At 28.3% G+C, this 144,179-nt stretch overlaps 1 protein-coding gene across 3 annotated transcripts; it reads right to left on the reverse strand.

Annotated features, from left to right (window-relative positions):
• Window positions 1-28,053: 28,053 nt before the first annotated feature.
• On the reverse strand, window positions 28,054-114,448 carry sr (zinc finger domain-containing protein striped). 3 transcript variants are annotated; one of them, XM_088200305.1, is made up of 3 exons: window positions 114,250-114,448; window positions 106,751-107,810; window positions 28,054-30,557 (listed from the first exon to the last, which is right to left on the reverse strand). In XM_088200305.1, the coding sequence occupies exons 2-3, from the start codon at window positions 107,082-107,084 to the stop codon at window positions 29,401-29,403; spliced, it is 1,491 nt and encodes a 496-aa protein (XP_088056431.1). In that variant the 5' UTR covers window positions 107,085-107,810; window positions 114,250-114,448; the 3' UTR covers window positions 28,054-29,400. The 3 variants fall into 3 exon arrangements, with proteins under 3 accessions (XP_088056431.1, XP_088056432.1, XP_088056433.1); XM_088200306.1 differs by lacking the exons at window positions 106,751-107,810; window positions 114,250-114,448 and adding exons at window positions 39,503-39,550; window positions 47,207-47,616; XM_088200307.1 differs by lacking the exons at window positions 106,751-107,810; window positions 114,250-114,448 and adding an exon at window positions 47,207-47,616.
• Window positions 114,449-144,179: the final 29,731 nt, after the last annotated feature.

The following is a 144,179-nucleotide window of genomic DNA, read 5'->3' on the forward strand; positions in this document are numbered from 1 at the left end:
ATAAAGTAATCTTAAAAATTAATTCCAAATTATTTGCTTTCTTACATAAAACTTAAAAAAATATATAATATTTCTTTTTATTCCTTTTTTTTGTGATTTTTATTATACATTATAGCAAAAACTAAAACGTTCAGTAAAAAAAATATATATTAAATATTTAATTGCATTAATATAATATTTTTTAGCCGGCATATGTGACATATTTTTTTTAAATAGTGTCAAGAATTTTTCTATCGATCATATTATATGTTTACAAAATTTACTACGATAGCAAAAATTATACTAAAATATACTGAGAAATTTTAAATGATAAAAACTGAACTATTTCTTTAAAAAAGACCTATTTTTTAACATTTTTGTCTATTGATCAATAATAATGAAAAAAACATATAATTAAATGTATTAAAAAAGCAAAGTGTTTATAAAGAAATAAAATCAAATTTATCGAAATGAATATTTAACAATATATATAAAAATTGTTGGTTAATACTGCAATTAATTTAAAAAATTAAATTATTATGTTATAACAAGAGTAGAGATACATTAAATATTAATTGAGTAAATGAACATTTTAGGTACATATTTTCTCTCTTTCACTCTCTAATTTAATTTATTATTTTTTTAATGGAAGTTATTTATTTACTTAACAAGCTTTCGGTATATCTTTTAATATAATTTCCTATCGAATAAGAGCTGCATAATGATTTTAATTAAATTAAGAAACATTTTAAGCATATGTGTATATATATATATTTATTTTTAAAGTTAAATATTATACAATTAAACTTTCGAAATATGTGTTATTATAATTTGCTATCTCACTTAAGATGCATATTAATTAAATGAAGATTAAGTAAAGGTTAAATTAAATTTTACTTAACGAAGAAACTTTCGATACATGTTTTATTTTAATTTGTTGTCTAGCTAAAGTTGCATAATAATTTTAATTGAATAATAAAACATTTTAAGTATAGTTTTTCTAAATATATAAATATTGCGTACTTAAAAAATTTATTTTACAACAAACATTTATAAGTTTCTCTTTAACTAAAGATGTATAATAATTTTAAATAAAAAAGTAATATTTTAAGTTATCATTATTTTTTTCTGGACTAATAATAATTTCATAATAATTTGCTTACTAACATATTTATTTTATTTGTTGTAAGTCTTCCGTTCCACCTTGCAAGATGAACACAATAAAAATATACTATACTCTATTTGTGTTAACACAGTCACTTTGAGAGCCATTCCATCACTATTCATAATTGAGAAAAATATGGCAAATTCGGGTAGAGCGTAAACAAATTTATATGAATTAAAATCATTACTGTATTTTTTTTATACTTATCAATCAATAGCAGTAATGTTAAGCATATCGAACGTATATATATCCCTATCGTGTGCTTTAGAGCTAATAGTAGAAGCGTAAGCTCAGACTTTCCATCTCTTTTCCTATTATGAATAATGATAAAATGCTTTTAAACTGACTGTGTTAACGCAAATATAGTTTGATACTTCTATCAAGTGACGTTACTTGATAGAAGGTAGATTGTGTTGCGTGATATTTTTTATTAAAATTTTCGGTATGAAGTTGTTATAAAAATAAATATAATTAGGCTATTACGGTTTATTCACTGACAGATACATTTTTTGTTGTTAAATTTTATATTATAATAAGAACAAATTCTTTTGGACATGTCATATTTTTTGAATTTTGAGGCCGACTTTGTGTGTGACTTTGCAGCCAAAATAGTCGCTGGAAAAGCTTATATACGCCTTTTTTATTATGCATTTATTATATCATATATATGTATATGGTAATACTAGCTGCCGTTAGCAGATGGTGGAGTCGAAATAGCTGATCAAGTCGGAGAGTCTTCGCTGGAGTCTCGAATTGAATTAACATCGGCTCACTGTGATGTTTTATTGTGGTTCCCTGGGGTGACTAATTCTGGTGCGTCTATCACTGCTTCTTCCTTCGTCTGTCTGTGACCATGTATCGCATTTTATATATTGATGATTCGAGACAGCTTTGGCGAACCGTATATGAGGATGTTGGTGGGGCATTTGCATCGCTTCTTAGAAACATCCATGATATACGTTTACGCATTAAATCAGAAACGATCGATCAAGTGATTATTAATAAAAAAATTTGCGCACTGTCTAGCTAGCACAATGGCAATATATTTCGTTTATAAGCTAGCATCTTTTCCAAATAAAAAGCCTTTTTTTCCGGGTAAAATATTATCAAATATTAACGCTATTGTTTAGTCCTGCATCTCTCTTTTGTGGTTAAGCTTTACTTTCGAAACGAGTTGGTATTTATTATTATTTGTTTTAAGTGGTCATTAAAATGATTTCTAAATTAATTGTGCAGGTGGTTTGAACACCCATAACTTATTATTAATATATATTATTTGTAGTATTGAGTACGTGTATTATTATTGTTTTAAGACTATATTTTATAAAATATTATCTATATAATATTATCTTTAAATAATATAGGAATAATTATTTTATTTTTAATTTCTCTACACTTTTAGCACAACTCGTTAAAACAATTGTTCAAGAACAACAATGGTGGCTTAAAAGCGATCCTAGGTCCTTGGGCCCACGTTCAATTCCAAAACTCACAAATCAATCACTTCTGTGTGTCTTTAACAATTTTCAATTGCGGCGTTAGCAATGAAATAAAGCGGCCGCAATACATTTCAATCACGTCTGTTGAAATTGCTCACATTGTTCTCCATCGACCCGGCAATAACCTATAACGCTAACCGTCAAATTAATCCTCTTGTTTTTATAATAAGTATAAATAATATTAAAAAAAAATGTTCAGTCGTCGCCATAAATACTACGAGGCGCTTGCTCTGTCAGTCGAACCAGGGCCGGACTGATAAATTACGCTCGGGAGTGATCAAGTGAACTTTTAGACACGTTATCCAGTCATAGATGATAAATAAAGAAGGCTAGTCTTCCGCGTAGACTATTAGCGTATCGACTGTTGGCTTTCGTTCATAATAATGCGCCTCGGGACTGGGGTAAACGAGTTTCAGCTTTGATTTATTATGACGACATCGATATTAACTCGGGCAGGTAAAATAGAATAAAAAATGAATACTTCAACAATCCGACGCCAGAGTAAAAACCAAATAGAGTAATTCTTATATTTATATTACAGTAATAAGCTAATAATTGAAATATTTTAATGGACACTAATCTGAAGATTAACTTCAGCTGTAAATATAACAATGATTTATTGAATGGTTGTAAATGGAGCGCATAAACTTTAGTTTTAATTTTATGATACATATATACTAATGTATATATGTATATGATTAATGCAATTTATGATAATCTATCTAGCTTTAAAAGTAGCGATTGTAAAATGTAAAGATGATTTGATATTTTATGAAAATAATATTATGAAATATAAAAAAATATTTATTACAAACTTACCGATATAATCAATACGTTTATAAATTTAATATACACACAATTTAAAGCTTATAGGCCACAAATATAATTACAGAAGATCATTTTTCATAATAGCAATGTATTGTATGTGTTATTTTAAATTATAATTTACTGTAAAATTTTTGAGAAATGAGTTATGACGTAGCGCAATTTTTTTTGCTAATAAAATATTATTTTCTCTTTTTGATAAAAAAATTCATATTATATTATAAATCACAAAAGGGTGTTAAAATATATCACTGTCAAATAAAACAAACACCTATTAATTGTTTATTATAAATTTAATGTGAGTCAGTATATATTGAAGTAGAAACAGCATTGAGACTAGGCGTTTTTATTGAATATTATTTCTGTATAAGGCATACGACGGTATGCAAATAAGGTTGGTATTTCACTTAGAACTTGGATGACTTTCGCTCTTGTCTACTTGAAACTCATATTATTATACACGTACATATAAAGTGATAAATAAGACGGGTTTAGCCGGTCTTTTATATGTACATTTTATACATATTAAAATATTTAGAAAATTTCAATAAAAAGTGTAATATATTGTGAATGTACATGATTGACATTTCAAACGATCATGAATGGCAATGTTTTTCATTAACCTATGTAAGAGTTATTTACATGAATAGCATAGTATACACTTAATGCATAATGCATTAAAAGAAAATGACAAAAACATTTACTCATACCAATACTATTATTTTCCAAATCTTTCTGTTTGTATGTAAAAAAGGACATGATTTTATTTGCAGAACGTGCTGCTGAAAATTTCTAGGTCGACGCAATTTGATTTTATGAGAGTATTATGTAGATAAGGACCGAGATATAGAATTAAATTAATTAATGAGCATTATAGTTTAGATTTATTATCGTCGTTATTATAAATACCCATTAATTTTTATTGATTATTTTTTTAATGTAAAATAAATAAGACTTATTCCAATCAATATAAATATCGATGAAACATATTTTTTAAATAAAAACTGAATGCTCTTTGAAGCACGTTTATTTTACTAATTTAGTAAAGTTCTTAAATCTAGATAATATAGAAAATTTACTAAATAATTATTTTGTCAACTGAGTAAAATAAACATGCTGCAAAAAACATTCAGTCTTGAATCGAGATATATATTTCATCGACATTTATATAGATTGGAATAAGTAAAAAAAAACACATCAGCAGCTATTTATGATTTTCAGTCTAAACGTATATAGGCTACTAATAATCATTACGAATTCTTCTTGAAGCCTCATTAAAATTAAAATTAAATTTTGCATTTCTTGAATGTTCAGTGGATTTTTTAAAATACATTTATTAATTAGGTTAATAGGGTATTAATATATTCAAGATTTTTGTAAAGAAATACAGATTTTGTGCAGAAGTTTTTAACCAAATTTTACTTGAGTAAGTTGTAATTAAAATATGATTTAAGGAATATTTTTTATGTGTTACACAATATATTTTAATAATTATAGAATTAGAAAATTTGATTTTTTCAATTCGTGGATTTTCCTAATCTAAAGTAAAAGTCAATAAACAAAGATGGAAAATATTTTCTTGACACAGAAAACGTATTTCGAATATATTGAAACTAATTTTTTTCTGATGTTAAAATTAACTTAATAATAAAGACACAATAAAAACATTGATACCTACTATTGATTTACGTCGCTTATATTTAAGATTACACATAATAAATCTGAGTAACAAATAGTATTGCATCCATTAAAATTCTGTTCATATTATATAACATCCACACCTAGTTCCTTGTGGCAATTATTTAGTTTGCAATTTCTCGTCGTTTCACGCGTCAGTTAATCCTTTTATTGCCATTATTAGATTTCGTCGTCGCCTAAGCGTGTGTTTTATTAGTCAGATAGGCGATAAGTCAGATTGAAATGCGGACCAGGCAGATACCGCGTTAGGTTTCACATAGTTCAACCTCATTACCCAAATAACCAGAATTTAAAAAGTAACTATAACAGTAACCGCGCTAATCGTTACAAACGACCGTTGTCGGTGTTACGAAACTCACAGAAACGCATCTGTAATATCTGTTCTCGGGATGACAATCAAGCCGATGGGTCAGATTAAGAGCCATCAGAGACGAGAATGACACAGAATTCTTGCACAATTGACACTAAGCCAGCGCGGAACTAACAATTGTATAATTGATCACAATTCGGATTAATTCGGGGCTTAACTTTAGTAAAATACCGTGATTGATAGGTGATGTTTTAAAATGCACACATACAGCATATATTATTATTTATTTAAATACAACAATGCTTTAGAATCTCAGCGAATTCATAATAAGAATAGCGGTTGTTCACAAACACAACCAGTTAACGATGGTTTTAAACAGATAAATCCTGATTGAAATAAGACTATTGGAACATATAAAATAATTATGAATTTTAAAATTACTTACCACTAAAATTTGAGCTATAAATACTAATTATGAATGATGCAAATTTTGTAATGATTTTTTTAATGAAAATTATTTTTTGTATGATATATACATTAAATTAATATTTTTTTGCTTGCATATTCAGGTTTTTTGATAAAGTATTTAATGATTTTGTACATGGTACTTTCACATAGTATTAAATACAAAGTTTTATAAATTATTTTGAGTTACAACAGATGAAATTCGGCCGTATAATTATCACAGATTTGAAGTGTCTTAGGTGTTTAAAATGACTACGTGACTGGACTAGATCTGACAGTCGAAGTGGAAGTGGCTCTTTTTATTTAGGGTTCGAATATCGGCGTTAGCTTTTTCTTGCTGAACTTTAGTGTGTTCCAAGCCAAAAGCAAAGTGAAGTGTTTTAGGAAAATTTCTGCAAAAAAACAAAAGATAAATTAATACTTTAATTTAAAAAACAAAAAGTCCATACTTTTTGTTTTTTTAATTTATTAAACATCTGTCTAAACAGTTGAACCTTGTAGATGCAGATAATTTTAAGCGATTTGTAATAAAACAATAAATAATTAATAGCCAAGCAATTAACTCGAAAATAAATGAGTCGAGCGCAAACAATACAAACACACAAAGTGATTGAGAAACGATCAATAAAATTTAATTTTCCTCAGCATAAACATGGTATACACAACGGCCGTGTCCTGTCGTGAATTTGTTACAACCGCATAACAATTTAAGGCATTTTATTTAGCCATTTTACTCTTGGTACACGGTTTGATTGATCACCGCTCAAATAGGATCAGGTCCGCAATAAATAGGATTAGTGCAGCGGCTCATGCAACGTGCCTTTGCATTATTATTTGTCCGATCGACGCGCTACCGGTACTCTACGGTAAGTTATTATTTAATTTTTTGTTATTATTTATACACAAGTAACTCTCGCATACCGGAATGGGTATTGTGATTTAGTGAGGAATTCGAGATTTACGTACCTATCAACCACCGGCGTGGATTAGTGGAGATGTAGTTTAACCGCTAGCTGGCTATGTTAGTCTAGGGTCGGGTTTATTATATGAGTCGATGCGGGCGATGAAGTAGTGTAATTTAATTTAATTTAAAAATATTGTTTTTAACTGTATTTGAGAGAAGTGTAATTAAGTATAGCGATTAATAGCCGCGTAATAATAAAAACTTTAGATTTTTATCTCTTATAATATTAGCAGATTTAAATAGTTTGAATTATGAAAAAAAATGATTAAAAAATTTTGTTTGTGAAATAATTATTTGGGAAAAATGCGTATTATTTGTACCAAATAAATTATATTTTATTAGATATTTATTTACCAATTTTTTTACATTTCAGTGCAGATTTCGAGATATTAAATAAAAGTTTCTTTACTCAAAATGTTTCTACCGAAATCGTAGAAATAATCTAATTGCGAATGGGAACGAGAAAATGACACAATATAGAGCAGACGGTCGACGGTCCATATCTATAGAAAAACTTAATCGCTATGTAGAGAAATGGAGATGGATCGTCAAAGTGAAACGCGTTCCTCATAAGAAAGCCAAGCATCTTATAATATTTATTGCAGACATCGTTTTGGTGTAGAGAGAAGTTCCACTTGCTCTTAAAAATGATTCCGAGATTTTTTAGCTAAAATGTTCCCATCGAGATAGTAAAAGTAATCTGATGGCAAATGGGATATTGGGATGAGAACTTAAGATCAAATTTAAGGATAAAAACACTATTTTTAACACGGATAAAAATTAAATTATGGTAAGATGAAGTTTATATTAACCCTTTGGATGCGGAAATCGACTGAACTCGCCCAATTGATTTTTTTTATTTCATTACGCAAAAAATAGTAAAAAAAATGTTTTTAAGAAAAAACTTTTTTTTGTGAATAAATATAAAATATCATTTTATATTAATAAATATTATAAAATTAGAACAGTTAAACACAATATCAAAATAAAATTTGCATTCAAATAAAAAAAACAATTTTTTATCTATAATATTTTTGATTAACGCGTCCAAAGGGTTAAGCCATTCTTTACACAGTTAATGGTTAAGGTACGATATTATAAAAAATCTAGCCATTTAAAAATTTTCATAAATACTAGAAAATATAGTCTATTAAAGTATTTTTTAATTATGGTTTTTATGAAAAATCCGTTTTAAAAAGTACATTACAAAAAATTATTAAATAGAAATTATGATATATAAACACATGCAATATTATACACAGATTCGTTTATAATGCATAAAGTTAGTTTTGAACTTGTTTATTAAATATCTATCTAACAGGCGTGAGCCAAATGTATTACAACGGCATAAATCAGTGACATCTATATAAATAAATATTAATATATACGATTTATATATGTTACTTTAATGCTGGAACTGTTTTTAATAATAGCGCATTTTTATACATAAAAATTCGAGTCTTCTGCTGGGGCCTGAACTATTGGCCATTGGATTACCAATCTAGACTTTACAGACTACGCTATTCTGACCTTATTTAAAAATATTTAAATAATTAAATAAATTTAGTAAGCAGATCTTTATTTAAAATTTATTTATTTATTTTTATACATTATTATAATTCAATACGTTACGTGTAACAAATATAGAAAACTTATTATTATATATCGACGGAATAGCTTAGTTAGTAACATCTCAGACTAGTAACTCTGAGGTTGCGGGTTCGAGTCCCAGCATCGGTACTCAAATTTTTATAAAAATGCGTTATTATTAAAAAAAAAAAACACCCCAGCTGCAATGACATTTATTGATTATAAATTGTATAGCACATAAAAATTTATAATTAATAATACAGATGTCACCGATTCCTAGACTTTTAGTCTGGTGGTTATAACTTACTGGGTATTGATTATATCTGATTGACTTACTCAGTTTGGTACGCATTGAGCTTACGCCTGTCAGGTTATAACGGAAGATTTAATAATAAATTAATAAATAACCTTTATCTATTATATTTGATTTATCCAACGGGTGCAATAATAGTTTATAATATTATTTCTATAATATATAATATGCTCTATCAAAGAAAAGTTAATTTACAATTTTATAAACAATTTTTAATACTTCGAAACCAAATCAGAGATCGTTTTTCAGATTTGATTAAAATGTCATTTCTTAATAATTTGCAAGATATTTTATTAGAAAATAATATTCATAAAAATATTTAATGTTGTACATATGTGGCAATATTTGTTATTGCCACATATGTATAACGTTCAAGATAATTTAAAAATTTATAAACTATTGTATACATATATCAATGTAAATATAAATTAAAAATTGTGTAAAAAATGTGTTTGTAAAGGAATTTTTAATATCTCGGCGGTACAAATAGATAGTCTTTAGATAATATATAATTATCTCAAGATAACAAGTGGAGATCGACCTTTATACTAGGATTTATTAGGATCATGTGATGTAATAAATTACGTCAATATTGTAAATTAAAGTGAAACTTCTATTTATATAAATAGCGTTGTTGAGAATATTAAAAAATACAACATTTTAAAGAAATAGATGGCGTGCGATGCTAGGGTAAAAAGATTGGCTTACTATTTTATTATTTTATATAGAGTTCCAATTTAGGGGTTTTCAGAACCTTGGTGTTTAATATTTTTGATTTTCTTCATCGTGTTAAAAACACAAAATAATCTAAACCAGTTAAAAACATATCAGAATATTAAGTAATATTTTAGTAGTTATATAATATATTTAAAAAACTTCGATCTTTAATAAAATCTGATTTCAGCAGTTTTTTTTTCAAATAAATGTAAATGGTGCATTTGAATGTAGCCCTCATATTTAGAATAAAAATATTTTTTAGAATAAACATTTAACATTTACTTTTTCATTTCGAACGACCTTGAAATATGTCGATTTTTAATCACGTAACTTCCAATGCAAAGCAGTTCTTCGTCCAAGGATGTTTATATTGAAATAATAAATTATTGTAAAGTATTATCTCAGCCAACAACTAATTTGCTTGCTTATCCGTATTTAATTATACAAATTAGCCATTTTTTATAGGACGCATAATCCGCATTCGAATTTACATTAATCAAAACTCTACGTGTTTAAACTTTTATCTTCGCGCGTGTACAGGCTATATAAATATTTATATGTACGTAATCCAATTTAGATGGATTTTTTCATTTGAAAATAGCATACACATGTCTCAGCTTATACGCGCGATCTAAATTCAATTAGTATTGAATACGCAGAGAACGATGAAAAAAATGAGATCGTTGCGCGAATATGCAAATCGACGCGATTTATGAATAGACTGGGAATCAACCGTTGGGTATGTACGACCAATTGGACGTTTGCCCATAGATGGACCTCACATGCACGTATCCGACCTTTGACAGGGAAGTCAGATCGTCACGGACAATAATTAATTGACTGAAAGCGCAATCGTAATGTGTCATTCATTGTCGGTGCGTATACGCGTGCACTATATATTTCCATATTAGTATCTACTGGTTACTTTGAATATAAATTGATGTAATTAGAACGAGCGTCTATGATAGATCCACTCGATAGAAGCGTATCACGTATGTGCGTATTTATTTGCATATGCGGTGCGCTTTCCAGAGAACTTGGCTTTATGAATCACTTGCAGATAAAGCGGGACGTACACGATGCGACTATGTCGCAACGAGAGTGATCGTTGCATTACAATTGGATGCGAACGGAAAATGAGCCGATTTGAGATCGATACGTGTGCGAGATTGCTTTTAGAAAATGGGTATTGAATGCTCGAGAAAGTAGCATTATATGTATTATACATAGATATAAATTTATAATAATGAACTTGATTGTGGAAGTATTGAAGTTTAACTGTTAACTGACTTTCGGGCTGTGAGGTCAAAGGAGTGTAACTTTTCAGTCAAAATAGACGCCAGAAAAGCTAGTAACAGTTTATTTTGTTAACATATAAATTGAGAGATTTAGATGCTGATATCAGACGGTGGAGTCTTGGAAGTCATAGAGTCTATATTGGCGTGTTTAGTTGTATTATTGTCAGCTGTGACGTCTGTGCAGCAGTTGGGTCTCGTCGTAATGTGTTCTCGTGATCCACTGATGTATTTAATGTTGATGCAGTCGTGGCGTGCCTAGTGCCATACCTTTTATAGTGCTGGTTCAAGACAGCTCAGGCGAATCACAGATGAGGATAATCGTGGGCCAATTGCATAGAGTTTTGAATACACCCACGAAATGTGTTCTAGCCTTGAAATATAAACGGTTCAAATATCCACTCCAGCAATCGATAGCCAAAGAGTAGAAGAACAATAGTATTATAAAATGCGCAGCGTATAATTTATTATCTAGCTAGCATGCGTCCTTTCCAAACAAAGAGTATTTTTTTGGAGGCGCTTATTAGGTGATCCTTCCAATATTTACAAATATAAATTCAATTGCATAGTCTATTTCATTGTTACCTTATGGCCTTACTTTTGAGACGTTTTGATTTACTTTGTTTGATACGCTCGTTAATAAATTGTGCAGGTAGTTAAAACCCTCACAGTAAACAATAAAATATATTTTTTTAAGCTATTTAATATTTATGTAACTACAAATATATAACAAAATAAAATAAAATTGATTTATGTATCAATATAATTAGATAAAAGAACTAAAATCAGTGCAGAATGCGTGAGCATAAAATTATATTGCTCTTATTTTAGATATATACAATAATTACCTGATATATAAAATACTTTTTGGCTATCTATTCAACTTAGTTTTATCATTACCATGATTTTTTCAACGTCTTTCTAAAGAAGCATATTAATTAATTTTTTATGCCTTCTTTAAGATAATAGCCCTTATGAATAATTTATTTGATAAATTCCTCATCAGAATTTGTTTTTTGAAGACTTGTTCTATCAGAATGTTTTATGTATTTTATATTATAATAAAATAATTGAAGTATTTTTCCCATCAGGAATTTTAGGCTAAGAGCTTAATATTTAAAGTCTCTGGGTACAACTAGAACGATTTTATCCTAAGTGATTTTTAGTAAAAATATAATTTAATATGTTAACGTTTGTGTTTCATCAAAAAACTTGACAAATTCTAATGGTAATATAATATATTAGGTATACTAAATTTTTAAATTCCTTTCATATACAACTTTAAGTTTTTTTGACATGTTAAATTAAATTCAGATATGTTTTATTAAGGTAATTTTTAACAAATTTATTATTTTTGTGGTAAAGAGTATAATGTTAAGCAACATTAAGGACTTTTTAGCAAACACACGTACAAATATTATAATAATTAATGTAATATTGATAATAGATATATGTATAGATTCTTAATATGCAAGCTGTTAAATATTATTTTACCATTGATTTTTATCTAATTATTTGTTATAAAATATAATACCAGTATTAAAAATTTGTTTATTTATGGTTTTGTTCATTAAAATTATTTTTATTGCTATTTATCACGAGGCGTATATATTATTTTTTATGTCAAAAATAACACACTATTGTCGAAAACAATTTTCATTAATCATATCATAGTATAAATAATTTATATATAAAAAAAACATATAAACTATAATCGCACACCTTATATCGTTATAAATTTTGATAAAACAAATAGCTAGCATATAAATATCAAATAGCAAATATGAAATTTTCTAGTCGCCTAGGGCGATTTGATAAATCATAAACATCGAGTGTGCACACAATAGAGCTATTAAGTAGATCGATCGATAGCTTTTTTATGATCTCATACGCTTCAACACCAGCAATATAAATAATGAGTAAAATTTCAACAAATCTTATATAAACATCTTAGATAGCAAACGCAAGAAATTTACATAGGATTTGTGGCGAAACTATGAATTAGTTTAAGAGCCAGCAAAAAATTGGAGTGGACCAGCAGCGCAAAGTTGAAGAGTGACTTTTCGACATCGATAATAGCAAATATGATATTCGCAAAGATAGTCAGATATCTTGTAGTCAATAGAATTGATTGGTTGCTATTGTGCTGGTGGGGATAGTTGACATGGCTTGCGTGGTCGTATTGGCGCCAACACCTTTTCACATATAAGGAGTTCCGCTTTTATAAACCAGTTATTCTCAAACTGTTCAAGTACACGTGTAATAGTGTAAATAAAAATATATAGGAATATATACTCATATGTATTTTCTGAATAAATAGATTTTAAATTTGTATTATTATATTATATATAATATTCAAAATAATATAATAATTAAGTATTCCAAGATCCATTGTTTTAAATGATTTATGTTAATGATTTCTACACACGCGATGTGATATTGATACGTACTATAATCCTTAACGATTATTAAGTGTGGTGACATATGAAAAATAATATGAGCTTTAAAGCTCCTTTTTGTGTTTTTACTTTGACGATCTTCGTTGGAGGTTATTTAAATGAATTGATATAAGAATATGCGAATGTATCAAATTGAAGTTTTGATCGTATAGTAATATAATACGAAGCTTTCGTCGATTTTGATTTTACTGCGATTTCAATCCATAATTTAATCAATTCACACTGCAAAATAAATGTAATATTTATATCATTGATTTGCTATTTTTATTATGAGAGAACTTTATTTATAAATTATATGAAAGTTAATTTTATATAATCTTATCTAGAACAAATAAGTAAGCATTGATGTTTTACATATGATTAGTTATTATTTATTGTATTTTTTTTTGATAAATTCACAGATATAAAATATTTTTAGAAAATTTGAAAATTTACATTTATATGCACTTACACTTATTTTAAATACAGATTTTTTATACTTAATAAGATTCTTGTCATAATATTTTCTAGCTTAATGACTTTTTGAGAAATATCGTAAAGAAGTTTAATGATTTATGCACACAAAAAGTATATCAAATTAAGATGACAGAAACGTTGAAAGTGTACCGAAAAGATTACTAACAACAAACCATGTATGTATGTATGTAATAAATTTAACAGCCGATCTAAATAGATTGGAAATTTAATTATAATAAGGCAATTAAATCGAACAAATAGGATTACTTTAGTTTTAGTGTCTGATGCAATTAGGAAGTAATTTAATTAACTAAGAACAACTAACAAGATTGAATCGAGGTGTATATTAATTACCATTTTATTTGAAAAATTGTATATAGACAGCATTGATTGTCAACATTTACATGTTTCAGTTTATTTATAATAAAAATAAATATGATATCTATATATGACATCATATTTATTATGGACAGTCATTCCTTAATATTTGATTAATTTCTACAAATTCTTAGTTAGACGAAACATTTATTTAATTATTAGATTTTTAAAAAATAAACAAAAATTAAACCGAAAAGGTAAAAAAACACGTGTTTTTTAGGTTAAATAATAATAAAAAAATATTAAAGACAAACAATATGACTCTTATCAATGAATTATAAGATTATAAATATATCCAGAAATAATTATACTTTTTTATTAAAAGAAATTGTCAAAATGAGAATCAAATTTGTTAAAAGTTGATCTGATGAGTTGGGTACCGATTATCGTTTTGATATCAAAGTAGAAAATAAACGTGTAAATGTCACCTGTCAGCTAAATTTGAAGTTAAAATATAAATGTAATTGATTTAAATGCTATTTTTATTTCTCCTAAGACCCAATTAGGGATCTTTTATATGAATATAATAATAATTATACCAAACTTATAAGGAGAGAGCACAATTTTAAATTTCTATTGAAATGTAAACAATGAAAAAAATTCTGACTGCGCAACCATAAAATAAAATAGCTATTTATAATTAAAATGTACATTTTATTTTTAGAAAATACCAATTGGTTAGGAAAAAAATAAATCTTTGTGACCATTTACTCAAAAGTTATTTAAAAAAAATTGTAACTAAAACATAATTAAGGTAGTAATATTAATATAAGTATAAAAGATCAGTAAATTTTTGTTAAACAGTCATTTTGATTAAAAAATTCTTTTAATATCGCTATTTTTGAATACCTAATATCAAGAAAACATTTTAATGTTCTCTGGTAAAATAATAACATTTGCGTGTAATGAAAGTGGCAATTTAATTTAATTATTGACCGTTTGACAACTGACCATTTATTTATGTAAAGTACTAAGCCTAAATCTAATTAAATTACTAAGCAAAATAAATAAATACATTCCATTTAAATTAATATTTAAAAAAAACAAGTATTAGGTTATGAGCAAACTATTTTAAATTTTCAAGTATTTTATACAATTTTATCTCGACAGTATTTTAACGAAAACGTAATGGGAGCCTTAAGTTAAATATGCAAAAATTGTGCACTATAAAGTTTTAATTAAATTATTTCTATCTGTGTTATTATATTATTTTTTATAAAGAGCATTTTCTTGTCGAATATGACGTTTATTAGTATCGATGTCACTATATATTTGCTTTTAACTAATATGAATAGTATGGACCTCAAAAATATACTATTTGCTGCTGCTTCATATCTATGTGAGAAACGAAAATTATGAGTTTTTATAAATCATTTAATTAACTGTGTTGTCGAAAAAAAATCAATGATTGATACCTAAAAGACATGTGTCTCCATGTAGACCCCAGTGTTTTTAAAATTCTATCGTATCTGGGAGTTCAGAATAAATGATTATTATATAATTAAAATTTTATTGGATGATGACAGATTAGGGTTTCCTATATTTTCCTAATCTCAATGAGGAATATTGTATTAAATAATTTTAATAAAATCGAGTAAGGTCATGCATAGTGAGATTTATTAAATGTAAGTTATTATAATAGTTTAATTTTATTTAAATAAATAGTCAATGATTTAAATACCTCGATATGAGTGAAATGTCTCACTACTTAGTAATTGTTGATTGTCATATTGCAATAGAAGATTTAGAAAAAATATTAAATATTTATTTGTTAATTTAATTGCGCATCGATGTTTAAGATTCACAGTTGAACGTTGCTTTTAAACAAAAACAGTGTGTTAATCAGCACTAAGTACCCATTGATTTCACATGTATAATATATACATTACAGTTTAATAAAACCAATGTATTCATTTCGCACACGCACAAAATTATGACATTAAATACACCTACTTATTGACTTTGCTTACTTAAAAAGGGCTGACTGGATATTACAATACGGTCTGTCATGCTTGAAGACGAGTTTGGGTGCAGTAATCAACGCATTTTATTAGATCAACTCACAAATTATATTATTGTCGTTTAACAGACATAGTTTACGCAGGCGGTCAACGTATCCACCGTAAATTCGGCCCGTAATAAAATCGGAAGTTTTGCGACTTTAGTAGTATGTACTGGGCGTGGGCCGATCAAAATAAAATAAAAAAAGAGATGGTAGATAATATGGCCACTTCGTCAAAGATATCGCGTATGCTAATATTGTCGCCAGATGAAGATGGTGCCGGCGCCAGATTTAATTACAAGTTGGGCAATAAAAAAATTGGAGAGTGGTAGCTCTTTCTCGTATCGCATAATCTCGTTCGATGTGGAGTTTTACATAATACAGCCATATTTTTACGTACAAGATTCAATTAAAAATGCCGTATATTACACGGAGAAAAATAAAATAATCAAATCCAATTTTGAGATCCACAGGTCTTTAATTGGATTGAATCTATAGACCAGTACGTGATTGTGTATTGAATTAAATTATATTCGGAGTATAAATCGTAAACAATAGACGAATATATGTATATCAACACGATCTCGGATAACTTATAAATCAATGTGGTTAAATTATAGCAGTGAAACGATAGTAATTTTAGGTCAATTGTCAAAGTAATGTTAAAGCTGTTAAATACGACCATTTTCAGCTTTACATAGTTTCATTCAATATTGAATTATTGCTTATTCATACTGAAGAATGTTATTTATTAAGATTTCAGCTAAATTTGAAATTAAAATGTTGCTAGTGACATAGTTTGATTAAACTTATTATTTGCCTCCTTATTTTTTTTATAAAAAATGTTTAAAAATACAATATGTCATTAATTCAACTCATTGATATTTTTATACTAGCAAATGATATAGTCCACAATACTAAAAAATTATGAGTTATTTTTGATATTTCGGCAATTACCGAGTATTTTTTCTCTATATATTGTTTGTTATAAAGTATATAAAAATAAAAATATTTCAGGTAGGATTGGATTATTAGGAATATGTTGTGTGGAAGCAGTGTATTATTTTTTTGGGGTAGTCAAGGATGTCACACTTTGACGAAAGCATGGGTTTTAAAAAAGTATTTTTTATTTTTTTTAAATTTACTGGTTTATTTATTTTTTCAGTAATACTGGTTTATTTATTTTTAATAGTAATTTCTTAAGTCTTTTTGACATAGCTGGTAACTGGTAATATCGTTTGCTTTTTTGCTGGTTTCAATAAAATTATAATTTAAGCAACGTTCCATTGGGTTGGAAAGTAGTTTAATCTAAATATTGAGTTGAATAGTATGGTCATTAATATGGTCATTTTGCAGCTTATTATGTTATATTCCTGTGTCTTCATGGCATCTATATATTTTACTTATTTTATTGAGAATTTTTAAATTATATTCTTATCCTAAAATGTGTATTTAAAAATAGTGAATTTCATTTTCACTATTATGATCATTTTTACAAGTGTCTTTCTTGGGAAATGATTTTAATGTGTTAAGTACGTGATCGTCAAAAGCTTTAGCTTTTAATCTATGATTCATTTTTTGTTATAAAGTTTAATAAAGAAAGTTGTTAAGAGCTTCTTATTTTCTTTGTTACCTTCAAAAGCGTGTAATCTGTGGATTCTGTAGTAGTAGTAAGGCTTTCAAGATATTCTTGGATGGCATCGTTCTTTTCTTTGATAATAATTTTTTTCAGTTATTTTGTTGATTTATTTAATTTGTCTTTGTCGTTATCTCTTTTCAAGGATTTTGTTTTTAATATTTTTTATTGGCTTTCTAATATATAAATTTCACTCTATGCTGCATATTGTATTTTTTATTTAGATTAAAAAAGTTATTTTTTGTGTCTAAGAGTTTTTAAAAATATAATACATCTTATTTTTTGTTTTTTTTTTAAGTCATATCAGTCAGTTTTTGATTGTTTTTTTCTTATTTCCTATAATTGTACTGTCTATTTTCACAATTATTGAGAATAATAATCTAGCTCTGGAATATTCAGTTAATATTCCTTTTGTTTTGCAGAAGTTTATAAGATTATTTTTTATCTGTTGGTCAGTACGCAGATAAAAAATCTGTTTTTCAATTAATTTTTTGATGCAAAGAAATTTAATTCGAAACCACATTATCCAAAAATTATGGTGCATATTTATATACACATCCTTAAGTTGTAATGATTTATTTGTTTAATGCATTGTAGCTTTTTTTATTATATATACATATATATGATTCAATTCATTTTAAATATAACGACTTTAATGACAACATTATATCAGTACATGACATCGTGTTATTGAGGACGATAAAAAATAAATAAAACCCTGCCAAAACTGCGGTCATTTCTTAAACTTACAGGATAGCATGGCGTCGAAATTTAAAACTTGAAAATACCATTATACAATATATAAATTTGCCATTTTGTTGCCAAGTTACGATGCTGCATTTTTAGTATTCAAATTATATACTATATTAAAACATAGTTAAAGTATTAATTTAATTCTTACAAATTATTCCCTTACTCTTAACATATTTTAATACTTGTATGAGTTTTTTTTTATTAAAATGTAAATTAATTAATTGAAGTAATTTATTAAGTTAGCATATTTCACAAACATGTAATATTTACTGTTTTATGAAGCATTTCCATTAAATCCATTTACTATTTCGAGTCGTAAATGTTTGTGTAGGATAGTACAAAATTAAGAGGCTATGAATGTCTAAGAAAACATTAAAGTTCTCCTCAGTTTCTTTAAACGTTAGATGTTCATAAATTACATATAATTACACGGTCGGATATATACTATTAACGTCGTTTACGCGAACAATGAAAAGCGGGAAGCCGAGAAGAGTATCACAGAAAGAGGACATAGCCCACGCGCCACATGGACCGACATATAAATATGTGATTTAACCAAGGAAATTGCAACAGACTTCTAATTTATAACTGATAGATGCAGACGAGATAAGGTGCGATGCCATCTTTGGAAAAGTGACCATAATTAGATAGCGGCGTCGTGGAAAATCTAGCAATTAGGAGAGTAGATATTCAATGCATTGAAGTGTACGCTGCTTCTGCATATATGAAAGGTGTGTTTGTGTAACTGTGATGTGTTTTTTTTCTTGGTTGTTATTGAATATGAAGCGGGAGGTCCGATTTCATTAGGTGGATTATATTGTAACGATCTATTATCCATTGTCGCTATTGAATTCAGAAGTTCTTCACGCGGAGGGTATTGAACGCTCGCACTGGTTCTTTGCCGCAACGAAGTGATGGATTAGTTTGACTTTGCGAAATTAATTTAAGTACCGTTTATATGATAATGTGGTGGTAGTAAGCATAGATCTGGAAAAATATGAACTTCAGAAACAAAGAGAAAGTTTAATATTTAAGCGAATTTTATTCGATCATCCATGTGTGAAAATAGCATATAAATTAATGTAACTAGAGATAGACATACATATTTAAAATAAATACAATATAATAAAAGCTTAAAAATATTTTGAACTAATGCATTTTAAATTGTTAATTAAATATACATTTAGGTTCAATATAATTAAAATATGTTTAAACATACAATTATGCTTAAACGTGTGAGCTACTACTGAACGCCGAAAATCATGAAAAAAAATATATATAAAAAATACGTTGGGTTATTTTATCAAATTAGGCAAATACATTAATAAAATAAACATGTAATATAATTAGATTATTTTTGTTATATTTTGTAATAATAATTTATAAATTATTATCTTAATAGGGTTAAGTTTGTTTAAACAGAATATACATTTTTATTTTATGTTCTGTTATATAATATACAATACTCATATTTAATAAGAACATATTTAAACTTCAATTAATAATGTATTCTTTTCTGTGAAGTAGCTAACAGTGCATCGGAAAAAATAAAAGTGAAATAATAGAGTTTCTTAAGAGAGTATAAAAGATATTGCCATTTAAATTATAGTTTGTTATATTATGTATTATTTGTAAATGGTTTGTTTATGACGTTGGAGGCCGATTTATTTACCCTCAACCTAGAATGCACTCTGGCAACACTGACGTGGCGGCGGCGAGAGCGACACATTCTTTGGTTGACATCGGAAAGAAGACGACCGGTGGCGCCTCGTCCAATAATCTCATTCAAAGCAATCAATAATTTATAAGGAAAGCTAAAAGCATTATCTTCTTCATACATTTTTAACAGTTATCATAATTGAATGAATTTTCAAAAAATATAATATTAGGAAAAAATGTTTTATATCAAAAGGTAATACTATTAATTTAATATTTTTATAAATAAGTGTTGATTTTTAATGTCTTTATTTATTATTTAATATACAGGGTAGTAAAACATTGATTATGTATATGCTGATATTTTGTCAAGGATTGATACTAATATAAAAATCAAAACTAAACTTTATTCTTGATTTTACAGGTGGTGATAAGTAGCATAAGACACATATTGTCCGCTGCAGTAGTTTCTTATTGAAGTTTATAATTACATTATTGTTATGAGGCCAGCAGAAGAAGTGTTCTCAGCCGTCGTACTTCTATTGTGGTTGCCAAAAGAATGTTCACTCTCGCCGCCTCTATGTCACAGCGTTGTTAGTGTGTCACGTATCTCGTAGCCATCAAAATAAATCAGCCCCCACAATAATAACAGCAGCCTTTTGAAAAAAAATGTTTTTTTTTTATGGTTCGTATAGTTCATTTGTTTGTATTCTTTCTACAACATAATATTAAACCCGAGCATTTTAAATATTGTACCAGTATGTTTACTATATTGTATGATATATAAATAATAAGATAGTTTCACATAGGCGAGATAAGAAAAAAAGGATGACTCTGATAAGTTATTTAAACGGGAAAAATCTGAAAAATGGACAAGTTAGGCAAAACACGATTAGCATAGTCGCAGTCAAGCCTTCCGAGAGGGGGGAGAGGGAACAAAAAAAAACAAAAAAATCTGAAGTAAGCTACAGTCGTTTGAGATGTACTGATGTATTTCAGGTAAAAGTTCCTTTAGCCTTTTTTATACATATAAAAGAAGCGGAACATTGCCTTCAAAAGCAGCAACTTTCTAGGTAGTACTTTCATAATAAACATTATTATTCAAAGGAACAGATTGTAGTTTTTTGACGCAGCTCCATTTGTGTTGAGATTTATTTGCAAATTATTGATGACTTTTGAACTGCTTTTTGAACGCTTAAAAATATTAGACATGAGAGAAAATATTTAACGAATGTAAATAAGTAACAGTAAATTTAGGTATTTGATCTAAAAATCTATTTTTACTCTTCGAATATCCCTTGTATATAAAAACGTTACAGCAAAATAAATTTATCACTATTTAAAGACCCGGCTACAAACAGATTTTAATGAGAACCTAAATGCTTTTCGATAGCCACAAAAAAATATATTAACAACTAATGAGGAAAAAATTCATTATATAATCATATCCATAGTTCGGTCCTGCCTTCATCGCACCGGTAAGGTGCCGCGATTCAACAAGCAACATTTCTTAAAATATTATCCTTTTGAACACACCAAAAAGGAAAAAATATGAATGGTTTAATGAGTGCACGCGAGAGTGAATGCGGATTGAGTTCTATGCGGCTTAATTTAAAATGGATAAATCAAACCTCATTTGGTCTCGGCTGTGGCCGGATCAGTTACGGTCATTGTGAGCCCAAGGAAGGGCCCCAGTGCACCTCAGAGACCTTAAGGCCCCCGGGGCCTCTGGACCTCGCATAATGGACAAGCGCGAGAATAATATAATCGCCGACGTTACATATATTACGTTTATAGATAATATCATTACATAATTTATACACACATTCAATTATATTACGACGACGTGTGAGTGCACAATGAGTAAGATTTTTTTCGCTTCCTTCTCATAAATTTTGGTCCATTCAGACGAGAGATGCAACCGCTCGCGTCTCGAGTGCTTACAAAACAAACCGAAAGACTCGAGAGCTTCGTAATGATATAGCATTCCAAAATACACACAAGTTTTTTATTTCATTTCTCACGCGAGAGTGTAAAATATGCATGTTGAACATTAACAATCCGATTGTGTTGATTATATAAGAGAAAGCCTCAAACCATATGTTCAAAATCATATAATCACTATTTAAAGAAGCGTCAAGGATTTAATCATCTTAAACTGAGATTAAGGTCATCTTCAAAAGAATCGAACGTTATTAGATCGATTATGACGAAGGTATGACATGAAGTAGTTTTAACGTACGTTATTAAATACAGTTTAAAATAGCTTAACCGATCATGTAAAAATTTGTTACTTTTTGTAGTTATAAAATGTTTCCTATATGGATAGTGAGGTTAAGAACAATCACGATGCCAATTAAAATTGACTTGAAGCAACACCCCCGTAAGATAAACGTCCTTGATGAAAATCAATACATTATGACTATTATGTACAATTATGACCTTAGCCTCGTATTTTACTTCTTAAAATATATAAAAAGCAACATGATACGTTTTTATAAAGTAACTTTAATTTGAAAAGTTTGTTATATTTAAATAACCATTTACTAATATCGTAGCTAGGAGCTAATTTAATCGTTTAATTCTATAAATAAGTAAACATTTCATTACTTATTGATGTACTTTAGCTAAAAAAAATAATTTACATAAGCAAACTAAGCGGAATATATTCATGTATTTTTTTAGCAATGTTTTTTGCAGTAATTTATTTACTATAAATTTTATAAAAGTATTTTAGTTAAAGTTCTTTATGCTACGTTTTTATCTCTCATTATTGAATATTATATTTATAATTAATTGATTTTAAACGGTGGCTATTTAAATATTTTAAATAGAGGACGCGTATTAAGTTAGGAATTACAATGTAATATATATATATATATATATATATATATATATATATATATATATATATATATATATATATATATATATATATATATATATATGTATATAGTATTTATTTTGTATATTCTAATACTTCATAATACTTTTGTATTATTGATATAAATTATTTTTATAAATTATCAATTATTGCATTTATATTATCATAAAATATGTAGTTACAATAAAGGTTATATAATATATAATTTGGTTTATTAAGTAATACGTAAACATACGTAAGTTATATGATCATAATTAAGTTTATGTGTATTTAAACCTTCGATCTTAAATTTTATAAATAATTATAGTATATAATATATAACGGGTTTTTTAGATGGAATAAAAAAACATTCTTGTACATTAAGAAATAAATTATATTATTACGTATTTTTTTTTGTTTATGTTATATATTATTTACATATGCTTAGTTAAAATTTGTTTGATGTAAAGGTTAGCTATTAATCTTAATTAATTAATAAAAGAAATAAATAAATAATGTAGTGAAAAAGCAAGCAATAATAATTATTATACTAGGACTGAAACTGGGGAAGTAATTATTTTTATTATTATTTTGATAATATATGTAGACTAATAATTCAGGGCTACCATTAAAAAAAAAGATTTAATACTCCATTTTTTAAATGCCTTATTTTTATTTTGAAAAACATATTTAGGTACTCAAAACATGCTGAATACACATATATGTTTATTATTGTGTAAAATAGTTTTCTATAAAGTATATATTATTTTTTTTTATAATTAAATATGCGACTTTAAATTAAATCTTCTGCAATAAACCGTGAACCTTGAAGCTGAGAAGAGTAACCGAGTTTTGTTGAAGACTTCAGACTCTTATCTAAACCTTCACGATAGGTTTTATCAATGACACATTAAATTACATTCAATTTGTATTTCATTCCTTCAACTGTATTCAATTTGTAGAGACTCATTGATTCATTACATATTATTAAAAACAATTTATTTTATTAGTTAATCACGTACTTTACTTCCCATCAAACTACAAACTTTAATGGTAATGTTAGTAAGTTCTTCAAAATAATTTTATAAGAAAAATCTGTAAGATCACTGTATTTTAATTGATATATTTAACTTCAAAATGTAGTCTATTATATTACATCGCATACACCTGAGTCACTTGAATGCAAATTTCATTAGCGATGCCTCAGCGTACAAATGAACGGCTTTGACTTAATTTCATGTAATTCGTCAGTGTTTACCGACCAATTTGTATTGTTGAAATTCGCCATTGTCCGCCGTCGATCATCGTCTTCTATGCGTGGACCGGTCTTAGGCCTAAACGACCTTTGTGTAGTTCAAGGCGTTATTATGGTTTGAGATCAAGGCGAAGTAATGGACAGGATAAAGACAAAGAGATCGATGATTCATGACATTTTCAACATCCCTTGACCGAAACGGCAGATTAGAAAGAAGTGAGCGGTTAACATTAGAGAACAATTGATTTTTTTCGTATTATAGTATATGTACATATACATACGCGGAAACGGTATCTATTTTGTTTTGATTGATTTTTCGCATAACACAATGCGCGTGCATTTTTTTATTTTCTATTATTTAATTTAGATCATTATTATGCTTGATATGATATATATCAAAATCAGATTGATTATACGCATTGTTAATATAATATAAAATTGATTTGATATTTAAAGACTCCAAGGCAAGAACTTGATTCCTGATATAAAAATTATATATATTGGACTAAGTTTCATGTGCTGTTTTTAAAAATATTTAGATCACATAGAATATTTAGAACTAGTAAAAGAAGAAAATGTTAACCGTACTTTTAATGAAACCAAAAGGTCGGTTAGTTATAAATCACATGATTAACTTGAGTTTTGATATTTGGATGTGTAACTTTAAGCGTCTTTTAATTTATCAAAAAATACTTCAGGTGGAGAAAAACATGTGAGTAAATCAGAATATCAATATGCAAGTTTTGCTGTTTTAATATGTGTATTCAATCCCACTTCATTTTTTTTTATAATTAAATCAATCGATTTTAGTAAATGCATAAAATTAAATATTTTTCAAATGAAAATAAACTTTATTTTCCGAAAAATATATTAAAAGTACTTATTATCATATTAAAAAAATTGGAAACTTGTTTACCTACATTAACTTATTATAAAACTGAAGACAATGCAAAATGATTGAGCTACAATTTTTTTTTAAAATAATTAAAAAAATGCTGTTTTTACCATCTTTAAATAAATTATTATTTTTTATTTTTGGTATAAACTTTAAAAATATAGAGCAAATAATTTCAATTTGCACGCATTTGCTTAAAGGTCGTAATTTGTAATATCATCTCAAAATAGTATTCCAAAATTATAGTATTTTTATATGTATTTAATGTTTCTGTATCTTTGGTTGCTTGTAACATTGTAATCTTATTATTATACGGGTAGAGATTTTAATTATCATTTTCCTCTGTAACACACGTTTCAAGGCAATGAATTATTAAGAGTGATGCATTAAAATTGTGTTTTGTAATTGTTCTATCCATTTGCGTAAATTATTTTATAGTTATTACATATTGCACAATGATTTGAGACTAATAATATATATTGTACTATTTTTTAATTAATAAATACCATTAATTGATATTTTATATAATTAAAATGTGATACTCTGATGTGCAGATTATTATGTTTCATTTTAATTTTAATTTACAAATATTAAAGTTGCTACTTAAATTAATTTACTGTGATTGAAATATTTTTTTTGATGGCTGCTTAATTTATTATTTTATTTAAAATTAGTTTAAGATACAAACTTAGATAAAAAAATATTCTATAATATTTAATAATTACTGTTTATAAATAGACATAAAACATGGTTTTTAAACATAAAACCTAAGCTCATATTAAATGGAAATAAAATATAAAATTAATCTCTAGCACATATGATATAACTCTTTAGTTATATTTTAGATATATGCATTAATTAAGCCTAAGATTTACTTACCTTTTTAGTTTAACAATGTAACTGAAATGTGTAGTGATAAAATATGTTCTTAACTTTTTCAAAGATGATTTTCTCATTTATGTTTTATTTTATCTATGAATTTACTAAGTAGATGTATCTAAAATATTATATTTAAACATACAAACCTTAGGTCAGATGTATATAATATGTTTATTTAATCTTTAGTAGATATATAATATTGAATCGAAACGTTCAAACCTTTGCTATTTTCAGATGTAAATAAAGTATTTAATTATCCCATTGAACAGACAAAAATCACTTTTCAGTTAATTATGCGTTAACTAAGATTATGATACATTCACATTTTTTAGCTTAGCTAAGGTTAATATATCATATATAACTGTATCTGATAATTTTGACTTTTTAATTGTTGATTTTCCCATAACTGTTTTATTATATATTTATATCTATGCATATTAATTTACTAAGTAGATATACAATATTGTGTTTAAATATACAGACCTAAACTTATATCAAATGGTAATAAAATGTTTGATTAATCTTTATTTAACACATATGAAGTTCAGGTTTAAGTTATATTTTAAAAATATGCGTCATATAAACCGATGATATAATTACCTTTTTGGTTCAACTATGTAACTGATTTCGTATTATTGTTTTAATTTATGTAAAAATTAATAAATATATGTACAATATTGTATTTAAACATACAAACTCAAGTTAATATAATATTTTGGAAATATGCATTAACTAAATCGATGATATGTTTACCTTATTGTTTCAACTGTGTTACTGAAGTGAGTGTTTATACAAACCTTTTTCTACAATTATATTGTAATAGTAAATTTATCACACCTCGTCACGATGACATCATCTTAGGATATGCGTTGAAATTATGCGATATATGCAGCAATGTACAGATTAACTGCGGGGTCAACACACAGTTTACAATTGAACCAAAGACTGTAACTGCCCACGTAGAATTTACGATTTTGGCAAGAACCACGTTGTAAATATTTAAATAACGTTTCTTAAGAAGCAAATAATTAAAAACCAGATTCGATCGGTTGTTTTTCTTGCTTTGATTTTTTTCCCCTAACCAAAATGGCCGCCGACTTTTCCTTAGATGGAAATCTCACTTTTGGACCCGCTGATTTATAGCTGTTTTTCTCTCAGTCCACAATTCTGCATAGACGGTCTAATGAAATATTTGACCTGGCAATAAGTAAAGGTGATAGCGCTGTCGTTTCTGTACGAGTGTTGAATAATAATGTGTCGATTGAAATAATTTTAAGGAAGATTGGAAAAAATATTAAAAAAACGGATATAGTGTAGTCAACAAGATTAAAATTTGTTTTATTCTTTATTTTTTTAATAATATTTAGTTATTAAATAAAATTAATAGTTCTTTCTCATTTTTTTATAATAATGTATATATATATAATATATATTTACACTTAAAAGGGTTTTAGTCGATGTATATTTACACAAAGGTACAATTAATTTAATAATTAAAATTCAATTAGTCCATAGCATGAGAGACACAATAAAAGTACATTATAAAATATATAATTATATAGTAACCAGTCGCTTTTCAGCTTAAATTTGGCTAAACAAACGATGAAAAAATAAACATACAATTTCATTTATATATAATACATATACTTTCACTTTGAGGCTTAGGCCGATACAGACAATAGAGTATTTTGTACGATATTTAGCGTGGTAAAACACGTACCACCTCTAAAAACACATTAGATGCGATATAAAAAAATAATAATAGAAATATAAAACATCATTCAAAAATTTCATAAATATTTAAATTCATATAAAAATAATAAAAAAATAACATTTTCGCATATAGTTAAAAAATTATAGTGCGTTTTCGGAGGTGATTTTTATAAATGATCATCGTTCATCGAAAATATATATATGTAGTAAATATACGTACGTATGCCTCAGTATATAAATATGTAAATATAAACCTATTTTTCTCTTTTATCTCATAGGATATTTTAATTTTTCATGTCTTTCTCAAATCATGTGTTTAATATTTTTTTACCGTGATGAGTTTTATGTAGGCACACTTTTATTCATATAACTATTAGACTGAAATTCTGATACAAGGATAAGTTTATCCAGTTAAATTTGTACTCTGACTTAGATAAAAAATAATTTGATGCTGGCGCTCAGATACAATTGCAAACTCCGACAAAATATATATTGCAACTTGATCGAGCGCGTGAATCGATATCGTTAAAAAAAAATAAAATATTTCGTTTCTTTTAAATAAAAAATATACATACTATATAATTATTTTGTTAGAATAACACCGAGTCCTCTTTGTAGAAACTTAACATTACAAAATGAGATCAATTGGTTTTAGCAAAATGCCGTATGAAACGTAGACTCGTCGGTTAGAGAGCGTCAACTGAGAAAGAGGGACAGATAGATAGATAGATAGAAAAAATACATCTCGAATCCTCCGTTCACTACGTAAGCTCTGTGTGGAACAACTATTACATCTTTAAAAAAGAAGAGGACGATTGAAATACGGAAGAGATGCGATAAAAGACACGTGAGATAAGGCAATGATTTCGAAGCACTTCGTGTGTCTTTCCGTTCGCGGGTTTAGAAAAGTGCGAACAGTCGATGCGCTTCATTTTTTTATATGATTACAAATACAAATAGTACAACAATTCGACGATATTTTCATTTAATATTAAGGTACAATAAAAATAATTTAATATCCAATCTAAATAGCCAACATTTTTTTACGTAAAAAAACTACAACGTGGAATGTACGGTGAAGTCGTTAATACGATCGATTTTTTTTTGTTATTTGGCAACACGTAAAATTATATTAATTTTAAATATCCTATCTAAAAAACTTGCCATTCTCTCGTAATAATAATAATACATAAAACATATATGTATATAATATATATATTATTTAGTAGTTAAAGCCATGTTTGTTAAACCTTAAAGAGTGGAACCTAAAAGTATGAGTTAAACAATTTAGGAGCGCTCAACTCCTTTAATTTTTCGTTTACGTTTATACTGATGTTGCGCGGCGCTTCAGTCGAACAACTACGATAACAGTTTAATATATTTATATATGTATACATATACTTTTCTGTTTTTAAAACATTTTTAAACATTAAAAAAAGTCATACTCTCTCACTCGAATGTAACACTAGTGTGCAGCGCGTGGCACTAGTCTATGCTACTGTAGCCTAAAGTCTATCGGAGATCACAGTCAGGGTGGCGGCGAACAGAGAAAACATCTGGACACGTACTCGTTCGCGAAGCTCAAATCGCGAAGTGCTTTTCTGGTAACAGTCGAGAAGCTAAAGCTCGCGGAGCTTACATCGCGGTGGTGGCGGGCATCTGCAAGGGCAGCAGAGCCGGCGGTTGGCCATTGTTGCCGTTGTTCGAAGACCCGCTCACCGAGTTCTTTTCTTTTTTGAGCCTCTGCTTCAGATGCACTTTGGCGTGTCTCTTCTTCTCGTCTGACCTGGCGAACTTCCGGCCGCAGATGTCGCAAGAGAAGGGCTTCTCTCCCGTGTGCGTTCTAATATGCGTCGTCAGATGATCCGATCTGCTGAAGGACCTCATGCAGATCCGACACTGGAACGGCTTTTGACCCGTATGGATCCTGATGTGGCGCGTCAGCTCGTCCGATCTGGAAAACCGTCGGTCACAGTTTTCCACAGGACACGCGTACGGCCGTTCGTGTATCGGCGTTTTACTAGGTCTGTTCGGATACTTCCGCGGCTTGACTGGAACTAATTTTAAAGGAACGTTGCTCTGTTGATAGACTTGCGATAAAATCTCGTGGCCTTTACTCGTCGACGGATTGTATTCGGCTAACGTTACTGGATAATGACTCGATGATTGATGCTGTAGCTGCGCTTCGTTCGCGCACGATGTCGGTATGTACGGCTCTTGTTTGGGTACTAATCCTGAAGGACCAGGCGCTGATATATTTTGATTCTGCGGCATGTAGGATTGCTCTTGCTGCGGTTGCGATACGGGCGGTTCTAGCCACTGGTATTTGCCTCCTTGTGGCGCTCTGTAGTTCATTTCGTTCGGGGGTAGCTCTACAGGTATTTGTTGGTAAGATGGTGGTCTTAAGTTGCATTCGCCTAAGCCGAGGAGCTCGGGCCGGTCGTCGAATTGAGGACTTCCCGTTGAATATTGTTGTAGGCCGAACATGGGTTGGAAGAGGGTTTTGTCTGGACTCGGAAGAGCCCATTGTGATAATGAGACAGATGGCGATAGCGATGGGGGCGGTTGTTGTTGTTGAGGAGGCGCAGGCGCCCCCGTGAAGATCCCTCTATATGAGAGCTTATGTAGATCTGGAGGTGGTGGTGGCGGAGGGTACATGGAGGCGCTAGTGGTGCTGGCATTGCTGGCTTCTTCTTCTCGAGCTCCCGGACTTAAAGAAGCTTCGTGTTTGGGACCTCCTCTACTGCACGGACTACCACCAGTCAAAGATAATTCTTCTCCTTCCAATGAACCTGTAAAGATAAAAAACACAATTAAGTAATGCGGAATAAAAACAACTTGTCTTTAAAACATATACTGATAATAAAACACGACTTTATCGACTACCCATTTTTATACTCAAATTTATATTTGATTTTTTAAATACGATTCTTCATAATATTAATTTTTGGATATAGTTCAAAGTTATTGAGCTAAGATAATAAACGCTTTTTAGGCTGTTATTGCCGCTGTTTCTACATAATCTTATCTCCCCTATCGCATAACACAAAAAATGACTCAATTTATAATATTTGTTATGTGAATCGAATATTAATTGTCGATTACGATCTGCCCGACGCGCTGATGTAATAATTCACACGCGTCCAAAACGCTCTAGGGTGGTGTATCGTAATTTGTGATCATAGCCTACGATTTTTGAATTATCCACGCTCAGCAGCAGCCTTTGGGTGGATATTAAAAATAGTGGCTATTATATTTTTTTTCGTATATCTAAATATCTGTGTCGAGGAACGATAAGCGCTTAAGGGAACAAACATATCCGGCCGGTTAGTTTATCGGCTGACAACAGTCAGCGGACTTTAGAAAGCAATCTAAACTAAAAACGACCAAAGCCACTAAATTAATTAATCGCAATAGCGCGTGCCAATTGTATAACGCCGATATCAAAAGCGCCAATGCACTTTCTAAAAGTGAATAGATAGAGTGCATATATAAATGCATAAATACCGCAGCTTCCTTATTGTGCGCATACATTAATAAAACTCGGCCGTCTCTTAAATGAATATGTATACCAGTTTACTAGCTAAGAGATGCTATCGATACTGGGGCAATAACACATTTCCAATACCTCGAGAGTGCCTCTATCTAAATTGCAATATTAATACTGCATATACAAAATGTATACTATTACGATGAAAAATGAATGGTAATCCGAAATAAATGGTTTTCTTATATACATACGTATATGCATAATTATCGGTGTTTATACACAATGTGTGCGCGCGAATCGAAACAATCGCTATCCATATACAAACCCTATTATCTGCGAACCTCGAGCACTATGATCTATCTGAAGAATATGACCCGCGGGGATACTTTATTAGATTATAATGTTTGACCACCTATGCAACAGTGATCATCAGTACTCGTATAGACCGCTCAAGTATTATACTTTGTCGTAATTCTTTATTAATATGCGCTAATGTGTTTAATATCATATATATATACATAAACATAGTCTATGGAACGACCTTAAATTTTTAAAATCAAGAGAATATAAGGTCAAATTATCTATGTTTGTTTATTACCTTTTTTTACAAGAATATTAGAGTTTCATTTAGTAAACTAACTCTTAGGTTCATCCGAATAAGTGCTAATGATAAATTAATATATATATATAAAAAAAAAATGAATTAAAAATGCTTATGCAATAATGTAAAATATTAAAGACAATAGATCACATCATATAAATCTACAACTACTAAGTCAGTAGTGGTAAACAAGACTGAAATCAGTGACATCTATCAATTATTAACTATTATTATATCTTACAGTCAATATAACCAAATAAACTAGTACGATAGACGAGTTGTTTTATCGCAAAAACAATCTAATATGAACTTGAGTGTTTTTATTTTTATCGTGTATGAAAAAAAATATATTATTATTTAATTATGAGTTTAATCGTTAATCACAGATTAGATTTACCTAGATTTTTCTAATCTCACTAATAAATATTGTGATAAATAAGAAAATTGGGTATTAAAAATTGTATAATAATTGGCTACTTCAGCTCATCGAAAATTCAATAAAAACAAGTTTTCAGACACTAGAGAAATGAATGAAAATTTGGGTCCGTATGATATACAGAGCTTTTTAAGTATTAGGTATATTATGGCGTGCTGCATCATACTGCAAGTAGATTCAAAGATTGAGTTAAATTCGAGTCAATCACTTGGCTGGATATGATCTGAAGATCGAAGTACAAGCAGATGTTTTCTCTGGAAGTAAAGCGGTAATTCAAGTTTTCATGGAAGTAATTTTTATAACCTTGTTATGGCTTGTATGTGATCGGGGAAAAGGGAGGAGATCAATGACCTTACTCTCCTTTGATTCCCTGTTCAACTAAGTATGATAATAGTACGTAATCAATTTGCTTAAACTAAATATTTTTTTATAATTTTATTATAATTGACTTATAATAATTTTTTTTAACTATAATAACATTTAATAAAAGAATACGATTTTAATCAAAACTTTAACTTTGAAAAATCACACATATTTTAATTGATTAAAATATGTGTTATTTTTATTATATTTGCATTTTTTGTGCTTGTTTATCTGAAATAGTTGATAGATAAAATATTAAGAAAGTTAGTCGTATTCTGATGTGGCAAAAATACCTTATCTATGTTAACAATTTTTATTCTATGGGATCATTTTTATTAAAGAATGACCAAATCCTAAATAAATATCTAGCTTAAATTAATTGAAAATGTACTATATATATTTAAAAAAATAAATTAAGTATTTTGTATAGAATAAGATGCTGTCTAAGAAACAATGTCTGTGTATAAATCGTGTTATCTAATCTTTGTAGTAAAAACATAGTATATTTTTCAAGCATTTATATCAGCTATGATGAATACAGTTAGTTGCACCATAATTTATATTATTACATATGTTGTATTAAACCATTTAAAGCAGCGGCGAAAGAGCAAGTTCAAAAAAATTCTAGTTATATAAAAATAAATAAAAAAATGCCTAATGACTAAAAGAGTCGGCTTAAAAGAATTGTAATTAAAAGTGTCTAATAGAGTGATTGCAGCAAATTTTTGCACATCGTGACCGATCGCCCTGTGTGGTCATGGAGTGTATAGCTGGAAGCTATGCACTGGCGTTAAATGCGCATTAGCCTAGGAACAAAGCGTTATGTACGAGCAATGGTCAGCTAGGCCATACATTATCATAGCAAGAAGTGTTTTTGAACGGGAGCTGTACACGTAGGCGTATAGAGCGACCAGATGCTGGATCATTTCGATCGTGAACCATTCGTTAATTTATGGCCCAAGTGTCTTGAATAAAAACCATTCCAACAAAAAATATCGCCTACGAATGAATGAAAACGCAACAGACCGATTTTTTTGCTAGTAATGCTTTTTAATATACATCGATATAATTACGCATATGAAAAATCATGCCATTTTTTTTGGGTCAAGGTCAATTTTTAACAATATAAGAGTCGATAACTATGCTGTAAATCATGCTACTCTATCGTACTTTAAAATTCAGTAACGTTGCCTCGTTAATGTTAACGTTTAGCTGCTGTGATTTATCGCAAACTGGTACTTTCGTGCCGAGTTTAGTGCTCCTTATCTGAGCAGGATGTTTCGCAGATTAAAATGAATAAAAAATACACTACACTTCAAAACAATGTTTGCTTATGGTCTCGATGTAATAATAATGTAAATATGCGTATTTATTTGAGATACGATTGCAAAGTATCTGACCCATTGTTCGATTATGAGAAAAACCTCACAAGCAGTCCGATGTGTGCACATAATAAACTCGAATATAAAATGGACGCGATAAAGACAATGCCCTTTCGTAGCACATAATTCAACGATTTTATTAGTAAGATTAAAACATTGTTTGTGTGGATTCTTTACGTACAAAAACAATTTAAAATTGTCACACAAAGTAGTTATTTTCATCGATGACGTCATGTCATTGTTGCGTTCAAGTTATTTCATCTTAAAAGTCAAAGATTGTAGAAGAAGTTGTCCTTACATCTTGCAAGTTTATTTGCGCGAAGTTGCTTAACGTTTTTGTAACGTTAGTGGGTAACGTTAATGGGTATTTTTGACCGAGGTCGCATTAAAAGGATTTTATGGCATCCTTGGATGTATAACGAACGTCAAAAGGACGTAAATACATATATCACACCTTTTTTATTATTGTGAATAAACTATACAAGAGAAAATAAATTTAATGGCAATACCAACATAACAACAACTTTAAAATATATTTTATATGCTAATGTGTAGATACAATTTTATTTCTAATAAAATTTCTAGAACGCATCTCATTGAGTATATTTTAATTTTTTACTATTTTTCAATTTTAGTTTATCTATGGAATAGTTGTGTGGCACATAAAATGATAATGATAAAGAAAATGTTGCTTCGCAAATTTTAACTCTTACTGATATCTTTTTATTTCACTTTTTCCACAAAATCAGATAACTTAATACTTATGTAAAATAATACGTTACATATGTAGGAATACTTTTAACCTACATATATTTTGTTATAAAATTTGTAAATTGATTTTTATTTATCAATTATTATGAGCAAGTATGGCAATCATTTTTTGCTTAATATTATAATTATAATTTTTAAAAGTAGATAGTTTTTTATAATACTGAAAAATTTTTTTTTGTGGCAAACCTACGTTTATGCTTATAATTTGTCTTTGTGAATGCATTTAGTCGCAATTGCGGAGCTCCGATTTAATATAAAGTTATTCGTAATTGGTCAGAAAACAAGAGAAGTATTTTAAAATATTTCACCAAAATTTAGGTATACATGTCGACGCGACTCTAGTAATTTGTATTTAAACATGCCTTAAATAAAATTGGATACTATTTTATTTAATTATTTTTTTAAGAAAGAGCTTTAATATTTAGCAACCATTATTAAACATCCTTGGGCTCTTTAAATTATGATAATACAATCAAAAACATCAAGAAATCAGATATCAACATTTTTGAAGCATTACAGAATATATTATATTTCATATATGCTAATGAAATCTGTAGTCTATTTAACATAAAACTCCAAATCAATGCGATGAAGCACGATTCTGCACATTTCATAATAAAAAGAAGTTGTATTCTAGACTTTGAGTATGTCATGGAATTACATTTTTTTATGCTATACTAAGATCGATTGATAGATGTTCAATGATGACGAGCATATGTTTCAAACGGCAATTTAATTTAATGCATCTATTATATACACCAGTAAAGTGCCTTCCAGAATATCAATAATGGATAGTAAAAATATGAACGGACCAAGATTTAATCCATGAAGAGCTCCTGATAATGAAGTGTATTCAGATTACTTCTATAGCTCAAATACACATATAGACTATTTTTATTACTAAAACGCCATCAGTCACATTCACATGAATACGGTATTTATTACAGGTATAAAAATGAAACACGCTTCCAATTATAAAATCTGTACAAACATAACATTTAAGATTAAATGTAGCTGAAGTTGAACTGTGCTGATCTCGGTGACCGCGTGTCATCTTTGCCAAATTATTGTAGGTGTTTGGTTGCGTGTTAATGCTACGTCATGACTAACCGACGCATCACTTTCGCCGTTCCAAAAGTGTCGGGAGGTGTGCGATTCAAATGTGCGATATAGTAGTAGCTTAGGGCGGGGGCGTCGGTCGGTGGGCGGCCGCCTACCGCAAGGCCGCTCCAGGACCCAACAGGTCTCACTTCGTAGTAAACATTGACACGTGGACACGCACGCCTACTGCTACTTCATATTCGTGAAATGACAACTAAAATAAAAACGTTGAAAGCGAAAGTAAATATAGACATTTCCTTTTTAGTATAAAAATAAAATATTAATAGAATTCGGTAATAAATACTAAATTGATTTTTAATATCAATAATTTGCAAGTTAAAAAAACGCATCTTTGTCTAATAATATTTATGTATAATATCATCCCTGTCCAATTATTTTTCAGGGTCTCATTAAAAAAAGACATACAGTATTATTATTAAAATATTTTTTAATCTTACTTTTTAGCTTCTCCTAAGGCTACTCCTAAAATTTCACAGTAAAAGTTATGTTGCTTATTAAAGTTTGTATTAAAAAATTAAACAAGGCCGCAAAAAAATGCCGCGGGCAGCGTTTTGAATATATGCGATAAAAACAGCAATGGGGCATTTGAAAGTAGCCCATAAATATATTAAATATCAACGTAAGTGATCCATCTTTAAGTCTCTTGCAACATAAACGAATGAAGTAATGTAATCGTAAAGTGCTGTCAAAGAACTGTTTATAAATATTGTTTACTAATGTCATTATTATGATAAAAACATGATTTTTATGGTATTATTATTATATAATATATATTATTTAAAATTAAAATTAAGCAATATGTAAAATTTAGAATTTATAAGGTTAAATATAGTTATTATGCTATTTTTCAAACGAATATATTTTAACATACAATTTTAGATTGATTTTATTACATAGAACGAATATAATTAATTAAAAGCTTATATATGTCTATACGGTATAGATTTTTAAAGTAGAAAAAGCGAAATTTTTAATAGAAACTGATTTATACCCTTCTATTATATTGTAATTTTAGCAGTATTATTTATTGAAGTTGTTAAGAAATAGTTATTGAATGTTATAAATGCGATCAGCGTACGAAGCACCGTCGCTAGTCGTTTTCTCGTCGCAGGTAACCAAAGAATGTGTTGCTTTCGCTACCACCACGCCAGAGTTACCAGAGATAAAATGGACCTTACATAGTGATTTTTAATATTTTTTTTCATAGCAATATGCATTATTTTAATATAATTATTAAAGCTGGGTTACTGTTTTATAAATAGTGTCATTTAAAGATACCGAAATATTAGTTTAGTATGATGATAGTGATATAAAGAAAGCTTAATTTATGCAAGGTTTTGTCTGGTTTAGTTACTTTGAATTATTATTTATTAAAATAATGTTATGTTGTATTTTTTGATTGTATCTGATTTAGTCCTATTCATTAGTAAATAAATAGTTTTATTAGTAGTGAAAAATATATTAAAATAACTATTCTGGATTAGAATTAACATATTTTTTAAATACAATAATAAAAGCCTTGCTTATCAAAAATATTCTCACATATTTTTTATTGATTTAATTATAACAAAAAAAATGTTTATTTCTTTTGCCTTCTAACGTTACAATCGAGGTCAATGATGCGAATTCGTAACGAACTAAGATGAAATGGCGTCATAGCCATATAGTCAACTGTAGAGTTCATTCATTATTAAAATTATTCTTCATCTAAATTTTTATAAAAAAAGATCGTTAGAAACAGTAACTGAATAAAACTAATAATACACGACACGAAGCTAGCTCATAAAGATGCTGATTTAGTGCGAAGCGAGTGACACAAATTAAGCTCGTTGCTTATTTAAAATATTATCTAAAATAAATATGTACTCCTTTGCGTGTTCTAGATAAATATTCATCTTGTAAAACGTGTGTTTCCGTAGCTGATTGGCACCGTGATTGATCGGAGCTTTAAAGCGTCCGCAGAGCTTTCGAACGGCAGCCAACTAACAACTTCTAGGCGCAAAATTAACAAGCGAGAACCGGAAAAGCAGCAAAATAGAAGACTACTGCCACAAGAAGAGCATGAAAGATGACGCAGCACTAAAGGCCGTGGACCACTGAGGAGATTTACAATAAACGTTAAGATGACACTCGATACGGCGCGTTGGGATTTTTTTACTCTTGCGAAGCCTTCCACTACTTGAAAGATTATTTTTTTTCCACTAGAAAATTTAATATCTCACACACACAAAACGCAAGCCATAAATTAACTTTATACTTGTTATTTATAATATTTATGTACGCCTGTGTAGATAGATGCGGAACTAGTTCCTACGATTTTATCTCTCAGGTAATTCATTAGAAGATACGAACGATTTTATTTAATTTATATGAACGAATCCACTTATAAAATCAAACAATGGAAACATATGGAGTTACTATTGATATGTTAATGTGTGATTACTTCATAAGAATTTGATTTTTGTTATTCATTGATGTGATTAAAAAATACATTGAAACATTCATTATTGTACAGAGTTGAATTCGTTGAGATAACAGATTGAATTGATTATTATTTTATGTGTATGGATATCGATCATTTTGATTGGTAACTACATGTAATAATATACATTAAAAATTCTTAAATTAAAATAACTAAAGCGATATTTAAGATATATTTGTTGCTAATAGAAGAGATTTTTGCTAGTATTTTTACAAAAATACATCAGTGGAATTTGAAATGAGCTTTTATTTAATCTTATTATCTGTTCGACATTTTCAAACTATCCTGCATATGCAAATTTAATAAGATCGATAAATAATGGTACATATATTTATGAGTCGTTTTAAAATGCAACATGGTACATTTTTATTATTAATTATTTTATTTTTTGTACTGAGATATAATTAAAAAGCTCAATAGTGAGCCAATCGTATCAAGTCTTTTCGGCATACCCTGTACACCTTTATGTGACACGTATCGCGTACGAAAATGAAATCTCCGGTAGACGTTTCGCTGTCGAAACTCGTCGCCGAGAGATCACATTAGACAGATAGTGGCCGTCGAGGTTCGAGCGTCGGAGAGAGAGAGGGACGGATTTCGTACAATAAAAACGTCTTCGGGTAACGCATCTGTTTCTTAGATTATCATCAAGAGCGAGCTTAACGAGCGGGCCATTGTGGAAAATAATAAGTGTACATATGTATGTATGTGTGTATATGTGGACCAGTTCCACCGCCCGCTGTTTACTTTATATTTCCTTATATTATCGATACACATTATCGTGTTCAACATTAATTTAATGCAATCAATTGAGCCGCGGCGTGTGCCCCTTAATCAATTGCCTATACACACATTCACCGATGCTACGAATGATCGTGTGTATGTTGGTAGAGATAAATTATTCAATGGATATGTGTATATGTACCTACTACATGAGAGAGACAAGATCGATCCTGTTTCTTCAGACCTTTATGATTGAGGATCGCGATTAGGCGAACAGGTATGCTGAAGACGGATCGATTTTGTGTTACTGTTATGTGTATGTGAGTGTGAGTTTCATATTCTAATTAAATAAGGATGTTCTACTTACTCTCATAGACCTCTTGGATGAGTCTCAAAAGTCTTTTGGACGAAGTTTCTGAATATCAAAAAATATAAAACATTTTATTCAACCGTCGATTTAGTGCTCCTTCCATTTTTAGACAGTTGTGTTTTTGCGATCCTCTTTTTAGAATTAATCTAAAAAGGCAATAGTTTCACTTTTTATACGTCACGATAATAAAAATAATGCTGTAATAATGTAATAATGCTTTTAGTCATAAAATTACCGGTCTATAAATATTTATTAATATTTGTTTACTTGCATGTTTTTTGCATGTAAGATTAAACAATGGTATTCAAAATCATGTGTACCGAATTGGTAAATAATTATTATTTATGTAAAGCCTAGTGCATATATTGTGGACGACTTCTGTCAATATCTCACAAAAGCAATAGTTTTTAAAGTATGCATCTTTAAATAAATATATAGATGAAGAGAGCATATGTGCTTCTATTATATTTATAAAGGTTCTAAGACACTAACCCACTGGACAAAATTTTTCGGGAATTCTTAAAAAAAAGAAAAATTAAAACAATAATTTTTATTTCTCGATAAATAAAAAACGCCGAAAAATCAGAATGCCTACTTACTATGTTATAGTAAGGTTAACATATACAAGTAATCAGTTTCTCAATGTTATTTTAAATAAAAAAAACAGGTTTTTAAATACAAAGGTAAAAGCAGTCGCTTATATCAAATCTTATCATATCTGAGATATTAATATTTTCTTGGATTTTCCTAATCTTTAGGATGAATATCTAAGTGATCTGATTTGATAAATTATATCAGTGTCATATTTTAATGAGCCACAAATCCTATAGATAAAACTATGTAAGAGTACAATCGCCATTTTCAAGTAGTAGGTGACTTACTATAAAACAAAAACATTTTTCTTAAATTTTTGAGATTTTTATGATAGTTTTTAATAATAATATAAAATTAGGAGGCAATAAATTATAATTTTAAAACTTTTTTTGTAAAGGGCAATTAGTAAACTACTAGGTTGTAATCGATTTTGCTATTATATAGGGAGCAATCTACTATCTGAGGATAGATGAAAATTATTATATTTTAATCAAATCTGTAACATATAATAGCGCAAAGTTCTGTTTAATCAATTAACATCAAGTTGTTGCATATAAAAAATTGTTTTTCTTTAGATCTTTCTGATTTATTCAGTATTAAATATTTTAGGTTTACTGTTAATAAAACATGTATGTTATATCCTAGGCTATTAAAACTGTTATCGACTTCGACAGATTTGGCAATTCTCGCGAAAATATCAAAATTCGATATATTTCATTTCGGCAACGAAAGGGTTAATATATTATTAGGATTGCGAAAATCCGACGTTTCATGCGCAACATTTAGCATTGTATTTAATTACCCACAAAACATCACAACGGTCGCATTGCGTTGCATACGCTTTCGTCTGTTTGCGGTCCATTGAAATTATTCAAGTTTATTTTCGTCTGATTTATGGACGCCGCGAGCGAATTCTATATTTGAGAACGCTTGCGAATTGTTATTCAGAAAGATGCTCTTTGAGAACAAACACACACTCATGCACGACACAACATTGTGCAACATTCCTCTGCCAAAAAATTTCGCTCAACGCTGTGATAAAAAAAATAAATAAATATGAAACAATAATAATCATAGACGTTGACGATTGGGAAAACGACAAAAGCGCCGATAAATTACATATCATTAAAGAGCGATACGTCACCATAGACGTTTCAAGGTCAACTTTTAAAAGGAACGTTGCATTAGAACGATTCAAGGTCATTCGAGATTGTTTGACGTAAAGGTCCTATATGTTAATCGAAGTAAGCAAATGTATATTTTTATAATATTCAATTATTATTAAAAAAATATTATTTAATCGATTAGAAAGATTAACTTTAAAAGAAATTGTGTGCGAAATCTTTACATGGGAAATACCCGAGGTATATTTATTATACAATGACACACCTTAATATCGATGTTGAACAACAGAAAAAAAACGTTATTTAGTATCGACCGTTAAGCATCATTGTGCCACACAACGACACAGCGCACAATATACGTTTATTAATTTCACCATAAGTCACGTGTGTGAAGTGGCCATAGCCATAATAACCACACGTGTAATCCACGGCTCGAATTGATGATGGCCGCTCAACGTATCGCGGTGTGATGTTGTGTAAACGGGTCGTGAAATTTCCTCCTCTGGCGCACAATACCCACTAAATTTTGTCGAGCCGAAGAAAAGGAGGCTTTTATTATTGTGCCTGGTGAAAAATGTGCTTTCGGTACAGTCGAACGCGGTTAAACATACGACAGCCGGCGACAATGTTGATGCTGAGATCGTGACCCGAATTCCAATATATTTATTGTATTTGAGTTGTGCATTGATAGCGATCTTAATGGTATTAAATGCAAAATTGTTGTTATTGAGCTAATAATCGATTTTACAATATATTGAATAAAGTGGATTTTGCTGTTATTTAGATTTTCCGTTCGATCGCGCGCATAATTGAATCGATTATTTAGACATGTATAGTGAGAATTATATTTTAATTAATAACTATACTATATAATACACCTAGCTATTATACAATTGTAGTTAATGAACTATAACTTGAATAAATTAATAAATAAAAAGCATAAAGTACTTTCTGCATTATATATCCAAGTCCTTTCTAAGAATAATAAATTTTAGGTCATAAACCGCAGTAATGGGTAAGACAGGATTTTAAAAAAAGCAATGATTTTAATGTAACTGGTTTAATATTGGTTCAACATTTTAGTATTTATGTTTTTAAATTATTGCAATTCTTGAAGCTTACACTGTTATAAATAGCGTATAAATGTTTTCTTGCATATATCAATAAATATTTATTATAAATTTGAAAATGCAAAATTTTAGCAATATTTTTAACGGTCATGCTAATTGCAATAGTGCTGCTAAATGACCTTAAACTGTGCTATTAATTATTTTTTTATTAGTATTTTTCAGAAATGCTTGCATAATTATTATAACGGTGCTATGACTTTGCATCATATATAAATAGAAGATTAGAAAAAAATATTTAATAGTTTGTTTTTGAGAAAAAGCCCTAGATCAGTTTCGATTCGTCTTCAGTCGTGTAACAACCCCAAATTTATAATTATCAATGATTAAAAAAAAATAAAAGTAGTGCAATTTAAGTGATTTAAAACACACGTTTAATTCAATAATTGAGAGTATTTTCTTAGCAGGCGTTAACCAGATGTGTTACAACAGCGTAAACACAATCAACACCCACAAATTAGTGTTGAGACATTAGACTGAAATCAATCTGTAAATTCGCATAAAGCGCAACTGGTCGTATTTTGTTTCGATTCGTCTTCGGTCGTGTAACAACCCCAAATTAAAAATCTAATCTGTAAGAAACGATCGAAATTAAAAAAAATAGGTTTTAATCAGCAATTATGCTAATCGTATATTATGTAATGGACAACTCAAAGGCAGATTTTTGTATGCTCATTATAATGGTGCTAAAACTTTTATCGATACAATATTTATACTTAATACTTGATTATTTGTATTTTTATAAATATACAGCATTTCATATATTTGCTATAGATTTAAAAAAAAATGTTGTTTACAGTAAAATAAAGTAATTACTAGCGATTTTAATTTATTTTTTGTAATAAAATAATATTAGTTTATAATGCATATAAAGAAATAATATGAACTGACGATTTCAAAGCTGCATAAATCCTATGGTTATCTAAGATATACTATTTTAGAGAACTAAAAATATTTTGCTACACATTTTAAAGAACTCAATATTGTTCCAATACTTAATGTTTTAATACATTTGTATAGGATGAATCATGAGGAATGAGATGCATTAAAAAATCTAGTTAATATATGTGAAAAATTAAATATATTGCGCAAAACTTGTTTCTTTATTATGCGAGACGAAAGAAAATATCACCTCACTCACCCGACACTTTCTCGAATCGTCGTATCGACGCGAAACGCGTAAAATGTACGTCGCCATGCTCGATTATGGCATGAAATCGCACATGCGCATTATCCACCTCGACTACATGAGACCCAGTTCCTCGCTTTCATAGCATCTTAGCCGAATTGAATCACTCGAGTAACATTTCATATGAAAATAAGCATACTAAGGAATCTTAAATTATTCAACGTGACGTTATCAAAAGTTCAATTGCTTGTACGAATTTATTTCGGAAGCTTGCAACTTTGTAAACGTGTGCATGGAGAAAAAAGTTTTTTGTCGGTCGTTGTTTGTAAATAGTGTTGAAGTTAATTCGTGACTGGCTGCTAATTGCGTTTGCGTTATTAACGGCCGTCTAACGCGTTAATTTACGGTCCGGGCGCAGGACGGGGTCAAGACGACGGTCAATTTAACGCAATTACCCTTTGGGTCAACTCGACGGGGATTGTGTGTGAGCGACAGGGGCGTAGCTGGAGTATTTGGGGTCCGGAAGCCAAATGTATAATTCTCATATTCATATATTAATCAGAGATAAGAAAATTTAATAACAATTAATAATATACTATAAGAGTGGCATTTCAAAGTAGACAATAATATATTTCGTACGTCAAAACATTTGTTCTGGAAATAATAAAAATATCAATATTACGTGATAAATGTAATATATTTTAAGCTAACCGTATAATCAGTGATTAACGTTAAGACTACACGATTTTAATTTGAATGTTTGAAATTAAAATATATTTTTTTATTTGAATGTTTGAGAACACAGGTAGATATTTAGTAAATTTTAAATTTGCAAAACACTGACATAGATAATACTAATTGATTTTTTTTCAAGAATGGTAGTTGACATATTGAGAAAAAATAATTTTATGTCACTAATGATATGCGTATTTTTTAATAGTAGATATTGCGAAAGAGATTATAGCTAATGAAAAAAATCACTTATAATGATTATTAGTAACATATAAAATTGAATAAAGAAAAATTGTTTCTAAGATATGGATATTTATGAATGAAGCGTCACAACGTGCTACGCCGAATATTCACAATTTCCACCATTCATCAAATGTTTACGTGGCATTATGTATGAAATTTGTGTTTTATGAACGAAACACTATCACAACAAACGTAAAAATTTTGATATGAATATTTTTATAATTTACTTTTATTTTACGTTAAAAATATATATAAGAATGAACATAAAGTCCATTTTAAATCTGTAATTTACATATGAAAATATGAAATCACATAAATCTTGACATTTATCTGTATTTTGATTAAGTCTCATTATGAGAAGGCAGCAAAAAGTTATGAGTTTCGGTTGAATTTAGTTGATAGTTTTATTCGAACCTATCCAATTTTTCGTTTAATTGTCTGATTTCATCATTTATTTATTTATATTATATATATAAATATATTTGTATTTTTTTGATAACAACTAAAAAAACCACAAGTTTAAAATATCGTTATCGTTAAAAACATATAGAGAAAACTATTAATGAAACAAATGGAAAAATTTCAGGAAATACATTTTATATGTAAATGAATTAAATTTTGATCAGAAAACATGAGGCAAACTGTAATATTGCAGAAAAACTAATTTGTTTAATCTTTTAATATACACAATTCGACAGTTAAATAGAAAAAAAAACTAAGAAGCAATATTTAAATATTGGGAGAAAATTATAATGAAAGATTTAATGAATTGTTCAATCATATAGACAAACTTTAAAGTAATATTAAATAATTCAGATGTCATATAGTGATTTTATAAAAACAACAAAAAATATTTAAAATTCAATTTTTATGAGTTATATGATTTAAATATGATTCTGAAAATTACGGGGCAATATTGTAATTAAATCATAAATGAAAAAAACTTATTTAATAATTAGTTCGTACATTAAAAACAATTATGAACGAAACAAAGAACAACTCAGAAGCAAGAGAAATTTAATTGAAAAATCTGATATTTTTTATGAGAAATTTCAATCTGATAAATTTATGGCACTATTGAAATATTGTAAGAAAATCACAATAAAAGAAAAAAATATATAAACTGATATAATGAATCGTTTGAACATTTAGATCTATAAAATACAAATGGAGAATTTTTACAAAAATGATTCAAAAATAAATCAAACCTTAATTGAAAAAACACTACGCAGTATTAACATATCAATAACAAATTATTGTATGAAAATGCACTGATTTATTGAATTATCTAAACATTATAAAATAAATTTTATTGAAAAATTGATGTTTTTGTTAGTAATAACAATCAAATTTGAATCGGAAAAACACGAGACAATAATAAAATATTGAAAGGAAAATTATTATGAAAGAAAATACACTGATTTAACAAATCGTGGACCCTATAGAAAAAACTGAAATAACATTGCACAATTCAGAAATCAAATAAAGAAGTTTTACAAACTAAATTTGTCTAAAAAATAAAGCTTTTTATGAGTATACACGATTTAATTTGAATTTCGAAAATATAGCATTCGATCTTCTAGAAAAACTAGGTATAAATGAAATATTGCACAATTAAGAAGCTAAATTTTACGAGTAATATGAATCAAATTTGAAGCTAAAAATTATGAAATAATATTGAGATAAACCCAATTTGAAAGAAAATATGAACACAAAATTGCACAATTCAGGAGACAAATAGATATTTATTAAAATAAATATCAATGAAAAATTATTTTATAAGTGATAATCTGCATCTTAAAACGTATATACACAAACACAAGTGTAGAGTTGCTAATTTTACAGGAAGGACAAATATCTATTTTTCATTATTTTTTTAATAGTTCCGAAAACAAAAAGGAGTAATTACATATTTTTTAGTGTTGATTTTTGATATGTGAGCAAAGTTGTAGTTTTCAAGAATTTTCGCCTAATTTAGAAACAAGGCTATCGATTTTCTCAAAAAAAAATCGATTCGAATAGTTTGTCTTATAAAAGATCTTTAAAAATAATATACTATTTATTGATCAATCTTGCATTATAAATCGTATACGAATCGGAAAATAACACCGTGAAAGGAAATGTCCTTGAGAATTCTGAAGGTGGACTGATTTAATGTATCGTTTGAACATATAGGAAAACTATGAATGAAACACTAACGCAATTCAGAAACCTTGAATGAAAATTAAAAATTGTGTATTTGGTCTTAAAATAAGTAATATATATATATATAAAAATAATGATTTTAATCACATACCCAAGCATTCAAATCCAATTCGATAACCGTAAGAGTATGTCAATTTGATAGGACAAACAAAAAAGTTTTCATCAGTCCATCGACGTACACTTTTCTGTTTTTTTTTTAAGGATTGCTTGAAAGCAAAATGGCATTATTAAGTATGTTTTACCCAGAAGTGGAGTAAGCTTATAAACATGTTTTCACAAAGAATCAGTTTGGCTTTTGAGAAGCCTTAAGTAATAGTAAAAATACACCATTCATTAAACGATCTAGCATTATGAATCGGAAAAACAGCGTACAACAGAAGAGCGCGTGCGTTTTCCGCCCTCGGCCTCGAGGGCGGGGGCGGTCACGTAGTGACGTATACGTCTACGTTTACGTCGTGACGTCACGATCGGCGCGCGAAAAGCGCGCGGAAAGCACAAAAACACAAACTGTCACTGCGTGGAATTTGATGGTTTTCATGGTTTTCACCTGTGATCGGCGGAGGTTCGACGGAGAGTTGGCCTAGTTGGTCCAGTGAGCCGGGGCCGAAGAAGCTGGGGGCATCTTGGGCGGTGGTGACCGGGGTGTGCAGGTCCGGGGGCTCGGCCGGGGGCGAAGCGATCGAGCCGGCGGCCTTGTAAAGGCAGTCGAAGCCGAGCACGTGCGGCGGCGGCTCGGCGAGAAGCAGGTGGGCTGGCAGGGGCAACTCGAGCCCATCCATCACCATGGCACCGTGCGGCACCACCTGCTCCTCGGGCCTGGCGCCCAGCGGGATCAGGTACAGCGCCGTGGTAGCGAAATTGCCCGGGGACGTTACGCGTGAACCGTTCGCCGCAGCGGCCCGTGCGGCACTGGCCAGCGCCCGCCCGCGCTCCTCAATATCAATGGACCGCCGCTCGGCTGTCCCATATTTGGTAGCGAGTCAATCGGCCAATGCGCGTCGCCGTACGCACCCCCACCGCCGAGGGGAGACGCCTCCATCGACCTCCTCCTCCTGCGGAGGGAGACGCTCCCGCCACTCGGGTAGCGCAAGACGCAAGGAGCGGACGCTTCCGCGCGGAGCTTTTCCGGGTGCTTTTCACAGGTGGTTGCCAACTCACTAGAGCGGGGATAAATTACCCCATGGGGTGGGAAACATCAAAATATCACTGTTAATGAAGGCTCAATAAACATAATAATAAAATAAGCAAAGTCATTTTTGCCATAAAGATAAGATTTATTTATTAAATTACAACCTCAATTTCAGGTATAACGTTTTTTAGGTATTGGCAATTTTTAAAGATTTGCTGTTAAGCATTGCATGTTTTTTGAATTTAATTTTTCAATGAAAATATCATTATATTGTGCTTATAAAATTCAGTTAATTTGACTTCAAATTGCGCTATTAAATACAATACTATTTTGTATTACTGCTCGAAAGTGTGAGGGGCATTTTTTGTCTACTGAATTAGTCGGGAAATCTAATAACATTTACACGTTGTTTTAACTTTATTCCCAAGTATGCGTGATGTGTTTTAAATTTAATTTTCTTTTTCTTTAGAATGTTTATTGATGTCTTTGAAGGTCGAAAAATTCAGGGATCACCACAGGCAACATAAACATTAGCTACGTCACTGAATTACTATTAAATTTTGTATAAAAAAAAATTTAGTAACGAAAGCCTTAAAAGGCGTCCTTCTAGTTAGTTTAGTACAACCAATTTAAGGACTAAGCTGAAGTCCCGCAGTTTTTTTTCATTATAAATATATACATATTAGTGGCAAAAGCGTATTTTGAACATTTTTTTAATTTCGCATTTTTCGCAAATTATTGCATCTATCCTGGATTCTCGATGTTTTATATTTCTTGAGAAATTTTGATAAATAAAAATAATTATGTTATATATGACATATTATTATAATAATACAGTATATTCAGGCCTGCCGAGAGAGGCGGATGAAAGGGGACAAATTCATAGCAAAAATATATATATAAAAAAGTAAAAACCGACATCAAATAATGAATCTGAACAGTTGTTTGAGATATATGTTTTGATGTATTTCAGGTATAAGTTCTTTCAGCACTTTTTATACATACAAGAAATAAGAGGAGCAGAACATTGCCTTCAAAAGCACCCGTTTTCTAGGTAGTACTCCCACAATAAATGTTATTATTCAAAGGGACTATTATATTATTAACAATAATTAAAATAATAAAGAACTTAGATGATGAAATATTTATCATTTATCATCACACCTTATTTTTAAAATACCTTTTTGCTAATTTGGTAAATTGTAATTTTATTAAAATAAAAATGTACATAAGAAATAAATATAAATTATCTCTAGATTTTTCACCTTTATTTTGTTGTAGCACATTGATCAATTATGTCAAATTTAAATGTGAAAAACAAAAATATGTTTTTATATCTGAATTAAATTTAAATTATACCTCAAAAATTTCACATCCCGTTTTGTACCGTTCCCACTAACCCCCCTCCTCATTAGCAGGCATTTGGTTACAAGAAAAGTGTTTATTTCGAAAATGCACACATTATATAGTGAATGTATGCACTCTCAAATCACTTCAGTTACAGTACACACAAAATAATTATTGAAAAATGTAACTAGTTATTATATGCTATCACTGTTCTGTGCTTTTTAAAGTATTCCATATTAGGTATATTAAACCACATATGTAAAGTAAATCTTATTGCCAATTTGTATAGCCTTACTTTATCAAAATTTAACACTGGTGACATGTTTTTTAAGCATATATATTTTCATTTTTCTGAAAATTATCGCGTCTATCCTACATTTTGTTATTAGTTTTAAAAAGACAAATATTTTTGAGACAAAATCTCTAAATGAACTTGAAAATTTTTTAACAATTTTAGTATTTATTTGTATATCCCACGATTTTAACTTCTATTTGAACCTATTATGAATTTTAGCATTTATCGCAAAATAACAAACACAGTGTCTCTACTAGTAAAATTCATAATTAAAAAAATAATAACACAGACTAGTTCTTACTGTATTGAACCAATTAAGTGACTAAAATCTTCACAAAAATTGAATAATTATTTTATTAAATGGGAAATAAGAATACAGCAATTTGTTTTACAACACAAAGACAATCTTTGATGCCATCTCATAAAAATAAACAAGGAAATGGGTTAAATAGAGGGCGAGGGTCAAATGTATGGTTGTATATCTAGACTGCAAGGTAAAATTCACTAAACATATGGATGAAATCAAGCCCAAAAAGCTTGATGGCATTGCGGCCTTAAAACCAATATTTAAAACTTTTTACTATAAAAACACCCAATTTGACAATTAAACGGATATTCTTGTATGGAGTCACACTATTGAATGTTATTCATATTTTAAAGTCTTTTAGTACAGCTGGACTCTGTTAAGCAAAGTTGCATTAAAATTAAATGCGTTTACTTTAGCTACATTTAATGAAAATATATATAAAATATTCTTTATATTTTATATAAAACAGTACATATTTAATAATATCACGTAAACATTTTTTTGTGATTATTAAAAATATTTTTATTTATTTATTTTCTAAAAGTATTAATCAATAATACCATATGTTTTGCGCAACGAAACTTGGTGATTCAAAAGAATACTTTAGAGAAATTATGTAATAATTTGAGGAAAGCAAAAGGGTTTATTGATCGCTATTCAGACGTGACTACTAGCTCGTATTCATCGGTTGTTGGCTAAGCAAGTGTTTATCTTAAATTTCTCTTAAAAATATACACGAAATCTATAAGAGAATATACAACAAACATCGCAAATACAGTTAATTACGTTTTAAACGATCATTGAAAAATGTGAGACAACGATTTATATATTTATAAGAAATATTTCAATAAATGAAAAAAAATATGCTTTTACCAATCATGCAATTCAGTATTAAATTATTATATTAATAATAAATACCTAAAATTACATTCTTAAATAATTTTCTATTTAAAGTTAAAAAGATCTAGTACAAAAGTACTAGTGATATTCTAAAAGTATTTTTGTAAATTAAATGAACATCAATTGTTATATTTTGCTCCCACAGAAGATCCATGCAATAACAAGTTTTCTGCGAATAAGATATGCGGAAAAGTTACAGTTACTAATATCACATGATTATGGATATTTTAGCACATTGATATAAGCGATGTGTTACAGAATAAGGTTTAAAAATATACATACAGATAAATTAACGTTCAGCATATCTTATTGGTTTCAGATTTTACGAGACGGAACGGCATCCGATGAGCGTCACACGACGAAACGACGTTCCCCGTGTTGTTTCACGATTTGGAATCGACTCGACGAGCCCAGCCGGCGTATATCGATTTACTTAACAATCTCCTCAGGGGAAAAGCTCACAAAAGCTCTCGGACGCGGAAAAGCTGCTCGTTGCGTCGTCATCACCGTTCGTGACGCCCAATGGTGACGCGCAATGACGCCCCCTTCGCCCCCGCTTTCGACTTGACGGAATCAATCAAATCGGTCACGGTCTATATATAAAGCGAGAGCCGAAATAGCAGTAGTTGATGAAGTCGACGTCATCTGCCGAAAATCCTACCACGTGAATCACGGTCCGATTTTGTGTACGGTTACGTGTAAACTATTTCTTAATTGGGGCCAACGCAACTGACTTACTTACGTCACCCGAACCAAAACACGGCTATTTCCGACCAGACGCGCATTCTCCGTTCCAGAACTCTCCCAACACTTGATCCGATTCATAAATACATCAAGCTTTGTGTTGCGACAGTCGAAAGTTGTGTGACGCGAAAATCGGTGGGGGATAGTTTGGCGCGGCCAGAGAAGTGTTAATGGGCGTTAGGATTGAAGAAAGAAAGAATTTTTATGATAAAATCTTAATATTTTTGATTTCTTGTATAGATCATCTAAATATAAATATGTATATACTAGTCATCCTGATTCTCAGCACTCTTTTTGAATCCCGTAAATCAAGATTTTTGTAAATAAGTCTCAGATTTTTTAAAGTTAATAAGTCTCAGATGTATCTATAAATTAATTAAAATAAAATTAAATACTGTAGGAACACCACTAATAATTTATATACAGTAGTCATGCTTAAAAGCAGCAAATTGTATGGCAGAAAAAATATTAAAAATAATTATTTTGCTTTTACGACAGCATTATACGCTTGTAAATAGCTAGAAATAATATGTATGTTTCAATAAATGTGATGGCGTTCAAATATAATATCAAATGAACATTTGAAGTTATTGCAAATGTGAAGACTACCACCGTCAAAATGTCCACAGACAGCTATTCATTTTCTATTAGTCTCATATTTTATTATTTTTCTCATGTTAGTATCACTGTGTGTAATTTGCATCGCAATTATCAATCATATTAAAAGCATAGTGTGTATCTGTCAAGTATTGACGACGCTATTTGTAAGGCTCAGTATTTTATTTAATTTGAAAATAATTTATACAGGTTGGCCCAGAAGTTGCGAATTAGTTTAAACAATTTTTCAATAGTAACTTAAATTCACTTTAATTTGGCGTGAAAAATTGATTTTTCCTATGTATGTTTTGCTTAAAAAAATTATGAACGATACAAACGTTTTGAACAAGCCCGAAAAAACGCACAGGATATCAACTAGCCATTAAAAAAAATATTTTCATATTTTAGACTTTAAAACTAGTCAAATTACTATACTCTATATTTAATTTAATAATTTATTTTATTTTAATATATTCATTGGTGTGCCCAAAAGTTTTTAATGACATTACACAATCACTAACACTAATAAAGTTCGAGTAGTGTTTACAAGACTGTGCTTAATCCTATTTAATTGTCTACATTAGGGAGATTAGCTGCCTTGATGTTAAAGTACTGTACCAGCAAAACGTTTTATAAGGTCGGTGACGTCTTTGACACCTAGTATAACAAACATAAAACGGAACATTAACAATGTTTCGTAGCGCTTTATTTTGGAATCTTTCAATCATTCTAATGTGGCACTGTTTGGCACATCCCCAAAGTTGTATGCCATAGACTCAGGATTTAGTTATACTATATCTTATTTATTGATAGTTTAGGGTTTCTTCTCATGATAATGAAAAAGTGAAAAAAAAATAAGAAAATTATGCTTTTTAATCGACAAATCGCCATTAGGGAGATTGATTAAGAAGTTTCTATTTCGTACAGTTCATGCAAAGTAATGTTAATTTACATTTTTGGCATAAAATGGGTTCCGAAACTGTAGAATTTAGTGACTGACTAGTGAAAAAGTGACATGGTGTATGGTGTATCACATCGAAACAAAGGTCCAATAATCTCAAAAGAGACAAGACCAAAAAAGTACTTTAGGTGTATCGAATGTCAAGGTTCTCATAACTGTTTTTTTTTATTATAATGGTAAATTCCATTACGATTTTACCACCAGGTCCTACCGTCAGTGAAAAGTCGAAATAAGCAGCTTTGAGCCGTTTGTTTCTAATTTATTTTGCACCACGATAACGTTCCGAATTACTTTATTACTTTTTTGTGATTTTTTAGGTAAAAATAACACCGGCGTGATGCTGCAGCTACCTTATTAATAATATATGCCTCCTGTAACTTTTTTGTTCCCGCAGATACAAAGGGCACATTTTTGCAGTGAGAGATGAAACAAAGGCTAAGTCACCGGAGGGAGATAAAGATTATATTAAAAAGTGCATTCTAAAAATGTTTTGCAGATTGAAAGAAACACAGGCATAATTGTCATATAGATAATAGGAATACTTTGAAAATTAAAGTTAGAATGCTGTATTTTGTGGCTAAATTAAGTATTATTATTTTTGAAACAATTCACGTTTGACGACTACTGTATTTTTTATGAATTTACAGAAATATTTATTATTTCACAAAATAGCAATAACAACAAAAATACGAATTAAACAACGTTATTTTTAAAAGAATAATAAGAATTAATTAACAAAACATCATAAATTTTCGTGTGACGCTTTTCATTATTAGAATTCGATATTTATCTGTTCAGTATTAGTCTAGGCGAGATTTTCTTTAAGAAAAATATTTCAAGAAAAAAACATTATAAGACATAATATTAAAGGAAAATAATATATACGTACAAAATATTATAAGAAAATATTGTAAGACTTAGACATTATTAGATTTCGACATTTATCTGCTTAGTATTAGACTTCGACATTTTATTGAAGAAAAATATTTCAAGAAAAATATATTATTAGACAAAATATTATAAGAAAATATACTACAGATTTATTATTACAATTTTATTTTTAAGAAATGGCTATCCATGAGTACTATTAAGTAATTTTTAAAAAATATATTTATAATTGTAATAATTATAGCAAAGAAAAGCAATTAAATATCCTTCTCTTTCTTAAATAAAAAAAAAGTTATTCTATATATAATTAGTAAATACGTTATTATTTTTTAAATTGTCTAGAAAGGTAAAAAATAACCTTTTTCATATGTAATATCTTATAAAGGTTTCACGATAAGTCGGTAACTAATACCTGAAAGACCTTATTTCGAAACCCAAGGAACCATAAGGTTTTTCAATTTGTACCGTATCTGGAAAATCAGAAATTGTTATTATTATCTAAATATATTTTCAATCGATAATTAAAGATTAAATTTTCCTACATTTTTCTAATCTCACAGATGTATGTAAAATTATATTACTAGTAATTCTCATAACGTGTTACTTTTACGTTATTATAAAATAAATATAATAACACTATACAAAAAGTGTTTTTGTCAAAAATGCAAGATATCTCATAGTAAAATATAAAATTAAAAAATAATTTATTTCGAATAATTTTTTTAGCCATAGTTATTAAATTTTATATATAAAAATATAAATAAATAATGTTTCATTAAAAACCTTAATATTTAACATCGATATTCATAAGCGAAAACTACAAATAAAAAATCTACATTGCGATCATTAAATGACATTAGCTCAATTAAAAATTAAATAATTAATAACTTAGTATAATAAAATAAAAGGAAAATATGTAATGAATTTTTTTTTATTACTATACAGTAAAACATTTTGATGTGCACTTTAATACTATTTATTTACAATTTTATTAAATTGCTTTTAAGTACACATAATTTACAATAATATTTACGATGTTTTAAAATATTATTTTTATAAAATATACCTTTAAAACATGATAAGGCTTAAGATACAAAATATTAAATAATTAAAATATGCACTTGTATGTCAAAGTAAATTATAGCTAACGTTAGTTTTACGCGAGATTTGTTTTAGAGGTCAGACAAAAAAAAAAGGACTCTCGCTTCTCGAGAATAATTGAACGACTCGGCGTAAATTGTAATTAACCCACTTTGTAACGAATTAGTCAATTTAAACTGACGTTGTCGTAAATTGTATCAATTTTTAGTCGATCTTTACTTAAAACTGTAACCTCTCTCACGAGCGATCAATTTAAGATGTGACGCAATCAAACTATTGATCTTATATTGAGCGAACAATCACGAAATTTTCTTTGTAAAACGAATTAAAATGATTTTTACAATATGTAATGCAAATACGATTCTTAAAAGTATTAAAATGCCAATTAAACTATGTCACTGATATTAATGAACAAGTGTAACACTGGTGCCTGAATGTCTAGAATATAATGTATTTTTATTCACATTCTGTGGTTACTATTAATTTCATTGTATAGGATACGTCGTATTGTTATTTTATAATCATTAGTTCTACTTAATTTAGCTTATGTTATGTTTTCCAATTCATCACGTATTCTAAATAAAAATATACTATAATATATAAACTCATATCTATATGTATTGTCAACTTTTATATTATATTATGTCATTCAGTGATGTAAAGTTGGACAGGTGTCGTTATGCGAGCTTCTAGTTCTAAACATATTTAGCATCCAGTGAGTAACTCTGTCGCTTTTAGAAGCTCTTACCTTTAGTAGATCATTAATCGCTCAAAAGCATTGTTGACTAAAAGTTTAAGGCGCATACCGTGCAATGATATTTGTGATGTAATATTTTTTAGATGGCAATAAATGGCAATAATTTAATGTTATTTAAATGATGTTTAAAGGCTTTAAAATATTTTTTTCAGATGCTTTTTCTAGACTTTAATTGCACGTTACGATCAATGTTTTTAAAAATACAGTGCTTTTTGAGTTAGCTAGGCAATATAAAAAATTGATGCTAAGAAAGTTTTTAATGTCTTTTTGTCATCATTAAATAACGTTTAATGTTTGTAAGCATAACCATACCTAATATGCTAAATTTATCTAAAAGACTCATCGCGGTGCAATCATCCACAAAACAAAATCACAAGACTAGCTGACATATTATGCAGAAATCTCCTGGCCGACGAACAAACAAACATATTTACTCAAGTGAATCATTGCTTAGATTTATGTTATTTTGCTCGCGCGACTATTATGCGAGAAACTGCTGAGTTTTCAACGATTTTTCCGATGCCAAAAAATAGACTACTGACTAATACTCGAACGTACCGTTTGGCACCAATTATCGCGACCACACTTAACACTAAATGCTCTTGCTTTTATTGGATCGTAAAAGTAATTAAGCTGATTCATGCGTTATTTTAAACGTAAATTATTAACGTACAATTTTCTTTAACATGCGCTTTCAAACGTAGTACAGCTGTCGGTATCGTCACGTCATATAATGACGCTATATCGTTTCGTTTCACAAGGGGATACAGATACGGGAGCAATAGTGACGAATCGTTTCGTCATTTGGCCATATTTTCATACAGTTGTTGATAACAATCTGGTTTGAGATTAGCGCTGATAAAAACAGACAAGGGCTTATGCTATAGCACTGCATATTATAACACAATGACGCATAATTAAGTCATCATTACATGAAAATATTAACGTCATTTGATGTGTGATAACATGCTGGCGTAATATTATTTTTTATTATGTGAAGATTTTAATATAATCTATATAAAGGACCTAAATCCGCATTTGCGTAGTTACTCAAACAAAGAAAATCTTTTATCTCACATTAGCCATCCCAATCATTTCCCTGATATAAATGTGAATTATTTTTATTACCGTTAGTTTCAAATTAGGCTCACTATCAATCTGGGTATCTGAGAAAAATATCATTGTCCAGCATTTCTCTGTACAGTTAATTAAATTTACAAAAAAATCTTAATGCACCATAGAAGTTTCAGTAAATTAACAAGCAATTTATGAATAAATTTTCTAAAAAATTGTGTAGAAAATGGCAAATTTTTAATTATAAATAAAAATAGCAGTTTAAAGTGAAATTTTAATCGTTATAATAATTATAAAGAAGGAGAGAGGAGGTAATAAATTAGAATTTCTATCACTGATAGTCCGCCTTTGCCAATTTTATTTGACTAAAAAAATTTTATGTAAGCCTATAGCCATTGTTAGTCTAAATTATTTTTTTATTGTGGCTTTTAAGAATAATGTCAAAACAAAGGTATATGTATTGAATGCTTAGTTACACTATAAGACCCTGAGTTAATATTAACAATCCATCAAATTTATTATTTCTCTAATTCCTGATATTTAATTTAATTAAGCAATATAGGTAGGTTTTCAATAAAAATACAATATCCATCCAGATACTAGATATATTATTTTACTGTTGCTAACTTGTACTCTAAGACCCTTTAAATAATAAAATTAATCTCCCTGTATTAATTAAAGCACCTATTATCGAAAAGGAAACATAAGTTATAAACAATATTTTTTGTTTTTAAGTGATGTATATATGTGTATTCTTTCAGAAAACTTGTGTACGTGTCTAATTATAAAATTATAAATAGAATGTCATCTATTAACTAAGCACAGCCTAATTTGCATTAAACTCGATAGAAAATGAATTCTCAAATCCCGACTCCAAAGAGTAAAAAAATAAAAGTTTTCCACAAAATTTCCGTCATCCATGCCAACTTTTAAAAATTAAAATAGTTTTCTTTGGGTATATTAGTAATAAATCGTGTTTCCATGAGAAAATAAGATTTTATAAACAAATAAATTAAAGATAATATATTTTTATAAATAAATAAATTAATAATTAGATTGTACTAAACAAATTATGATCTATATATTGATTGTTATAAATTTAATTTAAAACTCAATTTGTGACTATTGAAAAAAAGCATAAATAATATTCGAAGACAATATTTTATTTAAATTGTATTATCTGCTATTCTTTGCACTTACAAATTAACCATTAAATATATTATTGATTTGCAAAAAATAATGAATATGTAAGATATATAATTTTGGATAGTGTGCATGAAAAATACTTGTTTGATTTTTTTTAAATATAGGTAAATTTATATTAAAATTATATATTTACATAATAGTTAATAAAAAGTCGTGAAATATGATATTTTAGTATTAAATAATTTTAAAACTATGACGAAGCATAGAAAGTATAAACATCTTTAAATTAAATTGGATTAATTCAGCATGGACGAAGCGACGGATGTTAGTACCCTAAATTATATGTATTTTTTATTTATTTTTAATTACTAATATTATAAAAATATATTTTATGTAATCATATAATAAAGGTAAAAAATACGTTTTATTGCCAATCCTGAAATATTAGAAAAGAACCGTTCATTTTGGTATTATATTCGTATTTTATATCCAAACAAATATTACGCTGTTACCAGAATTTTACGATTATAATGTAAAAGAAGACGAAAGGACAAATCTAGACGTGGTTAAGAATTATAACCTAGCAAAAGAAATATTTGACACAGGTGATAAAATTATCTATTTAAATTTTTACATGAGGTCAATATGAAGCCATTCATGATGTTATAAGGATAAAAAATATAGCTAATTTAAGAACATAAAAATATTGTAGATGGAGGACCATAACCAATCATAGCTAACCATTTTTTCTATGGTTAAAATAAATACAATGGTAGATTGTTGCGAAAAAACCACAAGTTATTTAAATACTTCGTCTATTTGTATATATTTTTTATGTTAAAAATACAAAAAATATATGTTTGTGAAAACTGAATTCTTTGATAAATTATTTCCGAAAAAAACACGTTAGTAACTTTAGTGCCTAGGCATAACTATATTTTTTTATCGTAATTTGTGGTTTAACAAAAATATTGTGATTAATGGCTTAATTTTACACTTCCGCAATATCTAAATATAGAAATGTATTTCAATCATAATAATTTGGTAGAAATTTGTGGTTAATTTGGGTAGTTCTATTTATAAATGCTGATTGGTTAATAATACATGACACTTCATGGTAATAATCTGATATTAAAGTATTTCCAAGAAAAACAAAAATATTCCTGACGCCTAAAATTACCCATATCACATTTATTTACCCTCGAATAGAGTATCAAAAGTATTGTATTATATTTTACTCCACATGAAATTTATATGTGTATCACTAAATTATATATAAGACAATAATTGCGCCTTAATGGATACTTTAAAGCTTTACATGTATAGCTCATGATGGAAATGACATTACGAGCAGAACATAGTTGTGCAAATTTCATTACATTAAAATAGATTTTCTACCTAATATTTGGGAAAGACTAATCTGAAAGAACAGACTAAGAAGTTTGAGTATTATACTATATATCTTTAAAGAAAGCTGCGAAATATTTCAATTTATTTTTTGTCTATAACTTTTTATAAAATTTACGTTTTTATGATTTTTAACATATTATGCAAAGTACTGGATGAATTTGTTTATCATACAAAGGTATAAAATTTTTGCGAACATTTTTAAAACTAATTTTAGATCTGTAATGTGATAATTTCTTCGTGGCAAAAAACCTATATCTTTCTATTCCATAAAGTTATGAAACATGAACGTGTTTTATTTTATATTTTTATAAGCAAAGTAAACACATTTAATATTTTACTACAAGGCTAATTAATAAGACCTAACTTTAAGCTTGTCATTAAAAGTTTTTTTATCACAAATTAAATATTTAATTAAAAGTGCTAAAACTATTTTTAAATGAATATATATCACAAATTTTAACAACTACCAAAATAACAATTGGATGAGAACAATACATTAATATTTAATTATGTTACATCCGTAGCAAAGGAATATTTGATTTATATTTTATCAGAATAGAGTAAAATTTAATATTGGTAATCACAATTACTGCAATGGTAATCATGTTTATTTTTGTTAAAAAGCTTATTTATCATAACTGAGACTTCAGAGAAAACACTGCGAATAATCATTATATTAAACATTTTACCAAATATTGATTTGATATGTTATTTTATGAAATCACATCCCTTGTATTAAATTGTTTTTGTAGGCTATAACAGTAATACATTTAATCTAATAGTGGTAATGTATATTTTAAAAACAAATAATTAAACTGATTTTCGGTTTGTATTTTATTTAGGATTATATACACTTAAAAAATAATGAAAGGGTGGTTCACTATTTTGGCTATGGCCATATGTTAATATGTTTGTATAAAATCATTATTTTTTCACTTATATGGGATTTCTATTATCAGTTTCATAGATTCCTAGTGACTTTAAAAGGCGATTATGTTTCATTTCAATGTTTTTACTCATTTAACTTTTTTGTTGTTTAGTCTTTATGTTAACGAAAGCAAACTCGTACTAGTACAAACGTTTAATAAATTTTCTCGTACAAGTGTGAACTCGTTTCGGCCTTAATTTACAAGTGGTTCCCATTGTCGACTATGTAAAATCGTAATGACTCGTTCTGGTTACTGTAGTCTCGTCTCTTCTGGCACGGCCGAAACCAAACATTTGATGTTTGCCTAAGTCAAACTGCGCTGTGTTAACACAATGATTGAATAGAAGCGGACACACAAGCGCAGCTTTATGAATAACTACCGATATAGAAGTTGTTTGCACAGCCACTGGCAAACTTCTGTATCTGTATGATTTTTTGTCGGTGAGATAACATTCCTTTTACAGATGCTTCTGGGCATTCTTTATATGGTGATAATGTAGAGTTTTGAGTAAATATTTACTGTTTTGTCAATGTCGAATCTTGCATATTTCATTGATGAATCAGAGAGATTTTTATTAGTTCATAATTGCACTTGAAGCTAATTATTATATTTCCTGATGATAAATATGCTTCTCATATGTTTTGAAAGATGAAATAATTCAGGCATAAGCTTCATATGTTGAAAAATGATTAATCGAAATGGAAAAAGGACATATGTTTCTAAACTACCCGATTAGTGGTAAGAGGCAAATCGAGCTATGCTTACAGAATCTAAGATTTCTGGAATCGATTTGGCCCACGTCGTCCTATAGTCGGTAGCCAAGCAGTCTGGCGCATCCCATTTCGGCCTTATCGGTCTAAATGTTAAGGTCAACGTCCACGCTTTCGGTCTGAGCTGAATGACCGCCTACCGATGGTCTCTGGCGCCAATTCTCAGAAGAGGGCCGGGGGCGGACTGTGGGCGCCGCCCGGGGCCCGCTCTGTTTACAAACATTGCAAAGGTCCGCGAACCATTATGCAACGGACGTCTCCGAAGGGGGCGTAGGATCTTCGCGAGAGATCACGGTCAAGGATGAGCACCAGCAGCCCGAACAGCTGATCGGCCGGCCGACGCACTCGTCCAAATTTGCCACTCTCGACTGTTACGTGGGTCTGCTTTGGTATTTCATTGATGGAATGTGAAGTTTTTTGCTAAGAATATGGAGTTAGTGATTAAGATTTGAAAGGAAGTCTAGGGCGTGGTATAAAAAAAATATTTTCATAAATTTACCGTACATCTATGTGTGACACAAACATATCAATGTGTTTTTAATTAATTATTGAAGAAATAAAATCATTTTTAATTCTGTATTGAAATTGTAATTAGGTTGATTTATTAGGATCAGTTCCATTACGAGCTTTTAATGTGCTTTGTGAGCTTTTAAAATTTTAATATTACTTTTATAAATTTAATATTAAAATAATAATAATAGAAATATGACATCACAATTATTTATATAAATATATATGTATATGTATATTTTTTTCGTATTTATGTTACAAGATTATATCAGCATAATTAACATGCTAACGATATTATATTCAATCAAATTTTCTATAGCTTGAAACGCCAATCAAATTGAAACAATGAAGAATAAACAATGAAGGTGATTAAGAAATTCTGCTTATTATTTTGGATTTTTTAACTAAACAACTCAAAAACAAGTTTTTTAATCATATATATTTTAGGGTCCTGATTGTAAGTGCACTAGTTTCAAATTAATTAACTGTCATTATTACACTTTATGATTTTGCTTTTTCCTTATATGCACGTAACAAGATAGTCTAAATTTATAATCATTTAATTTTATACTAGTCTTTATGTTTCAAAAATATAATTGTGTTTTAAAACAAGATTTTATAAAATACAAACATACTTTATATCTGAAGTTTGAAGATAATCGAATATATGACATTTTTTAATTATTAAATACTCCAATATTTAGGAACCTATTCGAATAATATTCATAGAAATTTTTATTGATTTAAAAAAAAGGGTTTTCTTACAGATTATTATAATTCATCAACTTCTGAATTGAAACTTGAAATGCAAAACATGATTTTTACTCCTGCGTAAACATGAAATATCGTTCGTCCGAATAATGTTAAAGAAACTTTAATTGTAATGTTTAAAACATATCAACCACTACTGAGCGGGTATTTTCAATAGCAGGAACAATCAAGACAATGTTAAGAAGCAATTTTAAATACGAAACGCTTATTGGTTTTTTATTGCTTATTTAAAATTATTTAAAATTAGCATGTTCTATTTTGAATCTTAATGAAATTATTTTAATTATTGAAAATTAATAATATCGAATAATAAAGAATAATAAATTTATATTAAGAGCCATATAAAAAAATAAACCATATTGTATTACAATTTAAAAACCAGAACCATAAAAGTTTTTAATTTACATTTCTTTAAAGGTAACGTGTCTCTAAAACAATCGCTTAACTAGATTTTGGTGATGGAGATGATCTAAATAAACAATCATAAGCTGTATTGGAATTTATAATTATTTAAAGACTAGATTTAAAAGTAAAAGATATGTTAATCAATAAAATGATACAATATCTACCTTTTGGTTTCAATTTTTAATGATTGAATGGTTGTATTTACCACAAAATATTTAAGAATACACATCTTTAAAATGAAAGGGAGTCTAAAATCGATTGCAAGCTCGTTTTTATTTATATATATTTAAAAAATAATTATTATACAAATATTTTAAAATCAGACAAATTTGCCATTTTTATCTGTAATTGCTGCAATGTTTAAAGTAATTTAGTATCAAACAAAGACTGATAAGAACATACACATAATAACATAAAAAAAAGATTGTTTGCTTTAGTTGTTTTTATGCCAATTTTGGTTTTATTAAAATAGTACAAACATACGTTATTTTTATAATTAATTTTATACTTAATATCAGATAAATAATAATAATTTTGTAAAACATTATGTTATAAATTAGGGAAAATACTTTATTTTGCAAGCACACCCATATAACTTTTGTTACAAATGCTTAGTCAAAACATTGATAATATCGATCTTCACTTGAGTCACAGCTACCTCTTAGAGATAACAAATTACTTAATGCCGTGCCTATAAAGTTCAGCAATAAGCGTAGAAGCTGGAGCTAGCGGAAGTTTAATAAAACAATACTCGAAACTTTCACAACGACACGTAAAACACGAACGTCAAATTTGTGACATCAGTGAGCTTCATCGAGACTCGTTTTATAACATTATAATTTTAATAAAAAAATTATGTTAATGTTAATTAAAGTAACATTTTTTAAATTAAAAATAATCAAACAAAAACATATTACATATTAATTGGACATCCTTACTACAAAAGAGTACGTCATGGCTTACACACGCATGGCTTAAAAGTAGGACATGCGATTATCGCGGTTAAAAATAGTAAAATTTCCAAGCAAGTTCATTGGCGTTTGGAACTCGCGACGCTCGATAAATTTAGAAAGCTTTCGGTATTTGCCCCAAAGTATGCCGATCGATATTCGAGCTTTTCTCGCTCGTCGTTGCACCTGTGCTTATTTCCGTCTCTTGCTCAGGAAAATTGCTCAAGACTTTACGAAAAACTTCGTCGCAACTTATTTATTTATACGTGTTGAAAAATAAATAAATTAAGCTAGCCGGAGATAAATCGCTAAGCGCGCGAGCTTTGCCAAAGTTTTGTGAGGTTTTCATAGTCGATTGGTATAGTCATTGCTTAAAAAGTTTGATAACTTATTTTTGGACGCCACTCACGCACGGACGAAGCCAAAGTTTTTCTAGCTATCAGATATAAATAGATCGTGTGCAATCATTCTTTCTCTTTGTTGTCCAATACGCTCGATTTTATTTTTATTGGTTTAGCGAAATTTAATGGGTGTTGGCGAACTTATGCCAGGATTAACGAGCTTAGTAATTCTCGTATTTTTTTATTTAACATATTGACATAACATATTTTATTTTAAGTAAAAACTATTATATTATGTTATGGTAACAGTTGATTAAATTAAATAAGTGACTTTGACGTTATGTTGCAATTAGCTTAATCTATGTTTTGTTTCTAGTTATATAATATATTTCAACACTTAACCTTGAATTATGTTTTTATTAAATTACTTTCATCTATGTATGAATCATGTTTTGGATGCTTCGCTCGTGAAATTACGATATAAAAATGGCAATGACAAGCATTCGTCTATAATTTTTCATTCTTTAATTACAAAGGCAAAGGATATTGGGAATTTTGGTTGATTGAAGCAAAAAGGTGATTTGTTAAAGATCAATGAAATTCTAGTGTTTAAATGCCTTTATATCTAATCACAAATCATTAGTATAGTTGAGGTAAATCACAAATCCTCAACAGCATTATTTTGTCCCGTAGTCATATAATTTATTACCGCAATTATTGACTTAACGATAAATAGTTATATTTAATATAACTGTCTTTTTTGCTTAAGTTGAACTTGTACAAAAAAGGATTTTAAAATAATATTTTGACTATATGCATTTTTACGCAATAAAAACCTGCCTGATGGAAAACGATTTTACCGATAATATTAGTTGCCTTAAATTCTTGTTTTTCGTCTTTGTTCGCACAATATTATGAAAAACACGCGTCACTTTCCCGATGAATTGTTTTCGTGTTTTCCACGCGCCGCTTCGTGTGTTGGTCTTCTAAATATAAACCCACCGAGACCCACGAAGTCGGCCGTCCATTAATAGATCCCGTAATATAACGTTACTCTCGCAGTTTTATTTTCAACACCGTGTATTCATTATTGACGTGTTGCGTCGCTTCCAGAAAGACGACCGACGCTCACCGGCGTCCATTAGTGTCTAAAGAATTTTTGTGGCGTCGAAGTCGCGTAAACAAAGGCAGATTGGCATGGAAAAAATTTGCAAATATTTTAGATTTATTTTTGTTGGCTAAATAAAATGGAAATGGATGTTTAGTTATAGTTAAAAATACATTTTAACAGTGAATACAAAAAATAACAGAGTTGATGTTTAAAATATACATATGAAATCGTTGATCCATTATTAATTTTATATTTATAAAAAATCGATTCAAATGAATTAAATAATTAAGCAAACTATATTTTGGTAAAGCTAAAATATTTCGGTTGTGTCACTGTTTAAATTGGCGACGTGAATATTTTTTGCTTTCTTTTTCTGCATTGCCATTTAGTTTGCTGGTATAAAATTATAAGTAGCATATGTATACACATATTTCTTAAGATAACACCACACTAAAAATAGTGTTGGGTATTATTTTAAATTTATTATCACACCTTTTGCTCCATCTCTCTTTTATCTCCCATTGTGGAAAACAATATCTAGAAGGGAGTAGCCTTAATTTTATTTCCTCCAAAGTCAAAATTTAATTATAATATTTTTAAATATTTACTATGCGTTTAAATATTAATTAAAAAATGATTAAATTGAGTATTTTATTAAAAAATAGTACTTTAAATGATTTTCCCCATATTTGTCACCATAAAAAAAATTTTTTACAAAACATTTAAAAAAATAAATTTTAAGTTTTTAAAAAATAAACTGATTTTATCAGGTTTTATACAACCATTATAACATTTTTATACAACATTTTATTTTACGGTAAAAAATAAAACATATAAATTAATCAAATAGATTATTTTTTCTCTATTAAAAAATATTCAACAATTTATATATTTTTATTATGAGGTAATTATTTATGTAGCATATGAACACCTAATTTGCTATCCTGACTATATTCCATATTAGAAAAAAATCATTTTACTAAATATATCAAATAAAATTAGTTATAAATTTTTTTTTTTTAAAATTGTATACATTTTAATTTAAAGTAATTATTTTAGTAGCGATCTTAACTTTTTGTTTGGATAGATTTGATAAGACTAAGTATCATGAATTAAATTATAAAATAATTTACTAAGAATTAATTGATAAACTATTTATAATAGTATGATGATAACTTTGCTCAACATAAAATAAAGTAACAATGTTTGAGGGAAATTCACTCGAAATTAAAATTATTCATTGTGGTTTAAAAGTGTGTAATAAATTATATCTATAAGAAATTCCTTTTGGTCACATATTATTTAATCAAGTTTCTAAAACCACAGAAATATATTTACAAATTTAAAATTTAACTGCTCAAATATCACGATTACTCAAGAAGTTGGTAATTATGAGAATAAATTTTCAAACTCAATAAATAACCACAACACTTTTTTATTTAAAGTATATTAAAATATATATATTGTATTTAATGCAATATACAAGTATTATAAATATATTTATTTCATTATAATATGTATGTACCATATAAACATATTTTATTAGTACAACTGTTTTGTAAACATCAAATTTAAAGTGTATTTATAAATATTTTATTTATAAGTATTACTAAGGTAATTTTAAAATTTATGAAAATCGTGCTATATTAATTTATAAAAAAGTTTCAAAAGGGGATAACTAATGTAATAGCTCATACCAAAACTGTTATTTATTAGTTAATTATAAATTAAATATTGAATTATTTTAATTTATTAAAAAAAAAATTAAGATATTTTTTTTATTAAAAAATTATTTATATATAAAAAAAATATTTTAGTTTTTTATTTTAATTATAAGTCATACAAACAGCAAAAACTAACTTAAGAGAGTCACGATCCTAATCCTATTTATTAAAATGAAATATGTTGTTTAACAATTACCTTTATCTGTCCCTCGGGTCCTGACGACCCGAAACGATTTTATTTTGCCAGTACGTCTCAAAAATATAATACTAAATTAATTATGTGACTTGAATTTTTAATATTATTTTTGTGAAAAGTTATTTTTGAAAGCAAAAAAAGCAACTAAAATCTGAACAGTGTTTTATCACTGTTAAAAAATAAAACTACAATAGTATTAAGTAAATAAGTGCATAATGTTTATGGGTTTATGGGAAGTATAGTTTTAAAAGAAGTACACGCCGATTTTGGATCTTTTTGTGCCACTCATTTAATTACATAAAAAAACTATAGCTCAGGTAAGCGCATATTTGATTTTTTACTATTTTAAATTATTTATTTTGCCGTTCAGATTTTGTTTAGCTGTGCAATAGCAAGAATTATGTATGAAATATAAATGTTTATACCGGAAAAATAGAACTTTAAACAAATTATGGGAGGCAAATGGTTTTAGATTTGTGTGAACAGCTTGAAGTGAGAAATGTTACAGTTGACAACTTTTTTAGATTTGATCAAGTTAGGCAAATATTACTTATTAAAGAAAGTATTTGATTGGCACAATTCGCAAACATATCAATTCCAAAAATAAAACAAGTTTATACATTTATCCAAAATGCTACTCTAGTGGCATATATTCCTAAAAAAATATTTATGTTATTATTCAGAGCATTCTTTATAAAACTAGAGAATTATTAGGTGTTTCTAAAAAGAACCCCAATACTATATTAAATTATAGCGCAATATGAAAGTAAATTAAATAACTTCTCATATCCTAACCCAGAATGTCATATTAATTAATTACAACAAAATTTGATGCAGATTTTTTATTATTATTTTTAATACATATAAGATATTCTCTACGAGCTGTATTAGCTCATTATTAAAAAGTCTTAATATCAGATATGTACGATCTATCTATATTTTAATTAATAACCACGATATTCATCCGTGAGATTAGAAAATCTAGGTAAACCTAATCTGTGATGATCGGTTGGAAAATATAACTGTTTTTATTCCTTGCTTTGTAACCATTGATAAATCTGGATTCATGTTTTATCAATGATATGTAATCATTGATGAAACATCAATCAATTTATTTACACTACAAACAAAAAATAAGTCTAAACAATAGAAACATCTACCACGAAAGAAGGCTAAGTCAAATTAATGGCATATCTAGAATATCTTCAGATATTGCTATTCAATTATTTTTTAGGATTTTAAAGACTTAAGATGATTACTGCCGTAATTATTTCAATTAAACTTGACCTTAAAAATCGATTTATCAACGTAAAAAAATAACTTAAGCTTGATTTACTGCAACATATATCTTATTGTCAATTAGATTTTCAAATATCAAATATCCTGGTAGTAAACAAGCAATTTCAGAATCAAAAGACTGTTTAAGGATAGATTATCTTAATTTTAAAATAATTTACGAAAACAACATATCGAGTTCAATGTTATAATATTCTAAATATTTTACATTGAGATGAGATTACCTAGATATACGATTTCCCAATATTCGGAAAATTCGTATATCACATTATTTCATAAGATTTGTGTGATGTATTATACATACAACCATTTCGTCATATAACAACGTGAAATATATTCTCTACATCAAAAGCTTTCACGCATTCCCGTGTCACATTATAAGCATAATGTGCTCTACGAACGCTTTCTCTACGTACACATCGCCTCTTATTATTTACAGGTGATGATTTCATTTTAGTCCCCGGTCTGCACATGCCCAAACTTCGACCGTCGTCCGTTAGAGAACTAATATACGGTCGTCGATAAAAAACGAGAGATGTTTGTCGTCGTCGATCGTTTCGAATGTCCTTATTTGGAGGGCCCGCTACGGAGACGGCCCACGCCGACAGGTTACGACACATGCAAACAACCAGTTGGACGGAAATTTTTTAGACAAAAAATATTCTCCTTAGACGTCTAATAATCTCTTTTTTTCATTAAAAAAAAAATCAATGTGAGGGCCACGCGTAACCAAAAAGGTTCAATGTGAGTTGGTTTTCCACGAGGTTTTTCACGAGACCATATTACGTTTCGTTCATTCATAAGAGATTTATTTATTTATAATATTTGAGCCGTGGGTGGTTAAATGTTTTTCAATGATATTTCGATGATATTGCTTTCTTCTGTAGCCTGATTGCGTGGAACATAAAAACACGGTCAAGGAAATCTGCGTGAAATAAATCCTGATAAGTGACATAATTACGCAATTATATATATATATATATATATATATATATATATAATTATAAAGCAGTTAATTGAATTTAATTAAAATTGATTTTATATAAATTTTACCTAGTTTGATAATATCAAGATATGGCTGTATCACAATTTTAAATAATATAACGGGAAATAACTACAATTTATGAGGGTGTAAATTAGCTTACGATGTACACCTAAGTAACTATCGCATTTAAAATATTAATGAAAACTCTGTTCTTTATTTTTAATTATAACAATAAAATATTATTCCTTAATTTATTTATATTTAACTAGCTATTTTCTACTCCTGTTCTTCCCATAAATATGGGCTCAAAAAAAATCATGATCATTCAATGAGAGATCTAGCTAATATAATGTATCCAAGTAAGAAAACTAACTAACCTATATTATTATTAAATTATTTTTATATCCTAACTTAAAAACATAATGCAAATTAAAATAATAAAAATGTTTGTGATTATACTATAGCAATACATTTTCTAATACAAACATAATTTCTAATCATGGGAAGCAAAAGATTGTTTGATTTTTCCATATTTAATTTATTCTAAAGTTGCAAAAAAAGTACAAATTTTCTACTACCATTTAAAAAAATAGTTAACATTACTAATTTGATTGAAAATCAACAATTGTATTTGTCTATATTATAATAATATTTGACCAAAAGTTTTAGACACCAAAAAGCCATTAAACACGTACATTTATTATCTTTTAAATCATGTTAAAGCTTATCGTTCTTAGGTAAAATTATATTCATTAAGATATTTGAATAAATTAAAATTCTATAAATACACTTATGAGCATAAGTGAGACTGTGTATTCCAATAATTATGTTTAATAACGCTTCCAGTGTTCGCTTCGTTCTTTTAAAACAAAGAGCGCCCAAATGTTTGTTCGGTTAATTAACATCGAGTTTAAATACGTGCCAAAGTACTAAGTTAAAGAGAACTCTTTTTGAAAAATCAATTGATATACCCTTTTTAGTACGATGACGAGGTGCACGCTAATGCACGCCAATATTTGCTCATCCATTGTTTTAACATGTAATATAATAAGTGAGTTGCGAGAGGGTTAAAGCACCTTAGAGTTGTTCGCTTCTTAAAAAGGAAGCTATAAATTATAATATTATTGATTGCCGAGTCTGGATTGGAGGAAACGCGAATCAGTGTGGAAATGCTGTCGACCTTTGGATTAGTTCTATTACGCCTACCGCCACGACCATATATGTTCTGGCTGAGATTTGAACGGGTATTCTTGTATAGAACAATTTTGCACCATTATCCAAGAACGGATGGATAGATCCTCCCACGAAGATGGAGGCCCGATGAGGTGGTCCACCAATGGCAAACGATTGATCCCGATATGGAAGAAGCCGAAAAAATGCAACAATAATTCGACCAAACTAGTCGTTTGTAAGACGATCGTCTTGTGAGCTTTTTAGGTTTTCCGGAAAATGATTACTGACTCTTGGATGAAATTTAATACAAACAATATCTCATACAATGAATTAACGAAGACACGAAGCAATGCATTTTTTAACTATACTAACCCACTTATATCAATGGCTCTTAAGATAAATAAATCTAAATTAAATCTTATTAATTTTTGAGAAAAAAGATCACGTGATATGTATACGTTATTTTTTTCTCCCTTAAATTATAACCACCAATGCTTTATTTAATATTTTAATTTTTTATTATATTGTAGCTAATAACAAAGATGTGAACATTAACATGTATTATATTATATGATGGATATTGTAAAATTATTTATATTTCCCAAATAAAGTTAATATAAAAAGGCAATGTGTTTAAATATTGCATTTATTGTTAAACTTATTATACTAAAATTATATAAGTAGTATTTGCAATTAAAATAACAGAAACAATACCAGCCAAGTTACTTACTTTAAAGTAAAAACAAATTGAAAACTATAAATGATAAAATTTCAGCATTAAGTAATTATTATTATTCATTATTAATCATTTATACTATTTTATATTGATTTTTTTAATTTTAATTTAAGTTTTAAAAATTACTATATTTAATGTTTTTGTGTTAAACAATCTGTTCATTTGGTAATTAAACTCACTTTTTCCTGATACTTATTCTCACTTATAATTTTTACATCATAAAACTCACTTTATCCTTATTTTAATAACAACCACATAGAAAACAATCGAAATAAAAAGCAATAAGAACCAACAATTTTCTACATCAAAAATCACGTGACTCTGAACTCTATTTTTAAACTTGTTTATAAAAAGAGTCGCAAACGTATTTTTAAACGAAAATTTAAAATAATGCATAAAATATATTTTTTTTTTTTTTATACACAAATTTTTAAATATTAATATACAAACATTAGCTTTAAAAACTCTGTTAGGTAAATAAATCCATAATTTTTTTAACTACAAACAAAACAAGAGATTAGATCTTACTTTATTTCAATGATTATACTCAATTTTTAAATATAAAAATCCTAACTTTGAACTATGTGAGGGCTTAAACTTCCTGCAAAATTTGTTATAATTTAGAGTTAATTTAACGAGAGGAAACTTTAGAAGAAACGTAAAGATTTATCAAGACTATCGAAAGTCGGCCTATACACAGTATATTTACAATAATGAAAAAGAGATCTCGTGACCAAACAACTTCATTAATAATTCAAAATATTGTACAGGCAGCCTAATAACATATCCGTCTCGAAAAGTTATTCACCCATAATTAACTACTTTTTGTTTGGAAAGGACGCGCGCTAGAAAATATATTCTACCTTATGCATAATATGCCCTTTGGGGACCGATTGTCGATGTGACCATCTACATTGTTTTTATTTTAAGGCGTAAACACATTTCGAATGTGTTTCCAAAAGTCGTAAAACTTGATCACAGAAGCACAGACGCGACAAGAGAGTGTTCCCATTGTTTTTACAAACACGGTCTTATTGCTTTTGACGTAAATTTTTGACTTCTGAGAAGTGAGAATTGTTTTAGCGCCCTCCTGTTGACCAAAATTTGGTTTTATTATACATTGACTAAAAATTTCATATATAAGTCCATAATAATATCAGTAAGGATAGCTATCATATTTTTAACACATTTAATATCCAAGTGCAGACAAACTATAGAGCAATATGTGAGATACGATGTCTGTTTGTACTTCATCTTTTATTTATTTTCCCTATAATATAGTTGGCTTAGTTTGTATTTTGGAATTTACCTAATGAAAGTTTCAGAACTTTTATTTGGTTTGAATAGCAAATGGACGTTTCGCAATTCGCAAATTGAATTACATAGACATTTGAGAGCAGCATATTAGCGCCTATCAATTAAATTATATTTTCGCTAGTACAAATATATATCTACTGATGAAAATGTATTTGTACTTCACTAGTGAAAATATAACTTCATTAAAAAAAGAGACCTGTCATATATCAACTCTATGGCATTTAATTTATATCTTATATATAAATGTGACGTTTATTTGGTATTATTAAAATCACAAAATCACACCCCAAATCCCGAAAACTACATAGTAATATATTATTTTTTAAATATGAAATAAGATATTATTTCAATTCCTAAACCATAAAAACATTTTATTAGCAAAATAAAAAGTATAATCATATATGAATATATCCTTCTAATGTTTTTTGTTAGTAATAGAGCTTAGTAATAATCATCTACCGATTGCAGCTTTGTAATACCTATTTGCAATGAATACATGATTGTAATTTTTGCCTTTTCCGATATGTATACGTCACTGTCCAAATCAATTGCATCATTATCACGTTTACGTACGTACAACACAATCCTAAATATAACCACTTACGCCAATGAGATAAGGGTATTACATAGTCTAGATAAAAGATGCTGTGATCGATTCCGGATTGTAATGACGCCAGTTAATACTGCGTCATAACACTACATTATATACATATATAAATAGCTCCATATAAATGCATAATCTGTAGCAATGCTCAATAATTCCATTGATACCGCGGATATATATAACGGCAATAACGTCATAGGGTTATAAAAATATCGGGCAATCGAACAAAATAATGCACGAGGTGACTATTTTAGCCCGATATTGTCACGACACGCGACTGAAAAACATCTAATAATAATACTGTGGTCTACTAAATTGTAGTAGTATCACGCGGGGAGTTGGAGGTATCGATCGGGGTTTACGGAAATGTACTACGACATTGGTGGGGCGCGGCGCCACATGGCATTCCCAAGCCAGCTGAAATGGACTCGCCCCATGACGTCACGTTCATTCATAAATTCGCCGTTCATCCCTTCCAAGTGGTGCGCAGGCTCCATGCCTCTTTCCAATGTCACCCTTCTCATACTCCTATACTCTTGACCTACGAGACGGACGGGAAATGAACAAACATACGCTAACTGATGTCATATTGAAATGTCAGCATCTTATACAATATACTAAGATAAGAAACCCTGCACGAGTTTGAATAACACTTGTAGGTTAACCAAAACAAACAGTGAAAATGCTCGTCAACAAAATATTGTTAAAGAAAATTTTTTTTTTATTACATATAATTTTTAATGTCACTACAACTTTATACTGCAAAAGGGATAAGGAAAGTGTAGTAAAAAGATTTTAATAATTGGAGACTCCATAGCAATAAATTAAAACATACATTGAACTAAGTTGTATGTGTTATTTAAAATAAACATGCATACAGTTTCAATGTAATTGACCATAATTTAGATTTTTTCTATAAAAAAATAGTACAAGATTAGAAAACATATTATTCTGCTATAATTGGGTAAGACGTAAATTTTATTTATTAATTTAATCATATTGTAGTATAATCTTTTTTAATTAAATATATTTTTACAATACTTCCAATTAAAAAAAATATAATCTAGAGCAAAAAACTAAGCTTTAATTAAATTAAGTATTATATTAAAATATTCTTACCATGTTTTATTCATACAAGTAATATTCACGAATAAGAATATTTTAAAATAATTTTATTTTGGCATATAATTTTTTATTATAAATTATTTGATTGCTGTTAATTATTAATTATTATTTTGTTGAATTCCACGTTGTTTAAATATGAACTCAGATATTTAGCAAACACTTGAACCATTATGCGAAAATTTAAGGGTGAATCTTTAGGGATGAAAATGCTAAGGGTAGGAAATTGCGAAATGTTTACTGGCTGTCCGATAGATGGAGCGTATTGTTATATATTTTTATTATTTAAAACATTACACATAATATTTGTAATAAAATATTTTAAAGTATTATAGTATAAACTATACGTTATATTGTAAACTACAGATAAATATTACATTTAACGAACTTGATTTACTTTAAGTATCGAATCATTTACCATAAAATTATAATTATTTACAATCTCGTACTAAAACCTGAATAAAAGCTATCTAATACAATTTTACGATATTTTAAGAGGTTGCAATTACATAATATTACTTACATTTATTAAACAACATTAATTAACTTTTTTTATGAGTATATTTGTTCATTACAAGACTTTTTTTATATAATAAATCACTTAATTGAATATAAAATGGCAACATTAAATGAAATCTGTACGCAGTTAGCGTGACCAATGATAATTTTGTGTCGAATAGCAGATTAAACGGTCCGAAGGCGAACGCTGCATGCAAATGCTCCTATATATTGCATTCATCTGAAGCTTGGATCAGATGCACGCAAAGATCAATTCGACTTATGGAATAAAATTAAGCTTCGATAATGGATTTCGGAGGTCACTCGTGCATGGACAACTTTATTACAATTCCATGACTTAATGATTATTTAATTATTATTTTTGCGATTATACAATTGAGACGAAATATTTTTGTATCAAACTTATTTTGTATAGCGTTATCATTTTAAAACTTTACTTTAATATTACAAATAATATCTATAGTTTTTCTCCACTAAATTTTTTCAATTAAAATTTAGCAAAAAATGCTGCACAGTTAACGCTTAATTCATTAAAGCGACCATCTAAAATTTGTAAAAAAAAAACAACTTCTTTTTGACAAAAGATCTAACAATAGAAGAATATACTCATTATCACAAGTGCGTAAAAATATAGATTTTACAGACCACCTTCCTGCTAGTAAGCACCAAAGATACTACCCTTTTGTGCGTAAAGGACGTATGATAGACAATACACATATAGTGCTTAAAAATCGATATTGTCATCTACCTCTAGCGTTAAGGATTCCGAAACTCTCACTTTAAGGCATTGACATATTTCGTTGGTGAAACTGGCCCTTCAACATCTACATCTGTGAATCGCTAGAGCTGTCTCGAATCAAAAGTATAAAATATGTGACCAGCATACGATCAACCAATTTGAAATGAGTGTCAGAAATATAATTCGACACTATTCCTCTGCTGTGGTACTTTTTACATATTAGAATACTGTTACTAGCTTTTCTGACGTTTATTTTTGCTGCAAAATCACATTCCTTCGGCCTCAAAATCCGTAAAATATAGAGTTGCATTGGCGCGCATCTATCTTTAACAAGAGACTCGCAGTTAAAAGATACAACATAGATTTAAAAAAAATCCACGTATACATAATTCTATTATATTAAGCAATTTGGCTTTGCATATTCATTTACAAAATACATTATGAATCCAAGCTTTAATTGAAGCTTTTAATCATTATAATGTCTATCTTCCGTTTTGCGAAATTGCATATGCGTGTGCAACTTCGAAGTGACAAACGTCTTCACATAAAATTTATTATTTGCGAATATTCAAATCAGCTCTCGCGGCAAAGTGCATTCTTGGCGACGAGTTGAACATTACTTTTGAATTTATTTAAATGCTTAATGTGCATTATAATAAACGAAGGCACTTTTAATTGCGCGCCCTGAACACCGCGCAAAGCAAGGGAGAGATCTCCCGCAGCGCGGATGGCAATAAAGCCAAAGAACCGGTACAATCAACGATCTTAACGATGGAAAGCCTGAAAATTAGCGGCGTCGTACCGTTGCCGTGATCGACCGTTATTGGCTAAAGTGAGACGTTAGCCAAAAATTGATAAGGGTAATTTCGTACGGAAGGTTTGATCATTTTATATATGATGGTATTCGAAAAGGGAAGATACAAATACAGTATTTTTTATGGTAACATTGCCTTATGCGACGTGACATATCTTACTGGTCGCAATGTATGCTTAAAATGTCTTGTCGATTTCCAATCACAAAAAGTGGTCAAATGTTAAAAAAATCTGCCGCTGAATTTTTGAACAAACATAACGAAGATTATTAATTAGTTAAATGACGTTTATTATAAAGATAGGAGTCATCCGTTTTCACAGATGAACTCATTTAAAAACTCAGAATGCACGTGAGATAAAAATAAAATGTTTTTGTTTTCAACTTGATATATTATATTATGTTTTATTTTAAACAATATATTTTGCTTAAGCTTTCTGTTTTTGTAGCTATCTGAATGCGACATATAATTTTAATTGTATTAATAATACAATTTTTGAATAGAAGGTATTGATTGCATGCTACGTCAAGTAAAGACAGTTATATTTAATTCATATTTGGAAGGATAATGAAGGGTTTTATTTTGAGAAAACACATTATTCAGTACAAGTTAATTAGACATTTATTATATTGTTCGAATATATTCAAATATATATATTTCCAATAAACTGCTAAAAATATTGTTGTATTTTATGAAATTAGTGTTTTATTATATGATTTACATGTATATAGATATTATACTAGATCTGTTATATATATTTGTATATGAATAAACAGCATGATTTATATGTGTCATTTGAATGAATGATACTGAAAATGTAACGTGCTGCAGTATAAACTAATTGAGCAGATCTAAACATAGTTTCAGGAAATAACGTCACCGTTTTCAATAAAAGCTCAGAAAATCCATAGCGCTGAATTAATGCATCACGTGTGAAATAACACACGTGGGGTGGCTATTTGTCATTTGCGTCACGCCATGACGAACTGTTAAATAGTATTATTATTAGATTACAATATGGAAATAATATGTGACGTAGTATTAGTGAATTGATTACACATCTATTTTCAAACATATATATTATATATTAAAATGATAATTTAAAATTCTCGCTAATTTTTCATAAATTGTTTAACGCCGATTCCCCGAGGGTTATATTGGACATGAGGGTCGAGTTGAATGAGTTACAACCGTAAAATGGCGTAATTGAAAATCATAAAGTTTACAAATTATATTATGGCTTACATACATTGCCTTTGCAATTATCTTATCCGATTTGCTTGAGGTCCTAGACACGTTTGCGATATGCTACTATTACATTTCCTTATTAGATCTAATTATTGTAATTTAATTATAGAGTATGAATGTAGCGATTTGAACGTAATGTAATAAAAATAAATAGTAGAAATGTTACTATAAAGTTGTATATATATTAAACAATAATTTATTTAATTATTAATAAAAGACACAGCAGAAAAGCTTAAAAAAATGCTGTCTTTATTCATATACACAGTAAACTGCGTTAAATAATAAAGTATAAGCTGCATATAATTATGTTTTATCTGTTTATAAAATTTAATATATTGGTAACGTAATATAAATAAAATCATTATTGCCCCTTTTTTGAGTACTTAATATAAACAATTAAATCAGGAAAAAAAGAGGTTGTTATATATTTTTTAATTAGGATTAAAATGTTAAAATATTGTTTAAGATTCATTTACATGCAAGTATAAAACTCATCGATTAAAAATATCATTTTAATGAGATAAAATGGAAATCGCAAGTTAAATATAACCATGTTTATTATTCAATAGTTATTATATAATATTTTTTAATGATACTAACAGATTAGATGCAATCGATTTAAAGAAGAAAAACGCAAATATAATTAACGTTTAAATTTTTTACTAACATCAATAAACTGTTCCATGATTTTTTCTTTTGACTATAAAATGTCATTTTTGGAGAAGACAAATATCATTCCAAGCTGTAAAGCTTTAAATAAAAGTAGATTAATAATCTAATATAGTTTATAAATAAATGTTTTATTTATAATCAGTTATTTAATACTGATATAACTGTGTTATTAATACACAGTATTTGATGCAGATACTATTTTTTATTTTATGGAGTTTAAGAAATAATTAATAATTTCTTTGTGTATTTTTCTTATTATTAATCTTGTCACTAATATTTATTTTACAATTGCTTGTATTATTATTATAATAATAATACTGCATTGAAATATGAGATATGAACCTTTAAAATATTTAGTACATATATCCATAAGGTTAAATTATTTCCCGCGTTAAAAGAAACCATGTTTGTAAATAATACTCTAATATATTGAATATTAAATTTCAGATATGAAAAATATTATTTTATAATTGAAAAGTAAGCGATATTTTAAATAATTTTCATCGGAAGGTGATTCGTTATTCATAATATATTATTAATGTATCATACATATTGGGCGCACAGTTGTTTCATCTTAAAGTCTGTGTATTAGTTTACACTTTAAACATTGAAAATTAATATTTACAAAAATAATTTACTGAAACGCATATTTTTAATATGTTTAAAATGTACATTTGCGAGTCTTTGTCTAAAAAATAATTGTAAGGTGCAAGTTTTTAATATTTTTTATAATAGTTATAGCAAAGAAGTAGTTGCTAATTAAAAAAAAATATAATTAGCATTTTTAATTATGTGATAATGAAAACATTTAAAATCATGGATCAAAGTTCTTCAATTACAGTAGAAATTTGAGTGTTTTGAAATAAGTATTTTTTTAAAAATATTTACTTCAAATAAGATTAGGAATATCTGTCAAATATGGGAAGAAGAAAAAAATGAGAAAAAGCACCACTTGATGTTGTAATGCAATGTCACATTTTAGAGAACTCCTCAAAAGGAGTCAAAAGCAAGGGGCATTGAATAAGTTTTTAGTTACAGTTTCACGAAAAAAAATTAATAAATTCTATTATGCTAAATTTAAACAATGAGCAATATAAAAATATATGTGTATTTTGTATTACTACATTTTTATATTAATATTTTTGTGTTTAAAAACAAATCAACTTAGATTTTCATTATTTTTAATCGGAAAATTTGGTTCATCAAGTGTTTTAAAAAACATGTACGTTTTCAGAACGAATAATGTTTGTAAATTAAGGTTTTACTGTATTTTAAAATTATTTTTGCAAAAATGCAATAATACTTTGTTATTACAGTATAAGTTTATAAACCGAACCCAATTATATCTTTGCAATTAGCTGTTGTATGGATTGAAATAAATATTAGTGCTAAAATAGATTGCTGAGAAGAAATTATCTAATTTATTCCATATTTATCTTATTGAGTAGTTTTTACTCAATAAGGTACTTTTAAGCTATATATCAAATCGTCTAGTATTTGATTACAAAAGTAAAAAAGTTGTTTAAGTAAAAGCTTCAATTAATTTGTTCATTTGCGTTTGCAGTTCTGTTTTATGCATGACATTAAGTCCGTTTACCGACTGAAGGATTCGATGGTTAAAATTGCTTTTACGTTTTCGCATAAAATAATTCACGATACTATCTCCATAATCCTTGTTTCATGCTTCGGCGTGCATTTTTTTAGTTTTCGGGATTATGGTCAGTTCGTGGGCAAACGGGGAGGTCCAGGCGTTGGTAATCGAGGAGGACAGCGCCCGGGCTACCGGCCATCACGATAAGGTCCTGAAAACAGGAATCGGCTGACTGTCTCAATCTCTCGCCAGGATCGATGTTTATGGTCGACGTTTAACTGTGCTCAGTTTCTTATTTCACTTAGCGCGCTCCTCGACCGTCTCGTTTTATTGTCGGCTATAAATTGCCAACGGATTGAAGCGATCGAAACTGTGAACGATGGAAGCGTGTGCGACACAATTGTGAAATTACATACAATAAATCGCATATTCAAGTTGCGCATTGTTAGCCTTAAAAAGGCTTAAATATGAGCGCTGAAAATAAATCCATAAAATCAGGTACTGGGATTGATTCACAGCAACAGAATTAATTTCTTATTATAAAGTCTTAAAGAGCCTGTCAGAAACAGATAATACCTTTAGACAAGTACATGCTATTTAGAATATTTTTACAGTATTTTTATAATTACTATTCAAAATACAAGATATGCTATTTATTGTAATTAATCTTTAGTAAATATACGCTTGCCTTTAGACATCAGAAGTGTACTTTAATCCAAAAAAGCTGGATCATTATTTAATGCCTTTTTTTAAAAAGTACGTTAAGACATTTAAACAATTTCTTAAACATGATATGCACGACATTGCTTTAAACATTTTATTAATAAGAATATTAATTAGAAAAATTAAGGATTTTTAAAAACTTGCTATACAAACGGAGCAGAATATACATAATGCTTAAGAAGTCAACAACTTACATTAAAAATAAAGTATGATATAAAAATATTAAAATAATAATATATACAAACTAAGTAAAAAATCACTAAATGTATGGTTAATAATTATTTATATTATTTAAATCATAATATAAATATTATAACACATTATATATTGTAGAAATAGATAATAATGTAAAATGTTTAGTGGTGAAAATAGGTGAAAAAATAAATTTTAGTTACAAACTGTCTACGATCGATTAAGTAACTCGAGAATAACCGAGTTAAATTAATCGAGCAACCGAGGTTCAGCAATTTTTGAAATAATAACTCATGAAAAACTTTGTCAAAGGCCTTCTCAAAATATGTATACACGACGTCTACTTGAATCCCGCATCGAGAGAAACTGTCACCGTTTTGGTGAATGACACAAGGTTAGTAACAGTGGAACGGGTGCGATGAAACCTTTTCTGTTGGTCCAACAAAACTTGCCGAAAGTGATTAAAGAGATATCTATGAATAATTATTTCAAATAATTTAGCAGAAGCTGACAACAATACAACTTGTCACCCTATTTATGATTAGGGATGACTTTTGTATATTTCCATAGATCATAAAATGATGATGTCTTGAGAATTAGATCAATAATACGTTTAGAGACACGCGTCGTGCAAGATAGTATCCCCAAATATCAATAGATAAAAAATACGTTATTAGCATTTACATGATTTGATCGACATTAACCTCAATTTTCATACGTACTAAGTATATATTACATGTTCACGTTTATATTTGAATTCAATCGGAAGTAATGATAATGTTTATGTATTATAAAAGAAAAAACTCACTTTTCAGCCTCGGAGCCCGTCGACGGGAATTCAAAATTTGAAGATTTCATTACGAAGATTGTTTGATGGTTGTTTATCTAGTTTAATTAATGTATTCTTATAATCCTTACACACATCATGTATATATTTCATTTTCATAGTTATAACATACCTAGTTAATTTGCAATCCGAATATTTATAATCAGTCAAATCGAACAATGAAAATTACTGTCGCGTAGCAAAATTTTATCAATAAATAATAATTATTCAAAACTGTTGTCACGTTACTGTCGGCCATCTTGTTTTATATTTGAATGCTTATTTTTCATTGGTCGACAACAAAAGAATACATTAGCGTAGGCTCGAAAATCATTGTACCAACTCTATTTTTATTTTTATTAATTATAATTAAATATATTTCCTTTGTTTACGTGTATTTTTATACACCGTTCATACAAAGCAATACGATTTACAAAGTAAAAAATCAAACATATATTGTTTAATTTTAAAGTGCGCGCGTCCAAAATAAGATTTCAATATTTATTTATAATATTTATAAAAAATCTATTTTACCCAATCTTTACACAGATCAATAAAATATAAAATTATTTTTATCCTCTTAAAGAGATTTTACAGAGATCATACAGTGTCTAATATTTATTTTTTTCCAGTTCCTGGCCAAAGCCATTTACCTGGGTATCTATCAATTGGTTCTCACTTTTATTTATTTATTTTTAGAGCAAAAAAAAAAAAGTAAAAAAAAAACTTTGTTTCTTATTACGTTAGCTAGCACTTTTTTTTACAAATATTCATGTTACCTTATTAAGGTTTTTAACTAATGGGTTAGAATGATTTTTGTTTCTGTCATGGTAATTTACTTTAAGTTTATCGAAATAATCGCGTAAAGTGTCTATTTTTAAATCTTTATGTATATTTGAGTTTCGGACAAACCATTGGGCATTTGTCGCCATTCTTAGCGCAATATTTTGTTGCGTTTGTAGTGATTTCGAATAATTACGACTAAGTATACCTCCCCAGACGGGGGAGGCATATGAAATAACTGGTCGGATGATCGATTTGTACAGGAGCAGTTTGTTTTTTACATTTAGTTTGCTCTTTCTGTTTAATAATGGATATAGACGAGCACGAGTTGTTTTGACTCTTGAAGTTATGTTATTTATATGGGATTTCCATGTTAATTTGGAGTCCAGAGTTAATCCTAAGTATTTGGCTGAATTTTGCCATTCGAGGCTTTTATCGTACATTTTTAATTTAGAGAGATTATTATTAGCATAAGCGTGTTTTTTCCTGCGATTAAACATTACAGCGACGCTTTTGTTGGGATTTGCTGTTATTAGCCACTTATCGAACCACTTTTGAATAGTGTTGAGTTTTTTTTGAAGATGAATTATTGCACGATGGGGGTTTTTATAAGAGCATAAAATGGCGGTATCATCCGCGAATAGGGTAGTAATTACTTTTTTATATGGCTTGGAGGGAAAGTCGCTAGTAAAAATTGTAAATAATAATGGACCCAGAATTGATCCCTGCGGAACGCCTGCCAGAATAGGTCTCGGACTCGATAGATGGTTTTCCAATTTAATTTTAAAGGTTCTATTTTTAAGAAAAGATTCAATTATTTTGACCAGTTCAGATGGAAATTTGTATTTTATAAGTTTAAATAGTATACCATCATGGTATACTTTGTCAAACGCTTTGGCTATATCCGAAAATACTGCTCCTGTTGTCATTTTTTTATTAAAGCCCGACTGGATGTGGTTCACAACTCTATGCAGCTGCTGCGTAGCCGAGTGTTCCGTTCTAAAACCGAACTGTTCATTGGGTAATATTTTATTTTCTATTACATGTTTTAATAATCTACGTTGGATAAGCCTTTCAAATATTTTACTCGCGACGGGTAGGAGGCTTATGGGTCGATAGCTCGCGGGAAGAGTTGGGTCGGTACCGGGTTTTCTCAGAACTATCACATTAGCTTGTTTCCAAACTGTTGGAAAATACAGACAGTTAAATGATGCGTGTATGATATTGAGAAAAAAACTGATAGCGCTAGGAGGAAAGATTTTGAAAGCTTTACTAGGGATGGAATCGTTTCCAGGGGCTTTGCGGTTGGCTAGTGATCGAAGAATATTTTCTAGTTCAATTGACGTTACTGGTTCTATTTGGTTGTGTTTTTTCCTAGAGTAGTTCTAATTTCTTTTTCTATTTTGTTTTTAAAGTCTACATTTATTAAAGATAAGTTAATTGTACATTGATCTTGGAGGCTATCGGCAATAGCTTCTGCTTTATCTTCTAAAGAATAAACTAGCACTTGTGAAGGAGTCATACTTTTTTTTATATGTACTGGATCTCTGCGTAAAATTTTTGACATATTCCAAAGGGAATTGTCTTCAGAGTTTAGGTCGGTAAGTTTATTCTCCCATAGTTCATTATTGTATTCTGAAATTGTAGTTTTTATTTCGGACTGTAAGCGGTTTAATTTTGATTTATCTGACTTATTCTTAGATTGTTGCCATTTCCTACGAATTTGATTTTTAATTTTAATAAGTTCGCGAATATTATTTGGTAAAGAAATATCTTTGTTTGTCTTTCTTTCGAGAGTAACTCGTTCTATCGATTTGCTTATTGAGCAAGTGAGAGTATTAATTTCTTCTTCTATTTCTACCATGTTGTTAAGCTCTTTATGTTCCGGAAGGGTTTGCTCTAAGTAATAAGGGAAGAAATCCCACTGTACTTTCTTTATGTTTCTTCTAATGTTAATATCAAAATTTATTGGAAGGCAAAAAATGACTGGGTTACGATCAGACGCGAGACTATTGTGGACCTCTATATTGCATGTGGGTAAGTTGTTTGTTATGGCAATATCTAAAATATCTGAAACACCCCGTGTTGAATAGTGGGTTGGATCTGTTAGGATTTCTAAGTTTATGTTATTATTACCTTTAGCAAATTTATTTAGCGTTCTACCATTTTTATTAGTCGCCCTGCAATTCCATTCTCTATGTTTGGAGTTAAAGTCCCCTGCAGCAAAAATAGGTTGCGAATAGTTAAATAAATGTTGTAAATCTTCAATGGAATACGCCGGTTTCGGTGGGGTATATACAGAATGAATAATTATGGGCGATCGAGCATCAGCTTTAACTTCTAAAGTTGTAACTTCAAACTTATTAAATGTTTTTGTAAGCGCATCATTATGCTTTATCTCGTTTTTAATGTAAATTGCAGTTCCTCCCCCGGCACCGATTTGCCTGTCCGAGCGATAGGTTTTGTAATTAGCAAAGTTAATTTTTATCGATTGTTTTAGGTGTGTTTCGAAAATAAGAGCTATATACAGAGATCATATTTAATTAACATTCATAGAAAAGTGCAATTGGAATATATTATACTAAATGGTTTAAGATCTTCTGGCTGTTGTCAAGTAGTGTGTTTTTTTGAGAGAGCACATGACACATAGTCTAAGAATATTTTTAATAATTTATGACAAACAAGTTAGGTATAATATTAATAAAATAAAGTATTTAAAATCCAAGATTTTTCTTAAAAACAAATAATCAATAAATAAAATAGTAAAAAATATTTCATAAGAAATATTTCTTAAGATCCTTTGTTCAAATCTTAAAACAAAAAATTGCTAATATATAAATTAATAAAAGCTGAATGATAAACTACATTTAAAATTAGTACTAATATAATTGTGAATTTTATCAAAGAATAAAGAAAAGCTTTATAACTAATATAAAACTATGAGAATGATGAGACCAAGAAAAATACAATATTTTTTATGCAAAAGTACGCTTTACAGAAATGGGTTAAAGAAATGGTTCAGCCTAGGTCTACAAACACAAGTAGTTTTTACGACAGGGATATTTATTATAAAAAATATATAAAATATAACAGATTTTTCTCTTGATGCATCATTTTAAAAACATTCTAAATTCAAATTGGTATGATATATATTTATTATATTTAAGTTTTGAGCATTTGTAATCTGTGTTTTTAAAACTTTCGTAAAGCATAATAATAATAATATTAAAATAGCGTTTCAGAAATATTTTGAATGTTAGAAAAATGGCATTTTTTTATATGTATATATTATATATTGCCCACCCTGTATGTGTATAAATTTAAAAAATCCACTGTAGACATATGGAGAAAGACGGTCGAGTACGATAACATCAATCATTTGAAAGTCTTGCTTCGTCTCATTGCAGTGGGTTTTACGTGGGTCGACTTTGCGCGTGCCCGTACTCTCCCCTTTTGAAAAACACGAGCTTTTGCTTACATTATATTGAAATATATGCGCGTTTCAAAACAAGGCTCGATTATTGTGTCTATAATGAAAAAAAAACGCAATTCACACATTACACTTTATCGCATACAAAGTTGATGTCGGAATTAAGTGTTAATTTATGCATTTTTAACGCGCTGGGTGTGATTAAGAGTTTTGGCGTGAAATATGAGTTTGAATGGCACTCTAGCACCCCTGGCCAGGACAATGCAGACAGGGCGGGCTTCATGGTCTGTGGGCGTCTCGGAGACACGAACTTGGGCCTTTGCACATTATGCTTGCCCAGTTGACAACACGACAACTTGCTACGTCATTCAACACTTGTGCGTGTGCAAGAGGGTTGCTAAACCATCTTAAAAAAATCTTATATCTCATATAATAAAAAAATAATTTGAATATCAGTTAACCGTTGTAGTTCTTTGATATACTAACGAATATCAATGGTCTGCCAGAAAGAAAGAACTATAAACTATCTGTCATAAAAACGTACCGCCGCTCGTCGTCGTCAAGTACAACATTCAACGAAGACTGCCAAATAATTAATGATCGAATCCATTAGATTTAAGATTGCTGATAAAAAGATACATGATTGGAGCTAACCTGGGTGCACTTCACATTCTTTATTAATGACATTAATAAGACAGTTACAAATTTAAGTTTTCTTTTAAATGAAAATGATTTAAATGCTTTCGATCTGTCTTTTTCTATGGATATGGGTTTTTGTCAACTGTCTGCCCTTTATTGTCGGAAAGTGCAATACTGTGTCATTTTTGATTTCGTTCGCCATTTTGTCTAAAGAAACTTCCACTAAAAGACTGAATAATTTTTTCGTCTGCAATAAATTTTCCAAGACGGTCGGTTTTGTTATGAGGTACGCATTTTACTTTGACGATATGTCAGTTATTTGCGTTCTTTATGACACTTTAATTAGCAGTATTCTTGCATTGGGATCTATATTTTAGAATCCCTATAATAACCAAATACTTGCTCTTTATCAAAAAGTTCAGAAAATTTTCTCGAGATACACATATAAAAGGATATTTGATTATTTTTTGCAGAAAGTTGTAAGTCGCTAAGCATTTCTTCAAATCACTAAAGGGCGCTGTTGACAAAATATTCTTTAGGAATTCTAAATTTGGGTTCTGGAATGTCTCACATGTACAATTTTCTAAACAAGCTATTGCTGTTTATATTACACAAAAAAATACATTACACGTTACTATTTTTTAAATTGATATTAGTAGTATATATCACATGTATTTTCAATTTAATTTATTTTAATTTTTAGTTTATGATTATTATTTTTAATATTTATATTTATAGAAAAGAAGAGCGTTTCGTAAAAATTATAGTGATATAGTATTTACCATAAATTCTGGCAAATAATGACCATCAATTTTTATTTATTTTGCTATATAATTTTTATAAGAACTTAAACACTTAAATTTATTAGACAATATCCTAATATGATAAAAAAAATAACAAGCATGATAATGAAATTTTACAAATTCCATCGTTGAAAATCACACGATAAAGTACTAGACATGTTAATTGTTGTCTTGGTGTTGTAATTTATGTTTATGCATTCGCACAGAAGATAACACAAAAATGATAAAATTGGACAAATAATGGAAAATATTATATTTTAGATGTATCTTTATGTACGGATCGCTTCTGAGAAGCGTCAAGAGAAATCACAAAAGGTTGCTTATATTCCTTTTAAGGTAAAATGATACGTTATGTTTTCGACCGGCGGCATATCGATAATTTTACCTGATTATATACAAAGGTGACCGAATGAAAAAAAATCATATTATCTTCAGAATATTTATATCAGTGTAGGTATATGCGAAATAAAAGTAAATAATAAAATAATATTAAGTAAGGATATTTTAAAAATATAATTTTATTATTAGATATTTTAAGAACATAATACATTATTTTTATTGTTTTAGGCTCTAGATTTTAATGTTGCGATTTTCCGCATAAAACTGCTACAAAAAATGTCCAGTGATTCTGTTCAAGTAATTCAAGCCATTCAATTTGGATTTAATAAGCTTTTTAAATATGTAAACATTTCTGATAATTTAATACAAAATATTTTAATGTACTATTTTTAATTAAAAAATGTTTATTTTAATTAAAAAAAATAAAAAAATAGTTTGCTATCACTGCCAAGACAATGGATGGAAATTTTATACAGGATAATGTTTCATTCACATTATCTATACATACGAACGTCACACGGTAAGAAAGCTCGATGGGTCGAATCCGCGAATGTTTACATGCAAAATTTGTGCAAGGCAATGAAAATAATTCTTGTCGCTTTATAGCGCTTCAAAATACATCGGCGATTTTTATTACCCTATATATCATTTTGGATCGATCGAAACCCTCGCCTTTCTCTATGAAACTCAATATCGAAGATTACCTTTATAAAAATAAAACCCCCCAAAAAAAAAACATATAGTTTAATTCTGTTCTTTGTTTTCTGAGAGCCTCACTCAGGCAATTGCTATGATTGATGATCGAAATGTTAAAACCGTGAACGCTTCCTAACAATCTGCACATCATGGATGCATATCCTCTTTGAGTTTGTTGAACACAATGCAAGCGACCATTCATCTTGCAGCATTAGCAGGGCACTGCTGTTAAGCTGAACCACTGTAGGGGTCAGAAGAACAATTCAGGGCGATAGTATCAAGCACAGTTGAATGGATATGTATGCGTTATATACAATTTTTTTTAAATTTACAACTAGAATATGCCTGCCATTCTGCGATGACTTATGAAGAATATTATACTATGCTACTAATGCCATTATATTGAAACAAAGACTTAAGTCATATGTGTCTTTTGTGAATTTTATGATGACGACACAGGATATACATATATCAGCACAACTCAGACTTATATTTTTCAGTCTTAGTCAGTGACTACTGTCGTGGTTTATGCTCATAAATATTTTGTATTCATTAAATTTTATGTAGAGAAAGCAACTTCACAAATATAAGTCTAGTCAAATTTATGTGAAAGTTCAGAAAAAAAACAAACTTTTAAAATTTTAAATTGTGGGTTTGTCTATTTAAGTTAAGGTTAAGCATATAAATTTATCAAAAAATAGTAATAATTCGATATTTTATATTTATTTGGTTCTTTTAACATGCAAAATTATCAAAAGTTCATCAACTTAGCAGGAAGTATGATTTGAATATTTTGTATATCAGAATGGTGGTAACAAAGTCGCACTATTAAATCTCTTTTTTAATTAATGAGAGTTGGTCAATTTACTTTCGATACCATGAATGTAAAAGCTAGCTTAAAAATATGATTGTTACTTTAAAGCGGGAATATTTGTTGAGGTAATAAAAATTGAGCAAAAATAGTATTCCAATTTAAAATCCCCGATAAGAAGGCATCTGAATCACACACATGATATACATATAAAAAATTAAAAAATGTATATTAAAATAAGATTTACACTTAATTCCGTAAATATTCTATAAAATAAACGGATAACTTAAATCTTATATAGATTTGCAGGTCTTCAAGTAATAAGCCGGTTTTTATTTTGTCAGAAAGGAGAAAAGTTTTTTTAACATTCGCTAACTCACGAGAATAAAAGTATATTAAGGTAATGATTCATTGATTATGCTAATGTTTTTGATTATGTCAATACTGCTTTTTTACAAGGATATGTCTCGTTAAAAGTACTTGTCTTTCTACAAGAGTACTTTATGTAGCAAAACGTATTTTTTACAACGACATCTATAAATTAATTGAATAAAATAGACAATCGAATAAATCTCGATCGAAGACAACAAAGTTATTGTTTGTATTCGATATACGAGATTGCACTACAGTCGAGCGTGGAACGCAGCTAATGAAGGTAATGCGTGATTTGCATTATTCATCGTGAGAGCGCCCTTATTCTTCGACAAATTACAATAGTTAATTCGTTCTGTGTGGGCACACAATCCATTACACGGTTGACATCGGCAAGACATTTGACTGGATTGGTAATTGAACGTTTTGTCGTTGGGGGCACACAGGTGCGGCGGGCAGGTCATCGGCAGGTACAACAGAAGCGGAAGTCAACGTAGGCAGCTCCGAGTTTGTATGTAAATACTCAATCAGATGTCAAAATTGGTACACTAAGTTATTGCTTATTCATTTTATGTGAAACGTCATGGGGTGAGTACATATAATAATTGTAAACAAGAAGTAACTCACGATTATAATTAATAATTAAAAATATGATTCAAGAGTATATGAGTACATGATTTTAATTTGGTCTTATCTTTAATTTGGTAATGAGAGTACTACATTAATAAGTATTCAGATAAGAAGAAACCGGTTATCGTAAAAATTGACAGATTGCAAAAATGTAAGGGGGCTTTCCATAGAGTTACGCTATAAATCTATCTGCCATCGAACTTAAATCTCGTTTTATCAATAAATAAAAATATTAAATACATATAAAAATGTAAAGTAGCAACAAATGGTATTGACAATTTTCTCTACAATTCAGGTTTGCATATGGGGACCTGTTTTTTTTTTTGACTCAACGCTTTGTAATCAATCGAAGTGATAATTGTTTTTAACCATCATCTAGATTTATGTTTATCAATAATATAAAGATATCTAAAATAATATATTGTAATATTAAAAATTCATATTATATATTAAATATTTTTGTGAAAATAAGAATTCTCTTTTCTCGAGAAATAAAAAAAACTACAGAAAAAGTAGAAAGCCTAATCATATTGAATTGTAAAAACCATAATCTTTTTGTAAATGTTAAAATTTGGTAATTTTTTTATTTATATGTTTTATTTATCATATTAAATCGTTATTGTTTAAAATTATTTTAAAAGGTTATGTTTTAAGCAATGAATTATAATAAATAAATATTTGTTTATATTTAAATAATGGATATTTAATAATATTTAAAATTATACTATAATATTTTAAGCATAACTAATTGAATAATTAAAAACAAGTTTTGAAAGCTTTTACTGTGGAATAATAATAATAAATCATTATTATATTGTATAATAAAAGCTGATTTTAATACATATTTTTTATAAATATTAAATTATGATTTTCTATGTTTAATTGTTATTTATAAAAAAATACAATTAAAACATATAGACAAAAAATAAGCTTGTTTTTAATGAAATATATTAATTACATAGTTTATGTATATAAAATTATACTTTAAAGTAAATATCTACAATTATATAAATAAAAAAAAATATTATAGAAACACATAAATGTACATTTATACATCTCTATCATTTGACTAATCCTCCCATATAGCCGTGTCCAATCTAACGTGTTGCCTTAAACGGCAACTCTCTTCTTAGTCTCCCATAGAAGACAACTCAGATTATCGGCTACGGTGTAAAGTTTTTTTATTGTGTAAATACATTGTTGCAACCAGTTTCTAAATAATAAAAATAAATAAATAATCAAATATGAACCTGTTCCCATCATCTCAGCATCGGACCTCACATGTCCATATAAAGACATAATTATGCTTCTTTGATTTATGCTAACCAGATTGTGAACGCAAATTACGACCGCTTGGAAATTAATGACCGTCTCATTGTTCTCCATCGCGCCGTCGATTAAATGCTCAGTCATTAAGGCAAATAAAGGAAATAATAAAAACAGTTTCGGTCATTTTGTTCGTCTTCGATTGGCGCCACGTCAGTGCGTATGAGCATTGAAAAAAAATACATTATATTTCCCACGCGTTTCCCACAGAACCGAACCAGAAACTTTCACCGTATGGTGTTAAAATATATCGATACAAATAAAATCGATACGAAGTTAGTTATTCTCAAAAGAAAATTAAACATTAAATAAAATAAACACTCTCTGTACTTTGAGAAATAATGGAAAGATTGAAATATTTTTTCATGTGTGCAAAATTAATTTTTATTAATTTAATTTAATTTAATTTTTAATAAGTAAATTAATATTAAAAATTAAATAAAAATTATTAAACTAAATTCAAGTCATATCTGATCCATTCGTGTTAAGCTAATTATATCTATGTATATAATTTTATTGCTCAAAATGTTTAGCAAAATTAAAGGGATCAAATAATATGTGAAAGGTCCATCCAGCTGCAATGGTTATTCGAACGATAATTTCAAACTGTGAAATAGCAGCGCATTTTGTCTATAGGCATAATAACAAAAAGAGAATACTCAATACCAAAGTAACAATGATGCTAACATACACGCTATTCAAACATCCACCCGTAAAACCGCTCGTAATCATTTTTGCGTGAAAGATACAATCAGTGTTAAAACTGCTATTAAAATCTATCCATTGCATTAATGACCTTCGAAATCGTTTGAACTCGAGTTTCACTTGTTCAAAGCATAACATATTTCGTAGGTAAGATATGCAAGCGATGCAATTGACCAACCAACGTCTGCATCTATGATTCGTGATAGACGTTTTGAATCAAAAGTATAAAAGATCTGATATGTTGTCACATCCGCAAAGGATCAAGCTATTCGAGATGATCACATGATTCGAGACAATTAACCAATTTTATACGGCAGACAACCAGACCAAGACCAAGAACAAACAAAAACAATAAGCACAAGAGACTTCAGCGGATTATCCAGAAAACATTCCTTCTGCACCAGCTGCTCTACCAACGTTCAGTTTATAAAATACAACACTATTTTGCTCTGATAAATTGTATTTAGTAATAAACTGTTACCAGATTTATCCAGCATTTATTTTAGCTTCAAAGTCACACCCCTTTGGCCTCAAACCCCGAAAATTATAACTGTTAAATAAAAATATAATTAGATATAGACTAATTATATATATTTCAGTTATGCTTTTTAAATTTTAAATAAGTAATTTAGATTTATTATGGATTTATTTTGTGTACACCTAGCATGATATAAGTTATATAAGTCAATCAATATCGAAAAATGTAGGTTTAAATTTTACAAGATTAAGAATTAGTGATTATTATTTAATTTTATTTCAAGTAAATCATCACAAATGATTTTTTTCTAGATTTAATTAGTTTTGCGTATGTATAATATACTTCATATGAACCATAGTGTTATTAAATTTCTATTGTGTCTATGTGATCAGAATTAGTGATTATTAATTATACTTTTAATTCTAATAGATCATCACGGATTAGGTTTTTCTAAATTTAACTAGTCTTGTAAATAAAAGCATTTAACCATAACATTATTTTATTGTAATCTGCATTATTAATTTATCTTTATTAAAATATGATGTATCATTACTCATTTAGTGATTATTAATTATGTTTATATTGTATCGCATTAGATATAATATTCATAAGATACTAGGCGTCAGTACCTCACTATCGTGAGGTACCGAAGCTAGCAAGTGTATGAATACCGGACTCTCAACTTTTTAGGTTTTAAATATTATTTTTGCTTCGTTCTGATTTTAAAAAATATATTTTAAAATTTAATAGTTTAAATAAGACATTAATATTTAGGATTTTCAATGACAGTCAAATAGTTCAATCTATAAGAAACTACTTAACAAATTTCAATTCATTTGAAAATAGGTTTACAACTGGACAAAATATTTCCAGAAGAAAAGATTTTAAATTATTAAACGTTAGATTTGACACTTAGATATATAATAATAAATCTAAATATTGTATATCATTTATGAATAGGTAATTAAACTTGGAAAATTAAAAATTGTACAGTGAAATCGCAATATGGCGAAGTTCACGGAACCAATGAATAAATACTGAATATTCGATGTATTGAATGTAAGGAAGATGATATATTTTTATTTTATTTTTAATTACCATATTACTACAGTATAATATCATGTCATATATAAACAGAAAATTTTCTATGAATTATTAAATATTAGTCTTTTTAACAGTCAATAATTCTAAGATCAAAGGACAACAATTTCTACAATAATCGTTTAATTTAAATGAAAAAATATGCGGTTATTGTTAAAGAAATATTTTTTAGTACGTGTAAAATTAATTAAAACAGCTAAATTATACTCTTTTTGCCTTATTTTTAATAACTATCTAATTATATAAATGTGTCACCTTCTGCATTTAAAAAAAAATTTTGATAAAAATAGCACTAGTTTTGTTATTTGACTATTAATTAAACATAGATTTATAATCTGAAGAATATAGAGATGGCAACGTTTTTTTAATATGACCTTTGTTTTTATAAAGAAAAATGATTTGAATCGAAACACAATGAAATCAATTATCTACCACAATTTAAAATTTACAGTTAAATTCATTAGTAATACCATTATGCAAGATGAAGATGTTTGGTTTCTTTCAACGCCAGATGAAATATGAGGATCGCGTTCCGAGGCACGCGCGCCCCCACGTTTGACAGCCGCTGAACGCGCACAATGGAGGCATAATTGGGCAAACCGAAGATATATTGATTTAAGTAAAATGTTCATTATTGTTGAAGGGCTTATTGAAGTTATACTAGCATTTACACCCACGACGTTACCATATTAGATTTTATTTCATATGTGCCCGAGTCGAAAATTTCCAAACCACACGCACGTGAATATAAATCTCTCTGCGGCGATTAACTGGAAAATATACGAATGAGTTTACTTTTAGATGAATTTTCCCGTGTAATATTCAATTTTGATGCTAAGAACATAAATCAACGGATGATGGTTACACCAAGTGTATTTTTTATTATCGATGAATAAACGATTTATACTGCCATAAATAATAATTCATATATAGTTATATTCCTGAAATTATTAATTTAATTAATAGAATATATTCTTTACAATTAAAAAAAATAATATTTTTGGTACTAGCTTTCTGTATAAATCTCTCTAACACTGAAAGCACAATATTAATAGTCATTGGTAATTATTGAAAATGCAAAACTATAAAATAAACGTCAATGAGCAACAGCAATAATAGTATAAATATTTTACATGTAAAAAAAGATTTTATACAACTCAAATTACTGGAAAATTAAATTTGATTAATTTTTACATATTTTATATTTTTGAGTCTCATGAGTCCTCAAAATCTCTACTATAAAGCGACTCAATTTGAATTAAACTTTTGATACATAAAATATATTTATTTTATCTTCAACACATGAAAACGTCATTGTAGAGTATCGCAACTCTTGTAGATAGCATCTCAGTATACATGCAATAATGTGTAAGACTTATAGACGCCGCAATTGCGCGCAAGCCATCCTAATCGAATTAATGGTCATATTCTACAATCCGAGACGTCTGGTGCGAGTGCCTCAGACAGTCTCGGATCTTAACAGGCGAATCCAGTAAATGAGACGTAAGTGCGATATCCTTTCTTCGGGCCCAACACGGCATCCTGCCATTACCCGTTTGGCCCCAATAAAAACGGGCGTGAAGGAATTCCAAGGCGCCTTGACAACAATTCACCTTTTACTCCATTAAAAAAATAGTAAAATATATAATTGATAAATTGTGATTGTATATCATAATCGTACAAATTGATACAAGGAAGACTTTCGAATATATGGATAAGTCATTCATAAGTAAAACGCAGTTGAAACTGCGTTCGACACTCAATGGCAATTACGAGGAAAACTTAAGAAATAAAAGTATATTTCTCATATAATTGGCAACATTGCTGTTACCGATAGATTCGTGACATAATTTATCAAGTCTTAGTTGTGCTTTCAGTGTGTGATTTAAAACTTATATCAAGACCAGAAAAGAACCTAAAAGATGTCAATTCTTTTAACCCGACTAGTCTTTTGCCTATTTTATCAAAAATGTTTCTGCTATGTAAAATAAATCCAATACTGCAGAAACGAGAGATAATCCCAAGCCATCAAATCGGCTTTCTGTAAGAGCACGGCACAACTGAACAAATACACCGAGTAAAAATCGAGATAAAAATCTACAAGAGAGTAAATATTGCTCAGCTGTTATCCTGAATATAAGTCAGGCTATTGATAAATTGTGGCATATAAGATTAAAATATAATACCAAAATGGCATTACCTCACCATGTAAATAAAATCATAAAGTCATATTGTAACGATAGATCTTTTAAAGTAAAATATCAAGATGAATCCTCCGTCTGTTTTATAAAATCTAGAGTACTTACTTTCTGAATAAATATCTCTAACACTTAAAGCACAACAGTAATCATTGGTAGTTATTGAAAATGCAGTGCTCTAAAATTAAATGTCGCTCAGTGACAGAAATAAGGATATAAATATTTTACATGACAAAAAAAAATTTATACAACTTGAGTTACTGAAAAATTAAATTTTATTAATTTTACCACTATTCATATTAGCCAATTATGTTCTGATATTTTTAAACATAAAATTAGTGTACTAGGACTAGTACTGTATTATATAGAGCAGACTTGCTAATTATAAACAGGACTACCTGTGTAACCTTTGCTGATGACACAGTTATTATGGCTTCTCGTGAGAGCCCGGTTACATCGTCTACTTATCTCCAAGAAAATTAAAAAAATATAAAAATGGCTGCCTATTTGGAGAATAAAGACATTGAAAAAAAATAAAGAATAAAAAAAAAAAAAAAAGAATAAAGACATTTAAAAAAGAGTCCAGTTACATCGTCTACTTATCTCCAAGAAAATTTAAAAAATATATAAAAATGCCTGCCTATTTGAAGAATAAAGACATTTTCCATGTTAAAGAAAATATGCCATCCCGTCAGATTAAATAACGCAATTATTCCACAATCGGAAGGTGCAAAGTATTTGGGGGTGCACGTCGATAGGAAAAAAGAAACAGATAGGACTCGGTATAAGAAAATATTACTGGCTAATGTGCAAAACCTCACAACTGATGATTGTTAAGGAAAAAGTTGAAACATACGATAATATACAGAAAATAATCTTTATAAATAATTAATAGTAATAATAAGATTTTTAATGATTTTATTTTGGCTTTAAATCTACAAATAAATTATTTCTTTTAAGTTCCACTACAATATTTATTTTTCTGTGGTTCTAATTCTATAAAATCCCTATAGTTAAATTATTATTAAAGACATTGAATAAACAACAATGACTGGTATATGTTATTGCTCGAAAATAAAATAAATTGGTTTGGAAAGATTTAATCTGCTGTTTGCTATCTAAAACTTCAAAATGCCATATTTTTATCAATTTAAAATTTTAAAGAGTTTATCGTTATTTGTGCTACATTTTTCATCTAAAATTAAAGTAAAAAAGTTCACTTCTACGGTAAGAATTTTAAAAGATCCTAATTTTGAACTATACTTATCGCAATATCGTAGTATTTCATTACATATATTTCTTGCAGAAAATCCCTAACAAAAGGATCAAATCAAATGCCGTCAATTACAAACGAGCTTGTTTAAATTGCTCGATTTCACACTCGTCGAGTTAATGATGATACTTTTCTGGCGTAGATTATACCGACCGCCTTGGCAATTGTGCACGTTCTCTTCAAGCTCAGATAAATATGATTTTCGCATTTTATTTTATATATGTACTTTGTGAATATGTTGCAGACTCGGCGCATTATGGCATAATGTTATCTGTTGAGGAATATGATATAAAGCAATTTTCATATCAAATCTGTCCGTCTGTCTAAATAGATGTCGGAGGCGTTAACCACACGAGATGCCGACGTTGTTAACGCCCATTGATTAACCCGCCTAATCACCTCTCGTTTGCCTCAACAAGAACAATATATTTATTATAATAACACAACAAGTGGTAATGCGTGTTTCTTCGTGTGTAATCGTCTCTTTAATGTCTTTAAACACGGCCTAATAGCTGTATATATTAATATTATCACATCTCGATAACATACAGTAAGTTCGTATTATTTATATAATACATTTAGATATATGGAAAATATAAATATACATATATTTCATTGTGTAATATTTTTTATATTATTTATGACTGTGTATTAAATAATATTTTATTTTTATAACAAATATTTGTTAAGAAGTTTTTTTATGTAAATTATTGTTTCAATCTCTAATGGCGAGAGCGGCTCAAAGGGGCGTGTCTATATAAAAACAAATTAGAAAATTGTTGAGGATTTAATTTTACAAGAGGCGTTGAATTCGCAAGGGACGCCCCGAATTATATTTAATACATTCAAATACACGTTATAAATTTAGTCTGCGCTTAAATTTTATAAAGCAGTTATTATGGTTGGATTTAAATATTTTATTCGGTTGTTTTAGTATTTGTGATACTTTTTAATAATATATAAAAATATATATTATACGAAAATATACTGCTGACTACTGTGAATAATAACAGTTATAATTGGACCCAAATATCTTTGTTTTATCAAATACATATAAGAGTTGAAGTAGCTCATTTTAAAGAATTTTCAAAACCCAATATGTACGACCTAGATTTTAATTATTCATCACAATAATAATCAATGATATTAATCTTTTATTATTATTTTATTTAAAAAAAAAAATATTATATATTTTTGTGCCGATAAAAATAAATATAAATATTAACTGAAGGAGGCATAGTAAAATGCCAACTTGCAGAGGGTTTCTATTTGATTTGAAAACTATATACTATATAACCAGAAAAAATGTCTGAGCAGTAAAAATAATTGAGGATTACATTTATGACTAACTGACGATACATCAATAAGTATTGTTTAAAAATGTGTTAAAAGTTGAATCTGCTAGAAGGGTTTAAATAACACACAAAAAAACAAGTTTTTTACAAGAACCTGAATATAAACATTCAGTTTTTTTCTATCAAAACTGAGTTCAGTGACTAAGCATAAAAAATATGCTTCAATAAGTGTGACATCTACAGTTAAATATCATATTATTGTATATGAAAAATATTCTCAATCACCACGTGATTATGTCATCTTTTTAGAAAATACAACTATTATACTTTTTTAAATTTGTGATTTTTTATTTACAATAGACACTAAAGTATTTTTAATAAAGCGTTACAGTAAAAACAGCAATATACTCAAATTTTTGGGTAGTTTTAAGCAGACGCAGTTTTAATAGATACGCGTTTACGATTTAAAATGTCTTAAATTTTTATCTTTATCAGATGGTGCCTTAAAATTAGTTTTAACAGCACGATAGACCAGTGGTATAGTCGATGACTAATACCTGAAAGACTTGGGTTTGAATCCTATATGAGGCTTTGTATTTTTTTAATTATATCGTATCTAGGAGATCGGTATTAGTGATTATTATATAATTATAACTACTACCACAGATTAGATTTGTCTCCATTTTCCTAATCTTACGGATGAATATGGTGATGATCAATTCAAATAAAACAAGATCGCACGTATTAGGCTTAAAATATCGTATAAAATATATTAAGTTAATTCATCGCATAAAACATAAATAAAAATATGCCTAAAATGGTAAACTTTTTCCTATATTAGTTAATTTGGATATTATGGCTTTTAATATAAATAATCTGCAGTTTTAATATTGATTTAAAATCATTATATTTTCGTTAAAATATATGCAGATTGTGCAACTCCCTTGATTATGTTTAATTCGAAAATTTTCAAGATTTTTCTCTACAAATGGTTGAGATTTATTTAAATAATTTCACACGTTATAAATGAACTTCTAAAAGCAATATTAAGCATTTTAACTTAAAATTTCTAACTTGATAAAATAAAAATAAAAAATGTATAGATACATTGCGTTCATCTTAAAAAAATATACTTTATTTTTATACAATTGTATTATTATTTTATTTTGTATTAGGATTTTATTTTTGTTTAAATCGAAATATATATATTTATACTTCATTTTAAAATACATTGCTTTGACTAAAACACGTTTATACTAATTTTGTTTTTAATTGGATTTTACTAATGATAATGATTACAAATACTAGAAGCATTAAACACAACATTTCACTAAAAATATATAAAATAATTAGGAAATATCTTAGCCAAGCACTTGAGATATGTATTGAGAAATTTATCATTATATCAGTTGAAATTAAAAAAAAATTGGACAATCTGCGGCCTAAAATTGCTGCTTATCCATGAACTATTATTAAATTCAATCTATTTATATTATGTATTATACACAATAAAAAAAAAAAATTCAACTAAAAAAACAAGTCTCCGTACAAAAATAATATATACACATTTAGAATTTGCATGTAATTTCACATATGAAAATAATTTTGAGCAGTGATCAAAAAAAAATGTATTGAAATTTAGGAACTGTTTATGAACTAATCAAGACAGAGATTAGCTTAATCACAAAATTAAATATGTATCAATAATGCACTAATAGGATAATTTTGTAATGCTTTGGCTATGTGAAAATTTCACTTTAATTAGACAATGAAAAGAGTATATATAGGCATTGAAGAGTGCGAGTGTGGTATAACAATCAGAAACCAAAATATGCAACTTTTTTGATTTTAGTGAAGCAAGTTTCAAATAATTCGGGACTGTCCCAATTATGTAAACAAAGAGCTGTTTGACTTATTCAAAGCTTCAATATACAGATTTATTACTTATGTAAAAAATTTAATATTTAAGGAATATTTGGAGTTCTGAAAATATTACCAAAGCATTTTATAATGGAATTGATTTTGAAACACAACTTTAATAAATGTATGGCCATCTATTTATTTTTGCAGCAGTTTATTTAACCATTAAACGAACAATCAAAACGTTGCTGTGACGTGAAACTTTGAGGAAATGGCAGTAAAAAGATCAATTGCTTACTAGTCTTATATCTTTACTTTTCAAATATCCCTTGTGCTACAATACGTTACACATAAACTTGCTAACAAAATTGTTATAATGACAACGCCGCACACTTCCCCATAAACATAGTCTAGCTCTGGCGCATAAAACAGAATTTATCCACCATCAATTCACAACTATGACTCCCAATCGCCTATATATCATACAATGCACATTGTTAATACAACAGTTTTACAAGGCGGGTCCGCCAAAGAACCGCTACCTGTCTTGTCGTTCAATTCCTAAGCGCCGTTCATGCGGGCTCGCGGCATTGTGTCTATTTATTTTATCTGCTGCATCATCTGGACGCCGTAATTACGGCCTCGCTGTGTAATGAAATTACAGTCCCGTATTTATTCAGGCCCGAGCGCGAAACGTCCGATGATTAATTTTGGGGGCAGGGCCGGCCTCGCGAAATGGGCCTTGTAATTGCCACCGTCTTACACGGAAAAGGATCATTCGCAATGCCGCTTGCTGCGATTTATTTCTCACTCGATTAGTTCACGAGCGAAAGGTGGTGTTTTAGAATTGAATTATTATGAAAGAATCCGTGGAAAATTAATAATATAGGAAAATTAATGTGTGTGATGTAATCGCTGATGAGGCCTATGTAACTGATTTCGTATTATGTCTGAATGAAAGGATGTGGGTGAACCATTGACAATGTTAAATATAAACAATAGGTATAAAACGTAATAGCAATTTATATACTTAATTATTGTTTGAAATATACAGGATGTTACTAAATTGAAATAAAATATATTTAAAGGTTTGCCTGAAAATAAAATGATTTTTTCGTTATATATTTAAAAATATATTTTCAGTGAATTTGAAGTATTAAATTTTACTGTTTGTAGCAGTATGCGAAACTATAGATTTAAGATAGTGAAAAATTATTATACCAACTTTTTATAATCGGTCTACCTTCTTACTCTTTCTAAAAAGTAAAGGTCACGGTTTCATCGCGAAATTGCTAATCTGATATGAAATATTATACATCTGGCGCAGCTTCTTCAGATGGCCGATACGGCCGGTTATAATTACACGGTGCATTGGAGACGGCCGCCGTATCCGTCGAGTGATTGCCAATTATTTTGTCGTACAAATTGGCCAATATATTTATCCATTTCAGCTCGCCGCCGGGGTGAATCGGGAGTGGAGTCGTCCTTTTTTCGCCGCATACCTCGCGGTGGATACTCCCAAGGTCGGGGCATGATTGGTTGATTAATGGGTCAGTCGAGAACCAGACTGGGACCGTATGACTTATGGCCGATGTCCACGAACAGGCCGCTACTGATATGCTATATAAATTATATATATTTAAAAAAATGGACTAACTTATTAAAATAATAAAGAAAAAATGCAATATTGTATTTGCATATCTAATTATTTAATCACAAGATTGTTCTTTTAATGTATTATTGATAATTGCAAATTAAATGCGATTTTTAGTCGGCTTATTTCATACGTGCTTAAAATGGCTTTGTCAATCTTTGTCTATGCTAAGTGCGAGGTTCGTTAAAAAATCTGTTACTTGTGCGAAGTGAAGTGCTCAAGTTAATCGTTAGCTTATTTTTGGTGATGTAATAAACGGAAAAATACTGTGAATTCAAAACAGGAAAAGGATCACGTTCACAATGAATGAAAGTGTGGAAGACTTATGGTTATCATTGATAAACTCATTAAATAATCGTTTTGATAGATTATGAACTTTATTTACAATTTATAGTAATCAAAACTGTTTTAAATGATTACATGTAGAATGAAGTTTCAAATGTTCGTTATTTTTAACTATTCACATATAGAATATATGATAAAATTTTATAAATATAAAGCTTAAACTATATACAGTTTGAATCATTACACATTAATTCTATGTATTTAATAAAACAATAAAAGTAACGAGACTATATATTTTATTTTATTAAGTAGTTAAATCAGAACGAATATTAATTTTAATTAAGCCTGCTCTTGAAAAGACTATCTAAATTCACAAAAAAATATGCATAATAAATTATTTAAAGTAAAATTTGATAAAATGAATAAAAACAAAGATACAAAGTTTAATACCAATCATTGAAAAAGTCTACAGCTGCACAATATTAACTCGGAAATATTATTAATTTCTAGAATTTCGGCACTTACAATTTTTTTTTATTATTTAATATTTTATTTGTCAGATATTAGTTGGTATGACAAATAAATATAAATAAAAATAAAGATAAGATCACAAAGATTTATATAAAGATACGAATAATTAGACAAATATTAAATTACCGAATAGTTAAAAAACGAGCCATTATATTTGGTTTAAGAGTATTAGGGTTAGTCTTTAATGATGACTAGGTTAAAAATAAATAAATAGCTGCCCTCAAAATATTACCAATCTCATGATTATATGAACTAGAAATATTTTATGAACTTTGAATATCACTTGATATAATAATTTATATCATAGTCCGAAAATTCTGATTAGGATACTGATTTTAACGATGAATGATTTAAGGCACTATTATTTTTTATCAACACTTAGTAAAACCATTGACTGTTTTATCTTTAAAACATAACTTCAAAATCTAAATAGCAAAATTTAAAATTCACATTACATTAAAAATGTTAACATTGATTTTTAAATGGAAAATGAGCTTTTTATATATTTCTAGATTAAGGAAAATGAGTTTTAAAAGAGCTTTTTTATTGTTTCTCTTTTTATTTGCTTAAAAAATATTATATACATATATTATTATTATAATTAACAAAAAATTTTGCTACAATAATAAAAATCTACTATATTTTGATATACATATTTACATGAGATATCTGCATGAGCTTTCAATACTGGATTTTAATACATACAAATCAGTAATGATTTAAAAGAAAATAATTATTTAAGATTAAATACTGTTTTGTATAACAATCATCTTAATAAAAACTTTATGTATGACATAAAAATATACGTTTTACCATTTTTGTACTGCATTTTTGCTTATCTTTTAAGTTAGTTTATGATTTATTTTAACTGTCCATTAAATATAAATACATAGAATATTTTTTATGATTATTCAAAATATTACTTATTAATTCTTTCAGTATAAAAAGCTCTGATTCCTTAAAACCTAATTTTAAGTTTATCTCAATCAAAATTGTTTCGCCATAAAAATAGCCAAACAAATATTTTATTTATTGCTCTCTAATTATTGTATGTGAACAAAAAAAGCTACTCCTATCAGATATATTATTTTTACTAATATTTAATTTTATTTAACATATATGTGCTTAATTTATATTAATTCACTATATAAAAATAATTATGTATCAGTATTATATGTATGTATATATATATAATATAAAAGATACATCAAATTTTAAAATTTATATCTGCTGTGCAAACTTCTGCGCCCCATATAAATATTTGATCATTATCAACAGATACATGTATCAATATTTTAAATAAAAGGCGACGATTTAACTGATTATTTATAATAAACAAAGTATGCATATATGTGTATAATAACAACACCAGCATACTTATTAATAGAAAAAGTCATTCTCATCAAAGCATTGCGGATATTTTAGAAATGCATTGAAATTCTTTGAACGACTTCCGTTAGTAGTCATATGTAAAAATAAAGTGGGTAAATCTGTCTGATTTAATTAACCGCATCTCGAATGATTAACAGTTGGGTTTTTTGTGGTTTATGGCTCAGCGTAAACAGATCCGATTGATAAGGCGTTTTTATTGTGCGGTAAAAGCGCGACATGATGATCTGCCCTGATTAGGCGTTTTAAAAATTATATAATCACATAGCGGAAAATAACTTTCTACACAAACGTGTACCTCACTTGTGCTTGTATAATGAATTATTTTCTGTGGTGAATATTTCCCAAACGTATCAAAATATTGCTATTTACAAATTAATTAACAATCTAATTCACATGTACAATAAAATTGTATAGTCAGAACTCTAAATATTCACTATAATTTTTTTGTTGTAAAAAACATAATTATATTTTAAGCATATATTTTCATGCATTTGACATAAGGGATTGGAATATGCATATGTTAAGAAGCAATATCAGACCATTTTAGATTATTTATAATTAATAAAGAAATATTTAACAAATAAACAGCTGTAAGAAAAGCATGATAATAACGAGTAATGCAGACTTAATTCAATTTATTATTTAAACACAGACGAACCACAAATCACATGAAATTGTTTTTTTAACCATCTCGATTGTTTTTAATTAAACAATCGTTGAAAAACTATGCACAATTTGATACGTTGCTAAACGTATTACATTTTTTGTGTTTTTATTTCGCAAAAATAAATTTAGTATTTGTTGAAGTGAACCATTCAATTTTAATTAACGATGAATCGATATTGTTTTCCATAACTTATTTGAAAAATCGTTAGCAATTTGTTCATTATGATTAGTACTACTCAAAAGAATACTTAACACGATGTCTATAGTGTCGCAAGGAGCAACTCTTGGTCCACTACACTTTTTTTTGGATTTATAACATAAATACAGCATTTGATTTATCATAATTGTTTATTATATGCTGAATGTAAAAGTATTCAGATCTATTAAAGGGAAAAAATTACAAACGATCTTGGTATATTATTAAATGATACTTCGAAATTTAATATATAACATGATGACCTATATCATGTATAAAGATGAAATACCGGTATCATATTATGATACTAAAAACGTATGTAAGATGTATTTAAAAAAATATGAAAATTTTTCTTTAAAATATTAAAGCAAATTTAAGTTAAATGGGACATCATGCATTGTCTTTTTATAGTTGTTGAATCGCGAAACACGTTCGTGCGTTTTAATGATGCACACTGTTTCGATTTTCACAAAAGCAAACACATTCAAATATAGTATAAAATATTTGCGGAGATATATCAGAAAGTTAAAGAGATTTCATTTTGGTTATCATATTAATGTTTCATATTTAATATAGTTATAAACTATTAAGATTGTATATATTTATATATAAAAGGCAGGCTTTTTGGTTTTTTTTGGCCGCATTACCCGATAAAAAATTGTCAATGGATACATATAGAGTTTTGTTTTGATCGAATTACTATCAAAGAAGTGAAAACACTTGTCCTTAAGTAAAATGATGGAAGTCAGTTTTTTAGTGATATTAAATTTGTTGTAAATTCTTTTAAATAAATTGCTATTTTTTGTGTAACATCAGTGTTAATATTCTTTGTAAGTTTTTAGAACAGATTATTTATGATACGATCAAAACATAAATAAATTCATCGTCAGTTAAAGGCTTTTGCTACTACAAAACTTGCCTTTAATGAATAAAAAGACATTTTTAGAAATAACTGTCGTTGAGATTCCAAATCATAAGTTTTGTGTTTAGGAACATATATTGCATTTAAAAATTGCAAGACAAAATATAGTCGCCAGACTTTTTTTATAAACCAGTTTTATTAGGAGTTAAAGTAGAAGCCATGTTGAAAAATAATAAAAAATATTAAATTGTGTTTTATGGCCTGCGGGTTGGACACTACTGGTATAAAATATTGTTCTCATTAGCGATAAGCTGTTAATAAATAATTTAATAAATAAGTATATACATATATTATGATATATTAATATTTATACCATATATATATATATATATATATATATATATATATATATATATATATATATATTATTTTAGTTTCTAGAGCGTATTTATATTTATTTTAAATATTTGCAGAATTATATATGATTCTTTCAATCTAAAATTTAAACAATTTTGGAATTATAAGAACCTTAAGAATAAATTAAAAAATGATTTTTAATTATAAATATTATTACGAGGTAAACTTAAAAGCTCCTTAAAGCTGTCGTCAAAAATATATTTGTGTCTAGTTGTTTAGCTCTTTATAAAGCTATATGATTTGTGTATATAGGACGCGATGTTATGTAGATAAAAATCAAAGAGTATCTATGGATTGTCGACGCCACCCACAAATGATTCATTGAGTACAATGAAAATGAAAAATCGGACACAATCCGTATATTATCTTCGATAGATAATTGAAGAATTTCCACTGTATCTTAAGTATTATAAATAATATAATTTTTCTACCTTGATTGGGTGTTCCAGAAAACCATAGAGCCACCAAATCTTCGACGCTGGCTTGCTGCTGCGGACAGGGCGGATACGAGTATGTCTGGATGGGCATGGGCCTCCTCGGCGGTCCCATAGACATTTGCATGCCCATGGTGTTGTGATGCGATGAGCCAGGCACTTGCGGTGCCATTGGCTGATCGAGCAGCAGCTGCTGTACTTGGGAAATGTCCACATATTCGTCAGAGTGCGTGTGGCGCTGCCTGGGCCGTATAGGCGCCGGCGCCGGTGGGGGCAAGAAGTGGCCATCCTGAGGCCCATCGCCCTCACGCCTCATCGTCAGCGCCGGCATTCCGCCCTTGTACCACACGACACCATTGAACACATCAAACACTACGACACTTTTTCACAACACTTTGCCTTTGAGTGAGACACACTTTATATTAAACGCGATTTTTTAACAATGAAAATTCAACATTTTTTAAATACATCAAACATTTAACATCGAATATCAATAATAAAAATTGATATTATGTGCTTATTATATGTATATATATTTATTACAAATTGACGGGATTGAATTAATTGAGATTTATCATAAGATTTTTTTTTCGATCGAATTGGCACGGTAGGTCGTTAAATATTAAATAGTCTTTACCATAATAAAAAACACTAGACAAAATATCACAACATTTAATAAGCTCGGACGTTAATATACGTTACAATATATCATATATAAATTTGGTACGAATAGGCACGACTATGTGTTTTAGATGTAACGCACGATATGGTAAAATTATATTAAATAGTCGTTTTTCGTATATATGTATTGTATATATATGTATATTTAACTTAATTTTAAAATTTAGATTTAAAATTATTGTATTTTAATAATAGTCAGGGAGAATTGATTAATTATTGAATGGTCGTTTTTTCGTTTAAAGTTTTTGTATAAAAAAGCTTAGCTATTTAATTCCTCGTTCCAAGGGATCTCCTTGGTTTCGGCACTTTTCCCACGCATGTCCAAGTCATTTGCTTTGTTTTGGCAAATGACGTTTAATATAACGGTTGAACATGTCTGAAAAGAGAAAATATGAATCGTGTTAATAATGGTTTCTATTAAATAGCATCATAGAAAATATTGTATTTGCATAAATTAATAAAATAAAACATCAATAATATATAGAATGAAGTGATATTTTATATAGTACCAGGGTTAATATAAACAGATATTTTGAGTGGATTGTAAAAAAAAGACTGTCAAATAAGTAATTTTATTTTTAGTAAATGTTTCAACAAAAAAACTAATAGAACTTACAAATCCAGTAGACACATTACTAAGCTAGAGTTAAATAAATTAAAATTACCACTTTATTGATTTTTCATATTATATTTTAATTTAAGCTAGTGAAAAATAGTTTCTAGGTAAAATAATAACGCTTTGCCATATTTTTAATTTAATAATGATATTTAAGAAATCAGTTAGCTAAAGATAAAAAATAGTAAAGTTGTATTACTTATTTAATTTTATCCTGTAGGTAAATCAATCGATGATTTTAAGCAAAGCAAAAATTATATGTATGTGTATTATATTTTTTATTTTTAGTAGAATTTACAAAACAATTCGTACTACGCAACAATTTAAAGATAAGTTTTCTAAACATTAAATATAAATTTTTAAGTAAATCCTAAAAAAATATGATACATCTACATCTTCTCAACAAAATATAAAATTCAACCCATTTTAAGTAGCATTTTAAAATTTAAATTATTTTAGTGAAATATTGTGATGACATAACATTAAGTAACACTTTTATTTTAAATACGTACTTTAAAAAATATTGAATAACACAATTTCGATGGCTTTTTAATTGAACGTAAAAAAAAACTTTTTTAAAAAATTTAAAACCTGTTGTGAGTATAGGTATATCAAATAATAAAAGGCTACTATTAAGTATTCCGACAATATATTAATTTTTTTGGATTTTTTAAATGGTTCTACTAGTTATATATAATATTTCGATTAGTTTAATTCGCAGGCATATTATATACATATTATATACCTACAATAATGTTAGTTAATTTTTTTAATGAATCAGATTATATGGTGTTGCAAAAAAAAATACAAAAGAAGGTTTTGAGAGTAGTATTAAACAAACCTATAATTTCAAGATGAGAATGGTTAAATGTTTATTATAATATGAAATGTGTTTTTGTATTTATTTATAAGTTAAAAAAAATATACGATACATATATATACATATATATTCATGTGCAGAGACGTAGTACTAAAAAAAGCAATAATTTAAGGGTATGTAGGTATAAGAAAATGAGTATTATCCTAGTAACTTTGTACTTAAACAATCAGCAAAAACCAAAATTCAAGTAGTTTTATTAAAGGCTATAAAGATACACCTTAATGCATTTTGATCTCATTTATAATTTTATGAGGTAAAAAGCATGAATGTGTATTTGTTTTAAAAATTTAAATAATTAATTATATGAATTTTATTATAATTTATATGAAATGGTACTATGTTAAGGAATAAATTGGATAAAATATTTATTTAAAAATATTTGAAAAGCTTGTGAACAAATGAAAATAATCTTATTTATTAATAACAGATCACTGTTTTATAATTTTATTGCGGTTTTTTAAATGTCAAATTTTGTATAATAGTTTTTTTACATTAAATTATCATTAGATTAATATACTAGCTATTTTTTGTAATCATTACTTCATAAAGGGTTGAAATTTATAAAAAAATATGTAATTTTACTTCATAATGTTTCACATTACAATTTAAAGGTCTATTAAAAAAAATATTTACATATTATTTAAATATAATTGAATTATTAAGAAGCACTGTGTTTTTAATTTATGTTCCTTTATTTATTTACAACACAAAAATCAATATATTGTAGAGCCTCACCGCAAAGCAATTCTCCCCCGTTTCGCGCACACCTTCTCCCATCACCTATCCCCATGAAATCCACTGGCGAACTGAGCGTCTGTATATACATATATGAGTTTCCCCTCGTACTCAATAATGAATCAAGCCTGTTGATCGTGGCCTAGGCAATGACGAAGGACATGCGTGCTTTGAACCTCTGATATTTGAGGAGCTCGCGCTCACAAGCTCCATGAATGAAAACGCCTCCCGTTAATAAAATTCATTCGGAGCCCGGACGCCGGCTGAATGGGGTGGAAAATTGCGAGGAGGGAAATTTATCGACTCCACTCTGAACGTGGTTAAATTAAAACATATTAAGCTGTATTAAAATATAAAGAACAGATACAAAATAAATCGCACACTACAAAGAACCTTAGCTAATTTAGTTAATTTGCATTGGAGTGCCTCAAGATACTAAAACACTGCTTATAAAAATTGGTATATATGTATATATTCATAGTATTTTATATTTTACAGAAAAAATAAATCACTGAAAAAATATAAACTTCAAGATTTTTTAATCGATATATGCTAAATTAAGCTATAACTAATTTTGGTATGCTCTGAATTATAAAAACATAAGAAAATACAAAAAGAGTAAAATATTATTATTATATTAACTTTTTAACTCCTCTCATTATAGTTATAATAATTTACTTGATTTTTTACATCATAGAAGCCTCGCATCGTATAGTTTTTTGGTATTTAAAAAACCCTTTAAGCAGTAAAGTATAAAGAACGTTAGTAATACATCGCGGAATTTAAAAATCGCATAACTATTCTATTATATCTGAAATGTTTTTTTTTGCTAACACAGTAAAATAAACCGCCACTTTTCTTTAATATCGTGTATATTTGATTTAATTTTTTGTATGTCTGTGCTATCTTTTGAAATATAATTTTGGTATAGAAATTCTCAAACATTTGAATTCAAAGAAATAGCAATAACAATTTTCAAGATAACTTAAAAGTCCAAACTTTTTAATTGAAAGTAATTGAATGGTTCTGTCAATAGCTGTTTACGTTTTTAAAATGACCTTTGTATTGCTAGCAACGTGTTGAGTAAATATTTATTTATATAATAAAATTGTTTATTTAATTTAATTTATAAATCTATAAAGCTCTTGTAAAAAATTATTACTATTTTTTTGTTGCTAAAAACTTTTCTATGAGTTCTATTACAAATTAAAGAATAAACAATGAAAAGGTAAAATAAATCAAGTCCTTACCAATGGAAAACAACTGAGAAAGTTTTAATGAATTTCTGGAAACATATTGCAAAATATATATATATAATAGAATATAATATTTATTTCGAGGAGTTTAATAAACAATAAAGGCAAATTCTACAAAAAAATGGGCAAAATATACTTCAACTGAATAAAATAAAGTTAGATTATATACATTTGATCTGTATAATCATATTAAGTACTATTGTTATAGTACATTTAATTTTTTATTAACACTTTGATTTACAAAATTTAACGATTTTTTATTCAATAGTGCGATTGAAATATATCATTTATTCACATTCCTAATTAGTATTTCTTGTATGTAAAATTTAAATTAGATTAGCGAGAATTACGTCATATAATAATATTTATTTTTAATTTTTGTAATTTTTCAATTAGTATTACAAGAGAAATTTCTTGTTTTTTTTTTACATAGGCTAAGTAATTAATTAGTGAAAGTATATTGAATATATTAATAAATTATACCAAAATAAGATAAGTCCAATAAAAACAAGATGAATATATAAAAAATAATTTTAATTGTATGGTAAATTATTTTTTACCATTTTGAAATTTAAAAAGTATTTAATAATTTAAATTTGGAATTTCGTTATATTTAAATTTGAATACACAAAAACTTCATTCCCGTTTTATATAGAGGCTACTACTTCTTTACAGTCAGTATACTAAAACACTTTGAAAAAAATTAAATCACGATTTTTATTTTTTTAAATTAAATATATTACTTTTGTTAAAAATTTTACTAGATTAATATTAAAACAATATTATATATTGCAATTTTAAATTAGTCGAAAAATTAACAAAGTGCATTTCAAATAGATTTATATAGAAATTAAATATGTTTTTTGTGCAATAAATTGTAATTCTGGCATTAGCGATGTGCAAACATTCTTGGGTGAATTTTTTATATTTTTTTATTACCGCATTTTTCTACAATTTTACTAAAACATGTTTAAAATAGTGTAATTTTATTCAGATTCGTAAATAAATAATGAATGGTTCAAACACGTACACTATTTTTACAGTCCGAAAATATATGCTTCATATAAATGATTTATGAAATTAAAGATTTGTGTAATTTGTAACTAATTAAACATATCTGACAGATTTCATCTTGGCAGGTCAAGAGATTTATAAATATTTTTTTACAAATTAGGTTAATTTTTAAAGGAGTCTTATCAAGTATACAAAGATACAATCACGTTTCACATTTACCTTGAATTTTAATCATAAAGTTTATTGTATATTATAACTTTTTTAAGGAAAATTCATTGTTTCAAAGTGAATTTTTTCTACATAAAAAATCACATAAATGGCATTTGTATTCAATGACTATACATATATAGAAACATTTGTCACACGGCACACATTTTACGAATATTTATTTATTACATTCACTAAATACTCTAGTCTTGATTATTAAACTGCACTGCGAAATGTTTCATAAGAAGTTAGTGATCACAGATTACCGATTTAAGATATTTGACAAATATTTATTGAAAAATATGATACTGTCATTTATAGTAAAATTTAATTTTTAATTGATAGTTTATATATTTATATGTATATACTAATAGACAATAAATATCGCATTTGAAATATCAACATCAAAATTATTATTTCTGAAGCGTGCCTTAAAAGCGATATGCATATTTTTTCGACCCTTGTTATATATTTTAGACTAATACATTGGTAATCGGTTAATTTTATAACAATACTTCGTAATAAGAGGTTACAATATATTTTTCAGGTTACGGAATACCTAACCTTGTATATGCTAATTGGTCATTGAAATACATTTTTTTGAAAATTTTACAAATAAACTGCTTTTGAATAGTGCCTATTTTTTGGTGTTATAATTAGGATTAGGAACTATTTTAATTTACGAAAATCTTGAGGCAAATTGATTTGCAAGACGTATATTTAATATTAAGTATCCCATTTTAATCACAAAGTTAATTTATAAATGCAGTAGAAAAATTTAGAAGATTATTCTATACAAAAAAATGCTATGATTTATTTAGTTGCGTGGCGTGGAGAACTAACTTCAATATAACAATTTTTTACTTTTAATTAAAGATTTTAATGATCATTATCAGCAATAGCAATAAAAATTATAATATGATATAATTATTGCTAAGTGGACATAGGTTTATTTATTTTCAGCAGTCAATGCACAACATCATCGTTTAACGCGTGATAATTACGTGCTCTTAAATTCTGCTCCGTCAATGGTCGGTCACCCTGAGGGAAGTACCGACATGTGTAAAAACATAGGGCGATACTCATTTGTTGTTCTCGAAATATGGTTATCAAAATTATAATCTTTTATTTTCTACGTGTTTTTTGTAAATTTTATTTATTTCTAAATGCAATAATGTTTTATTAGTTTTAATTAATAATTGTAATCGCGTGATTTATATGTATATTTACCGTTTCCCTTGAGACTAATAAAGATATTAACTATTAATTTCATGACTGATATTAAATATATTCATAGGAAATTTTTCAAGAAAACTAAATTATATAAACACGTCAAAATAATAAATATTAAAATCTGTAGCAAATAAAAATATGAGAAACAATTGATTCGAAAACATTTTTTTAATACTTTTTTTTCATAAACTAAACTTATGGTATTTTCAGCCAAAACTTCTTGAAAAGAAACTGAAAATTTAACACTACTCAGCCAAATTAGCCTCGCGATTATATAAAGTAAAAGGAAATTAGCTAATAATTAATGTAGCAAAAAAATTCGCGCCATGACACTAAAATTTATATAAGATGGATGGAATAATGCTTATCTATTTCAATTAAATGTTTATATCACATTAAAAATGCAATAAAGTTATATTCCTAACATTGTGGTTGGCTACCCCTGACTAAAATAATATTTTGCCAATAAGTTTTAATTTATCCATATTATTACTCGTTAATTAAAAACACATTAAATTAAAAAAAATGTATTTTTTTTCACATTCAATTTTTCTAGGGAGCTACACTAGCGTGCTCTAAGAGCCGCATGCGGCTTACGAGCCTCGTATTAGGCTAATAAAGCTTTAACCGCTTATCTAGTTAACAAAACAGTAGCTAATTACTAGTTAAAATATTTTTTTCCCATTACAGATTACCTAAAATTGCACACACGACTTTGACAGTTGCCATTTTAATTGCTGCTTAAAAAAATATCAGGGGTTGTAAAATATGGGTTCACGGACTACGTTAATTAAAGACACTTCAATCACAATCTTGACACTTATCCCCCCCTCACACATACACTTGTGCACTTTCACTGCCCCGGCGTACTCACGCGCTATCTCCGGGTCGGGGAGCTGCCGGTGGACCGGGACGCGCGCGCGCTCGGGCCCCCTCGTGCCTGGAAAGTGCGAGGAAAGCGTCCCGACGAGGCCGGCGATCGGGGCTTGAATGAGCCTGACCAGCCCACGCGGCCTGAGCCCTCCGGAGACCGATTCCCGCCCATGTGCCACGCGACGCCCAACAACCGCACGCGCCGGACTCAATGCGCCGAATCGACGCCGCGCTACGCGATTTCACGTATTTTAGCGCGGCGGATTTTTTTTTATTCGAGTGGGTGATGTGTGTCTATGATCGTGGATACGGATGCACGCGAGTGGTATGGGCGCTGCCAAAAAAATGGGAAGAGAAATGCGCGCGTGGGCGGTGAGTGTAAAAGTCGGGGGAGACGTGTGTATCTTAAGTCAGAATGCATGTATCAAGTGCAGCGGTGTATCAAAGCAACTTTAGTTACATCTAGTCAAAATGGCTTAATATATATATATATATATATATATTTAGAAATACAAGTACATGGTTAACTAATTTTTTTAGAAAACAAATAAAAGTGGATCTACAAGAAAAATATGATCAACATGTTTCCTATTTTGCTTTTGGGAAAATAAGACAAACTTTAATCTCTGAAATTAAAATAATTAAATTTTCATTACAAAAATTTTACTAGCAAGATAGACTTATAGTATAGTCGGGGACTAATAATTAAAATACCTGGGTTTGAAATCCATATGGGAGATCAGAATTAGTGACAACATAAAATTATAATTTCGATCTATATTTACACGTAAGGTTTTCATAGATTTACCTTAACTTATAGATAAATAACGTGGTAAATAATTTAAATTAAGACAAGTCGAAAATATAAGTTATAAAAAGTCATATAAAAATATAATATTATTTTATTTAAGAGTTTTAATCTTGCTTAAAAAACATATTTTTAACGGTATTATATAGGAATGAAAAAGTTCATACATATAATATATCAGATATTAGCTAAATATATTTTTAGTTGAAAATAACTCAATAAAGCTACTCTTTTCCATCACTTTGCTACTTTTATTATATGAACTCACAACACGCAAAAGGCACCTTAATATAATTTGCGAGCTCCATTTTGACTGAAAGCAATACTAAAAGTTGTCGAAAATATTTTTTTATAAGAAAGGAAAAGGTAATAAAATATTAAATTGTAACCTTTTGAATAAATTAGAATACAGTTAAACTACTCTTGATATTATGCATATAATTTTTTTTTAAAACATTCTTTGAATGTGTAAGATTATTAAATGTTACTATTTTGGCCATTCTTTGAAATTTATAGTATAAAACTCATTGCAAATGATAATTGTTGCTTTAAAAAAATCTGTGTCTAAATTTGTATTTTACGCAATTTTGAGTTATTATATTAACATTGTTCAAGATGGTCCTTAAAATAATGTTTGATGTTTAGCAACAAATTAAAGTAATGCACGCCTTATTTTTTATTTACAAAGTACAATATTATGTAATCCCATTTTTTTTGCCCATATATCATTGTATTTATTTTGTTCAATATGAACTAAATTTGGCTCTTGATTAGATAATTTTGTATACGATAAAAAATAAAAATAAAAATAAATTAGAATCGCTTTTATTATTACCTCTCAGATTTTTTGGAAAATATCCAGAGATAAAACACAACATCAACCGCATAAAATACTGTTTTGATGATAATATTGGGTAACAGATAACAAAAAATGTACGTAAAAAGTATATTTAAAATTACAAAAATATTTTTTTTTAAATAACGCGTACTTCCTGTTTCACGTATAAATAGCAGATATGCCTAAAATAAAAAGTCTGATTTCTTTCTACTAATCTTAATTAACCAATTATGAAACCACTATTTTTGTATATATAAAACACTTCATTAAGTATTTTATTTAATGCTACTTATCACACACATATTTTTTTTGAATAAACACCACTAGATTTTTGTTGTTATCTTTAATAAAAGAATATCAGTATAAAAATAGTGAACAAATGGTAGTGAGAGATAATTATTTTAAATCTTTTCACCTCTTGAATGATTTACAAATAATTTGCTTTTAATGTCAAGCTATTTTTTAATTTTTACAAACTTTCACTATTTTTATAATTTTGTAGTGATCCTTAAGTCATTAAATTGGTATATTATATTTAATTATAATATCAAATAAGCGTTAAAATCAATATTAAAATAACAAAAAATAAACAAATACATTGAATTGAAAACCGCGACATTGACACTCGACCTTATAGGTTAAGTACCGACTGACATCAGCTGATTTCCACCGACGAGCAAAACAGTCACAAATCGTCGGTTTTAATCCTGCCAAAATGTCATTCGATAAACCCAAAGGGTAATAGGGATCAGAAATACACAACATGGGGATCACAACACATGGAACGCGTACGTACCTGGCGCGGGAGCAGCTCGCGGGTGCTCGTCGCGTGTCCATTGAAGATTGTGCGGGCGGTTCGCGGACGGAGGCGGCGTGGGCGGGCGTGGGCGCGGGCGGCGTGGGCGTCCAGCCAGCCCACGCGTCCGTACAAACCTACCTCAAGGGAACTCTGGCGCTCTTCCATAGAGCAACCCTTCGCGCCCGTTTCTCCGAACGGCTCTAAAAGGGCGAATTTTTGGAAGCTTAGAATTTTCGTGCAAAGCATAATGAATACAGGAAAAACGAGTTTCAGTCAGTTGTAGTGGATCAATCTTAATTCCTGAAAAAATCCCTTATTTTTCATATGTATCGATATATTAAAGAGTGAACCACAAAAACATTAATCTATATACCCCAGAAAAATCGTTGAAAAATCAAAATAATTGTAGCATCGGTGTAAAATAATTGTAAACTAAGCGTAACATCGGATGGTGATACATCGTTTTTTCTTTCAGTTGCCAACTTAAAGTAGGAAAATATTTTTTTAAATTTTTTCCCCGTAATTTGTATAAAGTAATTGTGGTCAGTTCACATTGTATAATAAAACTTAAAACTTCGCAGAACATATGGAATACTTACAATATATTATATTTTTTACTTTTAAAGGACAAAAATATGTTACAAACTTTATGCTAAACAGAAAGTTTGTGAGTGAAAATTTTGTAGTCAAAGAATACCATAATTTATCACGACATCATTTGATAGACACTAAACATTATTGCCACTACTGTTTAGAGGCATGTAAGGTAGCTTGAAATATAAAATCGAGCTCGATTCTTGGGTGCCGCATCAATTAATGAATTAAAATATTGCGAATCAAATTTCTATGAACGCAATAAAAAACGATTAATATTTTATTTAAAAAAACAGAAAACAAAGATAGTCATTCGATTTTAGATTTGCCTCAGCCTCTAGCTTTTAAATAGAGTTTTTATTAAGAATGAGAATGTCATAAAAATAAAGTTATATCGATTTTAATCGATTGTAACGATAATAATATTATAATGTATAGTATTTAATATTTTAAGCAGCTTTGCGAAGCATGCAAACTCTAAGATAAATTTCTTTGTTATTTAATAATATTTAAAAAAAAAAATTTGCTTGTTAAATGTAATCTAATATATTTTAACAATACGAATATAATATGGTTCTACATTTTAATATAAAATAATATTTAAAGAGTATTTATTGATAGTGTATCATGCATTGTTTAATTAAAAAGTATCCTGAGTTGGAATTATTATATAAAATTATATAAAAAACTGGAAAAATCTTTATTAAAGTATTTTTTTGTTGGTTATTAAAAATAATATGTTTTTATTAGTTTTGTAGCAATTTCAATCTAATATTTTTACAAACTATTATATAATTATAAATAATGTTGTTTTATAAGAATTAAATTAGCACATGCCTCCGTAATATTATTTTTTTATAATTTATTTTAAAATGCTTCTATTCTATGTAGTGCGTTTGATAATAAAAAGTCAGTTTTAGGTTTTACTATTACCATAATCATTAATAATAATTATAATAAAAGCGTTAAAAATATGTAAAAATACACATTTTCTTTACAATTCTGATAAAAACAGAACTGTTAAGATTACTCCATTTACCATTAATTTAAATAAAAAAGCTTTTGAACACATAATTTAAAAAACATGTGTAATTTTAGTAGTTTTTTTTCTAGATACAGATTATAATATAAATATTATTATATAAAGAGGTTTTTATTGTAAAATCACAAGCTTGTTACCATTATTTATAATTTTTATTTACTATTTAACACAACAAGCAACAACAATATGATATATTATTTTTTCAAATATTACTTAAAATTTTCATTTTTATAAAATGTGAAAATTGATTTGTTATCAATTTTGAGATAAATATTTTTATACATTTATTAGATTTACCTCCAATTTTTTATTTTTCCAGTGAAATATTTTTTAATATTAACTTTTCAATAACAGTTTAATATAATCGCCTACAATTGTATTTTGTGAAAGACCGCGATTATTATTTATCATGCTCAATTTTCTACCAATAGAAATAAAAAAATATGGCAACTTCATTAATCTCACTTATATTATATTTATTGTTAAGCTTAATATATTTTTACATGCTATTTATATGACTAGATTTTTTCTCTTACTTTTAAATGGTGGTCTTAAATATACTTAGACTCCACATTTACTTTTAAAAAAATTACCTTAACCTGCTATGTATTAAAATAAAAAATTGTTTATGAAGTTCATAAAGTAAATTTTATTATAATTCAACAGTAATAATTGTATATTCAATTTATTTAGAGCTAAAATTAACCGTGTAAAAAGTGTAAAAAAAATTGCAACAATTAACTAAGTCTATGTCCTTTATCTTTCGGTTTTCTTATTAGGCTTTTCCGTGCATGCAATACATTAAATCTAGAAACCAGTCACCGATCCTGTCTCATTGTAAATAATTTCTACAATACATGAACATCCTTAACTATAATAGAAAATACTTTATATATACTATTACTAATGCATAACATTTAAGGACACAAATTTTTACTTCTTTTTTATTTATTTTGTAGGTTTTCTATAAATGTACCAAATTCAAAATATACGATTTGTTAGATAGTATATTTTTCTATATCTAAGATATTTTCTACGAGATGTTCATGTTGTAAAGTTCAATCTTATTGTAAAATAATATTAAAAAACCAAGAAAAGTAAATTACATTTTAGCTAGCTTTTTTTTATTTTTAATTGTTTTTATTAAACTTTTATTAATCATAAATTGTTTTTTCGTTACGCCCTTTATTGATATATAATATTGTTTGCTGCTTTTTGTGTTGGTATATAATATTTTTATGTCGATACATGTGAAGTATGAAATGCTAAAATTTAACATTATATCTGATACTGAACGTATAATTCTAAGAAAAAAATACGAAAGGTGTTATTGTTTGTAAAAACATAAATGTATATATATAGAGATCAATTAATAATTATGTTATATAATAACGCGATGGAAAAATCCCTGCTATTCCTAGCGGGGCCGCTCCCGACTGCTGGAGCAAGGTCGCTAGCTCAGGTTGAAGTAATAATATTTTAAATAAAATGATAATTATTTATTAACTAATAAAATAAAACTATTCCTTTGTTGACTTTGCGACATTTTGTTTTCATATGTATTAATATCACAAAAACAAAAGAATTTATTTGATTCATCCATCTTGGGATATTTGATATTGATTTATTTTTAACACTATGTATAAATTAAAATTTAATTAAAAAAAAAATCAAAAGTGTAGTTTGGATAGAAATTTTACTCAAAACATTCATTCAAAACAAGTCCCACTGATAAAATCTCATTGAACTTGAATTCTCACACCAGAGGTCAACTTCAATTCGTGCGTGACCACAAGCGCGTTCCTATCTCCCAGTCACCTCCCCGTCGTCCTCGCACACCTTTGATTTTTCAGCACCCGGATGACCGAGCGTTCGCTCCCGAGTGATTAGTGTGCAAGTGGGTCAATCTAAAACGAGTGCGGTGATATAGTGAAGTGAATCGGAGCCGGTTCGGCCCACGGGCCATTTCGGGTCCACGGCCGGCGTGGGCTGTGCTAATTCAGTCGCTTGCGTTTCCTTCCGAAACACTTTTGGCTCGTGTGTGTTAAGCAACTCAGGATCACCTCAGCTAACGCGTGTGACGTAATGCACACTACTACAAGCTAGCTAGCCGTTTGGTTCAGCTCCAGCACACCTTGTACAGAGAATGCCAGGTGAGAAGGCGCCTATTATGGGTAGCGGGGCTGCTGCCGCAACTCAACACCCAATTATGTAATTAAAGACTATGATTGTCACCAATTGAAGACGTGGTTGATAAAAGGTAAGAAAAGCTTTCATTAATATATTAAGAGCCATAAATTTCAATTAAGAAGTATGTGTATACAAAATAATATGGTCCAAATGTTTGCAACGGCTCCGTGATTATTTTTATATAATTTTTATTTTATTGTAGTTTAATTTCTATAATAAGTATTCTTTTGTTAACATATAACTTAAATTTAATGTAACCTCACAACAGCAAAAATCTGTCTTGCAAGAATTATATTGTCGATTCGTCACCGTCGCCGTTGCAGTGGGAAGCGTTCCCAATGTGACGGCGCCGACACGATTTAGTGCTTTTGACGTGAATTTTTGCCTTCTGAGAAGTGATACATAGTGTAATATTGAAATGGTAAAAATATATATCTACTGGTGAAAATGTATTCCGATATAATTTTATTATAATGACATATTTTAAAAAATATTTTTGGGATAGATTCGATACTATTTTTTCTACATTTTATTTTAGTAATAACCACATGAAATTTAATATAATATTTGTTTAATTTGCTGCATTAAATCCAGTTGTCAAATTACTAATTATACAACTATAAAAATATTAACCCCCTCTCGGCAGACCTGCCAATAGGATTCTCAATCGAATATTTGAATTATTTTTTCGATTTTTAAGTATACGAATATTAATATAATTTATTGAATTTACAATAAAAAATTATAATAAAATATTCGTTTATACTATCTTAAATGAAATATAATTTTTTTTTAGAATAAAACAATTTGTATACTTGCGCAACACATGTAGTCCTTTTTCTCTCAATATACCAGAGTGACTAGTGCCGCTCTAAAATCCACGATTCTTTATGCGCCTTCATTTTGTTTCAAAATTAAATATAATGAGACACTTTTACTCAACAGAAAAATACTTTGAAATGCTTTCAAAAAACATCTGTAAATTGAATGCTTGTGCTGGTTTATGATAAGTTTGAAGTTATTTATACTTTTTGATTCAAAATGCGAAGATTGGTTTAATAATTCGATCGTGGCTAATTAATTTTTTGTAATTTAAATTATGTACAAATCTGCACAATACGAACGTCGATACGGTTTCGATCTTTATGTATATCAAATTCCTTCCGAACATTATTAGCTATTGTATGTTATTACAATAAATTCGATAAAATTGTTTATTTAAAATGTTCCATCAATTTTGCTGAAATAATTCAATCGCGGTTAATCTTTTCTGATGATTTTATTTACACAAAATTCCGCACAAAACAAACGTTGAAACGACTCTGATATATAGATAAATCGATAGGAAGTTATTAATGTATTTAGGCTATTTTTTTTTCTCACAAACTTTTTTAATTGAAAATAAATATGTTTTTTTTTTCATATCGTGAAATGAAATGCAGAGAATTAAAACGGTCATTTTGCCGAGGTTCAATATGATTTCATAGAATTAGCCATTAGCAAAAGTGCTTTTTCGGAAAAACTTACAATTTAAATGGTTCATTCTTTATCATTATGGAACTTGGAACATGTGCATTTTGTTTTCCTAAATTTCGTTACTGTGTAAGTACGTGATGAGTACTCGCATTTATTCTTTTCGAGACAAAGAGACGTTATTTAGGGGGTGCGTTTGCTTACCCTAATTTTGCTATAAACATGTAAGTCATTTGTTAAAATAATGAGACACTTCGCAAAAAAAAAAATATCGTATTTAAGGTAAAATAAAATTCACAGCGCCTCATTATTCTGTGTAAACAATATACACTGAAAATACAAGAATTTTTGTCAAAAATCTAACATTTATTTAAAACATATTTGACTTTTTAAAATGTTACAATATTGAGGATATAGAACATAACTTATTAAAGAACATTAACGATTTTTATCATTAAGAGGGGTTGTAATTTTATATATAAATTTACAAACCGGCTAAGTTTTGTTGCATTCTGTAAAAAAACTGAATGACGTCTCTGATTAAAAAGTATGTAAAATAATAAATTAAGCATTTTCTGTTTTACATATTCAAAATAATTCGCACAGAATTCTTTCGAGCATATTGCATTAACTTACTTTAATAAGTTTATTGTAATTTCTGAAATTTCTTAAATTCCTCATATTTGTATGGTAAAATTCTGCATCTGTGTACTTTCTCAATGACTGATATTGACTTTTTTTTTCTTTTTCAAATAAATTCCGATAATGTTTATTTATTATGTTGATATTTTTTATGTAAAAGCATTTTTTATTATCTTTTTATCAGTAAATCATTACAAAGACATACAATTCTATAGGGTAGATGTTGTGGTTCTCAATCGAATATTTAAATATTCAATTATTCGCATGATTTTCAATGAATATTTAAAGAATTGTTGAAATATTCGTAAAATATTTGTTTATACTGTGTTGAATGAAATTAAAAAAAATTTAGAATAAAACAGTTTGTATTCTGGAGCAACACAGGTAGACGTTTCTCTAAATATGTGTGACTAGTGCCGCTCCAAAATTAATGGTCCTTCATGCGCCTTTGTCTTTTTATATATATTTACTATCCATTTGCTATTAGTTGCCTGGCAAATCGTGTATATAGAAAGCGATAACAGCGGAATTCTTTATATTTGCTGAAAGGTATACTTGCTTTTGAAATAATTTACGTACCTGATCAAAATGTATGTAAAATAATAAAATAAGCATTTTTTTGACGCCCTTACAGTCAGTAATTCGTACAGCATTTTTGTGTTATGTATATTTTATAAAATTGAAATAGCTTATACTGATTATGAAAGGAATTACTGAATAATTAATTAATGTAAATATTATTAACCAATAATTCTTTTTTTAATAAAATAATATTATACAGACAATTCATTGATTTTTACACTAATTGGTTTAATAAATAAATATCAGTAAAAATCGAAAAAAAATGACAAATATATTCGAATATAAGAATACTTTATCCATTGTTTATTTAATATTCGAATAGCTTAAAACACCGAATAATTGAGAACCCTTGTAGTATTTTCAAACACGCTTATAATGGAAAAATAAATAAATACATAATAATAACTTTCAATATTAAGTCTGGCAGATAAAAGTTCAACGACTTAAATGTGCTAGAGAGCGTTGTTCTAGTTACTTCAATTGATGTATTTTTTGCTGAAACGGCTACACCTCTTGGAAATACAAGCTTAAACATTTGAACCTTTTTTCTATATATAATATTTGTCCAGTTTGACATGTTAGTTTTCTATTATTTAAGTTTATTTAACTTCTATCTGTCACTAGGAGGAGCGTAAAAGTTGACACATCCACCATCTTGGACGCCTCAGATCACTGTTCTACCGAGTGGCATATTTTAACATACTGTAACTTATTCTGGTGATAGAATTTTGAACTACTGACTAATATAACACGTGGATTGTACAATGCTCAATACATCCCAAAATGTGCAATAGATCGTTGTTCGTATAATGTCTTGAACTATATATCGATAAACATTTTTGAATAACTGGGTAGAATTCACGCTGGCCTCCAAATTTGGATATTTTTTGTAATTAGGACAACTTAAGTAGAGTATATGTTTTAAAATTATTGCGTCGTACGCTATAGTAGAACTTAGTGCTTTAAAAAAACAAAGCCTGAATTTAGGTAATTAGTTTATGAATATATTATTACTATGAATAATGAATATTATGATAAGGGAATATTACAGAAAATTCAGATAATTTGTTGCAAGAATATTTTATATCGAGTATTCAATATTTTCCACAGCAAACATATCTATAGTTCAGTTCTGCGAATATTTGTTTAATAGCATCCCGCGCTATGTAAATATTGTACTATATTGTAACACGCCAACAGAAAAACACCGATGTATTTAAACATTTGTCAATCAATTCTTGAGGCTTAATCCGATCCGATTATTCATCTTGCAAATATGTCTTCCAAATAGACACTGGCAGTCATCAAGTCTGGCGCGTGCTTGTGACGACACGGAACTAATTTCGGATGCTGTCTTTACTGTTTGTATAACGTTCACCGCTGATGAGTATACGAGCCAAAATAAAAAAGAATGAGATGACATAATGATTACATACGGTTTTATAATAATAGATACACTCACATGTTTACGTATACATATATGCACGTATAAGGTAACTCAAAAATTATGACACCTATTATGTTTATAAATCCAGTGTTAACCATTGTAAACGGTAGCTGTTTGCAAGATTTACATATTTCGTGGGCAGTACTATACCGTTGTTAATGAAAAATTGTCCACTGGCATGAATATTATATAAGTATTATATTATCAATTTATCATATACGCTAAAATATATTTTTGTACAACGATAATACCTCATAGACTAATGATTTTATAACTAGAGAATGCATGAAGCTTCTGTAAAAGAACCGCAATATATTTATATTACAGAAAATATATTAAAATTAATTAATAACATAAATTAAATTTGATAAATTCGTAAAAAAATAAATAAATTTAAATTCTGAATACCTAACTTCAAGCTCTCTAAGGGCATTCTTCTTAGTCAATATGAATTTATCAAGAATAAACGAGCATGATTTTCAGTAAGTTTCAGTGAGTTTCCTACTAGTAAAAAAATATTATGCTCGACCACAATTAAAGTTCATTGAAATCCCATTAACAAAACTAATCTAATAAATAATGATCAAAATTACAATTTAATGATAACACGGTTTTAAAATTCTTCTTAATTGTATCATAATTAATGGTTAGCTAAAAAAATATAAATTATTGCAGTATTAAGTGAGCATATTGACATAGGAAAAATAGTCATAAAACTAAATAATCTACTGGTTATTAAGTTATTTAAATCTTTATGGTGGATCAACGGGTTTATATATTTTTAGTCTTCGCCTTTATCATTTTTCAGTAGTTTGGGTACACTTAAAGCCTCCTATAGCATATTTTTATATTTAAATCACCGTGCAACATTTTGTTTTAAATGTTCCTGTGGTATTTGTGACTAACATAGGACTATTGATTGAAAACGTTGAATTATTTTATAGTTACTATTTTTGGCTGTACCCCAAAGTTCAATCCCGTAGGGCAAGTTCTTTTTTAATTGTGAAGATTATCATTATATTGTTTCATTTATTTTAATTCTTTCTGGTTTAATACAAATTCTAGGCTTTTTTGAAAAACTTTATAAAATAAAAATCAATAAGGTGTAGAATGATGTCAATCTTCACAAAATAAAAAAAAACTTCACGGCCGATAAACGCCGATGCCAAGGGCTGTTTGGATTTATATAAAATTATCCGCAGGCCATTCAAAATTCTCAACATCACAGTGTAATTTTCCGAAAACATCATAAATTTTCGACGGCCGACGTAACCCATATTAAAAATTAATTAAAAAAAGAAATCATTAATTAATTAATTTTCATTTTTTAACATCAAAAAAATATTATTAGAAATTTTTCGTCATATCTGCGGCGGGCTAGCACAAATGAGCTCGCGGGCCGTATACAGCCAGCGGGCCGGAGGTTCCCCGTATTGGACAAACTCTGTACTTAATATATACTGCAGATATTTCAACGTTTATGTATGCCACTGCCACATTCACGGATAACACAGTGATCCTCGCTTTACATTAAAATCCTGCAGCTGTATTATAATGCCTTAAAAAAACAGCAGCAGTACTGCAATAACTTATCATTTATTTGCTTTATAAGCAAATAAATGATAAGTTATTGCAGTACTAATAGTTTTTTCAGGTTCAAAGGGCCGTGATATTAATGAGTACTACTTATCTAGATTAGTTGTTAAACTTTATAACAAACGTTGAAAAACCTTTCTCTTTTCATACTACTTTTTACGGATGATTTTAAAGTAAATAATTATTATTTTTAATTAAAACTAAATTTACTTTTATAGACCATGTCATTTTATAAATGTCTCAGTTATGAATAAAAATGTATTTAAATGCAAAATAATATTACACATTATTTGCAATGATATTTAATAAATTTTAATGGTTATGAGAATATGTAATATTATTAATGTCTATCTCGTGCATATTTATAAATATTAGACTTTAAATAATTTTAAGCTTATAATATTTGGGTCAGTAATTTTATTTTATATAATTTTAGTTTTCTAAAAAGTTTTTTGTTATAATATTTTTTTTCAATTTATTGCTAGTAATTTTTTTATTTAAGTGCTAGTTGATACTTTCAAAAATATTTGTAAGCCCTAATCACATATACTTCTTCAAATAATAAAATATTTAAGTATAAATGTTATTAAAATTAAATAATATATATAAAAAAGATAGTAAAAATTGTATGTAAGTCTATAATAATAAATATAATATATTATGTTTTTTATTATCGCCTTACTGAAAATGAAATAAAATTTGCTGACCGTTTATGATTAAGCGACCTGAAAATTACAATTTTTGATTAGCCCTGTGGTAATAATATTCCCATTTATTTTACATATGCATTAATTAGCATATAAAATAATATTAATATTATTTAAAGTGAAAAAATAATATAAAATAACGATAAAAAACTTTTGACAAAATATACAAACGTATGAACTAAATAAATTAAAGAACAAGGAGCATTTTTATTTTATTTTTTTGCGAATTCTACTGCCATACTATTTAAAAATATCGAAATTCAATTATCCAAGCAGTGAAAAAATTAGGGATATTTTATTTATAAATTAATATTTTCCGAAAAGAAAAATTTAAAGTGCATCTCAAAAATTAAAAATATGTTGTTATTAAGCTGCTTTGCAAAAAAATATACTAAAACTTTATTAACTACAGCTCATTAAATTTCAATATAGCAATACAACAAAAATATTACTTTTACTAAGATATCGTAGATTGTTGTTGCAATATTTTCTCTCAAAATTGTCTTTTTATTTGAATTACATATATTTGCTTCACAAAATACTATAATATCAAAATTAATTATTAGGGAAGTAAAATAATTATTAGAAACGGTATTTTTTTTAGATTGTGAATAAATTATGTTTTTGTATTTTCAATTCAAAGAGTGTTTGAAATACTGTTTCTTAATGTTTTAACCGTTTTTTTACTTTGCTTTAATTCGGGAAAGCAAAAATCTTTTTCGTAAACAGCGTCAAAATTATCAGTTAAATTGAAGAACAAATTTGCTTTATTGAAGCATAGTTAAATATTTATTTCTTAATATTTCAGGCTTTTCTTGATATTTGAATAAAAAAATATATTTTAAATTTATTAACTTAACTAAGTTATTGTCCATATATATCAAAAAAATTGTATGATTTTTGATTAAATCCCATCTATTTTTTTTTTAAATATGTAAAGCTTTAGGGAAAAGTCAAGATTGAAAACACGTATGTTAACTTTAAACCTTGTACAAATATGACAGTAACCATTTTGTTGGCTCATTGAAGCTAAATATTTAATTTATATTAATGTAGATACAAATAAGTCAATAGCACACATTTATAAAAAAAATATCATTTTGTAAACGAAATCCAAATATTCAACGAATCGTTGAAGCATAGAATTTATTACTCTTTTATTGGACGTTGTTGCACATAAGTAAACTATTAAATACTTCAGTTAACAATTGTATATGTTTCCGTTTGTTTAATCGTTCACGTGCTAAATCTGGCACGCGTTCTATGGGTTCGCAATTTGAAGTTCAATCACATAGTAATGTACCTTTCTAATTTAATTAAATTACATTTTACTACATATTCATCGCAAATGTCATTTAATATATTTTAATAATAAAATTAAAATATTTATATTTAGAACATAGTTTATTTTACGTGACATAAGTGAATTTTCATTAATGGTGTTTGGCAGTAATTCGCGCAATGTTTAACGAGTCGTAACTGCAGTTTGCAAATTACCCGGTCATTGAAACTTTTTAAATTTAACTTTAGATACGTACTAAAATATATTTATGATTTATATATATTATTAAAATAACTAATTTCCAATTATTGACATTTGTACTTCATAATTGGATAGCTATTAAATTTTAATACCTGGTTATTTAGTAGAGCTTATTGATAAAATGTCACTTATTTTAAGACCCGGTTGCTGACGTTAAAGCTTTTTGTGAATGATTCGAGTTTATAAGGGGCTTTTCACCAAAGCGCTTAAATAGGCTATTATTATTTCCGAATCGAAAGTCATGCGTCATGCATATTTGAAGGAGCCACGAGAAGGGTACGACGCTCACAACCTTTTTTAGTCGCAACTTGTTACTAATAAACCGATAGACCAAAAGCGTCAGCAGCCACTCAACTCTATTTTAGTCTACTAAAGGTAACGTCAGACAATTGCGTTCTATTTTAGGTCACCGAGCACGACGTACTATGTTTATATTTTTTGTTACGTAATCATAGAGCCTTAGCGAATTGGGGCTATTTTTATGTTGTGTTATGGTCAAAGCAGTGAGCGAGTTTATTTTTGGGTCCACGTGCTCTCGACAGAACGACACCCTTCCAAGGACACTGAATAACAAATACGTTTGTATTTAAGTAATGGAAAAAATGCTAATAAAACAAAATAATCTATGTATACTCTTATAATGTATCGCTTGTAGATAAATGTCAAAAGAAGTTTTATACAAATATTAAATAAAAATTAGTATTAGTAATACTTTATATTTAAATTATTTTGTGAACGAAAGCATAAGGTAATTCATACAAATATTCTAAATTGATTAAATATATTAATACATGTTTATTCATAAATACGAATAAATAATACATTTGTACGCTTTATTGTTATTTTCTTATCAGAAGTTATGTTATATTATTTTGTTCATCTGAATTTTCTTAGTAAACATTTGTGTACCGATTTACTTGGTCCCGGCTTTTTTAAAAGGTCATACACACATTACGATATAAAACATACAAATGTTTCTCGCTTGTAGAACACAGATAAATTAATTCCAAGAAATATATACAAATTAACAATTATATATGGGTTTCAGCTTTTTTATTCGATTCATCGTATTTTTTATCTCAAACTTTTTTGCAACTCCTTTAACATTATTAATTTACTGAGTACATTTGAGATAAATCCATTAACTCGAGGCTAAATTAACTTGTAAGTTAGCCGAAGCGTATCAGCATTGTAAAACGCTAATGGTTAGATTTGGACGTTTGAATTTGTCAAGCAGATAAACAACCAAAGCAACGGAGCAATTAAATGTGTTTATTAATATCGGTCAAATTAAATATTCCTTCGCTGCTATGAAAATAAATTCGTATGTATCTGACATATAATTTTGATGAACGTTTCAAATTCGAGAGCGACAATTATATGTGAAACATTCTTGAGGGATTTTATTGTATTATGGTCTTTATAGATATATAAAATTATTTAAACACACGGGTCATTTGAAAAGTTTGCAACCTTATAATGAAATATTGTGTATTTTATGGGGATTTTAATTAATTATCTAAAAAATCCTGGATCTTGAAAACAATAATAGGTTTGTCGTCTACGATTAATTTAAACTAACAATAAAAAAGAGATCTATTATTCGATAGGTCATAAAATCGTGTAGGATACTCAATATTGCACAATAACCACCAAATTTCAATATACAATCAGCCATTACCACTGTTATTAAAACTTTAGCCGTAGTAGGATACAAAGCCAAATACAATACGTTTGACCTTGAATCGATTACAATTATTTTTCGGACACCTTAGTTAATGATATGGCTATCTAGTGATTTATTTCAAAGATAATGCAATTATTTTTTAAATATCTTAAAGTTTTATTAGTAATCCACATTAAAAATGTATCATATATTTAGACTGTATATTAAACTTTCAACGTTCTTCATTAATCATAGTATTATGAATTAAAAACCACGAAAAATATTCACCGTACTTTTTGGCAAACCAAAGTTGGTTGACCTTAGGGAGCAGTTAAAGGTTAAGTAGGGAGAAATTAAATCTTATAATGTACATACACATGTATCATTAAAAAATAATTACACGTTAAAAATAAACGTTTAACTTCAAGATTGACTTACACACCTAATTGAAAAATATTATAAATGGGTTAATTTTTTTAATGTGTTTATACTTAATTTGAATAAAATATTAACACATGTGCATGTACACAATCTATGTAATTAACATTTTCAGCAAAATATATAAAAGAGTATATTAATTCTTATTAATATAGAATAAAATGTTTTATTTCTTACTCTTTCGTATGTTACAATGAAATCACCTCTGCCTTTTAAACAAAGCGTGCTTTATGCCATCAACCTACGCATTTCTCACACATGATTCAATTATTGATTTCAGTATCTTGCTTACTTACGTCTAAGAGGGAATTTTAGCTTTTATTATATGGGGCTTAATTTGATTACATATCGTTTGTAAGTTGTTTTTGAGACGTAAAACTGTGAATATTTTAGAGCTTTGGTATTGAAAATTTAACGGTGGTCTGGTTTTTGCAGGAAAGACAGTTTTTCAAACAATTAAAAATGTCTTAAATATCACACATTACTAGTAATTAATAATCATTTATTTAAGTGTGATCCTAGTTATAATAAACCGTATTCAATGGGATAGTATATTACGTGAATTTTAATGTTTTTCATTCAACCTTGTACTTTTATTTTCAACTAACCATTGTGTTATTTATATGCTATATTTATCTTTATCGAATAATATTATCATACAATATATCAATGATAAAAATCGTAAGAGAAGTAAAAATGTTATTTTTCATTCTATTTTTACGACATTGTTTAGTATTGATCCTTCTTCTTAATGAAAAGTATTTTCGTAATCTCTTTTTCTGGTACACGCTTTCTTTGATACATCTCAACAATGAAAGCGTTGGAGATCAAAGACGTGAAAAGCATTAGTGCGCATATGTATACATTGAAAGATTGTTCGTATTGATGTATCATACTTACATAATGGTTTTCTTGCGAATGGTGTTTAAATGAAATCGCCTGTCGTTTTAATCGCCGGCGGCTATTTGCTTTGTAATCACAAGATGCAAAAGTTGCGTTTATTTCATTATAACGTCATGTCGATTATCGATAATTACACCCGCAAGATGATATTTAAACCCTTTTTAACTCGAAACCTGTTGTTGGATGTTTTCCGTTTCGTTTTAAAATTTCACATAAGATCATCCTAGGCAATTCCAATAAATATTATGTACGCAGAATAACTGTTTTAAATGTAGACGCGTTAAAGAAATTATTGGGCGAGCACGAATTGAGAGATCGTTCTATGTGTCAACATCAGAGATATGCTATAAAATTTCAGGATATTAATTTTCTAGTTTTAAATCGGATATAAATTAGAAAAAAGGAATAGTTCATAAATACTGGAAACATGTATATCAGAAAATACGAATATTTGAGCTTTTTCTGTACATATTAGACTTACTTTTCTCAATATGAACTTAAACATTTTATTATATACATATCCGTTGACATGTTACAAATTCGTCGCCTGGTTGTTTTATTTAGAAAAAATATATTTTTATCTTATTTTTGTTTTTGTGTCAATTTAATTTTTTTCTGGTAATTAAAACATCATTTATATTACGATTATATTTAAATTTGTGGTACTATTTCTTCATCAGAAAATGTGTCATAAACTTAATATTTAGCACCAAGATAATATTTATCTATTTTAAATTTAAGTATTTTCCCAAATACTTTGACTTTATTGTAATAGTAACTTATTTTTCACTTATCTTTTTTGTTTTGCATTTTCACTACAGACGTTTTATTACGCAATTTAATTAATATTTTAAATCGTTTATTTTACTGCTTAATGATTACGAGTGAAGTATTGTATATATATATATATAATGAAATTAAACGACTTAATAAAATTAGCCCGAAGAAACATTATTTATGGAAAAAAACATAGCTCTTATCTCGTAAATATGAGATTATTAAATGTATTATATTGTTGAGAGTCTTATATATTAATTATGTTATGCTACATAGTAAAAGCTTTTTCTATATCAATCTATAACATATACGTATTATTTTTTCAGTGTCAATCTTAATCAAGGCAAGATATGATCAAATATAGAAATAACACAATTATACTGGTTATACAACCAAATTGTAATTTGCATAGGTTTTCAAGTAGATAAAATATTTAGCATCCAGATACTTCCTACATCGAAACATTTGCATACAGTAGCGCACGCGCATGTTTTCGTACGATTGTTCCCTTTAGATTCTACGTATCGCACATATGCAGCAGATAATCGCACAACACCTCATTCAACCGACACACTTGGTCTTTAATGCACATTTTGAGCCATTTTTGAATTTATAGCTGCATTAGGCGAAGGGGTACCCTTGGGCATAGTACGGGTGTTCGCTGGCACTCCAGAGCATAATGGCCCATTACCGCCACTCGGGCCGGTTATGTACGGGCCTGTCCCGTCCCATATTTGGACACTGTCCCATTCCCGGCTAAAATAGCAAACGCACCGCGACTGTTCGATTCGCGATAATGCAAAGATTTATCGCCGAAGAATGCTATGTTCTTGTGCCAATATTCGTTCCGGTAATTACTACGCCCAGTGTCGGTAATTACTACGAAACACACAAAAAGCTCTGTAGCGAGCTTTCAAGCAGCGGCTAGATTAGTATAGATTATTGAGTCTGATTGATACGTACGATCGCGTTTACACCGATTTAACATTATTGGAGAATTCGATAAGAGGGAATGCTACCGCGTTTTATAGATTTCCTTAATTTGTGAAAAGTTATTTTGTAATGGTTGGACTAATGAAGTATAGATAGCGGGCGGTGTGATAGCGTGCTTAGTGCACTGTACAATTAACAGTTGACGATCAGTGTTTCTAAAATAATATATATATATAATAATGAAATTTTATTGATGTATCATATGGATATTTTTAATTTCTTTATTAGCGAAAAGTATTGATGCCATTCTACTATAGTTTTTGCTTTTCACTCTGAACAGATCATTTTAATATGCAGATTCACAAACAACAATGAACATAGTTTATCATCTACATTCTACAACACAAAAAAGTATAACTACTTTTTTGAAATTATTCAAAGTATGTTTTTAAAGTCTATTATAATACATACTTTTACCTAAAAATGTCAGAATTAATACACCGATAAATAAAATCTCACAATTTCTTAATACATGACGATTGAGTCATCAACCAGCAATTAAATCTACAAGCAAGATCGTTAAAAATATTTGAAACATGTAACGATATAAATTTTTATTTACGAAAATATTGTTTATATTTTTCTTACGCAGACATTTAAGAAACGTTGCGTTTTATTGCACTCTTTTCAATAATTAAATATCGTCTCGAACCGGCGCGTCGCTAATCTAATGTCTTAATTGGGCGACGTCTCACGGTGCTTTTCTGACTTGGACCCTCTTTACCAGTCGCGGTATCGCTTTCCAAAAATAAAATTTAATCATATATCCCCCGTATGATGTGGCCGTTTGATTGGGTTAATATTGTGATAATTTACGAATGGTGCCGCACAACGAAACGCCCGTTGAGCGTTCTTGTAGTTACTATACATTATAAAAACATATTTGCATATATTGTTGGATACTTTATTAAATCGCAATGTCTTATATGACTCGATGCCTTTATTTAATACAGCCATAATTGCCGTTTTAACTTAATAAAGTATGTTTTAATGACATAATTATCATTGTCGGACAAATCGTTTCGGTTTCGTTGTGAGAGAACCACCGCGCGCGTATCCTTGAAAACCGAAGCGAAAAAGTATTAATTTGCATTATAAATACATTTATTATTCCTAATATGGATATTTGATTTCATGCTATAGTTTATAAGTGACGTATATAAAAATAATAACCGATTCAATAATTTTATACCAAAAAAAATTAACATTGATTGCAATAACGAAAATTTGTGTAAAAAAAATTTAAAAAAATAATTACGTTCAAGAAGACCCTCAGTTATTAGAAACAAATTTAAATTTGGAAAAGCATGGAAGGTGAGAAAATGGGTCTGGCATACATTGACATTGACATTACATGAAGCATCAAAGACAATATGTTCTTCTTTATATTATGCCAAACAAAAACACCATTTTTTAATAGCTTGATTGCTTGCTATTTCATTTTTTTAAAAGTAATAGTAATCAAAAATTTTCATCAGATGATTCATTACCATGTACTTCAAAAACAATTTATCCTTAGATGATTATGATCTGTGTATGATGGACTGAAGACGGTATCGTCCACTATGTTTCTCAATTTATTTATAAAAAAATAGGAAATACTAATACAAAAAAATAAAATAAATAAAAATACTTTCTGCAACTAAATCGTGTAAATATCACCATAGAAACTGCCAGAGATAGATGATCAAAATATATTTTATTCTTGCAAAACAACATAAATATAAGTAAAGTGATATTGAATATGTAGTTAAGCTGTATTATATAATACAAAGAATAAGTTGATTTCGTTTTAAAAAAAATGGAGATATATATTCAAAGTAGCTGCTTTTGCTTATGTATTCTTTAAGCATCACCAACATTTATTGAAATATTTTCATTTTTTCTGATTTATGCGATCGATATTTAAAATCGGTTCGAGTGCTTGACACATTACGATGTGCTTACGAGAAAAATAATTGGCAGTTAAGTATGTAATGATCGTTCGGTAACGTTCGAGACCCTGAGGGTCCGCTCGCAAGGTTCCGGGACCGATCATCACTCGCCGGGGCCATTAAATTCGCACGCCCCTAGGGGCCCTTCTCGTTGCGCTTTGGAATCTCCCTCTCATCAGAGTATAATCACGAGTCAGCAAAATCGTATCAGGATTTTGCAGGTTTTGCTACCGATAAGTGAACATTTTATCAAAAATATTATTATTCTTCTTGTTAAAAATCTACAGCTTTAATTTAAGAGCTCTTAAAACACTGAAAATCTGTAAGATTTGTAAAATTATGATAGATTAATTTATTACCATTTAAACCACCAAAACTGGGCGATAAAGGTTTTTGAAATTAAATCAGGTGATGCATTATTAACATCAATATGTAATCTTGTATTAGAAACCGTAACAGGTCAAATAGTGTTTCTCAATGAAAATTATTTCTGGAAAATTTCTTGAATAAAATGCCAAATTAAAAATACTGATATCTCAAGAATTTACATTTAGGGTTTTGAAAAAAAATGTATATATTTTAAAATGTTTTAGAGCCGTAGCGATTTTAAAAAAAAATATTTTTCGTACATAAAATATTTTTGCCTAATTATTTTATTATGTACATTAGAGGGGCATGAAAAATATATTTTTTTCGTACAAAAGTTTTTTGGTTATTTTTTTTTATTTAGTACATTAAATGTACATAATTTTTTTTAATATTTTTTTATATATTATGGTTTACACTGTGATATGGCGTACAAAAGTCTCTGAATATTGACCTAAAAGACCTGGGACTTTAGTGTTTTTAAATTTCTATCATATCTGGGAGATCGGAATTAGTGATTATTGTATAATTATAATTCGGATCGGTCATCACAGACTTGATTTATCTATATTTTCAAAATAAATCTCACGGATGAATATCGTGATGATTAATAAAAATCGAGCTAGTTCGTAAATATTGATTAAATATAAACTTGCTTCAGGTTTATAACGATTGTTCCATGTTTTACTATTTTGAACTTTTATTAATTCGATATTATGGTCACCAAGATAAAACCAAGATTAGCAATATCTTAAGCGTTTCCTAAATTAAAAATGCTACTAAACGTGTTAGACACTGACGATAGAATTTTATGTGTGGTCGAAAAAAGTAAGGAACAATTTATTGAATTGACTTAACGAGTGCAGCGGTGCCGATAGAGATGCAAATAATATTGTTACTCAGGCAATATCATTATCGTTCATTACCGGTTTTAAAGTGATTATTAAAATTAAAAAGAAACTGGTTTGTAAAACACATCGCGACGCGCTCGAACATCTTATTAAGAAAATCCTCGTCGAAGCTGGGCCAATATATATTTTTTATTTAAAACATATTTAAACATATATATCCGCTTCTATTAAAATGCATATGATATTACATATACTATTTTTACATTTTTGAAACATTGCCATTGTGTTATAGAAAGGTGGCTTGTAACATAATACAATGAGTGCCGTAGCGGGATTACCATACTCAATCCGCATTTCCATAAATCACGTTCTTTTGCAGATCAACGGGTTATAGAATTAATATCGGTTACCTCGTAAAACGTACTATAATATTATCCAACGTTATTTAAACCGCGATCAAATTTAATAGCGACTATAACTTGGTCGAATGTATTGTGTTGTATTCTCCAACGTAATAAGTACAATTTCAATTAAATAGCTATTAAAACATGTTTTAAGCTTTTACTGTAATTAAATTGAACATTTATTTTTTAGCTGTTAGTGAAAACACTATGCTTAATCCAACTTAGTTATATATTAACTATCTCGTTTTCTATGTATAACAACATTTTTAATTTATTAAAGTTAATATATACAATATAATAAAATACAGTTTGAAATATTTATTTATGATCAATTTTAAGGTGTGTAAATTATTGTTCTATATTAAACTGCTAAGTAAGCTCTGTACATAGCTGTTGGTTGCCAAAAAACTTTTGTAACAATGTAATCAAAAAGCTCGTTCCCAGACTCACATATTATTTAGATCTATACTGAGTGTAATTGCTGTTGAAAAATGAATAAAAGTTAATGTCGCAATGTTTTATAAATATTTGCTTCATTTTATTTTCCATGAAATGGTCTTAATTTAACACATACTATTATACAGTTTAAGTTCTATATAATCGTATTTATATTCTTATTGTATTCGAGCAACTATATGCCACATTTTCACTTCCATTCGAAACACTCGGTGAAATTTAAAGTCGCACTTTAACAATTCACCACGGAGTTGGCTCACAAGTCAACAAATTAGCAACACAAAATTGCAATACTAAATATGATTTATCGCACGATTAACGTTTCGCGCACGGGCGTGATGATACATGAACGTAATAAAAGAGGCAGTAATTCCCACTGGAGGAGCGACCTTTAACATAATCGTCGTTGGTTTTAGAATATATATATCTCCATATATGCACTTGCTCTTGACTACAGGAACGATTGAATTTCTAGGAACAGAATGCATTATGCCATCCTAGGGCAGAGTTCTAAATTAACCCTTTACGACGCAATAATAATTTATTGTCGCTATATATTTTATGCAATGTACTTTGGGTATCATTTAGAAAGCGATCTCACAATAAAATAATTATATAGTTTCCTCATATACAATAACTAATTTTTGTATACTTTTAATCAGTGGTAAATAACAGACAATCAAATTTTTTAATGTCCCATAAGGACAGATTATAGAAAATATTCATTCATATAAAAAAAAATATGGTTTCCAAATAAAATATTTTATCCATTGTTTAATACTAAAATACTATTATTTAATAAGTGATCAATACTTTACACATAGAAATGCACGATTACTTTAGCTAGACTTATATGAATTTGTGTTTTAGTTATTCAGGATATATAGGTCCTTTAAACGTATCTGTGCAAACCAAAGATCTATCAACTGTTGACTGAAATTAGTCCCAAGCCAATCTCCGTGCTGATATATTTTTATTGCGTTAGAGAGAGAACCCAAAACTTTTTAACCCTTAACTTTAAATTGGCTGCAGCGTATCATAGCTCCTGAAATGCCTCTACAGCTGCCAATTTAGAACAGCCTTTGATGTCAGTATTTAATTTTTTAAAAATCATATAAGATATTTTCTATGAGGTTAAGTACAATAGCTCATTATTAGAGAATTTCAATACCTTTTTGTACGACCTAGATCAATTTTAAGCAGTCTGAAAGATTTAGAAAATCTAGGTAAACTTAATCTGTGATGATCAATCGAAATTTAAATTATATAATTACCAATTCCAATATTACAGATAGAAGAGAGATTAAAAAACATTAAGGTTCTTAAGGTAAATAATCAGTGATTTATACCACTCAAACATTTTCTACAAAACAATTTAACCTATGGATCCCGAACGTCAAGCTGGACTATGGCTCTTTATTTTTTTGTAAATAAATACTGTGTTACCATAAGATTAGACATATGCCTACCGTCAATGAAGACGTTGTTATGGTTTACGTTTCAACCATCAGATGTTTTTCATATGCCTACATGAATATCTCAATGTGTAAATATGGTACCACTAATAACCATATTTTTGGACGCCCCGAATTTCACAAACCGTGTTCCATTATCATTACATTTATTGTGATGTGGGAGCTTGAACTAGTTGCATTCTTAACTCATTATTGTTATTCAAACGACTAATTAAAATATGTTGAGAATGAAATAACGAACTCACCAGAAAAAAAGACATGTCAATAGGAGCGTATTAGTTAGAAGAATTCACGGAGGACCCACTGTTCCGTTCACCACTCGCAAGCAGCGAAAAAAACTACCCTCTGTGCGTATCTGCAATAGACAATACATCTATTCTGCGTAAAAACCGCTATTGTCATCTACCCCTTTAAATAACGATTTTTTTTATAATTTATGCATTAATTCGTTTCCGGTTATCGTGTATAAAATCCGGATTTTATTATTTTTGCTTTCTTAATCCATTTTTGGTTTAGGTGTAAAGGTGTTTGCTCTGTCGTATAGTTGTTACTGGTTTGATTTAGGAGTTTTCTTCCCTTGACATCCACAGTTGTGTGTTTCTATTCCATAACGATGTCGATTTAATCTCTTCAATAAGTTACATTCCAGAGTTTATGATGCTTATCTCTATAGATTTAATTTTGGAGTTGTCTTTTCCTATATATGTGGTGTTCTTACATTGACGAGTCCTGCATAAAAAGCTCAATTTTATTTATTTTTTAATACATTTTAGTTTTAATTAAATTATATTTTTCGCCAGTATAAAATTGTAAATAATAAAAATCTTAATCATGAATTTATTGCTAAAAATGTATTATTTTTCATACACTTTTATTCTTAAGCAAACAATAAATACATCATTTAAAAAATCTAATTAAAAAATAAAAATACCTCCTATTGTGAGATATATTGTGCGTACTACAAATATAATCTGACACTCAGTTGATATTTTTACAGTTTTCACAGCTTGACACTTTTGTATTGCGATATGACAAAAATAAATAAACCATATTTTTTAGTACTATTTTGTGACAGGTGACGAAGCTCTGCTGTTAGTCATCCTCTCGTCGAAAACAAGATGTAAAACTATTTACGAACGAATGTCCGCGAAAGCCATTGCCAAATGGCGTTGTTTCGGTCAGAAGTTTACGATTCGCTTCACGGTTCGATGTCTTTATTACGACGATGACAGACGTTCCCAATCTTTATTTTCATGAGCAATTAAGCTAAGTTTTCACTTGACACCTCAAGAAATTATGTCGACGTATCAATTCACTAAACATCTAAGAAAACAACAGTGCCTGTTAGAATTTATTTAATCTATTCATATGTATTTTTAAATAAATAAATATATAGCACTTTAGTTACTTTAAATTAAATAATACACTTTATAAATAATAATTTTATTTTAGAAAAAATATTTCTATATTTTCCTTAGTATTGTTTTTTTTTTCAGTCAGATTTCGAACACCACATGATTCGTCTCAAACTTCACACGCTCTCTGCATAATTATAATACGTGTGTGTGTTCAATACCATTTTAATGTTATGTTAGCCATGGCTGCGACCGCGATGAACCTATAATTATATTGTGATACAAAATCAGAGGGAGTGGTCAAGAGGTCCTTTGCCTTTTTGCGAGGATCATAATAGAATGTTTAGGCGACCTTATCCATGGGTGGGCAGGACAATTTTTGTGAAATAATCCTATTGTGAAATATATATTATTTATTTCTGCACCGAAAATAAAAATAAGTATATTTAGATAAATAATATTGGCTTTACACAACAAAATATTTATATATTATATATTTTTTCACCACGCATAGACAATGATTATATTAACTATATTTTATATTTATATTTTGCCCTCGCAAACTTTCACGATGAAATTTATAAGTTTACTAAAAAGAACTTCTTTATTTAAACGCGTTTATTAAGGAGTTGTATCAATATTACTGTAATTATTGTTTCGATGCAATCAAACAATGTTTGATCTAATATTAATATTAAAATGATACTCACTGGAGATTGTTTTAAATACTAGTAGCAAAACAGTCATTAATTTTACATATAAATTTACTGTTATTATATGTAATTATATATATATATATAAATATCGTGAAAAGTCTGATATAAATTGTCCAATCTGCAGCAATAGAAATGCAATTGCATTGAATGATTAGTTTACTGTTTGATGATCACAATTTTGCGTTTCAATAAATACGTTGTTACGATAAATAAATTCAGCAGTAGATTGTTATGTAATAACATATATAAAAATTAGTATCATTCTCACTCTCTGATACTACGAATTTGTTATTTGAAGTGTCGTTAATAAATCCTGTTGCTGAAAAGATTTATTTTATACTAAGTCAAAAAAACTCAGGACTCTTCTTATCTTCTAAGTCTAATTATTCCAAATTTACGGTGAAATAATTTGAGAAAGTCTTTAAATAAAATTCTTTGTTACATTGGCTTATGTTTCTAATAAATTAAATTTATGGACACAATATGAAATAATTTGTAATCTCAACGAGCTAGCGGCGACTTGAGTGAAGATCAATATTATCAGTTGTCTGACTGACCGCTTGGTACTAAAGTTATATAAATATGATATAGGAACAAAGGATAATAAAATTATGATAATTAAGAGACGTTAAGAGAAAATAGATTTTTTCGTGGTAATGTTTTTTATGGTAAATATTTTTGTCTAAAAATATTTAAAAAAATATAGAAAAATACATTAAACAAAAACAAACATATTTTAAAATTAGACATGAATATTTTACATAAATAATGTACATAAATATTACATTAGAGAAAATTAAATATTTTACAGCGAATGAAATTTGTCTTACGATATTTGAATATGTTTATGTATAATTATCATTTAAAGAAAAGTAGGAAATCAAAAAATTAAACTTATCTTATTTGCTTATAATATATTTTATCAAATAACTTTTTTGCACATATCATAGAATGTTGGTTTTCTTGATTACCAACATTTTTTATATACATTTTTTCCTCCACATAAAAAATCGGATTAATTAAGGTAGATACGAGTTTTAGAGGCACGGATCGCGTGCTCACAATAGATACGTACAATTGACGATTCTTTATCCGTTACAGGTGTTAAGTTCTTGTTTCGGAGACTGCAAGACATCGTGGTTTAATGTCGTCGGACACGGACAAAGTCACACGTGCCCCATTGTGAGAGATCCGGTAATGAATGACTGCTCTATCTTTACATAATGGCCTTAATAGGATTAGTTTTAAAAAATAACCAGTCAGCCATTATTAAAAGATGATAAATCAAAATTAACGCTTGGGGGTTATTAGAAAATAAATATTATTTTATATACTATGAAATACTACTATTTTCAACTGTGACAAAAAATAACTCTATCTAAAGCTCAAATTGGGGTTTTCTACCTCAAATTCTGTATTCGATATTTATTATTACCCTGAGCTAAAACAAGATACGTTTTATATAACTAAATATAATTAAATTTAAATTTAGTGTTGCTGTAGTTACTGAATATAAAGATAAGTGGGTTATAATGGTTTTGCATTTTTAGTACATTTTAGTATAGGACTGTTAATTTTATTATTGTTGGTATAAATGGGTGTTTTATCTATCGGTTTATTTTAAAGTACTTGCAGCTTATAAAAAACGTGTTATTGATGCTAAATATGATACTACTGGTCTAATTAGCTATTAAAATAATATGTATTTTTATAGCGCATTAATAAAAGCTAATAAAATATATTACTGGTGTTATTCTCAACTGGGTAAATATGTTTATTAACTATTCGAATAATGAGTTTTTCAGTATCGCACTTGATAAATATCGTTTTAGGGCAGAAATGGTAGTAATATGGTATGTAATTGGTAATTAGCTTGCTAATGTATTTTCCGAATTTAAGCTTGGATATTTATTAGTATTTAAAGCGAGAAGAAAGGACCACTTATTAGTTTTAAATTATTAATACAATTCTTGTTGGTTTACGATCGTAAGAAGATGTTTTGATGATCGTGTCATGAGCATACATTATTATGGCAGTATTGTTATATTGTTGTGATAAAAGGAACCATCGCTTCTGAAAAAAGAGGAAAGGAGATGAAAATTTATATTTCTTGTTATTGGAAATGCACATGAAATGTTAAATTATACCAATAAATATATAAAAATGATTTTGACGCATACATAAAAGAGAGTGCCGTGATGAAATCACAAGAAAATATATATATATAATAAATTACTTAGGTAAGAAATTACACATGGAAAGAATTGCATAAGAAAAAAAATTACACACCTAATATAATTTCACATCCTCCAGTAATATGTTTTATCTTTTTGGTGGGCTTATAAAATATCAAAAGCCGAACCAAACATGTGTATTGATTTCAATAGGTAGACATTATTGGTAATAGGAAATTATTTAAAATAAAATAAAAATATTTTACAAATATTTTAGTAAATTACATTGTTCTTGTACACTTGAAAATATATTTATATATTAATATGTTTAAAATAATAGTAAAATCAATAACTAATATTGATACAAGTTCTTATAGAATAAATAAAATTTAATTATTAAATACAAACATTAAAATCTTTTTTACATATATCTAAAACAGGTAGCATACGATTTTTATAAAACATGTATGTTTATTTTCATAAATAGATTTTTAAGCCAAACAGATAGATCGGCATGATTCAATTATTTTTATATGCTTCTGAGATTTTCATGACCTCTTAAACAACGGATTTAAAAAAAAATATTTAGTGTAATAGTATTTTTAGTATATATAATATAATAAGTAATGTAAGCTCAATTAAAGACGATTAACGAATAAGTATTTCTGAATAATCATTCGATCGCTAAAAAAATCATATTGTCGGGATGAATTAATATTAGAATTTTGAACATCAATTTCAAGACTAACTTCAACAGATACTACAACATATTGTTTAAAATAATTAAGTTTTATTAGTACTGCTAAAAGTAGAGTAAATTAAGTTAATGAGTCGTTACTTTGTTCAATATTAAAATAACGTTTGGCACGCGTAGTATCCACGTGTCAATGAAACTAGTTTTAAAGCACACTGTCGTGACTCTCAGTTAACCTTGGCGGTTCAGTTATGTTTTAAGCCACCAGTGTTGAACTTGATTTTAGACTTTACATATATTTTTGCATCTTAAATTCCACACAAGATTTCCATAATTTACGTTTAAATATTTTTATTAGATCTTTTAGCGGAATATATTGTCAAGATCCGACATAAAACACGCAAAGCTTCATTTTTTTATAATATAGAATCTATATCTAAGTAATCAATTAGAGAGATAATCAGCGAT

The sequence above is a fragment of the Plectrocnemia conspersa genome, unplaced genomic scaffold (genome assembly GCF_051122295.1).
Source record: "Plectrocnemia conspersa isolate PC_06_02 unplaced genomic scaffold, ASM5112229v1 ptg000012l, whole genome shotgun sequence".
NCBI lineage: Eukaryota > Metazoa > Arthropoda > Insecta > Trichoptera > Polycentropodidae > Plectrocnemia > Plectrocnemia conspersa.

Bases quoted from the DNA above. Each gene is read 5' to 3' on its own strand.
- sr (XM_088200305.1), bottom strand. From the start codon at position 107,084: ATGCCGGCGCTGACGATGAGGCGTGAGGGCGATGGGCCTCAGGATGGC. The intron at 30,558-106,750 runs GTAGAAAAATTA...TTATCTTTACAG, and splicing joins TTCTGGAACACCCAATCAAG to GTTCATTGGAAGGAGAAGAA.